The 144,179-nt window shown below is 43.3% G+C and overlaps 3 protein-coding genes across 6 annotated transcripts; 1 reads left to right on the forward strand and 2 right to left on the reverse strand.

Annotated features, from left to right (window-relative positions):
- The first annotated feature begins 23,274 nt into the window (after positions 1-23,274).
- On the forward strand, positions 23,275-29,552 carry tbx6 (T-box transcription factor 6). The gene is made up of 8 exons (XM_064952924.1): positions 23,275-23,344; positions 24,007-24,220; positions 25,582-25,849; positions 26,566-26,709; positions 26,899-26,969; positions 27,077-27,126; positions 27,358-27,673; positions 28,217-29,552. Exons 1-8 carry the CDS (start codon positions 23,275-23,277, stop codon positions 29,550-29,552), a joined length of 2,469 nt encoding a protein of 822 aa, XP_064808996.1.
- Positions 29,553-33,544: 3,992 nt separating this feature from the next.
- On the reverse strand, positions 33,545-63,542 carry prodh2 (proline dehydrogenase 2). Of its 2 annotated transcripts, none has more exons than XM_064950972.1 (11): positions 63,477-63,542; positions 52,422-52,863; positions 51,450-51,640; positions 48,840-48,966; positions 48,047-48,118; positions 45,444-45,524; positions 42,755-42,898; positions 38,451-38,617; positions 34,688-34,798; positions 34,435-34,523; positions 33,545-33,772 (listed from the first exon to the last, which is right to left on the reverse strand). In XM_064950972.1, exons 2-11 carry the CDS (start codon positions 52,647-52,649, stop codon positions 33,591-33,593), a joined length of 1,392 nt encoding a protein of 463 aa, XP_064807044.1. In that variant the 5' UTR covers positions 52,650-52,863; positions 63,477-63,542; the 3' UTR covers positions 33,545-33,590. The 2 variants fall into 2 exon arrangements, with proteins under 2 accessions (XP_064807044.1, XP_064807045.1); XM_064950973.1 differs by having other exon boundaries at positions 52,422-52,860; positions 63,477-63,534.
- Positions 63,543-72,264: 8,722 nt separating this feature from the next.
- eif3c (eukaryotic translation initiation factor 3, subunit C) lies at positions 72,265-108,063 on the reverse strand. 3 transcript variants are annotated; one of them, XM_064950974.1, is made up of 27 exons: positions 107,910-108,063; positions 103,918-104,038; positions 103,766-103,831; positions 99,666-99,855; positions 97,865-97,990; positions 94,098-94,158; positions 93,211-93,329; positions 92,838-92,965; positions 92,341-92,503; positions 91,845-91,936; positions 91,397-91,538; positions 89,382-89,510; positions 88,962-89,055; positions 88,470-88,657; positions 85,992-86,216; positions 84,782-84,973; positions 84,113-84,284; positions 81,647-81,806; positions 81,289-81,354; positions 80,391-80,478; positions 80,093-80,258; positions 79,087-79,131; positions 77,206-77,250; positions 76,963-77,010; positions 76,333-76,371; positions 75,748-75,786; positions 72,265-72,827 (listed from the first exon to the last, which is right to left on the reverse strand). In XM_064950974.1, exons 2-27 carry the CDS (start codon positions 104,016-104,018, stop codon positions 72,622-72,624), a joined length of 3,090 nt encoding a protein of 1,029 aa, XP_064807046.1. In that variant the 5' UTR covers positions 104,019-104,038; positions 107,910-108,063; the 3' UTR covers positions 72,265-72,621. The 3 variants fall into 3 exon arrangements, with proteins under 3 accessions (XP_064807046.1, XP_064807048.1, XP_064807049.1); XM_064950976.1 differs by lacking the exon at positions 77,206-77,250; XM_064950977.1 differs by lacking the exons at positions 76,333-76,371; positions 76,963-77,010.
- Positions 108,064-144,179: the final 36,116 nt, after the last annotated feature.

Below are 144,179 nucleotides of genomic sequence, written 5' to 3' on the forward strand. Positions count from 1 at the left end.
GAAGGTTCCTGCTTTTTCCGTGGCTAAACCAACTCGGCTCGTAATTAAACAATTGTATTCGTATTTACAGATGGCATACAAGTTTGTTATTAAGGCACATGAAAAAAAAAAACCATTTTGATAAAACATTTAAAAATGATGTTCAAATGCCTCTCCTGTGAAGTAGTGATGTGCGACGTGCCTAGCTTCTTGAAACGAGTAACATATTCAGAGGCTAAACAGTGTTTGTTAAAAAATTACATTGTTTTCAAACAGTTGAGTTGAACAAATAAATAGGTGGGGTTCTGGTGGTATGACAATTGGACTAAGCTCATGATTTTTTTTTTTATATAATTTAAATTCTTCAAGAATCAATGGGTGTTTTATTTAAATAATTGAAAAGTAAAAAAATAAATGAAGCAATCACAGATGGACCCTTTCAATCCGAACCCCAGCAAACATGTTGCAAGACCGCATTTGCCCAATACTTCTCACCACTTTCAAAGAAAGCAGCAGCAGCAGCAGCAACCGGGCCAGTTCTCAGTTGCATTTCTGCGGTCAGCTAATTTAGTGATTTTGAATTTGTTATCCCATTTTCCTGTCTCTTTCATGTTTTTCTTGCTTTTGTTTTTTTTGCTGTCTCTTTCATGTTTTTCTTGCTTTATTACTACTATAGAAAACCACTGAAGACTACATGCAGAAGCGCTGTGCTATTTGTATTTGAGCAATATGACTGGATATTCATTCAAGCACCACTACACCCCCACGAGTGACTTCTCGAGCACTCGAGCAGTACAAAAGTTGATACGTTCACAAAGCACATGCAAGCTGTCCTGAGCAAAAAGAAGCACCCATCAATCTGCTCGCTGAGCTTTTTTTTTATTTTGGTGGAAAGTAATTTACAAAAGTAAACCTTCAATAGTGAACATACTAGCAATGTGCTGGCTACTGTTAATATTCTACAAAAAGAAAGCCACAATACACTGTAGCATTTGTCTTGTCAGCATACTGTCTCCAGGTCAAATTCTCTTAAAGGAGCAGCGTCCTATTTTGAGATGTAAAAAAAATATTGTCTAAATGACATAATTTAGAAACAAAAATAAAAGCAATTAATAAAATGCAATTCTAAAGAATAAGAGTAACGACTTACATTGTTAAATTATATTAAAAAGCGTCAAAATAACCAAAGGTGGCAGCAGGTTAGAGCATTGGGCCAGGAACCGAAAGGTTACTTGTTTGAATCCACTAGCCAACAAGGTGAGAAGTCTGTTGATGTACCCTTGAGCAAGGCACTTAACTCTAATTGCTCCAGGGTTGCCGTTAATAATGGCGGACACTGGCTGTGACCCCACTCTCCGATGGTGTCTCAGGGAGAGTTGTGATATGCAAAAAACACCTTTCACACATGCGTATTAATACACACTTGTACATGTGTGAAGTAGGACAAATATAAGCACCCACCAAATTATTTGTATTTATTCATTATAAATATAGACTGTTAATAGCTGCATATAGAGAGAAAGCACGCCAGCCTAGAGGCCCTGCGTGACCCTATACCATGTCCTTGCCAGTAGAAATTCTGTTCGGGCCATTAGATTTTTGTCCAACTGGGTCCGGTCATGAAAGACTATTAGCGTTGGACCCTGTCCGAGCCTACGAATAGGACCCAAAGTTTTACCTGACCAGGTGATGAAATCAGGAAAAACTCCAGGCCCCAGAAAGACATGTACAACTTTTGCCACACCACTATTGAACCTGTGGTGCCACCTCAGCTTTAAGTACGATAACTTATAAATTCTCTAGCATAGCTGTCTTACTATATCATAACTCAAAATATAAGGTTGCATTACTCCATTCTTTATAACGGAAACATGAAAAATGTCAAATAAGTTGAAACGGTGTCCACTACCTTGTCTATTTCCCATCTGAGTAAGCTTATGTTTTAAGCGAGGTCAAATATAGGGGTAAAAAGCGGTTTCGAGGACACAGATTACACCTCGTTCTGGAGTATAAATAATCTTTTTAATCCATGACTAGGCTTAATCTTTGTCCGGGCAAACCTTCCCATAATGTTTAAAACACGTTTACATTATTAGGGTAAACCTTCTCTAAGAGTAAGTATTAGACTGTTTGAGAGGTTGGAACCCTAATCCACCCATCCAATGTGCACATCTGTTAGTGAAGTACAGTAGATCAATAAAGCTGCAGTACTCTAGCAGTTGTCAAGCTGCTGATACTGAAAAGCCTATTTTACATGTCTTGTCTTTTTCAGCTTCAGACAATAGCTAATATTTTACTTAAAACATATGTTTTGGTATTGTTATAATAAATAAGGAAAGAATGTGTAGCAACAGTGGGCTGAAATCATTTTTGCTATATTTAAAATTCTGAAATCTATGTCTAACAATAACTATAAGTTTCTGCTTGATTTAGGTCAATACAATGGCATCCCTGACACTTGCTTTAACAGTGCTTGTTGCAGTTTTCTGTGGTGAGTTGAAAGTGATCCATGAAAACATTTGACATATTATTCTAGATTGGTTGTAGTAGAATAGCATTGCTATTGGGAATAGGTCAACTGATATCAGAGCAATCAGTACACGTTCGACTGCATCTTTAACATGAATGTGCTATATACTGTAAATGTTATACTTTAAGATCGTACCTCTCTTAAAAACCTCTTAATAACTAATTACCTTTGTTAAATAATTATTTCTGTTTATTCCATGTTGGCAGTACCACACAAAACAATTCAGTTCAGGATTACCAGAGACACAAATGTCTCACCTTTTAACAATGTCTCTCTTTATGACATGTGTTGTTCTCTCCTTGAATATGTATTTCCTCAGGGACAGGGACTTGCTAAATCTAGCCCATGAAGATTTTATAGAACAAAAGATAATAATGTTTTTCACAAATACAGAAAATAACATTCACATTGTTTCTCCAACTCAGCTACTGTGGCACTGAAGTGTCACAAATGTACTACCATCAATCCAGACCATCCAACCTGCACCCAGACTGACATAACCGAGGTGGAGTGTGGTGTCAGTTTCACCCACTGTGGAAGAATTGTTTTCCACAAACCAGCCTGTAAGTGAACAAATTATTAGGACTTGCAAGCAAACCAATATATTTTGATGGAATTTTTCTTTCGTTCTTTCTTTCTTATTATTCTTCCACCTTTGTCGCAATATATCAGTGCACAACTGATCAAATAAATATCAACATCGCTACCCAGACACCAAAAACAACACAGATTGGCCAATAAACATTCAGAGTCTCAGCCCCGCCGCCGCATTTAACTGATATTGCATTTGGAAAGTTCTCAGACCCCTTGACTTTTTCCACATTTTGTTACGTTACAGCCTTATTCTAAAATTGATTAAATAAACACTTTTCTTCATTAATCTACACACAATACCCCACTATGATTAAGCAAAAACAGGTTTAAAAAAACAGAAATACCTTATTTAGATAAGTATTCAGACCCTTTGCTATGAGACTCGAAACAGTTGCATCCAGTTTCCATTGATCATCCTTGAGATGTTTCTACAACTTTATTGGAGTCCACCTGTGGTAAATGCAATTGATTGGAGATGATTTGGAAAGGCACACACCTGTCTATATAACGTCAAACAGTTGACAGTGCATGTCAGAGCAAAAAACAAGCCATGAGATCGAAGGAAATGTCAATGGGCTCCGAGACAGGATTGTGTCAAGGCACAGATCTAGGGAAGGGTACTGTCACGCCTTGGTCTTAGTATTTTGTGTTTTCGTTAATTAGTTGGTCAGGCCAGGGTGTGACATGGGTTTATGTCGTTGTATTTCATAGTGGGGCTTTGTAGTATTTGGGATTGCGGCTGAGTAGGGGTGTTGTATAGGCTTGGCTGCCTGAGGCGGTTCTCAATCAGAGTCAGGTGATTCTCGTTGTCTCTGATTGTGAACCGTATTTAGGTAGCCAGGGTTTCACTTTGTATTTCGTGGGTGATTGTTCCTGTCTCTGTGTAGTGTTCACCAGATAGGCTGTAATAGTTTTCACGTTCCGTTTTGTTGTTTTGTATTTATTAGTTATTTCATGTATTTCATGTACCGTTATTTGTTTCATTAAAAAACATGAGTAACCAACACGCTGCATTTCGGTCCGACTTTCTTGCGACAAACAAAGAACGCCGTTACAGGTACCAATACATTTCTGCAGTTTTGAAGGTCCCCAAGAACTAAGTGGCCTCCATCATTCTTAAACTTCTTATGGCTTGAATCCCACTAACGGGATCGATATGACAACAGCCAGCGAAAGTGCAGGGCGCCAAATTCAAATATCTCATAATTAAAATTCCTCAAACATAGAGGTATTTTACACCGTTTTAAAGATAAACTTGTTGTTAATCCCACCACAGTGTCCGATTTCAAAACGGCTTTACGACGAAAGCACACCAAACGATTATGTTAGGTCTGCACCTAGTCACAGAAAAACACAGCAATTTTTCCAGCCAAAAAGAGGAGTCACAAAAAGCAGAAAAATAGATAAAATGAATCACTAACCTTTGATGATCTTCATCAGATGACACTCATAGGACTTCATGTTACACAATACATGTATGTTTTGCTCGATAAAGTTCATATTTATATCCAAAAATCTGAGTTTACATTGGCGCGTTATGTTTAGTAGTTCCAAAACATCCGGTGATTTTGCAGAGAGCCACATCAATTTACAGAAATACTCATAACAAACATTGATAAAAAGATACAACTATTATGCATGGAATTATAGATACACTTCTCCTTAATGCAACCGCTGTGTCAGATTTCAAAAAAGTTTTACCGAAAAAGCACACGATGCAATAATCTGAGTACAGCACTCAGACAACAAAATCAAGCCATACAGATATCCGCCATGACGTGGAGTCAACAAAAGTCAGAAATGGCATTATAAATATTCACTTACCTTTGATGATCTTCATCCGAATGCACTCCCAGGAATCCCAGTTCCATAATAAATGTTTGATTTGTTCGATAAAGTCCATTTATGTCCGAATGTCTCCTTTTTGTTTGCGCTTTTAACCCAGTAATCCAAATTCATGACGCGCGGGCCAGACGAAAAGTCAAAAAGTTCTGTTACAGTCCGTAGAAACATGTCAAACGATGTATAGAATCAATCTTTAGGATGTTTTTAACATTAATCTTCAATAATGTTCCAACTGGAGAATTCCTTTGTCTGTAGAATTGCAATGGAAAGCAAGCTAACTCTCATGTGAACGCGCGTGGTAAGCTCATGCCTCTCTGGCAGACCTCTGACTCAATCCCCTCTCATTCGCCCCCACTTCACAGTAGAAGCATCAAACAAGGTTCTAAAGACTGCTGAAATCTAGTGGAAGCCGTATGAAGTGCAATATGAATATGTGTATTCAATAGGCAATGAGTTGAAAAACTACAAACCTCAGATTCCCCACTTCCTGGTTGGATTTTTTCTCATGTTTTTGCCTGCCATATGAGTTATGTAATACTCACAGACATCATTCAAACAGTTTTAAAAACCTCAGAGTGTTTTCTATCCAAATCTACTAATAATATGCATATATTAGCAACTGGGCCTGAGTAGCAGACACTTTACTCTGGGCACCTTTTTCATCCAAGCTCCTCAATGCTGCCCCCAGCCATAGCAAGTTAAATGGAAGAACTTTGGAACCACCAAGACTCTTCCTAGAGCTGGAAGCCCCGGCCAAACTGAGCAATTGGGGGAGAAGGGCCTTGTTCAGGGAGGTGACCAAGAACCCAATGGCCACTCTGATAGAGCTCCAAACTTCCTTTGTGGAGATGGAAGAACCTTAAAGAAGGACAACTGTCTCTGCAGCACTCCACCAATCAGGCTTTTAGGGTAGAGTCGCCAGACGGAAGCCACTCCTGAGTAAAAGACACACGACAGCCCGCTTGGAGTTTGCCAAAAGGCACCGAAGGGACTCTCAGACCATGAGAAACAAGATTCTCTGGTCTGATGAAACCAAGATTGAACTCTTTGGCCTGAATGCAAATGTCACGTCTGGAGGAAACCTGGCACCATCCATATAGGGAAGCATGGTGGTGGTAGCATCACGCTGTGGGGATGCTTTTCTGCGGCATGGACTGGGAGACTAGTCAGGATTGAGGCAAAGATGAACAGAGCAAAGTACAGTGAGATCCTTGATGAAAACCTGCTCCAGAGTGCTCAGGATCTCAGAGTGGGGCAGAGTTTCACCTTCTAACAGGACATTGACCCTAAGCACACAGCCAAGACAATGCAGGAGTGGCTTCGGGACAAGTCTCAGAATGTCCTTGAGTGGCCCAGCCAGAGCACGTACTTGAAGCCGATCGAACATCTCTGGAGAGACCTGAAAATAGTTGTGCAGCACCACTCCCCATCCAACCTGACAGAGCTTGAGAGAATCTGCAGAGAAGAATGGCAGAAACTCCTCAAATACAGGTGTAACAACCTTGTAGCGTCATACCCAAGAAGACTCGATGCTGTAATCGCTGCCAAATGTGCTTCAACAAAGTACTGAGTAAAAGGTCTGAATACTTATGTAATTGTGATATTTGTTTTTAGACATTCGAATAAAATTCTAAAAACCTGTTTTTGCTTTCTAATTATCGGGAACTGTGTGTAGATTGATGAGGGGGGAAACTATTTCATCAATTTTAGAATCGGGCTGTAACAACATAATGTGGAAAATGTCAAAGGTTACGAGTAATTTCTGAATGCACTGTATAACACTCAGAATACTTTTTACATTAACAACGAGATTTTAACACACATTTGCTGTGTAGGAAGGTGTATGACAACTGAAGAAAGTCTTGATATCTTTAAAAAAAAAACATGGAAACAGCAAGCAATTCAGTTGTGAACCTCAAAAGTGTTAGCATTTATTTGAATGCTAAAAAGATATCAGCTCCGCCGCCCTGTTACACATACAACAACAAAACTTGATATATGAGTGTTTTAGCTTAAGGAACACATTTGCATCATATACCTATGATTTCCTTCATATTGGATTTTCCTTCATATTAGATTTTTTTAATCAAATCTCCCAAAATTGTCTTCACATGAACAGTACATCTGATTGACTTGAAACTCATAAAGTATGTTCATCATGTCAGCCTCTACTAAGTCCAAATGTGGAAGAGACAATGGTAACCTTGTAAAAAATATATATTGCATCCGAAATCAAACTGTAAAAGCTTCACTTCTCTTCACTTGATCAACTTGAAACTCACATGTAGTGTTTTGAATTGTTACAAGAACACAAGCGAGGAGGATGTATAGTACTTCCATGCAACTGTTTATTTCAGCCTATCATAAGCCAGCACCCCGTTTGTAGCTATATTTCATTTTGCATTAGTAATTCTAGCACATTACACTGCATCTATTGGTAGTCAAAATACTATATGATGCCACAAATGTAAAAATCGAAACACAACTGGAGCCAGTTTGGAGTCAGGAAGTAAGAGGCGGTAGCTAACTAACTGTACGTAGCTCTGTTAACTGTGGGGCATAATAATTATCTTATTTGAAGTTTTTTTCAATTGTTTATCAATTACTTAAAGGGGCAATCTGCAGTTGCTACATCCATTTTTGGACTTATACATTTATGACATGTACCCATTTATTCTCAAATAATATAATTTATAAATGCCTCTTGAGCTTAGTTTAACTGTTGTACCCCATCAAAATTAAAAAAAATATAAGCTTATTTTTACTCCAATGATTGTAAACAACCATAAAGGCTCAAAACATGGTTAATAACATGGTCGGTCCTTGTATCCATAACTCTGTCTATGAAGTTGAGAGTGGTTAGATTTCTCCAGCCCAATCTCTAGGCTTTTTACTGAAACAGGGGAGTAGAGAATGCTTTGTTACTGTTTCAACTGCTGATTTCTGCTTTAACTGATGCACCTACTTTCCTATCAACAATTTCCTCCTATTGTTTAGTATTTTTGATTGTGTATCTATTTGTTATGACATTGTACAGAACGATTGGGCATTTGTATATTTCTCCACTAGGGCCCCATTAATGTGTGTGCCTTCAATTTCAGATGGTGAGGTGAGAAAATGTGCTACTGAAAATGAATGTAATGTCAAGTCGCAAAGAAGTGTGGTGACTGAATGCTGCACAACTGATCTCTGCAACTGACCCAAGCTGGGAGAACCTGACTCACACCTGCAAATGGAGTAATATCAGCAAGGAACAATTTTGTAATTGAATCAACATACTGAAAACTATTTTGTTTTCAATTGATAGCTAAAAATTATTACGTTATCACATTTCGTACCTTCCACTGTAGTCATAAAATTATTTTTTGTTAATGTCATTTCTCCAATTTCTGAAATGCTGTTAAAATATTATTTTCATATCATAAGCTTTGTGGACTGATTATTATAGGAATGTCTGGTAGGACCTGTGGTCAGAGTTGAAGATTAGTGAATAGAATTGTAGACAATTTTCATACACCTCCTGACATCATTTCCCAAGCCTTCACCCGAAAGGAGCAATGCAAAGAAAAGCCCTCCTTTCATGTGTGTTTTCACTAGCGCTCCATTGTGTACATTTTATAATGGTGCAAAACTGTAATTTTCTAATTTGCTATATTTAGGAGAGGCTGAAGAACATGCCCACACAGCTCCTGACATCATTACCCTTCAACCAAAAGGATTAAAAAAATGTAAATATAAGGGGCCACCCACTCCAGAATCAGAAAAAGGGTTTATATTTTATAAGCTCAAAGGTGATGCCTTTACGTTGAAACCCACTATTCCAACCCATAATTTTTTTATTGTCACATACACCAGATAGGTGCAGTGAAATGTGTTGTTTTACAGGCTTAGCCATAGTAGTACAGTGCTACGGTAGTAAATTAGGTTTAAGTGCCTTGCTCAAGGGCACATCAGACGTTTCACGTTGTCTGGTTTTCAAACCTGTAACTTTTCAGTTACTTGCCCAACACTCTAACCGCTAGGCTACCTGCCACCCTTAGTAGGGCCCTATAAAATGTATAATGCAGAAAACGGGGACGAAATCACAGAATCCAGACATTAAAATATAATTAAACCATTTAAAACTTGTATTGAACATGTATTAAAAATATTGAAGTTAGTTCAATTCCATTAGTTTCTCATTATTCATAATAATGCATCAAGGAGAAATATTTATTGCAAGGTAATGATATGGAAATGTGCCTGTTAGTGTTGTGTAGCCAGTTAGCATGCCGAAATAGTCATTTCTTTCTCAAAAAATCTTCCCAATGTAATGGTGGGTGAGTGATGGGTGAGGAGTCAAACACAGAGAGCAAAGTAAACAGGAAAAAAAGCACTTTAATGTCCTTAACAAAGTAACAGGTCCAAACATGGGTGAAGCCCTAAAACACAGGTGCAAAAACAAACCCAAAACCGAGTTACACAAACCCGGACAGAGAAAACCCAAAACCTAGTTACACAAACCCGGACAGAGAAAACCCAAAACCTAGTTACACAAACCCGGACAGCGAAAACCCAAAACCTAGTTACACAAACCTGGACAGAGAAAACCCAAAACCTAGTTACACAAACCCAGACAGAGAAAACCCAAAACCTAGTTACACAAACCCGGACAGAGAAAACCCAAAACCTAGTTACACAAACCCGGACTGAGAAAACCCAAAACCTAGTTACACAAACCTGGACAGAGAAAACCCAAAACCTAGTTACACAAACCCAGACAGCGAAAACCCAAAACCTAGTTACACAAACCTGGACAGAGAAAACACCCAAAACCTAGTTACACAAACCTGGACAGAGAAAACACCCAAAACCTAGTTACACAAACCCGGACAGAGAAAACCCAAAATCTAGTTACACAAACCCAGACAGCGAAAACCCAAAACCTAGTTACACAAACCCGGACTGAGAAAACCCAAAACCTAGTTACACAAACCTGGACAGAGAAAACCCAAAACCTAGTTACACAAACCCAGACAGCGAAAACCCAAAACCTAGTTACACAAACCTGGACAGAGAAAACACCCAAAACCTAGTTACACAAACCTGGACAGAGAAAACACCCAAAACCTAGTTACACAAACCTGGACAGAGAAAACACCCAAAACCTAGTTACACAAACCCGGACAGAGAAAAACCAAAACCTAGTTACACAAACCCAGACAGCGAAAACCCAAAACCTAGTTACACAAACCCGAACAAAGAAAACCCAAATCCTAGTTACACAAACCTGGACAGAGAAAACCCAAAACCTAGTTACACAAACCTGGACAGCGAAAACCCAAAACCTAGTTACACAAACCCGGACAGCGAAAACCCAAAACCTAGTTACACAAAACCGGACAGCGAAAACCCAAAACCTAGTTACACAAAACTAACTTAAATAACACCCATCCCAAAACCCCAACAAGGAACAGGTGAAAACAATTAGACAAAAACAAACGAAAAGGAAAAAGGTATCGGTGGCAGCTAATAGACCGGCGACGACGACCGGCGAGCGCCACCCAAGCAGGATGTGGAGTCACCTTCAGTGGCAGCTAGTTGACCGGCAACGACGACCGCCGAGCGCCACCTGAGCGGGAAGGGTAGCCACCTTCAGTGGCAGCTAATAGACCGGTGACGACGACCGCCAAACGCCACCCGAGCAGGAAGGGGAGCCACCTTCGGTGGCAGCTAATAGACCGGCGACGACGACCGCCGAACGCCACCCGAGCAGGAAGGGGAGCCACCTTCGGTGGTATTCGTGACACCCAATTAAATGTTGACTCCTTGTGTGTTTTAGGCTTTGATTTGGAACATCCCATTTAGTTGTTTTTTTTTTATAAAAATGTGTGATTTTGAGGGTGAAAACTTTAATAAACTGGGAAAAATCAGAAACCTGAAAAAACTAAATGGAGTTTTTGAAGGGCCCTAAACTAGTCCCGGGGGAGGGATATAGCTCATTAGCGCACCATCACAATGTTGTATGTCAAAGTGCACAAATCTTCAGTGGTGATTTTAACATGTACATCTTGGTAGGGCAAAGTCTTCTTTTTTTAGATGCATGCCATTGAAGACACTACACAACACTACACATTTATTAATGCACAATAACGGTGACATAAGCTGACCATGGAGTTAATCATAACCACAGCTACACCTGGTCGTCAGGGAGCCTAGCTGATATGGCTGACTTGCTTAAAGGCCCCAAACAGTAATAATTATGTTTTTCATGAAATCTGATGATATTTGGATGAAACCATTATTTCTCTCACCCATCTACACACAATACCCCATAATGTCAAGGTGAAAACATGTTTTTAGAAATATTTGCAAAAGTATTGAAAATGAAATAAAGAAAATCTATTTTGCATTAGTATTCACACCCCTCAATACTTTGTAGAAGCACCTGTGGTATCCCGGGAGGTCTACCCCGGGGGTTGGTGATAGAGGGGGGAGGTATGTGCCGCGACGTTGGCTCCCTCTGCTGGGAGTACTTGGGCTGGGCACCCCGACGCTGACTGCTCCAAGTAGAGGTAATTAGGGGAGAGTGCCAACCAGCCGTGCAGGCCACATAAAGGGATCACCGTGGCACACCGCGAGGAGGAACAGAGTTTTATTTTTATTTTTTGTTTTATTTTTTTATTTCACCTTTATTTAACCAGGTAGGCAAGTTGAGAACAAGTTCTCATTTACAATTGTGACCTGGCCTGTCACGCCTTGGTCTTAGTATTTTGTGTTTTAGTTAATTAGTTGGTCAGGCCAGGGTGTGACATGGGTTTATTGTTTGTTGTAATTCTTAGTGGGGTTTTTTAGTTATTGGGATTGTGGCTGATTAGGGGTGTGTGTTGCATAGGTTTGGCTCCTGAGGCGGTTCTCAATCAGAGTCAGGTGATTCTCGTTGTCTCTGATTGGGAACCGTATTTAGGTAGCCTGGGTTTCGCTTTGTATTTCGTGGGTGATTGTTCCTGTCTCTGTGTTAGTGTTCACCAGACAGGCTGTATAGGTTTTTCACGTTCCGTTTGTTGTTTTTGTTATTTCATGTATCGTCATTTGTCTATTAAAAACACGAGTAACCAACACGCTGCATTTTGGTCCGACTCTCTTTCGACAAACGAAGAACGCCGTAACATGGCCAAGATAAAGCAAAGCAGTTTGACACATACAACAACACAGAGTTACACATGGAGTAAAACAAACATACAGTCAATAATACAGTAGAAAAATAAGTCTATATACGATGTGAGCAAATGAGGTGAGATTAGGGAGGTAAAGGCAAAAAAGGCCATGGTGGCAAAGTAAATACAATATAGCAAGTAAAACACTGCAATGGCAGATTTGCAGTGGAAGAATGTGCAACGTAGAAATAACGGGGTGCAAAGGAGCAAAATAAATAAATACAGTACGGGAAGAGGTAGTTGTTTGGGCTAAATTATAGATGGACTATGTATAGGTGTAGTAATCTGTGAGCTGCTCTGACTGCTGGTGCTTAAAGCTAGTCAGGGAGTTAAGTGTTTCCAGTTTCAGCGATTTTTGTAGTTCGTTCCAGCCATTGGCAGCAGAGAACTGGAAGGAGAGGTGGCCAAAGGAAGAATTGGTTTTGGTGGTGACCAGAAAGATATACAGTATACAGTATAACTGGGCAAGTCAGTTAAGAACAAATTCTTACTTACAATGACGGCCTAGACAAATGTTACTGAAGAACGTGGCACGTTCATGGGATGCCAGCTTTTCAAGAAGTCAGTTGATAAAATGTCGGCCCTGCTAGAGCTGCCCCAGTCTGAGAGCAAAAATAGCTCAGCCGCGAAGTGGTAGGCCACACAAGCACACAGGATGGGACCGCTGAAGCGCGTGGCACGTAAAAAATTGTCTGTCCTCGGTTGCAACACTCACTATTGAGTTCCAAGTTGCCACTGAAAGCAATGTCAGCACAAGAACTGTTCATTAGGGAGTGTCATGAAATGGGTTTCCATTGCAAAGCAGCTGCACACAAGCCTAAGATCGCAATGCCAAGTGTCGGCTGGACTGGTGTAAAGCTCATCGCCATTGGACTCTGGAGCAGGGGAAATGTTTGGTGGAGGAGGAATAATGGTCTGGGGCTGTTTTCATGGTTTAGACTGGGCCCCTTAGTTCCAGTGAAGGAAAATCTTAATGCTACAGCATACAATGATATTCTAGACGATTCTGTGTTTCCAACTTTGTGACAACAGTTTGGGGAACACCCTTTCCTGTTTCAGCATGACAATGCCCCCTTGCACAAAGTGAGATCCATACAGGAAAGGTTTGTCGAGATCGTGTGGAAGAACTTGACTGGCCTGCACGTAGCCCTGACCTGATTTAGAATTATTCCTACTCTGAGACGCTTGATCCACCCTGAATTTCCGATACTTTCAATACAGATTGTGTTGGAAAAACTCACAAAGAAATAAACTATGAAATAAGCAAATAAGGCTTACAAAGCACATGGTGGTGGTGAGAGAAGAGGCTGGTGCAGTAACATGCAAACACACAGAACGACACACACTACAGCTGTGGATGCCAAAAGCATTTTGCACATACATGACAAGGGGGGGGGGTTGTGAAATTGATTATATAACAACACGAAACAAACACAGGCTACAGTACACAATATCAACAACTCACTCTAATAGTCCTGAACAGAACCCACAGAGAGAAAGATCCCCATCATTACTGATAATGGAAGCCTGGTACCAAAGTGCCCCATCACACCTGTCGGCCCATAAACACATTAACCCCCCCCCCAACATGGGTAATGACCTCGCTCCCCACTCCCCACTCCCCACCCCCTCTGTGGCAGACAGGCGAGGTGTCCTCACTTCTCACCTCCACTTCCCTTCCACCCCACTGGCTGCCTTTCATCCCTCTCTCCAACCCCCCACAAATGGACAAGAAAAACAACAACTACAACAACATTCAGCCTCTCCCTCCCTTTCCCCCCTAAATGTGTTACTTTGGCCTGCCATGAATGTCTGTTACTTAGCCCCTTTGTGACTAGATTTAATTCCTTTTTTTTTATCTATTTGCTTTTTATTTGACATTTGTCATTGGTATCTGCGTTTACTGTTACATTCAGAGTTAGCACATTCAGGGTGAACACAGATGGCAACAACCTGATTTGATTAAAAGCCAATAAAGACGTAAAAATTAGTTCATTTTAGTCATAACGGGGATATATGGACTTAGCAGACGCTTTTATCCAGTGACTTACTTAAGTGAATATACTTTGTCATGCAGGAATAAAACATACAACGAACCAACTGAACCACATTGGTTTGGCTTTTACCTGTATTTGAGCACGTGCTTAATTTGAGCCAGATCCTGCCAAAAATCACAGTAAAAATGATCAAACGTAATGTGAAAAGTGGATTTTCAGCATGGGCCTAGTATTCTAAGAGTTGATTAGGGTTGTGCGGCCCGGGTTTCTGGTTTGAGCAACATTGTAACCTATGTGGCAGTGGCCTTGTGAGAAGCATGCCAGTATCTCTCTCTCTCTCAATTAGAATGAGATTCCCTTTTTATGATCTCTCTCCCTCTCTGCCCTGATAGACATGAGCCCTGCAACTCTCATCTCTCCAGCACTGCAGGTCATTTGTTTTCTAATAGAATCATAGCCACCTGAAGGGTTCTGAAGGAACTGCGAGCATCACTGATAAATGAAAATACATTTTCCAAAGAATTACTGCTGTCTGTTCAGAAATAAATGTAGTCATTCAGAATATTCCACTACTGTACACCATGAGAGAGCCTATAATTTAGCCACATATTATCAAAAGCTTATTTTTTTAAATAGCCTAGCTGTGGATTGTAGCCCAATGAGAAGGACTAGCCTACATTCGTGAACACACGCAAATCATCAGTTGTTACGCAGACAAAACAGGCCTGTAGCAATATTTCAAATACAATCGAGGGAAAACACCGGATGGAAAGCAAATCTCCTAATGAAAATAGAAGACTCTAAAATATAGGCTACCAAAATATTTGATCAACTTCCAAATATTGTTTTACAAAAGATTTTTTACAAGAGATTGAGCTGCCAGTGAGCTGCTCGTCATTGGGTGAGTTTGAAACTGGAAAGCCTTTTTAGAACTATTGGAGCCTACAATACTGCATGTGTCTCCACACACCTAGGCCTAGGCTATTGATGGATTCAAGACAAGGTCATTTTTGTTAATCTCAGGTTCTCAGTTTGTCAGTGTCAAAGTAGCCTGCCATTTCGATCATGTGTGCAGCATTAAAAAATATTCGGCCAAATTCTCCAGTCATGTAAAATGAAGCAGAATTGCATGAAATGCATTTATAAACAAATTCCCGGACCCTAGGCTGTAAATACTGTTCACCATGTGTGCAACTTCTGTGAGTGCCTCTACTCTACTGATGTATGCCACTACGCAAATGTGATGACATGCATGCAATACTTTATTATAAAGGTGATTCCACCCTCACCCCCCCATGCGTTCCGGTGCCTCAAAACTCCCCAGATGCCCCCACTCTCACTTTTTGTTCCGGTACCTCAAAACTCCCCAGATCCCCCCCACTCTCACTTTTTGTTCCAGTGCCTAAAAACTCCCCAGATCCTCCCACTCTCACTTTTTGTTCCGGTACCTCAAAACTCCCCAGATCCCCCCCCCACTCTCACTTTTTGTTCCGGTACCTCCCGATTAACTGAAAAACAACACATATAAACCCAACATGTAACACGTTAGATGATGGGGAAATCTATACTGAAAAACAACACATATAAACCCAACATGTAACATGTTAGATGATGGGGAAATCTATACTGAAAAACAACACATATAAACCCAACATGTAACATGTTAGATGATGGGGAAATCTATACTGAAAAACAACACATATAAACCCAACATGTAACACGTTAGATGATGGGGAAATCTATACTGAAAAACAACACATATAAACCCAACATGTAACACGTTAGATGATGGGGAAATCTATACTGAAAAACAACACATATAAACCCAACATGTAACATGTTAGATGATGGGGAAATCAATACTGAAAAACAACACATATAAACCCAACATGTAACACGTTAGACAATGGGGAAATCTATACTGAAAAAGAACACATATAAACCCAACATGGAACACGTTAGATGATGGGGAAATCTATACTGAAAAAGAACACATATAAACCCAACATGGAACACGTTAGATGATGGGGAAATCTATACTGAAAAAGAACACATATAAACCCAACATGGAACACGTTAGATGATGGGGAAATCTATACTGAAAAACAACACATATAAACCCAACATGTAACATGTTAGATGATGGGGAAATCTATACTGAAAAACAACACATATAAACCCAACATGTAACATGTTAGATGATGGGGAAATCTATACTGAAAAACAACACATATAAACCCAACATGTAACATGTTAGATGATGGGGAAATCTATACTGAAAAACAACACATATAAACCCAACATGTAACACGTTAGATGATGGGGAAATCTATACTGAAAAACAACACATATAAACCCAACATGTAACACGTTAGATGATGGGGAAATCTATACTGAAAAACAACACATATAAACCCAACATGTAACACGTTAGACGATGGGGAAATCTATACTGAAAAACAACACATATAAACCCAACGTAACACGTTAGATGATGGGGAAATCAATACTGAAAAACAACACATATAAACCCAACATGTAACACGTTAGACAATGGGGAAATCTATACTGAAAAAGAACACATATAAACCCAACATGGAACACGTTAGATGATGGGGAAATCTATACTGAAAAAGAACACATATAAACCCAACATGGAACACGTTAGATGATGGGGAAATCTATACTGAAAAACAACACATATAAACCCAACATGGAACACGTTAGATGATGGGGAAATCTATACTGAAAAACAACACATATAAACCCAACACCTGACAAGTGTGGCATATCAAGAAGCTGGGGTCAATAAAAGGCCACTCTAAAATGTGCAGTTTTGTCACACAACACAATGCCACAGATGTCTCAAGTTCTGAGGGAGCATGCAAATGACATGCTGACTACAGGAATGTCCACCAGAGCTGTTGCCAGAGAATTGAATGTTCATTTCTCTACCATAAGCTGCCTCCAACATCGTTTTAGAGAATTTGGCAGTACGTCCAACCGCAGACAACTTGTCACCACGCTAGCCCAGGACCTTCACGTCCGGCTTCTTCACCTGCTGGATTGTCTGAGACCAGCCACCCGGACAGCTGATCAAACTGAGGAAAAAATCATTGTGATTGGCTGAGCCTGGCTTCCCAATGGGTGGGCCTATACCCTCCAAGGCCCACCAATGGCTAGGTCCCTGCCCAGTCAAGTGAAATCCATAGATTAGGGCCTCATTTATTTATTTCAATTGATTGATTTCCTTATAGGAACTGTAACTCATTCAAATCGTTGAAATTGTTGCATGTTGCATTTATATTTTGGTTCAGTATATATTCAACGAATCATGGATCAATCAGCATGGCTGAATGTTGACAAGAAGTCACTCTGTTGTAAAATAGTAAAACAGGTCTAATTGAGGATCATGCTGAAAATAGATTTCGGTCCAAAATTACAATGGAATGCAAAACTGTTATGATGACAGTTCAACACCTCCAAATATGAATTTAACGCCTGTCTAACCAGCACTCACTAAACTTAACTGAGGAATGTGCTGTGATTCTGAAAAATCAACATGGAAATGTCTGGACTGCATTTCTGAGCATAACTGATATCACCTCCATTGTTATTACAGCCATTAATAACCTAGCATTAATTAACCATTAATTGAACTAGCAAATAAATGCTTTGAATTTAGTTCTGATGAAGACAATCGGATCAAACCGTTGTAAATCAGCTGAAACGTTCATCAGTGTGCAGGTATTGATTATTTCACAAATGTCAATTCTTACACCATGCTTCTTTTTAGAATTCTAGAGAATTCTAGACATCCTTGTTTATGTAAAGACCAAACTGGCAGCCCAGGACCAAACTGCCTCTGTCCAAGTCTTCCACCTGCATACGACCCCTGGTCTCCTACTGGGAGAGGGTGACAGGGAGTCCCAGAGAGGAAGACTAAAGCAATCAAATGACCACAGGGAACCCGCCAGTAGCCCCCCAATATAGGCATGTGTGTGATGGGGGGGAGTGTGTGTGTGTGTGTGTTGACAGTGATGGGCAGTATATTATAGATCATTTTGATTATTGGTTTTATTTAACTTGGTCCCCACACCCCCTCAATGGTCATTCCCTCCCCATCAACAGTCTTTACTCTGCCTCCACTCCCACCCCCCATGGACATGTATTTATTAAACACCGCTACAGTTATGATGTATATAGTGCTATTAATACATTTATTTTTATTTGATTTTTTTCATTATTTTATTTCACTTAGTCCTGCATGTTGTAGCTTGGAGCCTAAGCTATTCACTGTACCCTGCAATTACACCTGCACCTCTGTACATGTGACTATTAAACACTCTGAATCTGAAAACATGTTAACTGCTGGTTCATCACTAGGGAAAAGTATTGGTACTAATGTCAGTGATATCTGTCCTTTTACTGTGACAAACCCTTTCGACAGATGGATTAAGGTACAGAGGTGAAAGACATTTCAGGGGCTGTATGCATGTCACAAATACATCTAAGATAACAACCAAGTTAATTTTTCAGTAATGACAAAGTATGAAAAAATTATATACATACACCATATACACCAAAATACAGTTGAAGTCGGAAGTTTACATACACTTAGGTTGGAGTCATTAAAACCTGTTTTTCAACCACTCCACAAATTTCTTGTAACAAACTATAGTTTTTGCAAGTTGGTTAGGACATCTACTTTGTGCATGACACAAGTAAGTTTTTCCAACAATTGTTTACAGACAGATTATTTCACTTATAATTCACTGCATCACAATTCCAGTGGGTCAGAAGTGTACATACACTAAGTTGACTGTGCCTTTAAACAGCTTAGAAAATTCTAGAAATTTGTAATGGCTTTAGAAGATTCTGATAGGCTAATTGACATCATTTGAGCCAATTGGAGGTGTACCTGTGGATGTATTTCAAGGCCTACCTTCAAACACTGTGCCTCTTTGTTTGACATCATGGGAAAATCAAAAGAAATCAGTCAAGACCTCAGAAAAAAAATTGTAGACCTCCACAACTCTAGTTCATCTTTGGGAGCCATTTCGAAACGCCTGAAGGTACCACGTTCATCTGTACAAACAATAGAATGCAAGTATAAACACCATGGGACCACGCAGCCGTCATACCGCTCAGGAAGGAGACCCGTTCTGTCTCCTAGAGATGAAAGTACTTTGGTGTTAAAAGTGCAAATCAATCCCAGAACAAAAGCAAAGGACATTGTGAATATGATGGAGGAAACAGGTACAAAAAGATCTATATCCACAGTAAAACAAGTCCTATATCAACATAACCTGAAAGGCCGCTCAGCAAGGAAGAAGCCACTGCTCCAAAACCGCCATAAAAATGCCAGACTACGGTTTGCAACTGCACATGGGGACAAAGCTCATACTTTTTGGAGAAATGTCCTCTTGTCTGATAAAACAAAAATAGAACTGTTTGGCCATAATGACCATTGTTACGTTTGGAGGAAAAAGGGGGAGGCTTGCAAGCCGAAGAACACTATCCCAACCGTGAAGCACGGGGGTGGCAGCATCATGTTGTGGGGGTGCTTTGCTGCAGGAAGGACTGGTGCACTTCACAAAATAGATGGCATCATGAGGATGGAAAATTATGTGGATATTTTGAAGCAATATCGACTTCAACTGTATGTGGACACCCATTCAAATTAGTGGATTCGGCTATTTCAGCCACACCCGTTGCTGACAGGTGTATAACATCGAGCACACAGCCATACAATCTCCATAGATAAACATTGCCAGTAGAATGGCCTTACTGAAGCGCTCAGTGACTTTCAATGTGGCACCGTCATAGAATGCCACCTTTCCAACAAGTCAGTTTGTCAAATTTCTGTTCTGCTAGAGCTGCCCCGGTCAACTGTAAGTGCTCTTATTGGGAAGTGGAAACGTCTACAATGTGGTCACACAAGCTTACATTACGGGACCACCGAGTGCTAAAGTGTGTATGCGTGTAAAAATCGTCTGTCCTCGGGTGTAACACTCACTGCCAAGTTCCAAACTACCTCTGGAAGCCCAATAACTGTTCATCAGCTGTAGTATTGTTATGCTAGCCGCCATTGGACTCTGGAGCAGTGGAAATGCGTTCTCTGGAGTGAGGAATCACGCTTCACCATCTGGCAGTCCGACGGACGAAACTGGGTTTGACGGATGCCAGGAGAATGCTACCTGCCCCAATGCATAGTGCCAACTGGTAAGATTGGTGGAGGAGGAAAAATGGTCTGGTGATGTTTTTCATGGTTTGGGCTAGGCCCCTTTGTTTCAGTGAGGGGAAATCTTAACACTACAGCATACAATGACATTCTAGACGATTCTGTGTTTCTAACTTTGTGGTAACAGTTTGGGGAACACCCTTTCCTGTTTCAGCATGACAATGCCCCCGTGCAGAAAGCGAGAGTAATGGTTTGTGGAGATAATTGAATCGCCCAACCTTACTAGTGCTCTTGTGGCTGAATGGAAGCAAATCTACAAAGCAATGTCCTAAACAACTAGTGGAAAACCTTCCCAGAAGAGTAGAGTCTGTTATAGCAGCAAAGGGGGGACCAACTCCATATTAATGCCCATGATTTTGGAATGAGAGGTTTGACAAGCAGGTGTCCACATACTTTGGTCATGTAGTGTATATATACAGTGCCTTCTGAAAGTATTCAGACCCCTTGACTATTCCACATTTTGTTAGGTTACAGACTTTTCCCCCTAATCAAACTACACACAATACCCCATAATGACAAAGCAAAAACAGGTTTTTAGAATAAAAAATAAAAAAAATTAAAAAAAAAATATGACATTTACACAAGTATTCAGACCCTTTACTCAGTACTTTGTTGAAGCACCTTTGGCAGCAATTACAGCATTGAGTATTCTTGGGTATGATGCTAAAAGCTTGGCACCCCTGTATTTGGGGAATTTCTCCCATTCAGAAACTTGTACCAAAGCTACTCCTGCATTTTCTTGGCTGTGTGCTTAGGGTAGTTGTCCTATTGGAAGGTGAACCTTCGCCTCAGTCTGAGGTCCTGAGGGCTGTTGAGCAGGTTTTCATCAAGGATCTCTCTGTACTTTGCTCCATTCATCTTTGCCTTGATACTGACTAGTCTCCCAGTCCCTTCCCCTGAAAAACACATCCACAGCATGATGCTGCCACCACCATGCTTCACCATAGGGATGGTGCTAGGTTTCCTCCAGACGCTTGGCATTCAGGCCAAAGAGTTCAATCTTGGTTTCATCAGACCAGATAATCTTGTTTCTCATGGTCTGAGAGTCTTTAGGTTCCATTTGACAAACTCCAAGCAGGCTGTCATGTGCCTTTTATAGAGGGGTGACTTCCATCTGACCACTCTACCATAAAGGCCTGATTGGTGGAGTGCTACAGAGATGGTTCTCCATCTGGAAGGTTCTCCCATCTCCACAGAGGAACTCTAGAGCTCTGTCAGAGTGACCATCGAGTTCTTGGGCACCTCCCTGACCAAGGCACTTCTCCCCGATTGCTCAGTTTGGCCGTGGCTTCCAGCTCTAGGAAGAGTCTTGGTGGTTCCAAACTTTTTCCATTTAAGAATGACGGAGAGTCATGCTGTTCTTGGGGACTTTTAATACTGCAGAAATGTTTTGGTACCCTTCCCCAGATCGGAGCCTTGACCCTATCCTGTCTCTGAGCTCTACGAACAATTCATGGTTTGGTTTTTGCTCTGACACGCAGTCAACTGTGTGACTCTGGAAGGTCTGTACCTTTCAGAGTCATGTCCAATCAATTGAATTTACCACAGGTGGACTCCAATCTAGTTGAAGAAACATCTCAAGGATGATCAATGGAAACAGGATGCACCTGAGCTCAATTTCAAGTCTCAAAGCAAAGGGTCTTTTACTAAATTTGCAAAACAATTGTGACTTTAATTCTAAATAAATCACTGACAGTGTCACTAGCAAAGCACCTCTACACCATCATACCTCCTCCTCCATGCTTCACGATGGGAACCACACGTGCAGAGATCATCCGTTTCACAATGACACAGCGTTTGGAACCAAAAATCTCAAATTTGGACTCATCAGACCTAAGGACAGATTTCCACCGGTCTAATGTCCATTGCTCGTGTTTCTTGTCCCTAGAAAGTCTATTCTTATTGGTGTCCTTTAGTAGTGGTTTCTTTGCAATAATTCGACCATGAAGGCCTGATTCACACAGTCTCCTCTGAACAGTTGATGTTGAGATGTGTCTGTTACTTGAACTCCTTGAAACATCTATTTGGGCTGCAATATCTGAGTCTGGTAACTCTAATGAACTTATGCTCTGCAGCAGAGGTAACTCTGGCTCTTCCTTTCCTGTGATGGTCCTCATGAGAGCCCATTTCATCATAGAGCGTGATAGTTTTTGTGACTGCACATGAAGAAACTTTAAAAGTTCTTGACATTTTCTGTATTGACTGACATTCATGTTGTTTCTCTTAACTTATTTGAGCTGTTCTTGTCATAATATTATAAACTTTTGACTGTTACTGTGTGTATATATATATATATACTGTGTGTGTGTGTGTGTGTGTGTGTGTGTGTGTGTGTGTGTGTGTGTGTGTGTGTGTGTGTGTGTGTGTGTGTGTGTGTGTGTGTGTGTGTGTGTGTGTGTGTGTGTGTGTGTGTGTGTGTGTGTGTGTATATAACTGGCCTTATTTCTTGATGTAAACACGCTGCTCTGTGCTGTTTTTGTATTGGTCAGCTGTCTGTTTAGAGAATGAGAACAGAGAGGGGCCTGCAGCCTGCAGGTTGGTCCTAGGGAGAGTTAAAAAGAAGGAAGTGTGAAAACCATTTGGCCCGATGTGTGAAGCCTCACTCACCTATATAACACATAGGCCCTGAGCGAGAGGGACACTTAAAGAAGAGAAAGAGAGAGGGACAAGACAGACAGAGTGAAGGGAAAAAAAAGAAGAAATACCATAGCCAAAAAGAACTCAGAGAATACTACAAGGACAAGATTGAAACATCAAGGACAAATCGCACTGGAGAACAAACACACTGATTGGCAGTAAATGGACAGAGAGAGAAAGCGGTTAATAGAGTGAGTTACTGAGCAAGGGAGAGGAAAAGGAGAGAAAGAGAGGTATAGCGAGAACGAAGAGATGCTGAGTGTGGAGATGTACCCCAGTTTGGCCCTTGGGCACCAAAGAGTGGGAGACTGCTACTATAGAGGCGAGTGTGTGCGTCTGTCTGTCTGTGTCAATGTGTATTTGAGAGAAAGCATCAGTGTGTATGCATGTCATGTGGTGCTTTACAATTCATGGTTAATCCTTTGAAATACTGTCATAATTACCCAGTCCAATTCAGATCATGGTTTAAGTTGACCTTGTCAAAATGTGTCAATCGTTACCATTGTTTTATGATAAGCTCTGATCAAATGTATTAGTATGAATGTCAGAGTATTAATAGTATGTGGTAATGCTTATCTCAATGCCAAAATGGTCATTGATCAACACCAAATTCAGGATTGGAATTACTTATTTACTTATTGTGGTGTCATTTGTTATGACTATGCCACCAATGCTACAAATTGAAATGGGGATACCCTGACCCTTCATCCAAAAATGATCTTTTGGTATTTGTTTCATTAGTCCAATGTTGATATAGTCCCAAAAATTTTTGCATGTCAGCAATCAAGTTTTCAAGACATAAAACTTTAAAAATACAGAAATAGAGCCAATAAGATGCATTTTGCATCATACCGGTGGCATTCCTGTTTTTGGGTGGAAATTTCCTTTAATTTAGATATTAGGTTGCACAGCACTGCCATGCTTACTTGAACCCTAACTAATTAAGCTAATGAATTATAATTATACGCCCCCCCCCCCTACCAGATAGGGAACCTCCTGCCCACATGCCCCTCTACCCCTCCTCCTATGACATGGCTGCCGGGGCCATGACCTCTCACCCTCTGGCCCCACCCCCCGCCCCTAGCGAGCCAACCTGTAAAGGCCAGCAGGACAGCGTCAAGATGGAGCTGGAGAACGGTTCACTGTGGAAACATTTCTGCTCCGTGGGCACAGAGATGATCATCACCAAGAAGGGCAGGTGAGTGCTGTCCATCTGTGACCCATTTTGCAATTTTTTTTTCAATAAAGTTTGATTTAAATGTATCTCCACTGCTAAAAGGTCAAAGGTTAATAAAGGAAATTCATTTACTGGGAAATGCCTTCTCAAAATGATTATATTTATCAATATCTCTCTCTCCCACTTCTTATTTCTTTCTCTCTCTCTCACCCTTCTGTTTCTTTATCTCTATCTCCCTCCCTTTCCTTATATCCCTCTCTCTCTCTCTCTCTCTCTCTCTCTCTCTCTCTCTCACCCTTCTGTTTCTTTATCTCTATCCCCCTCCCTTTCCTTATATCCCTCTCTCTCTCTCACCCTTCTGTTTCTTTCTCTCTATCCCCCTCCCTTTCCTTATATCCCTCTCTCTCTCACCCTTCTGTTTCTTTATCTCTATCCCACTCCCTTTCCTTATATCCCTCTCTCTCTCTCTCACCCTTCTGTTTCTTTCTCTCTATCCCCCTCCCTTTCCTTATATCCCTCTCTCTCTCACCCTTCTGTTTCTTTATCTCTATCCCCCTCCCTTTCCTTATATCCCTCTCTCTCTCACCCTTCTGTTTCTTTATCTCTATCCCCCTCCCTTTCCTTATATCCCTCTCTCTCTTTCACCCTTCTGTTTCTTTCTCTCTATCCCCCTCCCTTTCCTTATATCCCTCTCTCTCTCTCTCTCTCACCCTTCTGTTTCTTTCTCTCTATCCCCCTCCCTTTCCTTATATCCCTCTCTCTCTCACCCTTCTGTTTCTTTATCTCTATCCCCCTCCCTTTCCTTATATCCCTCTCTCTCTCACCCTTCTGTTTCTTTCTCTCTATCCCCCTCCCTTTCCTTATATCCCTCTCTCTCTCACCCTTCTGTTTCTTTCTCTCTATCCCCCTCCCTTTCCTTATATCCCTCTCTCTCTCTCACCCTTCTGTTTCTTTATCTCTATCTCCCTCCCTTTCCTTATATCCCTCTCTCTCTCTCACCCTTCTGTTTCTTTCTCTCTATCCCCCTCCCTTTCCTTATATCCCTCTCTCTCTCTCACCCTTCTGTTTCTTTCTCTCTATCCCCCTCCCTTTCCTTATATCCCTCTCTCTCTCACCCTTCTGTTTCTTTCTCTCTATCTCCCTCCCTTTCCTTATATCCCTCTCTCTCTCTTTCTTTCCCTTTTCTTCTCTCTCTATCTTTTCCTCTCTTCCAATGTAATGAGTAAATTGAATCAAATAATTCAGCCTCGCTGCCATTGATACTTTGTAATGCTTCTAAAATTGTGTAACACATTTGTGTAGTGAAACCATTATCTTTCCCTCTCTTTCTCCCCCACCTGATTTCTGTCTCCCTTCGTCCACTCTTTCCTCCCCCCTCCAAGGCGGATGTTCCCCCAGCTGAGGGTAAAGCTGTCAGGCCTGAACCCAGCGCTGCGCTACATCCTGCTGCTGGATATGGTGGCCATGGACACCTCTCGCTACCGCTTCCAGGGCGACACCTGGCAGGTGGTGGGTGGCGCTGAGGCCCGCTTACCCGACCGGGTGTTTATCCACCCTGACTCGCCAGCCACAGGTGCCCACTGGCAGAGCAGGAGCATCTCCTTCCACCGCGCCAAGCTCACCAACAACACGCTGGACACACAGGGATATGTGAGTATAGTAGGAGAAAGAAAGTATGACAGTGAGTGTGTGTGTGTGTGGGGGGGGGGGTTGATGTGTGTGTGTGTGTGGGAGGGGGGGGGCTGATGTGTGTGTGTTGTGTGTGTGTGTGGGGGGGGGGGTTGATGTGTGTGTGTTGTGTGTATGTGTGGGAGGAGGGTTGATGTGTGTGTGTTGTGTGTGTGTGTGTGTGTGTGTGAGAGGGGGGTTGATGTGTGTGTGTTGTGCGTGTGTGTGGGAGGGGGTTGATGTGTGTGTGTGTGTGTGTGTGTGTGTGTGTGGGGGAGGGGGGTTGATGTGTGTGTGTGTGTGTGTGTGTGTGTGTGGGAGGGGGGTTGGTGTGTGTGTGTGTGTGTGTGTGGGGGGGCGGGGGGGGTTGATGTGTGTATGTGGGAGGGGGGTTGGTGTGTGCGTGTTGTGTGTGTGTGTGTGTGTGTGTGTGTGTGGGAGGGGGGTTGATGTGTGTGTGTGTGTGTGTGTGTGTGTGTGTGGGGGGGGGGGGGGTGTGTGTGTGTGTGTGGGGGGGGGTTGATGTGTGTGTGTGTGTGGGAGGGGGGGTTGGTGTGTGCGTGTTGTGTGTGTGTTTATAGGTGTTAATCTTGTCGTATCTATTTCTTAAAAACATAAATGATCATGTCATACCCAATTTTCTATAATGACAATAATAATGACTTTCTTCCTTCCTCGCTCTCTCTTCTTTCTCATAGATCATCCTCCACTCCCTCCACCGTTACCAGCCACGGGTACACGTGATTGAGGCCAGGGACGTGCTGAGGTGGGGGGGAGGGCAACACTCCTTCATCTTCCCAGAGACCCAGTTCCTCACCGTCACCGCTTACCAGAACAATAAAGTAAGGAGGATAGGGAAGGAAGGGTGTGTGTGTGAGAGAGAGAGAGAGAACGAGTGACAGTGTATATGCATAAAATATCAAATGGGTAAAAGATATTATAGTTTCTCAGAGAATGTTTTTATACACTTCTAATATACAATACTTTCAATTCTTCTCATAATGGTTACTGACTGTGTGACTGATTGGCAGATCACTGAACTGAAGATCCAATCCAATCCCTTCGCTAAGGGCTTTAGAGAGGATGGCATGAATAGCAAAAGGTATAGCACACACAGATACACATGCTCACACACACACATGCACGCACATCCACACACACTAATATTTCCACATACACTTACCTATCTATATTTTTATTTTCTTCCAGACAGAGGGACGTGAGGCAAAAGCGGAAGCTAAATGAACCTCTAGATATTGGTGAGTTTAATAATATTACTCAAATTTCATTCAACTTGTTCATTCCTTTTCCATCCTACAATCATTAATTGCAATGATGATGCTTTTCTGACCATTTTCTGTGTCCTCCTCAATGATTTGATTTATGCATATGCTTTGTTTATTGTTTTTAAAATGATCAATTAAAATCCTATTTTACTCTGTTTTTCTGTCCCTCTATTTTCTATCTACTTTCTCTATCCTCTCTCTCAGTGAGCTGTGACCCGTGTGACTCCACTGAGCTCCTGTCTCAGTACTCCTCTTCCTCCTCCTCCTCCGACCTCCAGAGCCTGGCCCTGGCATCTCTTCCATCCCTTCCCCCTCTCCCTGAGTCTGTGTGTGGGTATGGCTCCAACGAAACGCCTTTCCAGGAGAGCCCTGTTCCAGAGCAGCAGCAGGCTCTAGACCTGGTGGGCCAAACCTTCATTGCCTCCCAGATGACTGACATCACAGCTAACATCACGGCCGATATGACCAAGGGGCCACAAGATGCATCGGGCAACAAAGTCTCCGATGGAATGATGGACAGGTGAGTTTTGGGTTTATAAACATTGAAGTTCACAATGGGTGCATGTTGATTGTCTAAAGTAAGGATCTGCGGCCAAGGTTAGCTCTTTGGGGCGGCAGGTAGCCTAGTGGTTAGAGCGTTGGGCCAGTAACCAAAAGGTTGCTGGAACAAATCCCCGAGCTGACAAGGTGCAAATCAGTCATTCTGCTCCTGAAGAAGGCAGTTTAACCCACTGTTTCCCGGTAGGCCATCAATGTAAATCATAATTTATTCTAAACTGACTTGCCTAGTTAAATAAAGGTTACATTTAAAAATATATATGCTTCATCTGCACTGATATGAAAATCCTGGCTATATAAAAGCAATGCGGAGATCAAGGATGCCTACCTGGACTTTGCTGGATTTCACCTGCAACCTCCACTTTAGGGTATTGAGATGTACCCCATCCATATCTTTAAATACTTAACAAGTCATTGGTACAACACTTTTGGTCAGCTGTTATGTGTCAGTTACATTCACAGCAGGTTACAATAATGAGATTTGTATTTTATTTTTACCTTGCAGGTCCGTCACTATGAGTCTTTCCACTTACAATGGGACATATCCAGCCACTCCTCTTGGTTCTTCCTCTTTTGACCCTGCTCCTCATCCTCAGTCTTCGTCCTCCTACCGCTCAGATCCCTCCATCTCCCAACCCTCCCCCACTTCTACTTTTAATTATCCATCCATGGCCACCACTGACTATCCCTCTATTCTCTCCTCTTCTCCTACCCTCCCTTCCTCCACCACATCTCCCTCGCTTCAGCAAACTAGTTTCACCTACCCCACCGTGCCTATTTCCACTTCATCCTCCCCCAAGCCTCTCCTGTCCTCCACCTCCTGTCAATCCATCCTTCCATCGATCCCACAGCAAGGCCTGCTCAGTCCTCATACACCCACAAATACCTCTTTTCCATCACTCCCTCCTCCCTCCTGTCAACCCATCCAGCAGAATGGGGTGACCACCCATTCCATGCTCACTCCCCCGAACCAGGCTCCACAAGCTGTCCCCATCTCCAACCAGACTCCCCCTCTGTTGGTCTTTAACCCCACAGCATACCCCTACCCAAACCTACCTCTCTCCAACGTCATCCAAACCACCCCTCCGTCTCTCTTCAACCTCTCAAGTCCCTCAACTTCTCAATCACACCCCGTTCCCTCTCTCCCTTACTCTCTTTCTTCCCATTCCGCACCTCTATCTTATTCCTTTCCCTCTCTCCCTTCATCCCTCTCTTCTTGCTCTTCAGTTCAAAATTGGACTCTTCCGAATGTTTCCCCTGGCTCCGTCCACTCCGCTGTGTCTATTCCCATCCCGACTCAGATCCAAGCTCCCTCTGTTGGGTCGTCCTTTCTTCCTTCCTCCTTCACTCACCCCCCATCCTCCCTTCCTAATCCAGGTTACCAATCCTCTTCCTGTTCCTCCATTCCCTCTGTGTCCGTCGCCTCTTTCCAGCCTTCTGCCTCTTCTCACATCCCACCCTTCTCCCTGACCAACCACTCCCTCCCTCCAACGACATGTCCCCAGAACCAGACCGCCACGCCCTCCTCCTACCCCCCGATAGCGCCCACCGAGATTGGCTCCTTCTCCCAGTTCAACTCTGGCGCACCCTATCGTCCAGAAATGGTACTTCACCATCCCTCACTCCTGCCTCCACTGGATCCCTCTCTTTCATCCTGTGTCTCCTCCTCCTCCACACCCCCTGCCCTTTATCCCCCCTTCTCTTCCTATCCTCTGCGCCTCTGTCAGGACCCCCGCTCGTCCTTCTCCATACCTCTCAGGCACATGTACAGGCAGCACCAGCATGGCCACACCCACGCTCAGGGGTCCTACCTGGATATGAGTGGGAGGGCTGTATTCTGAAGTAGAGGAGATAGAAGGTAATGGTCCAGTTCCAGCCCAACATGATGTGCAGGCGTTCCATTGCATCAACCAATAGTTGTGTGCCAAGGCATCGACTGTGCAGTTGGCCCGTCAGATTGCTATATCATATGATGTGGTTAGCTGATATGTTAAATACCTATCCAGGCATTGTAAGATCTGGAATGTGTCTGCAATGTTGTCAAGAGGAACTCAACCTTTAATGTCGGCTGCAACGTCGAATGCCCCCAATGTTGTGATTTATGAAGATGACATGCATCAGAAAATGGTGTGCTGTGTATGGAGAGAAAGAGAGTGAATCAACAGAGAAGAGCTACAGTGGTCAAAACAGTTCATTGGAAATGTGGCCTTTTGCTAAACTGTTCTGTGATAGCAAGTGTGTTCATTATAAATAAATACAAATGTATAGATTGTATAGCGCTTTTAAGGATCCTATGTGTAGTATTAGTTGAAGTTGTTGGAAAATAATTTGATTTCTTTTTTTTACTTTGTCCGTGTGAAAGTTTGTTGACCGACTGTGCATCAAACTATGGTGACATTTTCAAGTTCCATGTTTTGTTTTGTTTTTTTCTAACTACAAAAACTGTTGTATTCGACTTAAACTTGTAAATAGTTTTTTAATCTGTTCTTTTTCAAATCCATTCCAGTATTAAAACAATGAAGTGTGTTCTTGACTATGTTTTTGTGAATCGATTACAGTGAAATTATTAGTAATTTTGTATTTATTTAACCTTTATTTTCACAGGAAAGACATATTGAGACCTAGGTCTCTTTTACAAATGCACTCTGTATATACACCATAAATATACACATTATAGCAAAACTATACAGTACCAGTCAAAAGTATGGACACGCCTACTCATTCAAGGGTTTTTTATTTATTTTACTATTTTCTACATTGTAGAATAGTAGTGAAGACATCAAAACTATGAAATAACACATATGAAATCATGTTGTAACCAAAAAAGTGTTGAAAAAAATCAAAATATATTTTTGAATTTAGATTCTTCAAAGTAACCACCCATTCTCTCAACCAGCTTCACCTGGAATGCTTCAACAGTGAAGATGTGACTCTGGGATGCTGGCCTTCTAGGCAGAGTTCCTCTGTCCAGTGTCTGTGTTCTTTTGCACATCTTAATCTTTCATTTTTATTGGCCAGTCTGAGATATGTCTTTTTCTTTGCAACTCTGCCTAGAAGGACAGCATCCCGGAGTCGCCTCTTCACTGTTAACGTGGTGGATTAATCTGAAAACAAGACTCCCTAAATTTTATCAGCATATCGATTGTGCAACCAGGGGTGGAAAAACCTTGGATCACTGTTACTCTAACTTCCGCGATGCATATAAGGCCCTGCCCCGCCCCCCTTTCGGAAAAGCTGACCACGACTCCATTTTGCTGATACCTGCCTACAGACAAAAGTTTAAAAAAGAAGCTCCCACGCTGAGGTCTGTCCAACGCTGGTCCGACCAAGCTGACTCCACACTCCAAGACTGCTTCCACCACGTGGACTGGGACATGTTTCGTATTGCGTCAAATAACAACATTGACGAATACGCTGATTCGGTGTGCGAGTTCATTAGAACTTGCGTTGAAGATGTCGTTCCCATAGCAACGATTAAAACATTCCCTAACCAGAAACCTTGGATTGATGAAAGCATTCGCGTGAAACTGAAAGCGCGAACCACTGCTTTCAATCAGGGCAAGGTGTCTGGTAACATGACTGAATACAAACAATGCAGCTATTCCCTCCGTAAGGCTATCAAACAAGCTAAGCGTCAGTACAGAGACAAAGTAGAATCCCAATTCAACGGCTCAGACACAAGAGGCATGTGGCAGGGTCTACAGTCAATCACGGACTACAGGAAGAAATCCAGCCCAGTCACGGACCAGGATGTCTTGCTCCCAGGCAGACTAAATAACTTTTTTGCCCGCTTTGAGGACAATACAGTGCCACTGACACTGCCTGCAACGGAAAAATGCGGTCTCTCCTTCACTGCAGCCGAGGTGAGTAAAATATTTAAACGTGTTAACCCTCGCAAGGCTGCAGGCCCAGACGGCATCCCCAGCCGCGCCCTCAGAGCATGCGCAGACCAGCTGGCTGGTGTGTTTACAGACATATTCAATCAATCCCTATACCAGTCTGCTGTTCCCACATGCTTCAAGAGGGCCACCATTGTTCCTGTTCCCAAGAAAGCTAAGGTAACTGAGCTAAACGACTACCGCCCCGTAGCACTCACTTCCGTCATCATGAAGTGCTTTGAGAGACTAGTCAAGGACCATATCACCTCCACCCTACCTGACACCCTAGACCCACTCCAATTTGCTTACCGCTCAAATAGGTCCACAGACGATGCAATCTCAACCACACTGCACACTGCCCTAACCCATCTGGACAAGAGGAATACCTATGTGAGAATGCTGTTCATCGACTACAGCTCGGCATTCAACACCATAGTACCCTCCAAGCTCGTCATCAAGCTCGAGACCCTGGGTCTCGACCCCGCCCTGTGCAACTGGGTACTGGACTTCCTGACGGGCCGCCCCAGGTGGTAAGGGTAGGTAACAACATCTCCTCCCCGCTGATCCTCAACACTGGGGCCCCACAAGGGTGCGTTCTGAGCCCTCTCCTGTACTCCCTGTTCACCCACGACTGCGTGGCCACGCACGCCTCCAACTCAATCATCAAGTTTGCGGACGACACAACAGTGGTAGGCTTGATTACCAACAACGACGAGACGGCCTACAGGGAGGAGGTGAGGGCCCTCGGAGTGTGGTGTCAGGAAAATAACCTCACACTCAACGTCAACAAAACTAAGGAGATGATTGTGGACTTCAGGAAACAGCAGAGGGAACACCCCCCTATCCACATCGATGGAACAGTAGTGGAGAGAGTAGCAAGTTTTAACTTCCTCGGCATACACATCACAGACAAACTGAATTGGTCCACTCACACAGACAGCATCGTGAAGAAGGCGCAGCAGCGCCTCTTCAACCTCAGGAGGCTGAAGAAATTTGGCTTGTCACCAAAAGCACTCACAAACTTCTACAGATGCACAATCGAGAGCATCCTGGCGGGCTGTATCACCGCCTGGTACGGCAACTGCTCCGCCCTCAACCGTAAGGCTCTTCAGAGGGTAGTGAGGTCTGCACAACGCATCACCGGGGGCAAACTACCTGCCCTCCAGGACACCTACACCACCCGATGTTACAGGAAGGCCATAAAGATCATCAAGGACATCAACCAACCGAGCCACTGCCTGTTCACCCCGCTATCATCCAGAAGGCGAGGTCAGTACAGGTGCATCAAAGCTGGGACCGAGAGACTGAAAAACAGCTTCTATCTCAAGGCCATCAGACTGTTAACGGTTAGAATGAATCCAATCTGGTCTAGAGATTGAGTGGGTCGTTTGTAGAAAGGGAATTAGAGAAATTGTTATCATCTAACTTACTTTACATAGCAAATGTGTATAGTTAAAACCTATATTGAGCTGCAGCCTGCAGGTTCTGGTTTATCTGACAAATTAGCGACCTATTTGAAAACAATGCAACAGCCTACCTGTGTTGATTTCAATCATGTGCGTATAGACTAGGCAACAGCTGGAAATCTTGAGAAATGAGGTAAAGTCAATAAATTCAGGTGTTTTAAATTTAAAAAATAAAACAATTGAAAAACATTTGACATAATTTGCTTATCCTTTATTGAGAAATCAGTAAAAAGTAGATGGCCTTTTTAAATGATTGAATAAGTGTTTCAGTTTACTTCCTGAATTGACTGTCTTTAATGCAAATTTAGCCCACACTATCCCCGCTTCCCCGTCGTCCCTACCCCTAGCTTCCCTGTCGTCCCTACCCCTAGCTTCCCTGTCGTCCCTACCCCTAGCTTCCCCGTCGTCCCTACCCCTAGCTTCCCCGTTGTCCCTACCCCTAGCTTCCCCGTCGTCCCTACCCCTAGCTTCCCCGTCGTCCCTACCCCTAGCTTCCCCGTCGTCCCTACCCCTAGCTTCCCCGTCGTCCCTACCCCTAGCTTCCCTGTCTGAGCCCCTGCCGCAGCCTCCTGTGGAGCTCCAGTCTCAGGAGGTCTCTCTCCTTGCGGATGCCCTGCAGCACGGTACGGTTCTCCTGGGCACGGCGCACCAGGTAGGGCAGGGTGTTGTCCACCGAGCCATACGGCACCGACTTGTACACCAAGTAACCCTGCTGGGCTAGGGGGAGGAGATAGGGGGAGAGGTGGAAAAAAGAGACACAGAAGCAAAGGACAGAGAAAGACAGAGGGAAAGGACAAGGAGATAAAGAGAGGGGGTTGAGGGGACAGTGGGAGGACAGGAGAAAGAGAGAGAGAGAGGCAGGAGAGAGGGACAGAGAAAGGACAAGGAAGTTAAGAGGGAGAGGTTCGAGAGGATGGGTGGGGGAGAGGAGACAGAGAGGGGGAGGGGAGAGGTTAGAGAGGGTGGGTGGAGGAGAGGAGACAGAGAGGAGAGGAAGAGCGAGAGGTTAGAGAGGATGGGTGGGGGAGAGGAGACAGAGAGGAGAGGAAGAGTGAGAGGTTACAGAGGATGGGTGGGGGAGAGGAGACAGAGAGGAGAGGAAGAGGGAGAGGATGGGTGGGGGAGAGGAGACAGAGAGGAGAGGAAGAGGGAGAGGATAAAGAGAGGCAGAGAAATAAGGAAAGATGGATATGGGAAGAAAAAAGTAAATATTATGCACAACAATACATTAATCTGTGTAGCTAAGCAAGGAAAGGCTGAATAGGGACTTGAGTTTCCTTGACGATACACTTTACATTTAAGTCATTTAGCAGACGCTCTTATCCAGAGCGACTTACACTTGAATACAAGTTGCATTTGAAGGGAGAAAGGAACCTTACCGAGAGTGAGAGACACATGGTCACACATCCCCAACAGTTGACCAAAACACACAGATCCACCATCTTTGTCTATTCCCAGCTCTCCCATCCTTAGGACAGATGTCACAATACCAATTCAATGTCATGTAATGCATGTGCTGCATTAAAGGCTTTACATAACTTTTACTTCTGGGGGTGCTCTTGAGCCAAAAGAGGGTCCCCTAAATGGACAGGAATATCTCTAAATTTGAGGTAAAACATTTGTGAATCTTACCGTTGAACTGCACGCCTGACGGACTCCTCGTTGTGCGTGGCGACTATGAGCCGATAGCGCTGAGGGTCCCGGGAGATGAGCTCCAGCAGGATGTCCAACGAGCCGTTGTAACTGCAGGAGCACAACAACATTATGGAGAGACACAATGGCATGTTGTGACATGGCTTTATCATATCAATGATATTTCTAAATGAACACATCATAACAAAAACATGAATGGTTAAAAACATTCACAATAATCAATCTTTTTCTTGAGAAATGTTCACTCCTGTTTCATGGATTTCCAAAGAAAAAACTGTTATAAGAGATATGGTGGAAACTCCCTCTAGTCCAGGCCAATCCGGTGCTTAATTCCTGCTAGGAACAGGATCCGGCACCACTCTGAGTTGATTTTGTTTGTTCCGGCACCTATTTGCCTTGATCCGGAAGCTCTCAAGGATTTATTTATTGTTTCACTTTTCGCACTGTAGACATTCTAATCAAATTCTACTCAAGTTACCTCCTCGTTATTTCTCCCACCCCCCAGAAAGACCATCATGTAAAAGCATGGTGACAATTCTGTGTAATCATCCTATCCTGCCACACTGATCTCAGACATGCTCTCTTATTTGTACATAGAGGTTATTGGGAGGGCCAGTAGGGTAAGTAACTGATCTTGGCACAGGTCTTGGTAGTGGTGGTCAGCTAGTGAAGAGGTTCCTACGTAAACACATTACGTAGCCTAGGCTAGTCGTCTCCCTACTGAATTTGAATTGTAGGAAAGCCAAATCAAAAATGGATAAGACAAGGCAATCGAGTTTGATGACATTTTTCAAGTCCAGAAATTCAGAGAAAGATGTTGAATCGAACCCAGAACAAGCCAGAGAACTGTCAGTGGCGATGCCTTAGCTTAGCTACCTGATGGCGATGCCTTAGCTAGCAGCGCTGCTAATCCCGGCAGTTCAGCATCACCACCGGCACCTCCACTAGCTCGTAGACTAGCGAGTCAGACTCAGTGGGCGAGGGAGGTGGGGGGATGGGGGCAATGCATCCACCGACAAAGTGCTCGGAGGAGGTGCAATTTGCAGTTCAATAACAAGCAAACGTACAGTACCAGTCAAAAGTTTGGACACACCTACTCATTCAAGGGTTTGTCTGTATTATATTATTTTCTACATTGTAGAAAAATTGTGATGACATCAAAACTATGAAATAACACATATGGAATCATGTAGTAACCAAAAAAGTGTTAAACAAATCAAATATATTTCATATTTGAGATACTTCAAAGTAGCTACCCTTTGCCTTGATGACAGTTTTTGCGCACACTCTTGGCATTCTCTCAACCAGCTTCATTCAGTAGTCACCTGGAAAGCATTTCAATTAACAGGTGTGCCTTGTTAAAAGGTCATTTGTGGCATTTCTTTCCTTCTTAATGCATTTGAGCCATTCAGTTTTGTTGTGACAAGGTAGGGGTGGTATACAGAAGATAGCCCTATTTGGTAAAAGACCAAGTCCATATTATGGAGAGAACATCTCAAATAAGCAAAGAAAAATGACCGTCCATCATTACTTTAAGACATCAATCAATCTGGAAAATGTCAAGAACTTTGAATGATTCTTCAAGTGCAGTCGCAAAAAACATCAAGCACTATGATGAAACTGGCTCTCATGAGCACCGCCACTGGAAAGGAAGAGTTAGAGTTAATTAGAGTTAATTGCACCTCAGATTTCAGCCCAAATAAATGCTTAACAGAGTTCAAGTAACAGAAACATCTCAACATCAACTGTTCAGATGAGACTACGTGAATCAGGCCTTCATGGTCGAATTGCTGCCAAGAAACCACTACTAAGGTACACCAATAATAAGAAGAGACTTGCTTGGAACAAGAAACACGAGCAATGGACATTAGACCGGTGGAAATCTGTTCAAATTTGAGATTTTTGGTATCAACCGCCATGTCTTTGTGAGACATAGGTGAACAGATGATCTCTGCATGTGTGGTTCCGACCGGGAAGAATGGAGGAAGAGGTGTTATGGTGTGGGGGTGCTTTGCTGGTGACACTGTCAGTGATTTATTTAGAATTCAAGGCACACTTAACCAACATGATTAAGCCACAGCATACCAGAATACCACAGCATTCTGCAGCAATACGCCATCCCATCGGGTTGCACTTAGTGGGACTATCATTTGTTTTTTCAACAGGACAATGACCCAACACACTTCCAGGCTGTGTAAGGACTATTTGACCAAGAATGACAGTGATGGAGTGGTGCATCAGATGACCTGGCCTCCACAATCACCCGACCTTAACCCAATTGAGATGATTGGGATGAGTTGGACCGTAGATTGAAAGAAAAGCAGCCAACAAGTATCTCAGCATATGTGGGAACTTCATGACTATTGGAATAGCAATCCAGGTGAAGCTGGTTGAGAGGATGCCAAGAGTGTGCAAAGCTGTCATCAAGGCAAAGGGTAGCTACTTTGATTTGTTTTACACTTTTTTGGTTACTACATGATTCCATGTGTTTTATTTCCTCATTTTGATGTCTTCACTAGTATTCTACAATTTAGAAAATTGTATAAATAAAGAAAAACCCTTGAATGAGTAAGTGTGTCCAAACTTTTGACTGGTACTGTATAACCCCTGACTTGTCATGTATAGTTAATAGCTGGGCTGTACAACATGCAAAAAGGTAGGGAGCTCGAAAAGACTGGAGGGATTCAACTAGCAGAAGAGTGGGTGGGATGTACAGTAAATTAACATCCTAAACTTCAGACGTAAAAAAACAACAACAAAGAGCCCTCAGAAAAAGGTTTTTGAACATGCCCGAACCAAGGCGCATTTGGTGGTAGCAAGCCTTGTAGATAAGGGTAAAGAGGACACCCACTCTGAGAAAATAGACACTACAGCCAGAGTCTTCAGAACAACCTTAGAAGGAGGCTAAAGGTTATAGCCACAGGCTCATGGCTTAGATTAAGACATTGACTGACAGGAGTTAAATGGACTTGACATGGGGAGAGTCATTGGGCGAGGTTTTGAAAACCAAGGTAGGATTGTATTTTTTCTTTACAAACTTGTTTGGTATTGTGAAGGTAATCTGAATGTGTGCTTCATATTATCACATAGGCAGGAGGCCTATATATTCTCATGTGTGTGTTCTGCTGTAGCCTACATTGATTTATTTTGTTTGAAGTTCTGATATTGTGATATTTGTTCTACTGCTACATTGATGTCTTGAAAATAATATGAAATTGGGCTCTTGTGAACCCCACAGCTGAGTGTGTGTGTGTTGCGGGGTGTTCTGCAGGGTCGTCTAAAAATGTTGCCGTATGTTGATGTCTAAAAAATTAGAATATAAGAAATTTGGACATGTCTAAGCCCCCGCAGCTATGCTCAAGTACGTGGGCATACTGCAGCGACATCTAAAATGCTTTGAATGAATCAGCACCTGTCCGTTTCACCACAATAGACAGGCTACTTGGATGTGATCCCTATCTGCCACGTTGTGTTTGACACTTTTTTCCTCAATGTGGTCCCGGAACCTCAGAGCCCTCCAGATACCCCCCACCCCTCTCGCGCTCACTATGTGTTCCGGGACCTCCCAAATTAAGCACCGCACCAATCCAATGGTTTAATGCATGGGGAGGAGTGTACACAGGTGCAGACTTGAGGAGAAATAATTGATTATTTGGACATTGGTTATGTGAACGTCGGGAGCACCACTCCGTAATATAACATCTTTCGTCACCCCAAAAACCGACACGCACAAGAGAGTTACCTGTCATTGGTGTGCTCCCAGGATTCGTGAACAGATTCTGAACACCCCTCACTATTGGTCAGTTTCCTTTCTTTGTCCATGTACGCCCCTCTCACAAGCTTCACACCCAGACAGAAGGACTCGCTGATGGACAGGCGGACGTCCTCGAGCAGGAGAGACCGCGATTCCTGAAGGGACAGGAAGACAGAGGGGGGAGAATATCAGAGAGAAAGTAATGAAGGGCGAAACATAAAGAGAGAGGGGGGGGAGAGAGGACAAATTTGCAGGTATTGTATTAACCACAAGCACAATTACATTTTATAGGAAAAACATATGGTAACACGTGAGTAAAAGGTCATTAAAAGGTCGGAGTCATTAAAACTCATTTTTCAACCACTCCACAAATTTCTTGTGAACAAACTATAGTTTTGGCAAGTTGGTTAGGACATCTACGGTACTTCGTGCATGACACAAGTCAATTTCCAACAATTGTTTACAGACAGATTATTTCACTTATAATTCACTGTATCACAATTCCAGTGGGTCAGAAGTTTACATACACTAAGTTGACTGTGCCTTTAAATAGCTTGGGAAATGAAAAATGATGTCATGGCTTTACAAGCTTCTGATAGGCTTATTGACACCATTTGAGTCAATTGGAGGTGTACCTGTGGATGTATTTCAAGGCCTAACGTCAAACTCAGTGCCTCTTTGCCTGACATAATGGGAAAATCAAAATAAATCAGCCAAGACCTCAGAAAATAAATGGTAGACCTCCACAAGTCTGGTTGATCCTTGGGAGCAATTTCCAAACGCCTGAAGGTACCACGTTCATCTGTACAAACAATAGTATGCAAGTATAAACACCATGGGTCCACGCAGCCGTCATACCACTCTGGAAGGAGATGTGTTTTGTCTCCTAGAGATGAACGTACTTTGGTGAAAAAAGTGCAAATCAATCCCAGAACAACAGCAAAGGACCTTGTGAAGATGCTGAGGAAACAGGTACAAAAGTATCTATATCGACATAACCTGAAAGGCCGGTCAGCACGGAAGAAGCCACTGCTCCAAAACCACAATAAAAAAGCAAGACTACGGTTTGCAACTGCACATGGGGACAAAGATAGTACTTTTTGGAGAAATACCCTCTGGTCTGATGATACAAAAATAGAACTGTTTGGCCATAATGCCCATCGTTATGTTTGGAGGAAAAGGGGGAGGCTTGCAAGCCGAAGAACACCATCCCAACCGTGAAGCACGGGGGTGGCAGCATGATGTTGTGGGGTGCTTTGCTGCAGGAGGGACTGGTGCACTCCATAAAATAGATGGCATCATGAGGGAGGGAAAATTATGTGGATATATTAAAACAACATCTTAAGACAACAGTCAGGAGGTTATAGCTGGGTCACAAATGGATCTTCCAAATGGACAATGACCCCAAACATACTTCCAAAGTTGTGGCAAAATTGCTTAAGGACAAGAAAGTCAAGGTATTTGAGTGGCCATCACAAAGCCCTGACCTCAATCCCATAGAACATTTGTGGGCAGAACTGAAAAAGAGTGTGCGAGCAAGGAGGCCTACAAATCTGACTCAGTTACACCAGCTCTGTCAGGAGGAATGGGTCAAAATTCACCCAACTTGTTGTGGGAAGCTTGTGGAAGGCTACCCAAAACGTTTGACCCAAGTTAAACAATTTAAAGGCAATGCTACCAAATACTAATTGAGTGTATGTAGACTTCTGACCCACTGGGAATGTGGTGAAAGAAATAAAAGCTGAAATAAATCATTCTCTCTACTATTATTCTGACATTTCACATTCTTAAAATAAAGTGGTGAGGCTAACTGACCTAAAACAGGGAATTTTTACTAGGACTAAATGTCAGGAATTGTGAAAACTGAGTTTAAAGTATTTGGCTACGGTGTATGTATAGTGGGGTAAAAAAGTATTTAGTCAGCCACCAATTGTGCAAGTTCTCCCACTTTAAAAGATAAGAGAGGCCTGTAATTTTCATCATAGGTACACTTCAACTATGACAGACAAAATGAGAAAAAAAGATCCAGAAAATCACATTGTAGGATTTTTAATGAATTTATTTGCAAATTATGGTGGAAAATAAGTATTTGGTCATCTACAAACAAGCAAGATTTCTGGCTCTCACAGACCCGTAACTTCTTCTTTAAGAGGCTCCTCTGTCCTCCACTCGTTACCTGTATTAATGGCACCTGTTTGAACTTGTTATCAGTATAAAAGACACCTGTCCACAACCTCAAACAGTCACACTCCAAACTCCACTATGGCCAAGACAAAAAAGCTGTCAAAGGACACCAGAAACAAAATTGTAGACCTGCACCAGGCTGGGAAGACTGAATCTGCAATAGGTAAGCAGCTTGGTTTGAAGAAATCAACTGTGGGAGCAATTATTAGGAAATGGAAGACATACAAGACCACTGATAATCTCACTCGATCTGGGGCTCCACGCAAGATCTCACCCCGTGGGGTCAAAATGATCACAAGAACGGTGAGCAAAAATCCCAGAGCCACACGGGGGGACCTAGTGAATGACCTGCAGAGAGCTGGGACCAAAGTAACAAAGCCTACCATCAGTAACACACTACGCCGCCAGAGACTCAGATCATGCAGTGCCAGACGTGTCCCCCTGCTTAAGCCAGTACATGTGCAGGCCCATCTGAAGTTTGCTAGAGAGCATTTGGATAATCCAGAAGAAGATTGGGAGAATATCATATGATCAGATGAAACCAAAATAGAACTTTTTGGTAAAAACTCGGAGGACAAAGAATACTGAGTTGCATCCAAAGAACACCATACCTACTGTGAAGCATGGGGGTGGAAACATCATGCTTCCACCCCCAAATATCACGTGGATAAGTATTCATACACTTTACTCAGTACTTTTTTGAAGAACCTTAAGCAGTAATTACAGCCTCAAGTCTTTTTGGGTATGATGCTACAAGCTTGGCACACCTGCATTTGGGGAGTTTCTCCCATTCTCTTCTGCAGATCCTCTCAAGTTCTGTCAGGTTGGAGGGGAGTGTCGCTGCACAGCTATTTTCAGGTCTCTCCAGAGATGTTCAATCGGGTTCAAGTCCGGGCTCTGGCTGGGCCCCTCAAGGACATTCAGAGAAAAGCCACTCCTGCGTTGTCTTGGCTGTGTACTTAGGGCCCAGCCCCTGTTGGAATGTGAACCTTCGGCCAAGTCCGACTTCCTGAGTACTCTGGAGCAGGTTTTCATCAAGGATCTCTCTGTACTTTGCTCCATTCATCTTTCCCTCCACACTGACTAGTCTCCCAGTCCCTGCCGCTGAAAAAAATCCCCACAGTGTGATGCTGCCACCACCATGGTTCACCGTAGGGATGGTATTGGCCAGGTGATGAGCGGTGCCTGGTTTCCTCCAGAGTTGATGCTTGACATTCAGGCCAAAGAGTTCGATCTTGGTTTCATCAGACCAGAGAATCTTGTTTCTCATGGTCTGAGAATCCTTTAGGTGCATTTTGGCAAACTCCAAGTGGGCTGTCATGTGCCTTTTGCTGAGGAGTGGCTTCCGTCTATCAAATTTACCATAAAATCCTGATTGTTGGAGTGCTTCAAAGATGGTTGTCCTTCTGGAAGGTTCTTCAATCTCCACAGAGGAACTCTGGAGCTTTGTCAGAGTGACCATCGGGTTCTTGGTCACCTCCCCAACCAAGGCCCTTCTCCCCAATTGCTCAGTTTGGTCGTACGGCCAGCTCTAGGGAGAGTCTAGTGGTTACAAAGCTTCTTCCATTTAAGAATGATGGAGGCCACTGTGTTCTTGGGGACCTTCAATGCTGCAGAAATGTTTTGGTACCCTTCCCTAGACCGGTGCCTCGACATAATCCTGTCTTGGAGCTCTACGGACAATTCCTTTGACCTCATGGCTTGTTTTTTGTTCTGACATGCACTGCCAACTGTTGGACCTTATATAGACAGGTGTGTGCCTTTCCAAATCATGTCCAGTCAATTGAATTTACCACAGGTGGACTCCAATTAAGTTGTAGAAACATCTCAAGGATGATCAATGATAACAGGATGCTGCTGTACTCAATTGATTCTCAGAGCAAAGGGTCTGAATACTTATGTAAATAAGGTATTTATGTATTTTATTTTGAATACATTTGCAAAAATGTAAAAAAAACTGTTTGCTTTGTCATTACGGGTTATTATGTGTAGGTTCAAATTCTACTTCTTCCACTTCTTCCAATAAAGCTGTAATCGAACAAAATCTGGAAAAAGTGATTGGGTCTGAATACTTTCCAAATGCACTGTAAGTCTGAAAACTAGACTACCTTAAGGTAACACTGGTAGGTGTTCCAGATCCAGGCGCCATCTTGGTTGAACTTCTTCATCATGGCCATGGTGACGAGTGAGAGGGCGGGGTTCATGTATGTATACTCTGCGTCAACCAGAACTCGCACTTTGTTGGCACTGGCCTGAGAAAGAAACACATATAGCAATGGAACTTTGGTAACACTTTACCTAAAGTATTTTTACGTCTATAATGTGTAGGCCAGGGCTCCCCAACCCTGTTCCTGGAGAACTACCGTCCTGTAGGTTTTCAATTCAACCCCAGTTGTAATTAACCTGATTCAGTTGATCAACCAGCTAATTTTTAGAATCAGGTATGCTATATTAGGGTTGGAGTGAAAACCTACAGGACGGTAAAGCTCTCCAGGAACAGGGTTGGAGACCATGACCATGTAATTACAAAGCAGATAGTATGTTAGTACATGTGAATACAATGTTGTAACTACAGCTATTAATGAGTAGTTACATAAATGTAACTGCCCAAATAAAGGAAACACCAACATAAAGTGTCTTAATAGGGTGTTTAATAGGGTGTTGTGCCACCATTAGCCAGAGCAGCTTCCATGCGCCTTGTATTAGATTCTACTAGTGTCAGGAACTCTATTGGAGGGATGCGACACCATTCTTCAATGAGAAATTCTTTCATTTGGTGTTTTGTTGATGGTGGTAAAAAATAGTCTCAGGCTCCGCTCCATAATAAGTGTTAAATTTGGGTTGAGATCTGATAACTGAGACAACCATGGCATATGATTTACATTATTTTCATGCTTTTCAAACCATTCATTGACCCCATCTACTCAAGTGTTTCCATTATTTTGGCAGTTACAGTTGAAATCGGAAGTTTACATACACCTTAGCCAAATACATTCAATCTGTTTTTCACAATTCTCGACATTTAATCTAAGTAAACATTCCTTGTCTTAGGTCAGTTAGGATCACCACTTTATTTTAAGAATGTGAAATGTCAGAATAATAGTAGAGAGAATGATTTATTTCAGCTTTTATTTCTTTCATCACATTCCCAGTGGGTCAGAAGTTTACATACACTTAATTAGTATTTGGTAGCATTGCCTTTAAATTGTTTAACTTGGGTCAAACATTTTGGGTAGCCTTCCACAAACTTCCCACAACAAGATGGGTGTTTGTAGGCCTCCTTGCTCGTACACGCTTTTTCAGTTCTGCCCACAAATTTTCTATGGAATTGAGGTCAGGGCTTTGTGATGGCCACTCCAATACCTTGACTTTGTTGTCCTTAAGCCATTTTGCCACAACTTTGGAAGTATGCTTGGGGTCATTGTCCATTTGGAAGATCCATTTGGGACCCAGCTTTAACTTCCTGACTGATGTCTTGAGATGTTGCTTCAATATATCCAAATCATTTTCCTCCCTCATGAAGCCATCTATTTTGTGTGCACCAGTACCTCCTGCAGCAAAGCACCCCCACAACATGATGCTGCCACCCCGTGCTTCACGATTGGGATGGTGTTCTTCGGCTTGCAAGCATCCCCCTTTTTCCTCCAAACATGACAATGGTCACTATGGCCAAACAGTTCTATTTTTGTTTCTTCAGACCAGAGGACATTTCTCCTAAAAGAATGATCTTTGTCCCCATGTGCAGTTGCAAACTGTAGGTAGACTGGCTTTTTTATGACGGTTTTGGAGCAGTGGCCTCTTCCTTGCTGAACGGCCTTTCAGGTTATGTCGATATAGTACTCATTTTACTGTGGATATAGATACGTTTGTACCTGTGTCCTCCAGCATCTTCACAAGGTCCTTTGCTGTTGCTCTGGGATTGATTTGCACTTTTTGCACCAAAGTATGTTCATCTCTAAGAGACAGAACGCATCTCCTTCCTGAGTGGTATGACGGCTGCGCGGTCCCATGGTGTTTATACTTGAGTACTATTGTTTGTACAGATAAACGTGGTACCTTCAGGCGTTTGGAAATTGCTCCCAAGGATGAACCAGGCTTGTGGAGGTCTACAATTTTTTTCTGAGGTCTTGGCTGATTTCTTTTGATTTTCCCATGATGTCAAGCTAAGAGGCACTGAGTTTGAAGGTAGGTCTTGAAATACATCCACAGGTACACCTCCAATTGACTCAAATGATGTCAATTAGCCTATCAGCAGCTTCAAAAGCCATGACATCATTTTCTGGAATTTCCCAAGCTATTTAAAGGCACAGTCAACTTAGTGTATGTAAATTTCTGACCCACTGGAATTGTGATACAGTGAATTAAAAGTGAAATCATCTGTCTGTAAACAATTGTTGGAAAAATGGCTTGTGTCATGCACATAGATGTCCAAAATGACTTTCCAAAACTATAGTTTGTTAACACGTAATTTGTGGAGTGGTTGAAAAACAAGTTTTAATGACTCCAACCGAAGTGTATGCAAGCGTCCGACTTCAACTGTATCTGTTGGTACAAGGGCTATTTAAGGTAAAGTTTTACTGACTCTTCTACATCTAACTTCATGACAAGAATATCATTGCATGCAGTAAAAAATATATATTACAGGGCACATGGTGCATTGAAGCAATAAATATAATTTAATGTGTAAAATAAGATACACTACAGGACACATGGGGCATCTAAGTATAAAAGTATAAATACATGTATGTGGACAATATTTATGAATTTATGAAAATACATATTTTTTTCTCTCCATACCTCTCCCACTTTGTTGAGCCTCTGAAGGCCGCACAGGAAATGTGTGTTCTCGCTCTCCTGTAAACCGGGGAAGCTGATTGGCTGTGGGAGACAGGACCAGAAAGTGGATCAGTCATCACTCTAGACCAGGTATTGCCAAACTAGGGGGGGGGGGGGGTGCACAATGCAGTCAGGGGTACGCCAAATAAAAATGTGTTACACATAATAAAAATAAAAAAATCTACTTTTTTCACATTTTCAAACAGTCCATTTAGTAAGGCCCGTGTCCATAGAGACACATAACAGCTCTACGGGTAATACTGCTTCTACCAGCAGTTCTACACCTGCACCTGTCGACAACAGAAGTTGTTCTGCGTCCACGAGCACATCCAATGCTAGCCACATGTAATTCTACATTTGTTGTTAGCCCAGCTAGCATGGACACTGACAGTTGTAAATCTGATGCAGCCGGAGAGCTACTGCCCCCCTACCCAGGAAAGCACCGAATAACAAACAGGGACGTTGGACCATCAAAGAGGCACAAATATGATGAGAACTACATTGATTTGGGGTTCACTTGGGAGTAGTACCTTTCCTCAGTGTGTTAAATTTGCAAAAGTACTATCTCACAACTCAGGGAAACCTTCACTCTGCGCAGACATTTAGAAACAAAACATGCCAATTTGAAAAACAAGCCACAGGAGGTTTTGGAGTGAGAATTAAGACGACTTTTGAGTAGTAAGACATGTATAAAAGCAACAGATTCCATTAATAAGAAGGGGCTGGACACTTCTTATATGGTGAGCTACCGAGTGGCTAGGACAGGCAAGCCCCATACTATTGTGGAGGACTTAATTCTTCCTGCTGTCATGGATATGGCTGGGGGAAAGGGCACGAAATAACTATACAGACAATGTCTCCATCGAATAACACAGTTTCATCAGTGACATGGCAGGAGATGTTCTGAAACAATTACTGCTTCGTATACAAGCCAGTGAATTCTATGCGCTACAGCTTGATGAATCAACACACATGGAGGGCCTGGCACAGCTCCTGGTATATGTCCGTCACATTTATGGGGGGTCAATTAAGGAAGACATCCTCTTCTGCAAACCACTGGAAACCAGGGCAAAAGGAGAGGATATTTTTAAAGTACTGGACAGCTTTGTGACATCAAATTGACTTTGGTGGTCAAGATATGTATCAACATACAGAAGTGCGCTGGTTATCAAGGGGCAAAGTATTGACACTTTTTTTAAATTGAGAGACTAGCTTAAAGTTTTCTTTACTGACCATAATTTTCACTTGTCTGACCGTTTGCATGATGACGGGTTTCTTACGCGACTGGCCTATCTGGGTGATGTTTTTTCTCACCTGAATGATCTGAATCGAGGATTACAGGGACTCTCCGCAGCTATATTCAATGTGCTGGACAGGCTATGATTAAGAATTTGGAGCTCTTTTCTGTCTCCATTAACAAGGACAACACACAGGTCTTTCCATCTTTGTATGATTTTTTGTGTGCAAATTACCTCAAGTTTACAGACAATGTCAAATGGGATATAGCGAAGCACCTGAGTGAGTTGGGTGCGCAATTACGCAGGTACTTTCCCGAAATGGATGACACAAACAACTGGATTCATTATCCCTTTCATGCCCTGCCTCCAGTCCACTGAACAAGAGAGCCTCATTGAAATTGCAACAAGCGGTTCTGTGAAAATCTAATCAGAAGCCACTGCCAGATTTCTGGATTGGGCTGCGCTCAGAGTATCCTACCCTTGAGAATCTGTGGTATGACTTAAAGATTGCTGTACCCCAGCGGAACCCATCCATTTTGAAGGAGCTAGAGCAGTTTTGCCTTGAAGAATGTGCCATGTTCAAAGTGGTAGGCATGTTGTGTAAATCAAATGATACAAACCCCCCAAAAATGCATTTTAATTACAGGTTGTAAGGCAACAAAATAGGAAAAATGCCAAGGGAGGTGAATACTTTCACAAACCACTGTACCTATATGAGGGTGGATTCTCGGCCCTCGCTAGCATGAAAACTAAATACAGACACAAGACTGTGTGGAAAATGATTGAAGACTGAGACTCACTCCAATACAACCCAACATTGCATAGTTATGTCGATCCTTTTAAGCACACCCTTCTCATTAACCTGTGGTTATTCACAATTTTCGAATTGAGAAATTAGGTTTTATATGTAAGATGGTTAAATAAAGAGCAAAATGATCGATTATTATTATATTATTATTTGTGCCCTGGTCCTATAAGAGCTCTTTGTCACTTCCCACTAGCCGGGTTGTGACAAAAACTCACACTCATTCTTATGTTGAATAAAACAAATCAAATGTCAAATCAAATGTATTTATATAGCCCTTTTTACATCAGCTGATATTTATTATTTAGTGCTGTACAGAAATAAATGTATCGTATAGTGTGTGTGGCAGGCTTACAATGATGAAAAAAACAACATTTGAGAGTGCGCTGACCCTGGTGCGAGAGGGGGTAGGCAGCTGGAGGTTGAATGTTTGAAGGGGTACGGGACAATGAAAAGTTTGGGAACTACTGCTCTAGACTTATAGAGAGGCATCTGAACATCTCACAAAATGGCTCACCCACCTCTCCGTCCATGGCTCTGACTAGGAGGTCTAGGTCATACTGTTGTTCTGAGAGCAGGGTTGAAAGCTTCACCTAAGTACAAAGGGAAATGTGTCAACAGAGATCTGTGCATGCATTTATCAATTGCCTCAGAGTCGGAATGCTGATTCAGGATCGGTTTTGCCTCTTAGATCATATTGAATGATATTGTTATGGACAGGGAGGACCTGATCCTAGATCAGGTCCCTTTATTGGACGATATTGTTAATAAATAATAGAGAGCTAGTTATACACAAGAGCTAGACTGGTCCCAGACCTGTTTGTGCGATTACAATTTCAGTCCTTGTCAAGGTAAACATTGTGTTTCATGACAACAAGAAGTTGGTATGATAGCACAAACAGACGGGCACTCAGGCTACACAGGAATGTAGTGTTTATTGCTTAAACAATATATTTCATAAGGGCAGGAAGACAGCAGGGTTGGGGTATATGGGCTATATTCCATTTCAATTCAATTCTGGATGCAAACTGAAATTCCAATTCTCCTCAAGGATTTTCTATGATTAAAATGTGGAAATGTGGAACTGTATTGAAATGGAATTGGCCTCAACCCTGCAGGATAGTACAATTAAAATGATTTAGTCTTCAAAGGTCTAATTAATACCATGATTACACACAATGGAGAAAGATTGTTTCAATAGAAAGGCATTCACTTACAAAAAAATGGAAGAAATAAACTTAACAAACCAAAAAAAGCATGAACTATGCTCCTCGCAGAGTAAAAGGGTTTTAGTCAAGTAAGTCAGACACTTACACACAGCTCTGGACTGAGCAAGGCAGTGATCTTCAGCTGCATCATGGGATCTTTGCTCCATGTATTGCTATGGGACATGTCGACGCATTCCAACATGGACGCCAGGTTGTCGTTGTACCGTCGCTCCCTGTTGACAATTGACCACATGCATTCAGACTGAAAGTTATTCCATATTTTTTTATTATTATTTGAATTTTGTTTTGTCCCCTTTTCTCCCCAATTTCGTTATATCCAATTGGTAGTTACAGTCTTGTCTCAACACTGCAACTCCCGCCACAAGGAATCGCTAGAGCGCGATGGGACAAGGACATCCCGGCCAGCCAAACCCTCCCCTAATAAGGACAATGCCAATTGTGCGCCACCTCATGGATCTCCCGGTTGTGGCCGGCTGCGACATAGCCCGGGATCGAACCCGGGTCTGTAGTGACGACTCAAACACTGCGATGTATTGCCTTAGAGCGCTGCGCTACTCTGGAGGCCCTTCAATATTTCTGAATGAAAACAAACATTGAAAAAAGTTAAATAGATCTTTATCATCAATTTATGTAAAGTGCTGCATGAAATCCATGTAATTGCACTGCGTATGATAGCCGAGCATTGCCAGCATAAAACCTTTTTCATACCACTGAGCCAAACTGAACTGAGCCTGGTTACATATCTTTAACTTATTTTGTACAAAATGTTGCTGCTACCATCTCTTATGACCGAAAATAACTTCTGGACATCAGAACAGCGATAACTCACCACGAACTGGCAGTCTTTTTGTTTTTTTCATTTAACGAGTCCACAGAGCCCAACGTGAACGACATACTACTTTCCCGGGAACAGGCCCAAATCCCCGTCATTTGTGTGAAGAGACAACGGAGAAAAAGAGGACGAAGGTCAGGCTGCCTTCTGAGAATTTGTATGCGATCGAATAAACCTTCCGTTCTTCTAGCTAACGTGCAATCATTGGAAAATAAAATCGACGACCAACAAGGAAGATTAAACTACCAACGGGACATTAACAACTGTAATATCTTATGCTTCACGGAGTCGTAGCTGAACGACGACATTATCAACATACAGCTGGCTGGTTATATGATGTATCGGCATAGATAGAACAGCAGCCTCTTGTTAGACAAGGGGTGGCGGACTGCAAATATGTAAACAACAGCTGATGCACAATATCTAAGGAAGTCTCAAGGCTTTGCTCACCTGAGGTAGAGCATCTGTTCCGAGGACGTCATTGTAAATAAAAAATTGTTCTTAACTAACTTGCCTAGTCAAATAAAGGTTAAATATTTTTTTTTTAGAAATCTCATGATAAGCTGTAGACCACAGTGTATACCTAGAGAGTTTTCATCTGTATTTTTCGTAGCTGTCTACATAGCACCACAGACCGATGCTGGCACTAAAACCGCACTCAATGAGCTGTATACCGCCAACTACTCCACACACAGAGACGCGTTCAAAGCTCCACCCTCCATTTGGCAAATCTGATCATAATTCTATCCTCCTGATTCCTGCTTACAAGAAAAAAATAAAGCAGGAAGCATCAGTGACTCGGTCTATAAAAAAGTGGTCAGATGAAAAAGATGCTAAGCTACAGGACTGTTTTGCTAGCACAGACTGGATTATGTTCCAGGATTCTTCCTATGGCATTGAGGAGTACACTACGTCAGTCATTGGCTTCATCAATAAGTGCATCGATAATGCCGTCCCCACAGTGACCGTACGTACATACCCCAACCAGAATCCATGGATTACAGACAACATCTGCACTGAGCTAAAGAAAAGAGCTGCCGCTTTCAAGGAGCGGGACCCTAACCCGGAAGCTTATAAGTAATCCCACTATGCCCTCCGACGAACCATCAAACAGGCAAAGCATGAATACAGGACTAAGATTGAATCGTACTGCACCGGCTCCGACGCTCGTCAGATGTGGCAGGGCTTGCAAATCAAAGGGAAGCACAGCCGCAAACTGCCCAGTGACACGAGTCTACCAGATGAGCTAAACTACTTCTTTGCTCGCTTCGAGGCAAATAACACTGAAACATGTATGAAAGCACCAGCTGTTCCGGACGACCGCTCTTCTGCAGTCGATGTGAGTAAGACCTTTAAACAGGTCAACATTCGCAAGGCCGCAGGGCCAGACGAATTACCAGGACGTGTACTGCGAGTATGCGCTGACCAACTGGCAACTGTCTTCACTCATATTTTCAACCTCTCCCTGTCCGAGTCTATAATACAAACATGGTTTAAGCAGACCACCATAGTCCCTGTGCCCAAGAACTCTAAGGTAACCTGCCTAAATGACTACTGACCCATAGCACTCACGTCTCTAACCATGAAGGGCTTTGAAAGGCAGGTCATGGCTCACATCAACACCATTATCCTAGAAACCATAGACCCACTCCAATTTGCAATAGACCCACTCCATTCTCCAATTTGCATTGCAAACTGCATTGTTGGTTAGGGGATTGTAAGTAAGTATTTCACCTGTTGTATTCTGCGCTTGTGACTAATACAATTTGATTTGATCCACAATAGTTAAACTATCCAAGCCCAGAAGTACAGTTTAGCACGCTAGTGTGGAAAGGGGTTTAACATAGAAATATGTGGTCTAACCCAGTGCTCTCTCCCAGGTCCTCTTCAATGGGCACAGCCAGCATGGGGCGGAGTCCCAGGGAACTCATCTTCTCCATGGAATGGGTGATCTCGCCCTCACTCTCCCCGGCCACAAACTGAGCATATACAGAGGGCCGCAGGAACAGGGCAAACCCCTTTTTCCCGAGCAGAGTCCGCGCTACAGACATGAGCTGAGAGTGGGAGGAAGAGACAAAGAAAGAAAGAAAGAAAGAAAGAAAGAAAGAAAGAAAGAAAGAAAGAAAGAAAGAAAGAAAGAAAGAAAGAAAGAAAGAAAGAAAGAAAGAAAGAAAGAAAGAAAGAAAGAAAGAAAGAAAGAAAGAAAGAAAGAAAGAAAGAAAGAAAGAAAGAAAGAAAGAAAGAAAGAAAGAAAGAAAGAAAGAAAGAAAGAAAGAAAGAAAGAAAGAAAGAAAGAAAGAAAGAAAGAAAGAAAGAAAGAAAGAAAGAAAGAAAGAAAGAAAGAAAGAAGGGGAGGATGAGTGAGTCAAAATTAAGGGGAGAGCGAGTGAGTGAGTCAGGTACAAATAAAGAGATAATTCTGTCTAAAGGTAAAGAGAGGGGGATATAAAAATAAATAAGGAGTATGAGAGGCAGAGAAAGAGTGGGCTCTGATTGACAGGGAGGGAAACCGAGACGGGCAAGCATACTTGACCTTTATACATTGACAGACAACATTGAGTGCAACAGTGTAAGCATTTGACTGTCTGCACTCACTCACTTACTGATTGAGTTCCAAATGGCACTCTATTCCCTATATAATGCACAACCTTTGACCAGAGCCCTATGAGTCGGTGTCAAAAGTAGTGACACTCACTCATTCACTCACTTCACCACTCACTCATTGCCCTCAATTCCTCTCTCTCTCACCCTTCCCTGGTTCATACTGCTCATGTAGTGCATATCTCTTCTCCCTCCCTCCCTCCCTCCCTCCCTCCCTCCCTCCCAGTATCTCACCTTCCCACAGTTGTTGACCAGCACTGGGACAGAGCAGAGTTGGAACACCCCTAATGCTCGGAGCAGCTCCCCAAAGCTCTTTACCCTGAAGGCGCTGGGGTCCTCAAAGTTCAACGCCACGGGGAGGGCGTCCGCTGCCAACCGCTCCACCGCCTTTGGGGCCGCAGTACCCAGCAGCCTCAGCGACAGGAAGTGATGCAATGATGGGCGAAGCAGTGGAGACCTCATCGCTGATGGAGGGCGTCTGGATGGACCCGACGTCTGTGTAGATGTGTGTATGTGAACAATGTGCCTGTTAATATGTGTGTGTGCGTGTCTGTGGTGTGTTTACTTTCCTTGCTTGCGTAGTTGTGTAGACTCCCTTTGCCTTGACCACTTGTTCAGCAGTCTGACAGGGTCACACATACATAAACAAGTGAAGATACCCTCAGCTGAGAACCTGCTGAAAGAGAAGAATGAGGGGTAGAGAACATGTAAACACATACAGAGAAAGAGAAATACAGTACAAGTAAACATTGACCATCATTACAGTACAGCAATTCACCATTTTTATCCAATAGAGGCTGATAATGAGTATCCATCTATACACGCATTACATTTACTTTCCACTTGAATTAAAACTTTGACAATTGTACATTATTATAAATCCATGCCTATTAAGTTAACTGTTAATTTCCCCAAATGCGAGTAAACTAAGCCACAAATATGAATTGCTCTGATAGAGATTAGTGGTGGGCACCAATATCGATAATGTTTGATATGGATATGAGCAAGGCATAATGAATAGTTTTACGTAAAAAGCATAAATGAAGTCCAGTCTGGTGATACAGAAAATATTTGTCACCACAGATGGTTTGTTTACATAGCAGGTTAGGATGATTAATGTGGTAGGTTAGGTGAATTAACATGGCAGGTTAGGAGAATGCGGTTAAGGTAAGGAAAAGGGTTATGGTTAAGGCGTCAGCATGCTTCAGTTCAGCTGGCGCCTGGCTGAACTCGGCAAGCCGAACCAAACGAGTGTAAGACCTTTGCTTGAGAAACAAGAAAAAAGCGGCAATAGTACTGTTTTTCCATTTTGAGACACCGTAGCCAGTATAAACTTCCACACAACTAATCTAACATAACTCTCATAACTCTTCAAATGTGCGGCAGGGTAGCCGAGTGGTTAGAGCATTGGACTAGTCACCGAAAGGTTGCAAGTTTGAATCCCCGATCTGACAAGGTACAAATCTGTCGTTCTGCCCCTGAACAGGCAGTTAACCCACTGTTCCTAGGCCGTCATTGAAAATAAGAATTTGTTCTTAACTGACTTGCCTAGTAAAATAAAGGTAAATTTAAAAATATATTTTTTTAAAGTTGAGCCATTCTTTACATTCAGGTCAAGGGAAATATTGTATTCTTTCTATAAAAAAAAGATATCTACATATTTTTCAGGATGTTGTGTATCCCTGGAAAAATCTGAATGAATTTAAACATAATAGTTTTGAAAACAAAGCTTGTCCAAAAAAAGTGATCTCTTGGCACAACTTACCCCAGATATGGGATAGGACAGGGTAAGTTGAGTATGAGGACAGGGTAAGTTGAGTATGAGGACAGGGTAAGTTGAGCGCCTTGGGGTAAGTGAGTGTTGGTGCTAGTAGGTAAAAGTTTAATTAACGGAGTGGGGTGTGGTATATTGTATATCTTAAATGTATGTCTACATTGAGATAGACAGGTAACTGCCAAAATAATGGAAACACCAACATAAAGTGTCTTTGGACCACCGGAGCAGCTTCAATGCACCGTGGCATAGATTCTACAAATGTCTGGAACACTATTGGAGGGATGCGGCACCATTCTTCAGAGAGAAATTCCATAATTTGGTGTTTTGTTGATTGTGGTGGAAAACACTGTCAAATCGAATTGTGTTTGTCACATGCACAGAATACAACAGAATACAACATTACTGTGAAATGCTTACTTACAGGCCCTTAAAACTTCTTAAAACATTGTTGGTTAAGAAAAAAAACATGTTAAGAAAAAAAGTGTAAAATAAAAGTAACAATTAATTAAACAGCAGCAGTGAAATAACAAGCGAGGCTATATACAGGGTGTTACGGTACAGAGTCAATGTGGAGGCTATATACAGGGTGTTACGGTACAGAGTCAATGTGGAGGCTATATACAGGGTGTTACGGTACAGAGTCAATGTGGAGGCTATATACAGGGTGTTACGGTACAGAGTCAATGTGGAGGCTATATACAGGGGGTACCGGTACAGAGTCAATGTGGAGGCTATATACAGGGTGTTACGGTACAGAGTCAATGTGGAGGCTATATACAGGGTGTTACGGTACAGAGTCAATGTGGAGGCTATATACAGGGTGTTACGGTACAGAGTCAATGTGGAGGCTGTATACAGGGTGTTACGGTACAGAGTCAATGTGGAGGCTATATACAGGGGGTACCGGTACAGAGTCAATGTGGAGACTATATACAGGGGGTACTGGTACAGAGTCAATGTGGAGACTATATACAGGGGGTACCGGTACAGAGTCAATGTGGAGGCTATATACAGGGTGTTACGGTACAGAGTCAACGTGGAGGATATATACAGGGGGTACCGGTACAGTCAATGTGGAAGATATATACAATTGGTACCGGTACAGAGTCAATGCGGATGCTATATACAGGGGGTACCGGTACAGAGTTAATGTGGAGGCTATATACAGGGTGTACTGATACAGAGTCAGTGTGGAGGCTATATACAGGGTGTGACGGTACAGAGTCAATGTGGAGGCTATATACAGGGTGTACCGGTACAGAGTCAATGTGGAAGCTATATACAGGGTGTGACGGTACAGAGTCAATGTGGAGGCTATATACAGGGGGTACCGGTACAGAGTCAATGTGGAGACTATATACAGGGGGTACCGGTACAGAGTCAATGTGGAGGCTATATACAGGGTGTACCGGTATAGAGTCAATGTGGAGGCTATATACAGGGGGTACCGGTACAGAGTCAATGTGGAGACTATATACAGGGGGTACCGGTACAGAGTCAATGTGGAGGCTATATACAGGGTGTTACGATACAGAGTCAATGTGGAGGCTATATACAGGGGGTACCGGTACAGAGTCAATGTGTAGGCTATATACAGGGTGTTACGGTACAGAGTCAATGTGGAGGCTATATACAGGGTGTTACGGTACAGAGTCAGTGTGGAGGCTATATAAAGGGTGTTACGGTACAGAGTCAATGTGGAGGCTATATACAGGGTGTTACAGTACAGAGTCAATGTGGAGGCTATATACAGGGGGTACCGGTACAGAGTCAATGTGGAGGCTATATACAGGGTGTACTGATACAGAGTCAATGTGGAGGCTATATACAGGGTGTTACAGTACAGAGTCAATGTGGAGGCTATATACAGGTTGTTACAGTACAGAGTCAATGTGGAGGCTATGTACAGGGGGTACCGGTACAGAGTCAGTGTGGAGGCTATATACAGGGTGTTACGGTACAGAGTCAATGTGGAGGATATGTACGGGTGTTACGGTACAGAGTCAATGTGGAGGCTATATACAGGGTGTTACGGTACAGAGTCAATGTGGAGGCTATATAGAGGGTGTTACGGTACAGAGTCAGTGTGGAGGCTATATACAGGGGGTTCCGGTACAGAGTCAATGTGGAGGCTATATACAGGGTGTACTGATACAGAGTCAATGTGGAGGCTATATAGAGGGTGTTACGGTTCAGAGTCAATGTGGAGGCTATATACAGTGGGTACCGGTACAGAGTCAATGTGGAGGCTATATACAGGGGGTACCGGTACAGAGTCAATGTGGAGGCTATATACAGGGTGTTACGGTACAGAGTCAATGTGGAGGCTAAATACAGGGGGTACCGGTACAGAGTCAATGTGGAGGCTATATACAGGGTGTTACGGTACAGAGTCAGTGTGGAGGATATATACGGGTGTTACGGTACAGAGTCAATGTGGAGGCTATATACAGGGGGTACCGTTACAGAGTCAATGTGGAGGCTATATACAGGGTGTTACGGTACAGAGTCAGTGTGGAGGCTATATACAGGGTGTTACGGTACAGAGTCAGTGTGGAGGCTATATAAAGGGTGTTACGGTACAGAGTCAATGTGGAGGCTGTATACAGGGTGTTACAGTACAGAGTCAATGTGGAGGCTATATACAGGGGGTACCGGTACAGAGTCAATGTGGAGGCTATATACAGGGTGTACAATACAGAGTCAATGTGGAGGCTATATAGAGGGTGTTACGGTTCAGAGTCAATGTGGAGGCTATATACAGTGGGTACCGGTACAGAGTCAATGTGGAGGCTATGTACAGGGGGTACCGGTACAGAGTCAATGTGGAGGCTATATACAGGGGGTACCGGTACAGAGTCAATGTGGAGGCTATATACAGGGTGTACTGATACAGAGTCAATGTGGAGGCTATATACAGGGTGTTACAGTACAGAGTCAATGTGGAGGCTATATACAGGGTGTTACAGTACAGAGTCAATGTGGAGGCTATATACAGGGTGTTACAGTACAGAGTCAATGTGGAGGCTATGTACAGGGGGTACCGGTACAGAGTCAGTGTGGAGGCTATATACAGGGTGTTACGGTACAAAGTCAATGTGGAGGCTATATACAGGGTGTACTGATACAGAGTCAATGTGGAGGCTATATAGAGGGTGTTACGGTTCAGAGTCAATGTGGAGGCTATATACAGTGGGTACCGGTACAGAGTCAATGTGGAGGCTATATACAGGGGGTACCGGTACAGAGTCAATGTGGAGGCTATATACAGGGTGTTACGGTACAGAGTCAATGTGGAGGCTAAATACAGGGGGTACCGGTACAGAGTCAATGTGGAGGCTATATACAGGGTGTTACGGTACAGAGTCAATGTGGAGGATATATACGGGTGTTACGGTACAGAGTCAATGTGGAGGCTATATACAGGGGGTATCGGTACAGAGTCAATGTGGAGGCTGTATACAGGGGGTACCGGTACAGAGTCAATGTGGAGGCTATATACAGGGTGTTACGGTACAGAGTCAATGTGGAGGCTATATACAGGGGGTACCGGTACAGAGTCAATGTGGAGGCTATATACAGGGGGTACCGGTACAGAGTCAATGTGGAGACTATATACAGGGCGTACTGGTACAGAGTCAATGTGGAGACTATATACAGGGGGTACCGGTACAGAGTCAATGTGAAGGCTATATACAGGGTGTTACGGTACAGAGTCAGTGTGGAGGCTATATAAAGGGTGTTACGGTACAGAGTCAATGTGGTGGCTATATACAGGGGGTACCAGTACATAGTCAATGTGGAGGCTATATACAGGGTGTTACGGTACAGAGTCAATGTGGAGGCTATATACAGGGGGTACCGGTACAGAGTCAATGTGGAGGCTATATACAGGGGTACCGGTACAGAGTCAATGTGGAGGCTATGTACAGTGGGTACCAGTACAGAGTCAATGTGGAGGCTATGTACAGGGGGTACCGGTACAGAGTCAATGTGGAGGCTATATACAGGGGGTACCGGTACAGAGTCAATGTGGAGGCTATATACAGGGTGTACTGATACAGAGTCAATGTGGAGGCTATATACAGGGTTTTACGGTACAGAGTCAATGTGGAGGATATATACAGGGAGTACCAGTACAGAGTCAATGTGGAGGCTATATACAGGGTGTTACGGTACAGAGTCAATGTGGATGCTATATACAGGGGGTATCGGTACAGAGTCAATGTGGAGGCTATATACAGGGTGTTACGGTACAGAGTCAATGTGGAGGCTATATACAGGGGGTTTCGGTACAGAGTCAATGTGCGGGGTCACCGGTTAGTCGAGGTAATTGTGGTAATATGTACATGTAGGTAGAGTTAAAGTGACTATGCATAGATAATAAACAGAGAGTCACAGCAGCGTAAAAGAGGGTTCTGGGTAGCCCTTTGATTAGCCGTTCAGGAGTCTTATGGCTTGGGAATTAAAGCAGAAGCCTTTTGGATCTAGACTTGGCGCTCCAGTACCACTTGCCTTGCGGAAGCAGAGAGAACAGTCTATGACTAGGCTGGCTGGAGTCTTTGACAATTTTTAGGGCCTTCCTCTGACACCATTACCTACCCTCACCACCTGGGGGCGGCCCGTCGGGAAGTCCAGGATCCAGTTGCAGAGGGAGGTGTTTAGTCTCAGTGTCCTTAGCTTAGTGATGAGCATTGAGGGCACTATGGTGTTGAACACTGAGCTGTAGTCAATGAATAGCATTCTCACATAGGTGCTCCTTTGTCCAGGTGGGAAAGGGCAGTGTTGATTGCAATAGAGATTGCATCATCTGTGGATCTGTTACGGCAGTTTGCAAATTGGAGTGGGTCTACGGTTTCTGGGATAATGTGGTTGATGTGAGCCATGACCTGCCTTTCAATGCACTTCATGGCTACAGACGTGAGTGCTAAGGGTTGGTAATCATTTAGGCAGGTTACCTTAGTGTTCTTGGGCACAGGGACTATGGTGGTCTGCTTAAAACATGTTGGTATTACAGATTCCGTCAGGGACAAGTTGAAAATGTCAGTGAAGACAGTTGCCAGTTGGTCAGCGCATGCTCACAGTACACGTCATGGTAATCCGTCTGGCCCTGTGGCCTTGTGAATGTCAACCTGTTTAAAGGTCTTACTCACATTGGCTATGGAGAGCGTGATCACACAGTCATCCGGAACAGCTGATGCTCTCATGCATGTTTCAGTGTTACTTGCCTCGAAGCGAGCATAGAGGTCATTTAGCTCGTCTGGTAGGTTCGTGTCACTGGGCAGCTCGTGGCTGGGCTTCCCTTTGTAGTCTGTAATAGTTTGCAAGCCCTTCCACAACCAACGAAGATCAGAGCTGGTGTAGTACGATTCAATCTTAGTCCTGTACTGATGCTTTGCCTGCTTGATGGCTTGTCGGAGGGCCGAGCAGGATTTCTTATAAACTTCTGGGTTCGAGTCCCGCTCCTAGAAAGCGGCAGTTCGACCATTTAGCTCAGTGCGGATGTTGCCTGTAATCCATGGCTTCTGGCTGGGGTATGTACGTTCGGTCACTGTGGGGGTGACGTCATCGATGCACTTGTTGATGAAGCCAGTGACTGACGTGGAGTACTCCTCAATGCCATAGGAAGAATCACGGAACATAATGCAGTCTGTGCTAGCAAAACAGTCCTGTAAGTTAGCATCTGTTTCGTCTGACCACTTTCTTATTTACAGAGTCACTGGTGCATCCTGCTTCAGTTTTTATTTGTAAGCCATGTGGAAGGACCACCAGGGAGCAGGCTGTGCCCACTGATTGTAGCCCAGGCCAGCATGTGGGTACAGGGAATCAGAGGCAGTTAAGCACACCTGGCAGCACTAATCACCTATTCTCTTCCTCCTACATAAGATATACGGGAGAACCAGTGGTGCATCCTGCTTCAGTTGTTATTTGTAAGCAGTGTGGAAGGACCACCAGGTAGCTCGTGGTAAAAAGACATGTTGATTCTCCAAACGGAGGACTTACTTGACAGACGAGAGGCGAAAGGAACGGACTAACTCTTGGGAATGGCAAACACTGATTCTCTCCACCACCAGAAATGAGCTCTCCACGAACGTATAGTTAAGACGGTGACACACTCTTCATGTACGTTATAGTTCAGTTACTTTGTTTTCCTTATTCCTTTAAAGAAGATGCGTGTTATCCTTTTGAGATCATCCTTGGTTGTGGGAGAAGAAAAGATACCTCCATTGAGAACTTTGTTCTATGTTCTGCTCCCGACTAATTTATTCCACCTTTCCGCTTTACAGCAACAGACAAAAAATACTTGGTCCACTCACAGCAGGAATCGGGAGGATAGAATTATGGTCAGATTTCCCAAATGGGGGGCGAGAAAGAGCTTTGTACGAGTGTCTGTGTGTGGAGTAAAGGTGGTCTAGAGTTTTTTCCCCCTCTGGTTGCTCATTTAACATGCTGGTAGAAATGAGGTAAAAATAATTTAAATTTCCCTTCATTAAAGTCCCGAGCGCTGCCTCTGGATGAGCGTTTTTCTGTTTGCTTATGGCGGAATACAGTCTTAGTGCCAGCATCGGTCTGTGGTGCTATGTGGACAGAAACTCTCTAGGTAGATATTGTGGTCTACAGTTTATCATGATATACTATACCTTAGGTGAGCAAAACCTTGAGACTTCCTTAGATTGCATACACCAGCTGTTGTTTACAAAATACATAGACCACCAACCCATATCTTACCAGAGGCCGCTGTTCTATCCTGCCGAAAGAGCTTAAAACCTGCCAGCTGTATGTTATTCATGTCGTCGTTCAGCCACGACTCGGTGAAACATAAGATATTACAGTTTTTAATGTCCCGTTAGTAGGATATACGTGCTGGTAGCTCTTCTATTTTATTATCCAATGATGGTACTTTGGCTAATAGGACCGATCACTATTGGCAGATTACCCACTCGTCGTTGGATCCTGACAAGGCACCCCAATCTTCATCCCCGATATCTCTGTCTCTTTCTCCTGCGAATGATGGGGATGAGGGCCTTGTCGGGGGTCTGTAGTAAATCTTTCCCATCCAACACTTTAAAGAAAAAGTATTGCTCCAGTACGGGGTGAGTAATCGTTGTCCTGACATCTAGAAGATCTTTTCAGTCATAAGACACAGTGGCAGAAACATTATGTACAAATAAGTTACAAATAACGCAAATAAAACCGCACAATTGGTTAGGAGATCGTAAAACTGCAGCCATCTCCTCGCGCCGCTCCAGAATCTTGCATAAATGTTCAATTGGGTTGAGATCTGGAGACTGAGACAGCCATTGCATATGGTTTACATGGTTTTCATGCCCATCAAACCATTCAGTGACTACTCGTGCCCTGTGGATGGGCAAATTGTCATCTGCTCCCATCAGGATAGAGATGATTTACCACAGGTTGAATGTGATCCCTCAGAATGACTGTGTATTTACTGACATTTACCTTGCCCACTAAGTGGTTGAGTGGACCTAAACCATGACAGGAAAATCCACCCCATACCATAACAGAGCCGCCAGAACCCTCATTTACTCAAGTGTTGCCCTTATCTTGTCAGTTACTTGTAGATTTCTCTGTTCAATATTACTTACCCTTCCATTTCTTGACCAATTGTCTGGGACAGGGACGTTGTTTCGATGTGCCAATTCATAGGCAAGATCTCTGCATTTGAGGCTACAAAGATCATGAAACTAGTCTGCGAAATTCGTGATATGTTTAGCAAGCTCAGACTCCATGTCATCAGATAAGACCAGTATGCCTGTGCTACTCTATCATAGCCTCTCTTTCACAAAGGTACTTGTTCTTTACATTTTTTGTCAATGTACCTCTTCAGTGTCAGTCTGTTTTTTCAACCCTTGCTTCTGCTCAAATGGATTTCTTCTTCTCTAATTTCCTTAGCTGCTCTGTCAAGAACCTAGAGGGGGGCTCGACCCCTGCTTGCTTTACAGTTGTATACATGGGGCATGATGATGTCTGCTCTGTAACAATAATGCAGTTTTGAATTCATATGTATGACACATTGAAAAATTACTATGCATATTATGCATAAAACTGACGATGTCATCAAAGCAAACATACCCCAAAGCAAACAATTTGACTAGAATAGCCCACATAGCTGCAAATATGCACTTTCATGCTAGGTTTAGGGCACACATGTCCAACTCATCCCATGGAGTGTCTGCAGGAACTCCCCTCAGACACTAGGCCCTGCATGGACCGAGTTTGACACCCCTGCTTTAGGGTGCCATATTGTAGCTTATTGAGACCCCAATTGATGTATAAAATAATCTTCTACATTGGTTTAGATGAAACCTATAACAAATGAATTGGACTTTGTGAAATCTGTTTTTTGGACCTAGGTTGCTAACCACAATTGTCCATGTGGTTTCTTCCTTCACAGACTTCAAATGAAATGATTACCTCTTCCTAAATATTTGCGTATGGTTTCCGAGAAACAAGGGGTGGCTCTCCTAACCCTTTGGATCAACTTACCCCACTTTCCCCTACTCTGTGTGCCTCCATTCTCCCCCTCCTTATACTGTCCTCCCCTCCAGCCCTCTGCTGTAAATTCCCATGAACACTATTTAAGTGACGCTGACTTACTAAGAAGTATTACTCAATGTATGACATGTTTGTGGTTTTTGTTGCATCATTTTGCTGATTCGGAGCAGTAAGATTGCACTTGAACATCAGGCGAGTAATCAGATAAAACCTGATGTCCATATGCTGTACATAGTAGTGAGTGTTGAACTGCAAAAATACAATTTTATCGTTGTGGAGTAAACCACACGACACCATGTCCAGATGAAGGAGAAACTGTTTTCTAAATTGTTAACAGTGTAACCTGCACTGTTTCTGTAGGGGAGACCGGGGACAGTTGTAACGCATTTTGGAGTTTATTAAACTTGTATTTATTCTAACACTGTTTGATGTAGAGAGTTGTACATTTCACAAAGGCAACTTACATTTATTTGCCTGCTAACTATTAATATAGTTTAGACACCTGTGCTAAATGTGGAATTTTTACATTTCTGTCTTAATCCGAAAAGTCCTGATGTTACAAATGACCCCAATAGCAGGGTTATTAGTGATGCTATATGGGACAGTTGCAACACTTGAACATAAAAAAAATATATTAACATTAATTCAGCAATGTTATGATTTGAAACTTATATGTGGATGAAAACACACTAAATTGAATAAAAATAAATAAAAAATAAACACTTTTAGACATGTCACTCAGTAGAAAAATGCATATTTTGTATAACAGTAGAATTTGACATTTTTATGAGGTATTATCTTAGTTGCACTGCCACAGTTGATTTAAAGGGAAATTTGATATGTGAATGTCTATATACTATAAAATGGTATTTTTAATAAAACCAATATCAATATTGTATCAATAAAATGCAAATCTAAATTAAGATTATTTATTATTATTTATAGGTGCCCATCGCTAATTAAGACCAAAACAGAAAAAGCAAAGGAACCCTTACCATATGTCCAGAGTACACGGTCTGTCACCAGTCGATTGACACATTTCATCTAGAGGGAGGTTCTATGGGGGTGGACACAGACGTGTTGTACCATTTATTGGGTAACTAGCCAGTTAATGAGTGGCTAACTTGAGTAAACATCAGGTTCACCTCGGAGAGCACAAATAATTGGTGTCAAGTCCACGTTGGATCCAAATTGTAATTGTCAAGCCCATTGAAATCAGTGTCAAGCCCATGTTGGATCCCAAAGCATCGGCAAAACCTTACAAATCAATGGTTGTAGAGGTAATGTCAAGCCCACGTTGGATCCAAAGTATCGGCAATACCTTACAAATCAATTGAAGTAGTAGTTCCATCTCAGACAGACATGTGAAAGATTTCAGAGCTTTTAATGAAAAACAGCACTAGTCTCTCTGCTGATGAGTAACCCCAAAGAAATTGACATCCAAAAATGAACCCACATGTTTCTACTCACTGGTTTTCTATGAAGATAAATGCTTTTCTCAAAGTGCATTGTTACTCCAGTTATTAACCACAAAAGTAACAAAAAGTTGCAATCTGTGATTGCTACATACATTTTTGTACATTGATAAAATTGACACGGTATAATTGACTCGACAACAACCAATATAAAAATCTTTGACCTCGATTAACTTAACAGGAAATCATTCAAAATCTCATTGACCATTTGTGTAGCTATACCACTTGTGGCAATATGTTGTTTTATTCATATTGTATAATCCAGGTATTTTCTCCTCTCTGCTCATTTTGGACCAACTCAACTCTTTTCAACCTTTTGCCAAACCCCAACTTCTCCTCTGTCCCCCCCCCTTTCCCAGACCAAGAAAATGGCAACCACCCAAAATAAAGTAAAGATGGCGTTCCTGCCTGCCAACATTGCAGACCCCTGCTAGAACTCACAATGCTTGGGTAGGTGTTTACTTATCAGCTACCACTTCATGTGACATAGCAATTTGATGCCCGACTACAGTAGTCGGGAAGGAACTTGACCAATAGATCATAGAGGATGTTGGGAAAACCACAGATGTTGAATTACCCAGAAATCGCAGAGAGAAAGGGACAGGTGTTAAACAGATAGTAGTTTAGAGGAGTTGGAGGAAAAAGGAAAGTCGACCAAGCTAACTGTCCCAGAGGAAAATATTAACTCAACCTCCTTGTAGACCAAGCTAACTGTCCCAGAGGAAAATATTAACTCAACTGCCTTGAATAGTGGTGTGTGTTCAGTTCACCTCAAAGTTTGCTATGTTCCATGACAGTTCGTACTGAACGACATGTTTCCCCATAATGCACCACCATTCAACAGCCTTTGATGTGTTTGCACCTGTTCAGGAGTGAAAGTATATTTAATTTCCCGGTACAAAACATTTCTTACTTTGCGTGTGCACCAATTTTTGGGGGCCTAAACATAGAATTACACATAGAAACTCCATTAGTTTAATAGGATATCAGGACCTAATAGTAAAGATTTGTCATTTAACTTTTAAAATGGACTGGCATTAACATAACCAGTCATGTTTTCATCTGATTGACAATCGCTTCAAAAAGCCCCTGTAAGCTTGTTCACATTCATCCACTAAAATAACTCCTGCATCCATACTGTGCTGCTTTCAAAGAGCGGGACTCTAACCCGGAAGCTTATACGAAATCCCGCTATGCCCTCCGACGAACCATCAAACAGGCAAAGTGTCAATGCAGGACGAAGATCGAAAGACACCACACCGGCTCCGACGCTCGTTGGATGTGGCAGGGCTTCCAAACTATTACAGACCACAAAAGGGAATCACAGCTGCCCAGGGACACAAGCCTACCAGACAAGCTAAATTACTTGACTTGAAGCAAACATAAGTAACACTGAAACATCAGCTGTTCCGGGCGACTGTGATCACGCTCTCCATTGTCGATGTAAGACCTTTAAAACAAGTCAACATTCACAAGGCCGCAGGGCCAGACGGATTACCAGGATGTATTCTCCAGGCATGAGTCTTCACTGACATTTTCAACCTCTCATCTGAATCTGTAAAAGCAACATGTTTCAAGCAGACCACCATAGTCCCTGTGGTGCGTAAATGACGAACGACCCGTAGCACTCACGTCTTTAGCCATGAAGTGCTTTGAAAGGCTGGTCATGGCCCACAGCACAATTATCCCAGAAACTCCAGGCCCACTCCAATTTGCATACCGCCCCAACAGATGATGCACTCTCTATTCAAGTTCCAGAGGACATTGGGGCGAACCTTGCCTAGTCTGAATACCTTATTCAGAGGAGTTTTTATTAATGCATGCAAAAACTTCACAAAGTGTGGTAACATGTTGATAACCAACTGAACAGACAAACAGAATGGGGAAATTAATGTGTGCAGAAAAGATTAAAGCAGCGTGTGTGTACATAGACTAGATGCTGTAGTCGTTACCATTACTTGACAATGTTTGTGTGTGTACATACACTAGATGCAGTAGTTACCATTACTTGACAATGTTTGTGTGTGTGTACATACACTAGATGCTGAAGTCGTTACCATTACTTGACAATGTTTGTGTATACATACACTAGATGCTGTAACAGTTACCATTACTTGACAATGTTTGTGTGTGTGTGTACATACACTAGATGCTGCAGTCGTTACCATTACTTGACAATGTGTGTGTGTGTGTGTGTACATACACTAGATGCTGTAGTAGTTACCATTACTTGACAATGTGTGTGTATACATACACTAGATGCTGTTGTAGTTACCATTACTTGACAATGTGTGTGTGTGTGTGTGTGTGTGTACATACACTAGATGCTGTAGTAGTTACCATTACCTGACAATGTGTGTGTATACATACACTAGATGCTGTAGTCGTTACCATTACTTGACAATGTTTGTGTGTGTGTACATACACTAGATGCTGTAGTAGTTACCATTACTTGACAATGTTTGTGTGTGTGTGTGTGTGTGTGTGTGTGTGTGTGTGTGTGTGTGTGTGTGTGTGTGTGTGTGTGTGTGTGTGTGTGTGTGTGTGTGTGTACATACACTAGATGCTGTAGTAGTCACCATTACATGACAATGTGTGTTCGTGTACATACACTAGACGCTGTAGTAGTTACCATTACTTGACAATGTGTGTACATACACTAGATGCTGTCATCGTTACCATTACTTGACAATGTTTTTGTGTGTGTATATACATACACTAGATGCTGTAGTAGTTACCATTACATGACAATGTGTGTTCGTGTACATACACTAGATGCTGTAGTAGTTACCATTACTTGACAATGTGTGTGTATACATACACTAGATGCTGTAGTCGTTACCATTACTTGACAATGTTTGTGTGTGTATACATTCACTAGATGCTGTAGTCGTTACCATTACTTGACAATGTGTGTGTATACATACACTAGATGCTGTAGTCGTTACCATTACTTGACAATGTTTGTGTGTGTGTACATACACTAGATGCTGTAGTAGTTACCATTACTTGACAATGTGTGTGTGTGTGTGTGTGTGTGTGTGTGTGTGTGTACATACACTAGATGCTGTAGTAGTTACCATTACTTGACAATGTGTGTACATACACTAGATGCTGTAGTCGTTACCATTACTTGACAATGTTTGTGTATACATACACTAGATGCTATAGTCGTTACCATTACTTGACAATGTTTGTGTGTGTATACATTCACTAGATGCTGTAGTCATTACCATTACTTGACAATGTGTGTGTATACATACACTAGATGCTGTAGTCGTTACCATTACTTGACAATGTTTGTGTATACATACACTAGATGCTGTACATACACTAGATGCTGTAGTCGTTACCATTACTTGACAATGTTTGTGTGTGTATACATTCACTAGATGCTGTAGTCATTACCATTACTTGACAATGTGTGTGTATACATGCACTACACTAGATGCTGTAGTCGTTACCATTACTTGACAATGTGTGTGTATACATACACTAGATGCTGTAGTCGTTACCATTACTTGACAATGTTTGTGTGTGTACATACACTAGATGCTGTAGTCGTTACCATTACTTGACAATGTTTGTGTGTGTGTACATACACTAGATGCTGTACTTAGACAATGATGTCCATTACTTGTGTTTGTGTATACATACACTAGATGCTGTAGTAGTAACAGTTACCATTACTTGACAATGTTTGTGTGTGTGTGTACATACACTAGATGCTGTAGTCATTACCAATACTTGACAATGGTGTGTGTGTGTGTGTACATACACTAGATGCTGTGTTTGTGTATACATACACTAGTCGTTACCATTACTTGACAATGTTTGTGTATACATACACTAGATGCTGTAGTCATTACCATTACTTGACAATGTTTGTGTGTGTGTACATACACTAGATGCTGTAGTAGTTACCATTACTTGACAATGTGTGTGTATACATACACTAGATGCTGTAGTAGTTACCATTACTTGACAATGTTTGTGTGTGTGTACATACACTAGATGCTGTAGTAGTTACCATTACTTGACAATGTACTACACAATTACTTGACATGTTTGTGTGTGTGTACATACACTAGATGCTGTAGTAGTTTACCATTACTTGATGCAATGTTTGTGTGTGTATACATTCACTAGATGCTGTAGTCATTACCATTACTTGACAATGTGTGTGTATACATACACTAGATGCTGTAGTAGTTACCATTACTTGACAATGTTTGTGTGTGTACATACACTAGATGCTGTAGTAGTTACCATTACTTGACAATGTTTGTGTGTGTACATACACTAGATGCTGTAGTCGTTACCATTACTTGACAATGTTTGTGTGTGTGTGTGTACATGCACTAGATGATGTAGTCGTTACCATTACTTCACAATGTTTGTGTGTGTACATACACTAGATGCTGTAGTAGTTACCATTACTTGACAATGTTTGTGTGTGTACATACACTACACTATATGCTGTGTGTATACATACACTAGATGCTGTAGTTACCATTACTTGACAATGTTTGTGTGTGTACATACACTAGATGCTGTAGTAGTTACCATTACTTGACAATGTTTGTGTGTGTATACATACACTAGATGCTGTAGTAGTTACCATTACTTGACAATGTTTGTGTGTGTGTGTACATACACTAGATGCTGTAGTAGTTACCATTACTTGACAATGTTGTGTGTGTGTACATACACTAGATGCTGTAGTAGTTACCATTACTTGACAATGTTTGTGTGTGTGTACATACACTAGATGCTGTAGTTGTTAACATTACTTGACAATGTGTGTGTACATACACTAGATGCTGTAGTAGTTACCAATACTAGACAATGTTTGTGTATACATACACTAGAGACAATGATGCTGTAGTCGTTACCATTACTTGACAATGTGTGTGTGTACAAACACTAGATGCTGTAGTCGTTACCATTACTTGACAATGTTTGTGTGTGTGTACATACACTAGATGCTGTAGTAGTTACCATTACTTGACAATGTGTGTGTATACATACACTAGATGCTGTAGTAGTTACCATTACTAGATGCTGTAGTGTTGACAATGTTTGTGTGTGTACATACACTAGATGCTGTAGTAGTTACCATTACTTGACAATGTTTGTGTGTGTGTACATACACTAGATGCTGTAGTACATTACACAATGTAGATGCTGTTTGTGTGTGTGTGTATAGTACCATTACTTGACAATGTACATACACTAGATGCTGTAGTAGTTACCATTACTTGACAATGTTTGTGTGTGTGTACATACACTAGATGCTGTAGTAGTTACCATTACTTGACAATGTGTGTGTATACATACACTAGATGCTGTAGTAGTTACCATTACTTGACAATGTTGTGTGTGTGTGTACATACACTAGATGCTGTAGTAGTTACCATTACATGACAATGTGTGTGTATACATACACTAGATGCTGTAGTCCTTACCATTACTTGACAATGTTTGTGTGTGTGTACATACACTAGATGCTGTAGTAGACCATTACTTGACAATGTTGTGTGTTACCATACAATAGACCATTGATGCTGTAGTCGTTACCATTACTTGACAATGTGTGTGTGTGTGTACATACACTAGATGCTGTAGTAGTTACCATTACTTGACAATGTTTGTGTGTATACATACACTAGATGTGTAGTCATTACATACACTGTTTGATGCTGTAGTCGTTACCATTACTTGACAATGTGTGTGTATACATACACTAGATGACTGTTTGTGTGTGTACATAGTAGTTACCATTACTTGACAATGTTTTTGTGTGTGTACATACACTAGATGCTGTAGTAGTTACCATTACTTGACAATGTTTGTGTGTGTGTACATACACTAGATGCTGTAGTTATACATGACAATGTGTGTGTATACATACACTAGATGCTGTAGTCATTACCATTACTTGACAATGTTTGTGTGTGTGTACATACACTAGATGCTGTAGTAGTTACCATTACTTGACAATGTGTGTGTATACATACACTAGATGCTGTAGTCCTTACCATTACTTGACAATGTTTGTGTGTGTGTACATTACATAGATACCATTACTTGACAATGTTTGTGTGTGTGTGTACATACACTAGATGCTGTAGTGTTACCATTACTTGACAATCATACACTAGTTATTACCATTACTTGACAATGTTTGTGTGTGTATACATACACTAGATGCTGTAGTCATTACCATTACTTGACAATGTGTGTATACATACACTAGATGCTGTAGTAGTTACCATTACTTGACAATGTGTGTGTATACATACACTAGATGCTGTAGTAGTTACCATTACTTGACAATGTGTGTGTACATACACTAGATGCTGTAGTAGTTACCAATACTAGACAATGGTTGTGTGTGTGTGTGTGTACATACACTAGATGCTGTAGTAGTTACCATTACATGACAATGTGTGTGTCAATGTGTGTGTATACATACACTAGATTACCATTACTTGACAATGTTTGTGTGTGTGTGTACATACACTAGATGCTGTAGTAGTTACCATTACTTGACAATGGTTGTGTGTGTGTGTACATACACTAGATGCTGTAGTAGTTACCATTACATGACAATGTGTGTGTATACATACACTAGATACCATTACTTGACAATGTCTTGTGTGTGTATACATACACTAGAAGCTGTTGTCATTACCAATACTTGACAATGGTTGTGTGTGTGTACATACACTAGATGCTGTATTCGTTACCATTACTTGACAATGTGTGTGTGTATACATACACTAGATGCTGTAGTCATTACCATTACTTGACAATGTGTGTGTACATACACTAGATGTACCATTACTTGACAATGTTTGTGTGTGTGTACATACACTAGATGCTGTAGTAGTTACTAGATGCTGTAGTCATTACCATTACTTGACAATGTGTGTGTACATACACTAGATGCTGTAGTAGTTACCATTACTTGACAATGTTTTTGTGTGTGTATACATACACTAGATGCTGTTGTCATTACCAATACTTGACAATGGTTGTGTGTGTGTGTACATACACTAGATGCTGTAGTAGTTACCAATACTTGACAATGGTTGTGTGTGTGTGTGTGTACATACACTAGATGCTGTAGTAGTTACCATTACATGACAATGTGTGTGTATACACACACTAGATGCTATAGTAGTTACCATTACTTGACAATGTGTGTGTATACATACACTAGAAGCTGTAGTAGTTACCAATACTTGAATGGTTGTGTGTGTGTGTACATACACTAGATGCTGTAGTAGTTACCATTACATGACAATGTGTGTGTATACATACACTAGATGCTGTAGTCCTTACCATTACTTGACAATGTTTGTGTGTGTGTACACACACTAGATGCTGTAGTAGTTACCATTACTTGACAATGCTTGTGTGTGTGTGTACATACAATAGACGCTGTAGTCGTTACCATTACTTGACAATGTTTGTGTGTGTGTGTACATACACTAGATGCTGTAGTCATTACCATTACTTGACAATGCGTGTGTGTACATACACTAGATGCTGTAGTCGTTACCATTACTTGACAATGTGTGTGTATACATACACTAGATGCTGTAGTAGTTACCATTACTTGACAATGGTTGTGTGTGTGTACATACACTAGATGCTGTAGTCGTTACCATTACTTGACAATGTGTGTGTATACATACACTAGATGCTGTAGTAGTTACCATTACTTGACAATGTTTGTGTGTGTGTGTACATACACTAGATGCTGTAGTAGTTACCAATTCTTGACAATGGTTGTGTGTGTGTGTACATACACTAGATGCTGTAGTAGTTACCATTACATGACAATGTGTGTGTATACACACACTAGATGCTATAGTAGTTACCATTACTTGACAATGTGTGTGTATACATACACTAGAAGCTGTAGTAGTTACCATTACTTGACAATGTGTGTGTGTGTGTACATACACTAGATGCTGCAGTAGTTACCATTACATGACAATGTGTGTTCGTGTACATACACTAGATGCTGTAGTAGTTACCACTACTTGACAGTGTGTACATACAGTAGATGCTGTAGTCGTTACCATTACTTGACAATGTGTGTGTGTACATACACTAAATGCTGTAGTTGTTACCATTACTTGACAATATGTGTGTATACATACATTAAATGCTATAGTAGTTACCATTACTTGACAATGTGTGTGTGTGTACATACACTCGAAGCTGTATTCGTTACCACTACTTGACAATGTTTTAGATGTTACACTGGTCATAAAGAATCAGTCAAAGCGTGTTTTCATTCAATAATGTTTATTTTGCAGGTTACAACTGAAAAAACGTCACCTGACACATCTGCCCCGACTACACTGCCAAAAGAAAACCTGTCACACGGCAAATGCAGTAATCTAGTACACAATTATTAAAAACTCAGTCGAAAAACCATTCACACTCGACAAAAAGAGTAGTCAATAATGATATTACACTACAAAGTATTCAAAGATACGGAAGCTGACAGTTTTCAAGCTGGGAAAGCTGATTAATGTGGTACAGAGGGAGAATAGTGTAGTAGAGGTGCAATGTCAAGTGACGTAACCCAAGATGATGTTTGGAATGAAGACTGGCTGGCTCTGTTAAACCAGGTTCCTCTGGCTCAGTAGTCTCTCCTATCCTGGTTCTGGTAGCCCCCTTTGTAGCCCCCCCTGTAGCCTCCCTGGTAGCCCCCGCCCCCCTGGTAGCCCCCACCTCCCTGGTAGCCCCCACCTCCCTGGTAGCCCCCACCTCCCTGGTAGCCCCCACCTCCCTGGTAGCCCCCCCTGTTCTGGCCCTGGTAGCCACCACCACCTCCTCTGTTTCCGTCTGTGGACCAGAGATGGAGACAAAAATAACGATTCAGAGATTAAATTAGGAAAATGTGAACAGAACAGTGAGACTAAAATGGCCAGATGAGCTGACAAGACAGAGTGGGGCAAAAAAGTATTTAGTCAGCCACCAATTGTGCAAGTTCTCCCACTTAAAAATATGAGAGGCCTGTAATTTATCATAGGTTCACTTCAACTATGACAGACAAAATGAGAAAAATAATTCCAGAAAATCACATTGTAGGATTTTTAATGAATTTATTTGCAAATTATGGATGGAAAATAAGTATTTGGTCAATAACAAAAGTTTGTCAATACTTTGTTATATACCCTTTGTTGGCAATGACAGAGGTGAAACGCTGGTATTTTGGCCCATTCCTCCATGCAGATCTCCTCTAGAGCAGTGGTGTTTTGGGGCTGTTGCTGGGCAACACGGACTTTCAACTCCCTCCAAAGATTTTCTATGGGGTTGAGATCTGGAGACTGGCGAGGCCACTCCAGGACCTTGAAATGCTTCTTACGAAGCCACTCCTTTGTTGCCCGAGCGGTGTGTTTGGGATCATTGTCATGCTGAAAGACCCAGCCACGTTTCATCTTCAATGCCCTTGCTGATGGAAGGAGGTTTTCACTCAAAATCTCACGATACATGGCCCCATTCATTCTTTCCTTTATACAGATCAGTCATCCTGGTCCCTTTGCAGAAAAACAGCCCCAAAGCATGATGTTTCCACCCCCATGCTTCACAGTAGGTATGGTTTTCTTTGGATGCAACTCAGCATTCTTTGTCCTCCAAACACGACGAGATTAGTTTTTAACAAGAAGTTCTATTTTGGTTTTATCTGACCATATGACATTCTCATAATCTTCTTCTGGATCATCTAAAAGCTCACAAGCAAACTTCAGATGGGTCTGGACATGTACTGGCTTAAGCAGGGGGACACATCTGGCAATGCAGGATTTGAGTCCCTGGCGGCGTAGTGTTACTGATGGTAGGCTTTGTTACTTTGGTCCCAGCTCTCTGCAGGTCATTCACTAGGTCCCCCCGTGTGGTTCAGATTTTTGCTCACCTTTCTTGTGATCATTTTGACCCCACGGGGTGAGATCTTGCGTGGAGCCCCAGATCGAGGGAGATTATCAGTGGTCTTGTATGTCTTCCATTTCCTAATAATTGCTCCCACAGTTGATTTCTCCAAACCAAGCTGCTTACCTATTGCAGATTCAGTCTTCCCAGACTGGTGCAGGTCTACAATTTTGTTTCTGGTGTCCTTTGACAGCTCTTTGGTCTTGGCCATAGTGGAGTTTGGAGTGTGACTGAGGTTGTGGACAGGTGTCTTTTATACTGATAACAAGTTCAAACAGGTACCATTAATACAGGTAACGAGTGGAGGACAGAGGAGCCTCTTAATCTTGATACTCCCCATCCCGGATCCGGGATCGTGAATAAAGCCTCAGGCTCATTAGCATAACGCAACGTTAACGATTTCTGAAAATCGCAAATAAAATGAAAATAATGCGCCTGCTCTCAAGCTTAGCCTTTTCTTAACAACACTGTCATCTCAGATTTTCAAAATATGCTTTTGAACCATAGCAATTCACTAATTTGTGTCAGAGTATGCAAAGCTAGCTTAGCATTTTGAGTAGCATTTAGCACGCAACATTATCACAAAAACCAGATAACCAAATAAATAAAATCATTTACCTTTGAAGAGCTTCGGATGTTTTCAATGAGGAGACTCTGTTACATAGCAAATGTTCAGTTTTTCCTTAAAGAATCTTTGTGTAGGAGAAATCGCTCCGTTTTGTACATCACATTTGGCTACCGAAACGAACCGAAAATTCAGTCACCAACAACGTTAAACCTTTTCAGAATTAACTCCATAATATCGACCGAAACATGGCAAACGTTGTTTGGAATCAATCCTCAAGGTGTTTTTTCACATATCTCTTCGTTGATATATCGTTCGTGGAAGCCTGCTTTCTTCTCTGAATTCCATGGATAAATACTTGCAGCTGAGGTTTGCGCACCAATTTCGGCGCAGGACACCGGGCGGACACCCGGTAAATCTGGTCTCTTATGGTCAATCTTCCAATGATATGCCTACAAATACGTCACAATGCTGCAGACACCTTGGGGAAAAGACATAAAGGGCAGGCTCATTCCTCTCGCATTCACAGCCATATAAGGAGACAATGGAAAACGGAGCCTCAAATCCTGCTGATTTCCTGGATGCCGTTTCATCTTGGTTTTGCCTGTAGCTCACGTTCTAGGGCACGCACAGAGAATATCTTTGCAGTTCTGGAAACGTCAGAGTGTTTTCTTTCCAAAGCTATCAATTATATGCATAGTTGAGCAACTTTTTGTGACAAAATATTGCGCTTAAAACGGGCACGTCTTTTTATCCAAAAATGAAATAGCGCCCCATAGCATCAAGAGGTTAAAGAAGAAGTTACAGGTCTGTGAGAGCCAGAAATCTTGCTTGTTTGTAGTTGACCAAATACTTATTTTCCACCATAATTTGCAAATAAATTCATTAAAAATCCTACAATGTGATTTTTGGATATTTCTCATTGTCTGCCATGGTTGAAGTGTACCTATGATGAAAATTACAGGCCTCTCATCTTTTTAAGTGGGAGAACTTGCACAATTGGTGGCTGACTAAATACTTTTTTGCCCCACTGTATCACAATATATGTGGGCTAATGCTAACAAGTTGTGCGAAGAACAGCAGTGAAAGACTGCAAGAGAGAATGGTGTGTGTGTGTGTTTGGGGGGAGGGGGGGGGGGTTAGAGTAGCCAAAAGGCTCAGGCATGGAGGAAGGATGAGAAGGGACTACAGGTCACACAGACTGTGGTTTGAACAAAAAACGAAAGTAAAATTGACATTTATAGGATAAAGGTGGTATAAATTGATAAGCACCTCGGTTGTAACCGCCCCTCTGTTGGTAACTGCCTCCATCTGAAACAAACCAGAAATGGTAAACATGTGAGGCATGTCCAGTATAACCTACAAATGACTTTTTTTTGCATTGGTGCTTATGCAGTGATTTAGTTGTTTTTATTTCCATGCAGGGTTAAGGTACTTTTTCTTCCTTCTCCTAAAAATAAGTTCTTACTGGGTTCAAATACACGTTTAACTCTGTTTCAGAGATTTAGCTCATGCGATCCACAAATAAAACAATTTTTTTTCCAAAAGAAAAGTAATGTTTATAGTAGGTCTGAAATACCAGTTTCTTTAGACCTACCTAAACATAGCCAATGTATTATTATTTGTTTACCATGGTATATAATTAAATGGAATTAGTACACTTTAACGGTTGATTTTGACATTTTTATTCTATGGGCATGAAATCCCATTGGTTCTAGACTACTGGTAATAGTGCCAAGGCTTGGAAATAGCCGAATGAGAGAAAAAGGGGAGAGCCGCTTACTGAATGAAGGTGGCTTTTAGAATAAACAGAAGAAAGTGATAAGAAAATAGTGTTCTAAAATGGTTGATAAGCACCTCGGTTGTAACCGCCCCTCTGTTGGTAACCGCCTCCATCTGAAACCAACCAGAAACTGTAAGCACGAGCAAATCCACAATTCAATGTGGCCAATATCATTCACAACTTACTTGTGCACTTTTAGAACTACAGATATTTTCCTTTATAATGTCTATACATTTGTGTTCTTTAGGTGTTTGTCAGTAGACCTTGCATGCGGGTTTAGGTAAAATATATATACATATATAATAATCTCATGGCGAGAAGCCGTTATTTGGTTCAATTACATGTTTCATTGTTTTAGCGAGAGCAATCCAAAGCTGAAATGTATTAAACACAACAAAAAAAACAATTACACAGTACAGTAATGAATACATTGTGTTAGAAATTCTAACTTATGGCATCCTAATGTTTCTGAAGAACTGTCTAAAGACTACCAATGCATATTATTGTGATGGTGTACATGGAAATATTACACGTTAAAGTGTAGACGTTAAAAAGATAGTTGTTGCCGCCACCTGGTGTCAAATCCTGATGTCTTATTCATAGAGGATCACTGATAGTGACTTTAAAAATAGCAGGATTTCTCCCCCTTTTTTAAAAAGACTTCCTTTGGAAAATAAAGGAGGTATAAATTGGGACATAAGCACCTCTGTTGTAACCTCCCTGCTTCGGTTGGTAGCTGCCTCTCTGACCATCTGAAAACACACAACAGTTTAGACACAGCTGTGACATGTCTTGGGCATACACACACAAAGGGGATAAAAAACAACATTTGACTACATACATATACCATTTGTTTCTAACTCACATATACACTGAAATAAGACAAATACACAGTCGCTCTCATAATATTCCGACAATCATGCATTTCAATCAGTTATTTCAAACACCTCGGTTGTAACCGCCTTGCTTCTGTTGGTAACTGCCTCTCTGGTCTGAAACCGTACAGTGAAAACAGTTTAGAAAACACACAGCTGTGGCATGCAATGAGCGTGGGCGTAGACAAACAAAAAAATAATCATACAAAATATACAGTGCCTTAAGAAAGTATTCGGACTCCTTGACTTCTCCCAGAGTGTTACATTAGCCTTATTTGAAAATTATTTATTTTATTTTAATCTACACACAATATCATAATGACAATGCAGAAACTGAAATATCATATTTAGATAAGTATTCAGACCCTTTACTCAGTACTTTGCTGAAGCACCTCTGGCAGTGATTACAGCCTTGAGTCTTGGGTATGACGTGACAAGCTTGGCACAACTGTATTTGGGGAGTTTCTCCAATTCTTCTCTGCAGATCCTCGAGCTCTTTCCGGCTCAGCTATTTTCAGGTCTCTCCAGAGATGGTCGGGTTCAAGTCCAGGCTCAGTCCACTCAAGGACATAGAATTGTCCCGAAGCCACTCCTGCGTTGTCTTGGCAGTGTGCTTCACCCCAGTCTGAGGCACTGAGCAAGTTTCCATCAAGGATCTCCCAGTCCCTGCCGAGTGGCTTCTGTCTGGCCACTTTATCATAAAATGCCCAATTGGTGGAGTGCTGCAGAGATGTTTGTCCTGCTGGAAGGTTCTCCCATCTCCACAGAGGAACTCTGGAGCTCTGTCAGTGACCACCGGGTTCTTGGCCACCTCCCTGAACGAGGCCCTTCTCCCCTGATTGCTCAGTTTGGCTGGGCAGAAGGGCAGTCAGCTCTAGGAAGAGTCTGGGTGGTTCCAAACGTCTTCCTTTAAGAATGATGGAGGCCACTGTGTTCTTCAATGCTGCAGAAATGTTTTAGTACCCTTCTCCAGATCTGTGCCTTGACACAATCCTGTCTTGGAGTTCTGTGGGACCTTCAACAGGTGTGTGCCTTTCCAAATTTGTATTGTTGTTTATTGAACCTATATTTAACTAGGAAAGTCCATTAAGAACAAATTCTTATTTACAATGACGGCCTACCCCGGCCAAACCTGGACGACGCGGGGCCAATTGTGGGCCTCCTTATGGGACCCCCAATCACGGCCGGATGTGATACAGCCTGGATCATGTCCAATCTATTGAATTTACCACCAGGTGGACTCCAATCAAGATGTAAAAACATCAAGGATGATCATTGGAAACAGGATACTGAATTTGGCGGCTCATTAGCAAAGGGTCTGAATATGGTATTTCTGTTTATTTCGAACATATGCAAACATGTTAAAAAACAACAACTGTTTAACGCTTGGTCATTATGGGGTTCTAGTGTGTAGATTGACAAGGGGAGAAAAATATTGAATCAATTTTAGAATAAGGCCGTAATGTACCAAAAATGTGGAAAAAGGGAAGGGGTCTGAATACTTTCTGAATGCACTGTAGGTATATTTTATTGTTCACACGAAACATGCCTCCAGGCGCACATGCACACCAATGTCTTTCACACTATCGTGCCAGCCATTCTTGTATTGTGCTAGCTTAATATTTTATTTTCACATTCTCTCCAGCACCGTTCCAGGATTTATAGTGGATGTGTAACCAGGCCATAGCAATACAGCTTGGCCGGGCCCAGTACTGTGAAATAGGCGACACACTCAAACATCTTAACATATTCAATAAATCATGCATCATAATTAACTTTCAATATTGGGGTGGGGGGGAGATAATTTAAACATTCAGGACAGCGGCTTCCTGCGATGCATCTACTGTAAGAAACATGCAGGTTGGCTAAGGATAATATTGTGGTCAGTGGTACGGAAACACACTCCCTAAGGGTCTACGGCAGACGCCCTGTTTGTTCAAGATTGGCACTTACCTCTGTTGTAACCACCCTGCTTCTGCTGGTAGCCACCTTTCTGATCTGTAACAGACACACATATACAGGACCCAACAAATCACTTACAGCCAGTGTTACTTGAGTTACTTCTTAGGTGTAACAATGGCCGGTCTCTGTGACCGTGTAACAATGGCCGGTCTCTGTGACCGTGTAACAATGGCCGGTCTCTGTGACCGTGTAACAATGGCCGGTCTCTGTGACCGTGTAACAATGGCCGGTCTCTGTGACCGTGACAATGGCCTCTGTGACCGTGTGACAATGGCCGGTCTGTGACCGTGTGACAATGGCGGTCTCTGTGACCGTGTAACAATGGCCGGTCTCTGTGACCGTGTAACAATGGCCGGTCTCTGTGACCGTGTGACAATGGCCGGTCTCTGTGACCGTGTGACAATGGCCGGTCTCTGTGACCGTGTGACAATGGCCGGTCTCTGTGACCGTGTGACAATGGCCGGTCTCTGTGACCGTGTGACAATGGCCGGTCTCTGTGACCGTGTGACAATGGCCGGTCTCTGTGACCGTGTAACAATGGCCGGTCTCTGTGACCGTGTAATAATCACCAGTCTGCTAGTATCTGTGAGCCAACAACGAAATAGTGGATGTGTGCTTGACTAACACATACAATTTTGGAACATGTATTTGTCAAACAGTTCGTTCTCCATTTGTCCTAGCATTTCCCCCCCTTAACACATCAGTGGTATCAGACGAAGTGGAGTGCTACCATCCAAGCTTGAGAGGAAACTACTATGACTACGGGGGCGGGTTGGAGCGCTAGAGATGCCCACGTCCTCTGATTGGCCAAGACCTCTGATTGGTTTCAACTTCAGATGGTTGAGTCAAAAACAACGTAATAAAATATGCAAAAATAGGCATCTAGTTGAGGTAGTTTTTCATACCAGTGTACGTTGGCCTCAAAATGTGTGGATGATCGGCAAAATGCGCGCAGTTTGGCAGGTCTGCATGTATTCTATGGAGCAGCCACACTAACCTCTGTTGAAGTAGCCACCATACACGCCCTGCTTGAGGTCAAAGATGCGCTCATTGTTCTCGACCAGGCCGCCCAGCTTCTCAGCCAACTGCAGGGCCATGTTTTGCAGGGAGGTGGGCTCTGTGCGATGCATCACCACAGTCTGGGTGGGCTGGTCCAGGGACGCCTGTGTGAGGGGAGACATGATACACACAAAAGAAAGCCATGTTACACCTTCATATCATCTAGCTTCATTAAATCTGTGGTGCTGAACGATCTACACACAGCCCTTTGAGACCATTGATGCCGTGGGTTTTACCATAAGCTCCTCATTGATGATCATCTTGCTGATGATGCTGTGCACTGTGGGCAGCTCCAGCTCAAACATTTCATTCAGTGTCTCCATACTGAGACACAAAGAAGGGGTGGGGAAGAAATGTCTGAATTTTATTTATCCATTCTTTAACCAGGTAAGACAATTATGAGGCACAGTAGATGTAGCCTGGTCCCATTTTGTGCTGTATAACCAATGGTAGCCTTGGAATCCCAGGCTACTCACATTAGTGTGAAACCCTGGGGAAGTAACCTAAGCAAGACTACTCCGAAGGAGATTGTTAAACGGTGATGTCAACCATTGTCCTATTGTGGTTATGTACCCATAAAACATTGTGATACACAATGCTAAATCAACCCTGTTGCTGCCCCCCCTTAAATTAAAATAGTTTTATACAAAAACACTTCTAAAAACGTCAGTTGGGCTATAGCACGAAATCGAATGCAACTAGACAAATCATGAGGAAAGAATGTTGAAAGTCTGCTGAGAGGCTAAGTGAAGGTAATAGAAAGACCTTCTGATACTCCTTTCTGGTAGTGGGGCAGAACAGGTGTGTGTGGGGCGCACATGGAGCAGTGACTGTCTGATGAGGAACGGGCTGTTTACCGTAGTGAGCTAGATTACAGCACTAAACCACTGTCTGAAATGTGAAGTTGGCTTGACTTAATAGTCAAGTGAAAGAGATGGGATTTTGGAAGGCTGGCTACGTTGGAAACACTACGTCTATAGTCATCTCCATGGTCATTGCTGTCGGCTACACAACACAAACAGTTGGGGACCAGGCTACAGTAATTAAGAATCTCCACTAAATGTGCTTTTTAGTCCAAGACTAGGTGTAACCCGTAACTTGGAAACCACCTCTGCCCGTTTGAAAAGTTATTACCTGATGGAGTCATAAACGCTGCTGTAGGTGAACAGGTACGTCCTCAGAGACTCCTCCTGGATCTTCCTGCAACCACAAACCACCAGGAAACGTTACAGGAATGTTACCTCTGAAGGACGTGCTGCCAAAATGTTCGTTCAGTCATGAAATAACCAGTTACTGTGAGTAATAGTGTAAAACGTATTTTGTCTAAAGAAAGCTACTAAAAAGGTAGTGTTTATTAGCCATTTGACGATCTTGATTGAATTAATTTTATTAAACCATTCCAGGCCGCGATTGGTTGATACTGATCTCTGATCAAACAAGGGAGAGTTGAACAAGAGGGGTGTTGATGCAGACCTCATTTCAGAAAACTCACCGGACGAGCATCTCTCGTACACACTGCGTCTCAGGGAACAGATCCCACACCTTGCTGTTCATCTTCTCGTTGATGATGAATGAGTGGCAGGTGCGCCAGTCGCCCATCTTCATTGACTTGCTGGCCGCCACCACGTGCTCGCGCATGCTCTCTGGGGGTCCTGGAGAATGCAAGGATTTGTTTAGTGTCTATGTCCATTGTTGTGTCTGTACAGCTAATATAGACAAGTACCAATACACTCTTAGACCTTTAAATTAATGCAGCCGTTTTTATCTCAATATCAAATAATTTCTGGTTAACCATTAAATACTTCACTGAGATTCTGTTTCTATTACAATGGTCAAAAAAGATGAATAAAAGCTTTAAAAAAAAAAGTAATTTCTCAAGCAAGAATTGTCAGAGAGAGTGGTCTGAGTGGGGAGGGGAAAACCGAAAACTAGTTATTGGCAGAGAGGTTTAGAACGCATTCTTATTGGTGTATTAACTCATTTAATTCCTGGGCATGTCAACACAGTGAAACATAGAACAAAGACTACATGGAACTCTATTCCACATCAAGTAACTGAAGCAAGCAGTAAAATTAGATTTTAAAACACCGTATGGAACAGCGGGGACTGTGAAGTAACAAACATTGGCACAGAGACATGTATACAGACACATGTATACACACACACTATACACACACGGACTTAGTACTGTAGATATGGGGTAGTGGTGAAGTAGGGGCCTGAGGGCACACAGCATGTTGTGAAATCTGTGAATGTATTGTAATGCTTTTAAAATGGTATAAGCTGACATTGTTTTATTATATGCTTTAATAGTTAGAATAATATAATTGAACTTAGCGGAATAAAAAGCAACATATATTTTTCCCATTCCGGAGCGAGTGTGCATATGAAGTGCCCATGTTGAGCGTAAAAGTGATCATTTGAAACAGGTTCTATACGTCAGATTGAGTTATTTGGTTAAATTAGTTATGAATTGTGCAAAAAAAGGTTATGCTCTGTTCCGTGCTACACACGCTGTTCCCTCATCAAGTGATCATATGTTCACCCATCAGACTATTCGCAGTTTAATCTTGTTTTTACTAATATGTCAAATGTATGATTTAGAATGGCCCAATATTAAATGGGCAGGAACAGGGGCAAGAGAAAAAACATGTCATCTAAATATTGTCTGTGAGTATAACAGAACTGATATTGCAGGCGAAACCCTGAGGAAAATCAAACCAGGAAGTGGCTTCTATTTTGAAAACTCCATGTTCCATAGCCTGCCTTTGCTCCATTTAAAGGGATATCAACCAGATTCATTTTCCTATCACTTCCTCAAGGTGTCAGTCTTTAGACATAGTTTCAGGCTTTTATTTTGAAAAATGAGGGAGAAAGATAACGCAATGTTATTGTATGGCTGGGTGCCAGCAGTGTTTTGCTTGGCGCAACAGAGTTTGAGCAGCCATTGCCTTTCCCTCTCCTACTGAAAAAGACAGTTGCGGTTGATATATTATTGATTATATATTTTAAAAACAACCTGAGGATTTTGATTATAAAAACGTTTGACATGTTTCTGTGGACATTACGGAAACTATTTGGAATTTCTCTGCGTTGTCGTGACCACTCTTTCCTGTGGATTTCTGAACATAACGCAAACGGAGGTATTTTGGATATAAAAATAGTCTTTATAGAACAAAAGGAACATTTGTGTAACTGGGAGTCTCGTGAGTGAAAACATCCGAAGACCAAAGGTAAACGATTAATTTAATTGCTTTTCGTGACCAAGCTACTTGATGCGAGGTGTACATAATGTTTTGTCGAGCGATTGATAAACAAACGATTGGATTGCTTTCGCTGTAAAGCATATTTTCAAAATCTGACACGACAGATGGATTAACAAAAGGCTAAGCTGTGTTTTGCTATATTGCACTTGTGATTTCATGAATATAAATATTTTTAGTAATATTATTTGAATGTGGCGCTATGGAATTCAGCGGTTGTTGATGACAATTATCCCGTTAACGGGATGGCAGCCATAAGAACACAGAGTACCAGGTCATTACCAACGCATGTCCAGAGTACATAAGAGGAGATTACATGGCCACTCAACGGTCATGTGAAATATAACTGCGGTCATGACTGCCTGTGGCAGTAATACGGTCATCACAACATCTCTAAATAATCATTGTGTTGACATCTCAGGATTACTGGATATTTGAGGCCAATCAGAATAAAACAGCCTTTAGTGCCCATCTTAAGTCCTGTGTTTCTTTTTGAGGCATAAGTTACTTGTCCCCACCCACCCTTTGGTCCTAAACTTGGCGGTGTTCATTACGGCACGCAATGGAAAACATTCTAAAACCAAAATAAGTTTTTTGAAAGGTCCAGGCAGTCCCTGTCCATTTCAGTCTGTTTTCTTCCATTTGGTGCCTAATGAACACAACCCTGCTTTGTCACCACAGTCTACTGTACGTACCGAGAAGGGGCTGCCTCTCGCCCACCCTCAGCTGGTGGTGGAACTGCTTGCTGATCATCCTGCGGCGGGCATCAAACTCATGGGCTGCCATGTAGGGGATCTCCAGCAGCATGGCAGACACCAGGTACACGCACTCCAGCAGCTCCAGGTTGATGTGCATGTGGAAGGGCACCTGGAACAAGATGGACAACAACGTCACGTCGTAAACCAACCCCAGTCAGTGTAGTGTATCAGTGTAATACTGTAAAATAGTCAAAACAGGCTCCAGTAAATCATCCTGAAAATCTTTATTTAAATCTTTCCAGACAACGGCTTTACAGCTGGGAACCTACGCGGTCGGGCTTTTCCTAGCCCACATGCTTAGCCTAGCCTGTTTAGTCAAGAGTGATACGAGAAGACTGGTAGACCAATCATTTCCTGCTCGGCTGGGTTTATCCTTGCCCATCATACCCGCGTTGTCTTTTGCTTGATTTGGTTTAGCGTAGCGTACCTGTCAAGTGTTCTGCTGGGTTTAGCCTAGCCTACCTCATCTCTTCTGTTCTGCATTTGACTAGCCTAGGCTACCTGTAGTGTATTTACAATCCTCTGTTCTGCTTGCAAGATTCAAACTATCCTAGCCTTAGTCTACCAGTGGTTTCTTCCGCGGAGTTAAGCTTAGCCGTAGCTTACCTGTCGCCTCTTCTCGATCTTCTCCTGTTCTGCATTCCTCTCCTGCATGTTCCTCATGAGCAGGCCCTGGCCCAGCAGTTCCTTGGCGCGGCCACTCGACTGGATGTCCAGCAGGGCATTGTGGGCGTCCTTGATCATGCCCTGGCGGAAGGCACAGATCCCCAGCTGCACCATGGTCCTGTTGTACAGGATCTGGAGGGGGAGACATGGTCACACACAGAGGTCTATCAGTCTGTGTGGGTCTATCAGTCTGTGTGGGTGGGTGTACACAGTTTATGTGCAGAGCCCCACAGTGCAATAATTTAGTCGATTTTTGAGACAGACTTAGTTGTGCAAGTTCAATGTTTTCTTGGTCACATCGGTACAAGCTGCAAATTCTGGTTGATCACTTTACAAGGCTGTCTGTTTTTGGGGAGGATAAAAGCTTGATTTGGTCAAGCAGGCTTATCCTGATCCCTGCAATTAAAGTGTCTGCCCTGCCCCTGTTTCGCTGGCAGGAGCGACTCACTCCCTCCCCGAGCACTTGGAGTAGACGGAGAAAGAAAATGTGTTCCGATTGCGCAACTTTTCAAAATTCAATCGCGAGAAAGAACAGTTTTGAAAGCAACTACTGTTGTCTCAGCTTTATGTAGGTATTACATGTTTGTTTATTTTACTATAAATAGTGAGTTAGCACCATTTTAGAACAAATAAACTGGTATGGATCTATGAGATTCGGATTGGGCAAAGCGCGTATCGGCCATTTCTGATGATTGCATAGGCCTATATAGATATCATTGGGTCGTACATGGCAAAGTTTACGACATTAAATGTACTGTTAGTTGTAATTAATCTAACAAGCAGTTTATTATATTTAGTGATCTAGATAATGAGTTGAATTTCCACTTCCTTAGATGGTGAATAAGCCCCAAATAGAGTAAAGCGTATGTGATATTAGCAGAGGTGCAACTTTGGTTTTAGAGGTGGGGGGAGACATTATTTTATAAAAACATTTCTCCAGTTGGATAAACACTCCAGTCGACCCGACCGTTCGGACACATCCGCATGGTCCTAAAGTGCATCGTTGCCTCGTTTTGTAGAACATTCCAATGATAAAACGTACATATTTTTGATATACAAACATCCGAAAATATGCAAGTAAATTAATTGTGTGAACAGCTTGACATCCTGGGTGCCGGTGTTGTGTGCCCCCACACTCACGTGTTCATACCTGTACAGGTGGGTCGGCGTGCTGAATATTATCCTGCAGGTGGCTCATGAGCATCAAGTCACGGGCCTGGTACCAACGCGAGTGCAGCGCGTGGTGGTAAATGTGGCACAGGATGGCGCACGTGCGGATGCGGTCCGTGCGGTCCTTGGCGTAGATGAACTTGCACAGGCGGTCCATGATGAAGGCGCTGTCCTCACCCTCGCTCTCCTCCGCATCCTGCTCAGACTAAGGAGGAGAAAGGTGGAGGGATAGAGTGATAACTCAAAAGCTCATGGATAATAATTATTTTGTATACAACTAACACTTCGTAGTCATGAAAAGCATTCCCTTGACTATTTAGGGGGCCCTCTGAGGTCAGCCGATTAATTATGGCAGATTTCAATTTCACACCAAAATAGGTAATCTGCCTTTTTGGGTGCCGATTACATTGCAATCCACGAGGAGACTGTGGCAGGCTGACCACCTGTTTCGCGAGTGCAGCATCAAAAATAATTTGTGGCTGCAAGGTAAGCTGCTAGCTAGCATTAAACTTATAAAAAAACTATCTTCACATAATCACTAGTTAACGACACATGGTTGATGATATTACTAGGTTAACGAGTCTGACGCATACGATATACTGCTTTTTCAGGAACAAGCCCAGATCCCCGTGATTTGAGCGGAAAAAAAAGGGTCCGGAGCGCAGGCTGCCTTCTGAGAATTCTTAGGTGACTGAATAAACCCCCACTTCCTTCCATTCTGCTAGCAAATGTGCAATCTCTGGACAATAAAAATGTACGGGTTATGGCGAAGATTAAACTACCAACGGGACATTAAAAACGAACATCTTATGCTTCACGGAGTCGTGGCTGAACGACGACAATATCAACATACTGGCAGGTTATACGATGTACCGGCAGGATAGAACAGCGGCGTCTGGTAAGTCGTGGCTGAACGACGACAATATCAACATACTGGCTGGTTATACGATGTACCGGCAGGATAGAACAGCGGCGTCTGTTAAGACATAGGGCGGCGGACTATGTATTTTTGTAAATAACAGCTGGTGCATGATAATTAAGGAAGTCTCGAGCTATTGCTCGCCTGAGGTAGAGAATCTCACGATAAAATGTAGACCACACTACCTCCCTAGAGAGTTTTGTATTTTTCATATCTGTTTACATACCACCGCAGTCAGAGGCTGGCACTAAGACAGCATTGAATTAGCTCCATTCAGCCATAAGCAAACAAGAAAACGCTCACCCAGAGGCGGCGTAGCCTAGTAGCCGGGGACTTTAATGCAGGGAAACTTAAATTAGTTTGACCAAATTTCTAATCAGGGTAGTGCGTACGGCCCAGTACATCACTGGGGCCAAGCTCCCTGCAATCCAGCATGTGACTAATACAATTTTATTTGACATTGCACAACCTTCAATGTCACAGCAATATTTAGACTTAGGGTTGCCACCCGTTCTATAAAATACATAACGGTGCCATATTTCAATGAAATAATAAATGTTTTGTTTTTTCGAAATGATAGGTCAATATTATGGTCAAATCTGGAAACTAAGGCTCGTATGTGTTTTTTATATTATAATTAAGTCTGATTTGATAGAGCAGTCTGAGCAGTGATAGGCTGCAGCAGGCTTGTAAGCATTCATTCAAACAGCACTTTACTGCATTTGTGAACAGCTTTTAGCAATGCTTGAAGCACAGCGCTGTTTATGACTTCAGGCCTATCAACTCCCAAGATTAGGCTGGCAATACTAAAGTGCCTATAAGGACATCCAATAGACAAAGGTATATAAAATACAAATGGTATAGAGAAATAGTCGACGCGTCATAACTCCGATAATAACTACCACCTAAAACTTCTTACCAGGGAATATTGAAGACTCATGTTAAAAGCAACCACCAACATGTTCTCATGTTCTGAGTAAGGAACTGAAACGTTAGCTTTCTTACATAGCACATATTGCACTTTTACATTCTTCTCCAACACTTTGTTTTTGCATTATTTAAACTAAATTGAATATGTTTCATTATTTATTTGAGATTAAATTGATTTTATTTCTGTATTATATTAAGTTCAAGTGTTGTAATTCAGTATTGATGTAATTGTCATTATTACAAATGTATATACAAATATATATATAAAAAAAAAAAAAAAAAACTGTCAACTTTTTTTTTTGGTCCTCCAATTGGTAATTGAAAAATCATATATTCGGTCGACCTCTAACCCCCAAAGATACATTCTAAACAAATTCCTAGTGAGTATCTGCCATATTGCTGACATCTCCTATCCTGAAATTTCAAACGAGAAAGAGATTAAGTCATTTTAAACAATTGAGATGCAGCCTTGGGGTCCATAGAAATAGAATTATTAAACAGACATTACCATTAGGGTTCTGGGATGTGTGGACCGGCTGCCATATTTAATGTATCCATGACAAGGATGACATTCTATGTCTATGTTGGGGTCTCTATCCATTTCCTTACCTTGGTCTCTCCCTGGAGGCCCAGTGCGCGGCGGTGAGCCTTGTAGTCAAACTTATAGTAGGTGTGCATGATGCGGCGTAGGTAGACACGGCACACCTCCTCCGTGCTGCCCTTGGTCTCCAGGTAGCCCAGCAGGCGGTCGATGATGCCGCATACACGCCCCTCGTCCTTCAGGTTGTCCACATACTCTGGGGGAGATCGAGTGAGTGATTGAATGATCATGATTGCAAGTGAGTGTGAAATATCAGCTCAAACTGCAGTGGTAAGGAAACACACTAATTATGGGTATGGGGGTTTATGGGTAAAAAAAAGTGATCCTAATAATTTGGGGTGTACAGGTTTCCATAGGAATTTTATTGCCATCCACTCTATCAATAATTTTACTTCATACGTGTCTATAGTGATTGAGTATCAATTTAGTTTGTCTTTGAAAAACGCACAAGTGACCTCTATAATGTGAAAAGGGGAATGTGGATCCAAAACGGGCCTCACCTTGAGAGTGGGGGTCAGTGTTCTGCATGATCTTGGTGAATTCCTCATCCATCCTCTCCACCAAGGTCAGAATGCAGCCACGCACCCTAAATGGCTGAGGAAGATAGAAAAACTGACTTTAGTTGGACAATCTACTTCAAAACTGTAGCCTATCACGTGGAGTGCATTGTCATTCTTGCCATGCCTGTCTATCCTTGCCAATAGTAAATAAAAGCTTGTTATACTTGAAAGGTTTATCTAATGTACATACTGCTTGTTCTTGATTGTGTACATATTTATTAATGTTTAAATTATATTAGAGCTTTATTTTCCTGTGAGGGAACTTCTTGTTTGGATTAGTTCAAATAAATGTAACCAACCAATCAATAATTCTCTAAGAAATGTAATCAACCAATCATTCACTAAGAGTTTGAGAATGACCTGAGCGTCGGTTATGGCCAGGTTCTCGCTGTCCTCTGCAATGTTCTCGCCGATAAAGATGTTGTTGTTGTTAAAGAGGATGTCCAGCAGCTCGTCAATGCAGTCCAGACACGTCTTCCACATGTCAGCCTGGGAGAGGGGTTGTGCGGGAACAGGTAAAGGGGACGAGGAGAATATTAGCGGGAATTGGGTCAGGGACAAATACAGGAGAATCCGGGCTGTACACGGGTGTTTATGGCTGTCAGCACCATTTTGCCAGGACAAATTCCTTGTAAACGTACTTGGTGAATACAGTGGCTTGCAAAAGTATTCACCCCCCTTGGCATTTTCCTATTTTGTTGCCTTACAACCTGGAATTAAAATGGATTTTTGGAGGGTTTGTATCATTTGATTTACACAACATGCCTACCACTTTGAAGATGCAAAATATTTTTGTGAGAAACAAACAAGAAAGACAAAACTTGAGCGTGCATAACTATTCACCAAAAAGCAATGACATAACTGTTCACCCCCCAAAGTCAATACTTTGTAGAGCCACCTTTTGCAGCAATTACAGCAGCAAGTCTCTTGCGGTATGTCTCTATAAGCTTGGCACATCTAGCCACTGGGATTTTGCCCATTCTTCAAGGCAAAACTGCTCCAGCTCCTTCAAGTTGGATGGGTTCCACTGACGTAAAGCAATCTTTAAGTCATACCACAGATTCTCAATTGGATTGAGATCTGGGCTTTGACTAGGCCATTCCAAGACATTTAAATCTTTCCTCCTTAAACCACTCGAGTGTTGCTTTAGCAATATGCTTAAGGACATTGTCCTGCTGGAAGGTAAACCTTCCCCCTCAATAATCTATTGTATTTAACACCATCCATCATTCCTTCAATTCTGAACAGTTTCCCAGTCGATGAAAAACTTCCCCACAGCATGACGCTGTGTTCTCAGGGTGATAAGGTGTTGGGTTTAAAGCCCAGCTCTGTGGAGTGTACGACTTAGTGGTCCTATGGACAGATACTCTAATCTCCGCTGTGGAGCTTTGCAGCTAACTTCAGGGTCATCTTTGGTCTTTTTGTTGCCTCTGATTAATGCCATCCTTGCCTGGTCCGTGACTTGTGGTGGACTGCCCTCTCTTGGCAGGTTTGTGGTAGCATATTCTTTCCATTTTTTAATAATGGATTTAAATGGTGCTCCGTGGGATATTCAAAGTTTCTGATATTTAAAAAACCCCAACTCTGATCTGTACTTCTCCACAACTTCGTCCCTGACCTGTTTGGAGAGCTCCTTGGTATTCATAGTGCCGCTTGATGGGTGGTGCTCCTTCGTGGTGTAGCAGACTCAGGGGCCTTTCATAACAGGTGTATATATACTGAGATCATGTGACACTTAGATTGCACACAGGTGGACTTTAACTAATTGTGACTGAAGATAATTGGTTACACCAGATCTTATTTAGGTGCTTCATAGCAAAGGGGGAGAATACATATGCAGCCATCACCTTTCCGTTTTTATCATTTAAAAAAAAAAACAAGTTATTTTGTTTCACTTCACCAATTTGGACAATTTTGTGTATGTCCATTACTACATGAAATCGAAGTAAAAATCCATTTCAATCACAGGTTGTAATGCAACAAAATAGGAAAAATGCCAAGGGAGGTGAATACTTCTGCAAGGAACTGTAAATTGCGAGAAGACATTTCTAAAAATGGGCAAAGTACAACTTGAACTTGTCCAATAAGTTAAGTTGTACCCTTTTAACCCCCAACTACTATTGGGGATAGAATAGCCATTATTGCAGGATTCTCAGAATTTTTTCTTTTCCCCTCTCTCCTTTCATAGAGGTGGCGGAAATAAGGTCGCTCAGGCTCAGCCCCATAAGAAACGGAAAGTCTGTCCCGTTGGCACAGCCACACATCCATGGAGGCAGATGGGTGGTACGAAAAACAGGAAGGTTTTAGCATTTGGCAATTAGTCATTTAAAAATTAAGCATTTCACAAATGATCATTTAACAGCAGTGCATCTGACCTTCATGAAGGCGGCCAGGTTGGGGTTGTAGTCGTACAGTGAGGCGATGATGTTGAACTTGATCTTGACCAGGATGCCCTCACCCAGGTTGTTCTCGTTGGAGATGTTGGCCAGAGCGTGGAGAAGTTCAATCTGGGCAGCTCTGAACAGAGCAGAAGTAGACGTGGTGGTAGACAGAACAGGGGGTGTAGGAACAGCGTTAGGTTAGTTTTGGGTCTTCTCAGGCGTTGGTGTCATATCGGCTTAGGCTTTGTCTGGTCGCAAAAGAAACCCCAAAACCCTACGGGCTTTGCTATATCAGTGAAAGGCTAAAACGTTGTCTAGACCTAGGAAGAACCGATACCATATTGCTTCCTTCAGCCTGGATTTCAGATCTACAAAGGGTGAGAAGTGACTAGGGGCTAATTTTGGGACAGAGCATATGTAAATGTGGTCAAATGAGTAGTACCTGTCTGTTCCCTTCTTTCCACGGGCCTGCAGAATCTCATTGAGTTTCTTTACCACAACTGTTGTGTTGATCTCTGTTCCTTTGGCAAACATCTTAAGATTCCCCTGCCGGGAGAAGCAATTAGCGCACAACACACATCCTCTGGCAGGTTTGGGTCTGTATAAAAGAGTCTCGGAGGAGTGCTAATCTAGGATCAGGTTCATTACAATCTGTAGACTTGATCCTAGATTAGCAGCACTTCTACTCATAAGCGTTATGTCTCTGGGCCCAAGTCTATGGGACCATTGGGCCGTGTTCATTTGGGCATGCAACAGAAAATGTATTACAACATTTTACAACGGAAAATGAAAATTAGCATTTCTTGTTGGTAAAGTCCAAGTGGTTGCTCTCCGTTTCAACCAGTTTTCTTACATTTGGTGCCTAATGAATACAAACCATATATACAGATAAGTGTAGTGAGGATACTCTATTGTCATGCCACGACTTGATCACCCACCTTGACAAGGGGCACTCCTCCCTTCACCTTCTCCCATTCGCCTTCACCCTCCTCTTGGGCCTCTTCCTCTGCCTCTTCCTCCAGCCGCTCCTTCCGCCTGTGTCTCTTCTTCCTATCCTCCTTTTTCTTCTCGCTGGTGTGTCGCTCTGCCTCACTACCGGGCCTGTAGAGACAGAATGGGGTGTTGTAAATACATTAGTCAGACAGTGTCTAAAACTTCTAGAGCAGCGGTAGGCAACTAGATTCTGTTGTCAGCTGATTTCTTCCCAGAACAGAAATCACGGGTCTGAATATGGCCCGCACAAAATCTGTTGCTGACCCCTACTCTAGAGCATAGTTTTACAGAGAGCTACTGAATGAAAGAAAGAGGCAGGATGTTTAGAATTAGAGCAATGTTCAGCTACACAGGCAGTGATGGGACAGAATGATTGTGGATTGAGTCTAACGCGTGAGGTACAAAGGATGTTGTAGTAAAAAGAACAGGGAAAGGGACTGACTTCTTCAGGAAGATTTGGGCCATGGAGGCATTCTTGCCCTCTTCGTCTTCACTACCACTGCCGCTTTCCGCGGTGTCCGAGTCCCAGTCTTCGTCATCCTCATCACTGCTGCTGGAAGCCTCCTTGTCCTGTTGAAGACCATGTACACAGTTATTACACACATACACATTAGATTAAAGTGATGGACAATAAAGATGGACTGTCAGCGGGAGAGGGCTTGGTAGGGAGAATGATAGTGCTTTATGATTTGGTAGCCCCTCAGCCAAAACAGAGAAATGTCACACTCATTTAAAAAAAAAAAAAAATTTCAAGCGAGTGTGCTTGCCAATAACTGCGCACTGCAATAGAGCCACTGCCGGCATCATCCTCTTACCGCCGCTGCCTTCAGGAACTTGCTGGCATCCGGCGGAGGCGCTGCCACCTCGGCAGCCGGTTTCTTCTTCAGGAAACTCTTGGCAACCCCCGGCACTTCGTCGCTATCTGACGACGACCCTACAGACACCAAGGTGATGAGAAAGACAACGGCAGTTAAAACAGTGGCTCCATGTATCAATGGTGCACTGCGATTGGAAAGTCAAATCATACCACTCTAAAAATGGGCCCAATGGCACTCTGCTTGTCACTCAGCATTAAGGAAATGATTGGGGGTAAAGTATAAAGTAGTCTTCCAAAACAGTTCGGAAGCGTTTGTGCATCTATTATGACAACAATTTGTGATGTTCGTTTTGGATATCGGTAAGGGTTTAAGTCGGTAGCCCAAGTTTACGCCCCTTCGTCAGTGATTGGTCAACATTAGGGAGTCTTCAGTAAAGGCTTTGTCATTCAATGAGAGACTACTAATTTTAATGCACATTGTTTTCATTGAGAAATACTGCAACAAACATCTTAGTTGGGTGTAAAATTGAGCGACTAAGATCTCCTCAGAAAAAACGTCAATTAAATGGGATGAGTTATCTTTTTTGAGGAAATGTATACTGGCTACAACTTCTCTAAAATGGACGAAGTACTATGGCAGCAGTCTTAAGGGACTTATTCAGTTCGCCTAGCCGAACAGACGCATGTCAATGCCTTAGGGCCTTGCAATAGATTTGTGTCCTGTCCAGGGGCTGTACTAGTACATGAAGCTGCCTCATTATACCGAAACAGGAGGCAGTACCATGTCGGTCAGTTCTGGCTTTAACAAAAGCAGACTCGAGTCTTCCATTACTGGTATTTACTGTAGGCTCTAGGTGCAATGAAAAGGTGTGGTAAGAAACTCACCTGAGTCGACATCATACTTCTCCTCCTCCTCCTCCTCCTCATCCGCTGACGCCATTGGGTTCTGAAAGAGAGGGAGAAAAGTAAGATTGCCATTATGTCAACGGGCCATTAGTAGGAACTAAGCGTCTCACCCTTAATCGGAGTATCTTGGGAAAGGTTCGTTATTAAGTTGAAATCACAAGGGGGGTGTTGGATTGAATTTATGCGTGCAGGAGTTACTTCAGACTGCAGAGTGTATGCCAGCATAATTGTCATGAAATGCCATTAAACTAGAGTGCATTAAAGTATTCAAGTATTCTTATTCTAAAATTAATTAAATAGTTTCCTCATCTACTCACAATACCCCATAATGACAAAACGATAACAGTTTAAGAATGTTTTCAAATGTATTCATTTTGGTTTAAAATACCTCATTTACAATCTCCGCAGCCCTCCACCAATCAGGCCTTTATGGTAGAGTAGCCAGACAGAAGTCAATCATCAGTAAAAAGGCACCTAAAGATTCTCAGACCATGAGAAACGAGATTCACTGGTCTGATGAAACCAAGATTGAACTCTTTGGCCTGAATGCCAAGTCTGGAGAAAACCAGGCACCATCCCCAAGGTGAAGCATGGTGGTGGAAGCATCATGCTGTGATGTTTTTCAACAGTAGGGACTGGGAGACAAGGCTTTACACCCCCTGCTATATTGTGGAAAAAGAGTTACTTGTCTAACAGAAAAAAAGAGTGTGTTCTTTAATGGAAGCCTCTCCAACAATCCAGGTAGAATCAGGAATTACCCAGGGCAGCTGTAGAAGCCCATTACTTTAAAAAAAAAAAAAATCTTTACTAACGACATGCCACTGGCGTTCAGTAATGCCAGAGTGTCTATGTACTCAGATGACTCAACACTATAGATGTCAGCTACTACAGCGACTGAAATGACAGCAACACTCAAAGAGCTGCAACCCATTTCAGGGTGGGTGGCAAGGAATAAGTTAGTCCTAAATATTTCTAAAACTAAAAGCATTGTATTTGGGACAAATCATTCACTAAAACCTAAAACATCAACTAAATCTTGTAATAAATAATGTGGACATTGAGCAAGTTGCGGTGACTAAACTGCTGGCAGTAACACTGGATTGCAAACGGTCATGGTCAAAACATATTGATACTACAGTATCTAGGATGGGGAGAAGTATGTCCATAATAAGGCCCTGCTCTACCTTCTAGGCAGCACTATCAACAAGGCAGGTCCTACAGGCCCTAGTTTCTAACTTCTTAACATCAGAAGCCTCCTCCCTAAGTTTGTTTTACTCACTGCTTTAGCACACACCGCCAATCCTGATGTCCTTGCCGTGTCTGAATTCTGGCCTAGGAAGGACACCAAAAATTCCGACATTTCCATCCCCAATTACAACATTTTCAGTCAAGACAGAACTGCTAAAGGGGGCGGAATTGCAATCTACTGCAGAGATACAGTTTGAGCATCTACTTTTAAAAATCCATCTCACCATATGTGAATTGATTGCCCCCCCATCTATCAGAGTACGTACTGCTAGGTGACCTCAATTGGGATATGCTTCATAACACCCCGGCCGTCCAACAACCTAAGCTAGATGCCCTCAATCTCACACAAATTATCAAAGAGCCTACCAGATACAACCCCAAATCCATTAACATAGGCACCCTCATAAATATCATCCTGACCAACTGGCCCTCTAAATGGTTTTCAACCAGGATCTCAATGATCACTGCCTGCGTCCGTTATGGGTCTGTGGTCAGCCAATTGGATGCAGGCCTATCACAGTGCCACCCGTTTTGTCACCAAAGCCCGAAATACTACCCACCACTGCGACCTGTATGGTCTCGTTGGCTGGTCCTCGCTACATATTCATCACCAAACCCACCGTCGCTTATGTCAGCTTACTGGTCACCATAGCAACAACCACCCGTAGCACGCGCTCCAGCAGGTATATGGTCACCACCAAAGCCAATTTCTCCTTTGGTCGCCTTTCCTTCCAGTTCTCTGATGCCAATAACTGGAACGAATTGCAAAAATCAGTTGGAGACGTATCTCCCTCACTAACTATAAGCATCAGCTGTCAGAGCAGCTTACCGATTGCCGCAGCTGTATACAGCCCATCCATCCAACCACCTACCTACCTACCTCACCCCCATTTGTTTTTCTGCTCATTTGCACACCAGTATTTCTACTTGCACATCTATCACTCCAGTGTAAATTGCTAAATGGTAATTACGTCGCCACTATTGGCCTACTTATTGCCTTACTTCATTTGCACACACTGTATACAGACTTTTCTGTTGTGTTATTGACTGTACGTTTGTTTATCCCATCTGTTGTCACGCTTTATCTTGGCCACGTCATAGTTTTAAATGAGAACTTGTTCTCAACTGGCATACCTGGTTAAATAAAGGTGAAGAAAACAATAATAGCAGCAGCTAATGGGGATCCATAATGAAGGTCTGAGGCAAAGATGAATGGAGAGATCCTCGATGAAAACCTGCTCCAGAGCACTCAGGACCTCAGACTGGGGCGTAGGTTCACCTAACAGGACAATCACCATATGTACACAGCCAAGACAACGCAGGAGTGGCTTCGGGACAAGTCTCCGAAAGTCCTTGAGTGGGCCTGGCAGAGCTAAGACTTGAACCCAATGGAACATCTCTGGAAATACCTGAAAATAGCTGTGCAGCAACGCTCTCCATCCAACCTGACAGCGCTTGATGGGATCTGCAGAAAGGAATGGGAGAAACTCCCCAAATACATGTTTGCTAAGCTTGTAGCGTCATACCCAAGAAGACTCCAGGCTGTAAACGCTGCCAAAAGTGCTTAAACTAGGTAGAGTAAAGCATCTCAATACTTATGTACATGTGATGTCAGTTTATTTTTAATGCATTGGCAAAAATATTGAAAAACCTGTTTCTGCTTTTCATTATGGGGTATTGTGTGTAGATTTAAGTACATTTTAGAACAAAATGTGGAAATATACTTTCCGAATGCACTGTGTATTCTCTTGAATTCTCTATTTTCCCAGTCGTAGTCTAGACTACATGCCCATGATCGTAGGTAGGCTGCTGCATTGATATCAAATAGGTCGCCGTCAGATCAACAGCCTACTGCCCAATGTGTGTTTTTACTCATAGAATTTTACTTAGCGAAGTACGGACTACGACAACAATTCTTCGACTTACCTTTCTACAACCGATCCACTTAAATCGCTAAACCACATTTGATTCATTTGAACCACCAACCATGCATTTTGTTTGAACTCTAATCAGCTGTAAGCAACAACGATGAAAGAAATTCAGAAAAACTGAATTCCGAAACACAATCCAGTTTATAAATGTACTAGAATGTTGCTGCATTAATGATAAGACATTATCGCTTTTCATTAATTTGAAACATTTAAAAACACAACTGATATTATGGGGTATTGTGTACAGGCCAGTGACAAAACCTCAATTTAATTAACTCTTGGAACTACCCATCCCAGATCCGGGAGAATTGTCATCAACTACACTAATTAGCATAGTCAAAATGATATGAAAATATTCATATAATACAATTTTACCTCAGGCTGTAACACATTATGGAAGAAATCAAGGTGTGAATACTTTCTGAAGGCACTGAATGTTCAAAAAAAGGTGCCATAATGAATATCTAGATTCTTCAATGGAGCCTCATATGTGCGTTCCTTATTGGTAAGTGTTATACAGCTTCTTAAGAATCTACCATCCTGTGTTGTTGTAGTGAAAAGCCTCACCTCCTTATAGCTGGTGATTTCCGTCTCGTAATCCCTGTTGTACTTGCGGATCTTCTGCCGCAGGGTGCTGAGGGCTTTGGCGTTGTTCTTGTTCATCTTCTTCTTGCCTTCTTTGTCCTCCCAAAGCTGTAGGGAAACATGAAAAATGCCTTTAGGGATAGTGTTAAGAATGTGTCTTCATAAATCACAGCGTTCCGGTCATTACTTCATGTTTTTTCTTCTTCTATCGATAACGTCTGTGCATATTTTTCATTTTCATAGTTTGGAAAACCTCACATCAACAGATCAAGACCTTGGGACTACAAGGTTCTCTCTGAATTTTTTGTAAAATGTGTTAGTTACATAATTGATCTTTAGATGGTTTTTCAAACAAATACAACATTTGAACTTGGCAAAATAAGGGCCTATGTGCAAACCAATTACAAGCCAGAACAAATACAGATCACATTTAGTTTGTTCCTACGAGCACTACACAATAGATCCAAATAATCAATCAATCTTGAGGAGTTGGTTGTTTGAATCAGCTGTGCAGTGCTAGAGCAAAAACCATAATGCGCATCCATGGTGGGGCCCCATGAACAAGTTTGGGAAACCGTGATCTAGGCTAGCCAACAACAATGGCTGGCAAGCAACAGCAACAAAAAAGTAAATGGTGTTGTCATGATGTTAACACATTTACTCATGTATTTGACGATGTGTTCTGACTATCTAATGAAACAAAAATAGAACCGTTTGGCCATAATGACCATCGTTAAGTTTGGAGGAAAAAGGGGGAGGATTGCAAGCCGAAAGACACCATCCCAACCGTGAAGCACGGGGGTGGTAGCATCATGTTGTGGGGGTGCTTTGATGCAGGAGGGACTGGTGCACTTCACAAAATAGAAGGCAACATGAGGATGGAAAATTATGTGGATATATTGAAGCAACATCTCAAGACATCGGTCAGGAAGTTAAAGCTTGGTCACAAATGGGTCTTCCAAATAGACAATGACCCCAAGCATACTTCCAAAGTTGTGGCAAAATGGTTTAAGGACAACAAAGTCAAGGTATTGGAGCGGCCTTCACAAAGCCCTGACCTCAATCCTATAGAACATTTGCGAGCAGAACTGAAAAAGTGTGTGTGAGGAAGGAGGCCTATAAACCTGACAGTTACACCAGCTCTGTCAGGAGGAACGGGCCAAAATTCACTCAACTTATTATGGGAAGCTTGTGGAAGGCTACATTTTTGACCCAAGTTAAACAATTTAAAAGGTAATGCTACCAAATACTTTTATTTATTTATTTTACCTTTATTTTATTAGGCAAGTCAGTGAAGAACAAATTCTTGTTTTCAATGACGGCCTAGGAACAGTGGGTTAACTGCCTGTTCAGGGGCAGAACGACAGATTTTGTACCCTGTCAGCTCGGGGATTTGAACTTAAAACCTTTCGGTTACTAGTCCAATGCTCTAACCACTAGGCTACCCTGCCGCCCCAATTGAGTGCATGTAAACTTCTGACACACTGGGAATAATAAGCTGAAATAAATATAAGCTGAAATAAATCACTACTATTTTTCTGACATTACACATTCTTAAAATAAAGTGGTGAACTGAACTAAGACAGGGAATTTTTACCAGGATTAGTGTCAGGAATTGTGAAAAACTGAGTTTAAATGTATTTGGTTAAGGTGTATGTAAACTTCCAACTTCAACTGTTTTTGCTTGACAATCACTGGCTGACAATTTTGTGACCTCCACAGCCCTAGTTGCACCCCCCGAGCAGTTTGACATGCAGAGAAAGTGTGAACTGTGGAGGTTTACCTGATTCAAATAGTCCTCCAGGTCGGCCAGAAGACGGATGTAGAAAGGGGGCACCCCTTCCTTGTCCACTATAGTCTTGCTTTTGAGGAACGCTCGACATAGCTGCTCAAACTCCTCCAGACACTTGGACATGTCTCGGATCTTCATGGCGTTGCGGATCGTCTTGATCAGGTTTGTTAGCTCCTCAAACCTGGTATATAAGAATTGGTTAGATGGCATAGTCCAGGGCAGGCATACTAACACCACATACTGTCTGAGGCAGTCCAGTCAAGGGACACTAGTCAGGTCCCAGATACAGTACCAGTCAAAAGTTAGGACATACCTACTCATTCAAGGGTTTTTACAGACAGGCAGCAAAACAAATGATAGTGGGACTAACCCAAAACCAGATGAGATAGCATGGCTACCACAGCATTGTGCAGCTAATTAAGTGTGCCTTGAATTCTAAATAAATCAAAGTTCTTGAAATCTTCCGCATTGACTGACTTTCATGTCTTAAAGTAATGACGGACTGTCGTGGCTCTCTGCTTATTTGAGCAGTTTTTTCCCCATCCAGATTATCTTCTGTATACTACCCCTAACTTGTCACAACACAACTGATTAGCACAAACACATTAAGGAAAGAAATGACACAGATGAACTTAAGGCACACCAGTTACTTGAAATGCATTCCAGGTGACTATCCCTAAGCTGGTTGAGAGAATGCAAAGCTGTCATCAAGGCAAAGGGTGGCTACTTTGAAGTTTCTCAAATATAAAACATATTTGGGTTTGTTGAACACTTTTTCGTTACATGATTCCATTATTCATTATTCTACAATGTAGAAAACGGTAAAAATAAAGAGAAACCCTGAAATGAGTAGGTGTCCAACCTTTTGACTGGCACTGTATGTTTATGCTGTACAGCCAACTCCTATGGGTGGTAGCCTGGTCCCAGATTAGTTATGCAAGGGTTGCATATTTTGGGGAACATTCAGAGGTAGAAACTTTCCGTGGGAATATGCTAATTAATATTAATACCATTTAAATGTTGATGTTTTTTGCATTGGATATATTTACCATATCACATGGAGACAGAAACATTTTACCTCATCATAAGTAGACAATTGCAAATGATTAAATCCTTCCATCAGAAGAAAAAAAGAATAATAATTTAGTTACGAATTGAACTTCATTAAATTAGTTGACTCTTCACATGGGATGACTTCACTGAACAACAACAAAGGGAATATTGAATGATCCCCAATGATCCATCGCATGTCTCAAAAACATTTAACATACATCTGTAAAATGATTGTCTAGAAACTAAAGCTTTGGTTGTCTTCCTCAGGTTTCCATGTCTTCTCCCTGGACCTCCTCAATGTCCATCTCTTGAACATCAGACTCTGAGGCCTCATCTTCACTGTCACTTTCCAACCTTGAGGATAACTAGTTATCAGGCTCAAAAAGCCTCAAATTTGCCCAGACAGCCACCAATTTTTCTACCCTTGGACCAGTTGCGCTCTAAGGTGGCTGATGTTGGTGGAATTTGGAGGATGATGGAGGCAACAGGGGAAAGAGCCTCAGATCCACACAGTCCCTTCCACCAGGTGGCCGATGAGATATATTGTCACGACTGCCAAATTGCATCTCCATCCCAAGACCGCGCTTGGAAGTCTACTTTGCCAGACTGCCAAGAACCTTGCCCTCATCCAGGCCAGGGTGACGAGTCACAGTAAGGATTGCACCATAGGCCTTGTTGATCTCTGCACCAGACAGGATGCTCTTGCCAGCGTACTTGGAGTCCAACGTACACTGTGGCGTGTTTGGGCTTCAGGCAGAAGTCTTCTCCCTTTTTGATGTATTTCAGAACTGCAGTTTCCTCTGCTTGGAGCAACAGTGAAGTGGGCAGTATGGAGTTCTTCTCTTACATCTGCAAGCAGAGTCTGAACATCAGACAGGATGGCATTTTCTCCCTCAATCCATGCAATGGCTACTGCTATAGGTTTCATGAGTTTCAGGCTGCTTACCACTCTCTCCCAAAATACATCATCCAGGAGGATCCTCTTGATGGCGCTGTCCATATCGGCAGACTGTGATATGGCCATTTCTTGGAGACTCCTGCCTCTCCAGGAGACTGTCAAACATGATGATGACAACACCACCCCAATGGGTGTTGCTGGGTAGCTTCAATGTGGTGTTCTTACTCTTCTCACTTTGCTTGGTAGATTGCTGGTATAACTTGATGTCCTTTCACATACCAAACCGTTTCATTGGCTCTCTTGTAGAGGGTATACATTGTTTTCAGATTCAATGCATGAGCAGCAGAGCCAATGGGTGTGCTATGAGGGTAGGACTCCTCCACTTTAGACCAAGCAGCCTTTATGTTCGCAGCATTGTCTGTCACCAGTGCAAATACCTTCTGTGGTCCAAGGTCATTGACAACTGTCTTCAGCTCATCTGCAATGTAGAGACCGGTGTGTTGTCCCTTGTGTCTGTGCTCTTGTAGAATTCTGGTTGAGGGGTGGAGATGTAGTTAATTATTCCTTGCCCACGAACATTCGACCATCCATAATTGATGATTGCAATACAGTCTGCTTTCTCTATGATTTGCTTGACCTTCACTCGAACTCTGTTGAACTCCACATCTAGCAAATGAGTAGATAAAGCATGTCTGGTTGGAGGAGTGTATGCTGGGCGAAGAACATTCAGAAATATTTTCCAATATTTTACACATTGCCTGTGAGCATCAGAGGTGAACCAGTTGCATACACAGCTCGAACAAGACATTCATCAGCATTTCTCTTGACTACGTTCCTCCATTGAGTAAAAAAAAAACATCTGATTCCAGTAGGACCATGAGCTGTTGCTATTGATAAGGTGTCGTCTTCATCATTTTCACCTCAAATAGCAGAGACCTGTCAGAAGTTGCTTATTGTGAGCGCTGAGAAAACTTTATGCACTTGGCCAGATGATTCTGCATCTTTGTTGCATTCTTCACATATGATTTGGCACAGTATTTGCAAATGTACAAAGCTTTTCCTTCTACATTAGCTGCAGTGAAATGTCTCCACACATCAGATAGTGTGCCCATGGCATTTTCTTGTAAAGAGAAGAAAAAATTAATCTGCAAAAAAAATAAAAAATAAAATTCCATGTACAGATAAATAGTTAAGCAGTTATATTAAACAACTTATTTGTAAGATACATGTTTTAAAATGAAACATGTATGGAAACAGGTGAATTAACACTCCTCAGTTAACAGGCTCTAGCAAGCTAAAACCCACATGGTAGCAAAAACTAAGTAGCAGAAATTAAGTTAGAATGACTTAAAACACTGCTGTAGGCTACTATTTACTAGTTAACAACAAATCATGTATGTCATATAAAATATTTTCACCCCACCCATTATTGTAATCAAAATTTACCAGAAAGCATGTAGTCCTTGGCTCAGACAGTGTAATAGTGTGGGCTCAATAGCATCTCATCAGTGTGCAAGATCTTGAGAATCAGCTGTACATATGATGGCAGATTACACTGCACGTCCCCATATTGGTAGTATCTCCACTTACACATCTGCACATTTATCACTCCAGTGGAAATGCTAAATTGTAATTATTTCATCTCTATGGCCTATTTATTGCCTTACCTCCCTAATCTTACTACATCTGCACACTGTACATAGATTCTTCCTACTGTGTTGTTGTTTGTGTCGCACTGCTTTGCTTCATCTTGGATGGGTCGCAGATGTAAATGAGAACTTGTTCTCAACTGGCCTACCTGGTTACATTTTTTAAAAAATGGAAGAGTGCACTGTGCATACAGAGGGTTGCAGTCCCATTGAATTGCCTTGTGTATCCCACAAAAAAGGTTCACTGTTATATAACTTTGACGAATTTAAGCAAAATTCCCCATATTCCCAGGCTTAACTTCCCATGGAAAATGTCCAAGGTTTCTGACCCTTTGCAACCCTAGTTATGCCTATGCTGTATTACCAACTCCTATGATGGTTGATAGCCAAAGGGCACAATAACTACCATAGGAGCTGACTGTACAGCACAACTAGATCAGGGACAAGGCTTAGATGGTTCTTTGGATCATGAAGTAGAGTAAATGCCTGACCTCTTGTCCTTGGCACTGCGCACCACTCTCTTGGTGTCCTCCTCATCGTCACTAAGTAGCAATGACCTGCAGGGACCAAATGTGGAAAAGTGAGAGAGCTGTAGAAACAACAGTTAGTGTGACAGGTTTTGACGAGAGAAAGTAGTACTGACTGCTTGGTGAAAGTAGCTCCCGGTGCTTTAGGGGTGATCTCGTCAGCCGACGAGGAGGATTCAGACTCGCTGTCGGACCCGGTGGCAAAGAAACGTGACATTGCTGAAGGCTGCCGTCAATCTGTGGAAGTAGAATAATGGTATTTTACAATGAGGTTCAAACATCTAGTGTGAAGGAGCAACATAAAATTACAGATAACATTTTTGTTCTAGAACCCACTTCTCTGACCACATACTGTAATTATCTGTAGAAATTCCATGTCAGATGTAGGCCCACATGCAACTGGAAAGCTAACACGCACCAGTTGATCCAGAAAAAGAGGGGAAAATCCCCCACATCATTATTGAAATGATGCAGCTGGCTTGCTGGATGTTAAAGTTTGTCTCATGGCACAAGACTAATAGCTAAATTTCACACTTGCCCTGTGAACAACTACTAGTTAATGTAAGCTAGCTCGCTAGGAAGCAAGCTATGTCTGATTGATGTACAAGTCATAACCAAAACGACAGAATATCCTCACTGGCAAAATAGCTGATATGCCAATCTTATCGTGGTCAGAGCAGCTAGTCAGCTATCTGACAAAGTTGTATAAATAGCTGACAAGCTAGCATGCTAACACTAATGTTAGCTACCGGTAAGCAGAAAAGCATATGGTAGGGCACTACCAGAGCCATATATTTAGAGGTAGGCCAACTTTTAGAATTTTGTTCTAATTCTAAACATTCAGTTACATAGTATTTGTTTAAATATCCCCATGTAATGTAATGAGGTTACATGGTTCATTTAAAATGTTAGTCATTTAAATGCACTGTAATGCTCAGTCTAGACACTGTTGTATAGTATTTTTGTTAAAAAAAAATTTTTTAAATATCCCCCATGTAATTGAGAGTTGGCCTCTGCAGAGTCCCCAACAACCGGATGTTCCATTTCCCCCAAAAACGAGAATAAGAGCCTGTGATGCGACTTCTGGACGTAAACATGGCAACACTCCATATTAAAACGCCTCCTCCACATTTACTGAATTGGTTGAACAGTGCAGAAGAGAAGCTCAACATTTTATTTTTGTCAAGACCGATATGTAGGGGGATCTAGTTTCAGGTGTTTTTTACACCTGCTACGTTAGGATAATGGGGAGCTAACATAGCTGCCACTCAATGCTGTAGTGTCATGTAAATGCATCAATGCAGAAACCCCATTGACAACTCTAAATACATAGATACAGATTGTCATACAGATCAAGACAGCGGAGTGTCATCATGACATTGTGCACATTGGAGTGGACCCACCCAGCTCAATGAATGAGAGAAGACCGATGAAGAGGCGAAGTGAGAGGTTTTAATCCGCCCAAAACAATAAGCCCACGAAGAGAATGGAGGTTAATGAGTGTCGAATTTGGTCAACAAGAAATGTAACTGCTAATTTGTTGAGGCTTATTTTATTGAATAGAAGTTTAGTGGTTTTTACTGATATAAGTTGACGCACATGGCATTTCGGCCACTTTGAAAAATGTAACTTTATATAGGAATAATGCTTGTCAGAGATTAGTGTTGCACAGTATACCAAAACGTCAGTACTTTTCAGATACAAGAACACAAAAAATGGTTTGGTACTACATTTGTATCTTCTTTCGGTACTTCTGTCAAATGTGTCAGACATCATATTCAAATTGAGAGGCTTGAGTTTGTCCAGTAATTTGTCTGAAAGTTCTTTAGGGGCCAATAGCTAGCCAGGCTACTTGTGCATGCAGCTGACAGTGCGAGCCTCATATAGTTTTGCATAAAGAAAATATAAGTACTCTTTTGATATTTAATGTTGTGTTTTATTGTTTTGAAGAAATGTAATATACAGTGAACAAAAATATAAACAACATGTAAAGTGTTATTCCCATGTTTCATGAGCTGAAATAAAAGATCCAGAAATGTCCCATTGTCACAAAAAGCTGATTTCTCTCGAATCTGCTCAAATTTGTTTACATTCCTGTTAGTCAGCATTTCTCCTTTGCCAAGATAATCCATCAATAACCTGATTAAACGGCATGATCATTACACAGGTGCACCGTGCGCTGGGGACAATGTAAGGTCACTTATATTTTGTAACAACGCCACAGATGTCTCAAGTTGAGGGTGCATCAACCAGAGCTTTTGCCAGATAATTAAATGTTAATTTCTCTACCATACGCCGCCTCAAACTTAATTTGAGTGAATTTGGCAGTACGTCCAACCAGTCTCACAATCGCAGACGACGTGTATGGCTTCGTGTGGTTTGCTGATGTCAACGCTGTGAATAGAGTGCCCCATGGTGGCTTTAAGGTTATGGTACGGGCAGGCATAAGCTACGGACAACAAACACGATCGCATTTTATTAATGGCAATTTGAATGCATAGAGATACCGTGATAAGATCATGAGGGCCATTTTAGTGCCATTCAACTGCCACCATCACCTCATGTTAATGCACGGCCCCATGTCACAAGAATCTGTACACAATTCCTGGAAGCTGAAAAGATCCCAGTTCTTCCATGGCCTGCATACTCACCAGACATGCCAGCCATTGAGCATGTTCGGGGATGCTCTGGATCGGCATGTACAGCGTGGTCCAGTTCCGGCCAATGTCCAGCAACTTCGCACAGCCATTGAAGAGTGGAACATCTCATAGGCCATAAACAACCTAATCAACTCTATGCAAAGGAGATGTATCGCACTGCTTAAGGCAAATGCTGGTCACACGAGATTGTGACTGGTTTTCTGGTCCACGCCCCTACCCTTTTTAATATATCTGTGACCAACATATGCATGTCTGTATTCCCAGTCATGTAAAATCTTTAGATCAGAGCCTATTAAAATTGATTTCAATTGACCGATTTCCTTTTATTAATTGTAACTCAGTAAAATCTCAAATTGCTGCGTTGATATTTCTGTTCAGTATAAAATTTGTTTTATTTGTTCTACCAGTTATCAACATGTTCAAAGTTTTTTTTATTAAGCCCAGTGGTTATTCTGCATCTTTAGTGAATAGGCATATTTTTTTGCCATGGTATCATTTTGTATTGAGTACCGTTTTGGTATCATGTGTCAAACATGTGGCATTGTGACAACACTAAGAGAGAGAGGACTCACAGCTCTGTGTTCATTCTAGAATGAACACAGAAATTGGGTGCATCCACCATTTTAAAAGTAGTCAACTGGTTGGGGATTCCTTTGAGTCCGGACCAAAACAGCCAATGAAGAAAATTCAATACTTTTAAATGGAGATGGTCTTGATCACACGCATCTGCCCTCTCATTGGCTAGAATGGTCCCACCTGAACTCGCCTCCTCCCGTATGCCTTCCATCTTTGAGGACATGCATTTCCATTGTTAAAACCATCACTCGAATATCTTGTCAATAGACAATCTTTGGATTAGATTTGAAATAGACAATATGGCGGCGTACGCATTGCTAGATTAATTCACGGGGGAAAACATTCGTTTTAATAACGGAGCATTTTCTAAATTCCAACGTACCATCTGCAACTGGACATTTTAGAATAAATGTTTGGCCGAATCGAGAACTAAAAAATTAGAAAAATACTAGGTTTACGGAAAAACAAATTATCTAGCGAAGTTCTGGATCGGCAAACTCCCAGTAGAAATGGATACCAAATCTTTGGTTAAAAATCACATTATCGGGTATAAGAATCTGTAGCTGGCAATAAATGCATGGCTCTGGCCACGATCATCCATTACTGGCAGAGTAAGTCTGCCTATTAATTAATTCAAAAACTAGTTAGCAAGTAAACTAACCATTGGTTTCACATATTCCTCGCACTGTGAAATGGTAAAGGGTATATCTAGCGAACAAGTTCGCTTCCTTTTCAAGGCAACAACAACGACGACGACCCGCTAGCTAGTGTGCTGCTGACGCACTCCTACTAGGCCCAGACATGCCTAGACAAAACGTTACCAGCAAATGTAAATTAAACACTGCTCCAACTAATAATTACAAGGGACTCACCTATGTCCAGGAAAAACCTTCTGTTGTGTGTCTGACCAGTTGGGAATGATTTCTACTCCACCTTTGCAATTTTACGGGTACAGCACTCGAGTGCAAAGCCTCTGTCAGGCACTGGCTTCAGGAAAGGGGTACAACGTGGTTCCAGGGACGTGACGTCACTTCCTCTTCTTCTTCAGTGGGGTTTATCGGCGGTTGGCATCCAACGTTATGGTGCATTACCGCCACCAACTGTACTGGAGTGTGGGCCAGAGACAGAGAGAAATTAAATGATAACAAAATATTTGAGACTATATCTGATCACGTTCTAATCATTAAACGAGTTTACTGTTTCCCCTTCTCCCTCATACTAGATCTCAACCTAAAAATAAAAAAAAAAAACGTTAAAACATATTTTTTTTTTAATGACCGGTCATTAGAAATGAATGGGTGAGACTACAATTAGTGTAGCTTAACTTGCAACAGTATGGCCATCAGCTCAGCCGTATATACAGCCAGATGATCTGTAATACGTTACCCAGTGCATCCTGTCCTTGGATCTTTAAAACCATCTGTGTAAAAGGCCATAAAATCCTGATGCACAGTATCCAGACCTCTCTTAAACCAATCAGATGGATCAACACCCTCCCTATCTTTCTGTAGTCTCTCCCGATGGATCAACACCCTCCCTATCTTTCTGTAGTCTCTCCAGATGGATCAACACCCTACCTATCTTTCTGTAGTCTCTCCAGATGGATCAACACCCTCCCTATCTTTCTGTAGTTTCTCCAGATGGATCAACACCCTCCCTATCTTTCTGTAGTCTCTCCAGATGGATCAACACCCTCCCTATCTTTCTGTAGTCTCTCCAACACTTCTAGATCATATCAAATGTTATTGGTCACATAGACATGGTTAGCAGATGTTATTGCGAGTGTAGCGAAGTGGCCAATGATTTCAAGTCTGTATATAGACAGCAGAGTTAGTGATGGCTGTTTAACAGTCTGATGGCCTTGAGATAGAAGCTGTTTTTCAGTTTCTCGGGCACAGATTTGATGCACCTGCACTGACCTCGCCTTCTGGATGGTAGCGAGGTGAACAGGCTGCTCGGGTGGTTGTTGTCCTTGATGATCTTTTTGGCCTTCCTGTGACATCGAGTGCTGTAGATGTACTGGAGGGCAGGCAGTTTGCCCCCGGTGATGCGTTGTGCAGACCTCACTACCCTCTGGAGAGACCTGCAGTTGTGGGCGGTGCAGTTGCCATACCATGCGGTGATACAGCCCAACAGGATGCTGCTCTCAATTGTGCATCTGTAAAGGTTTGTGAGGGTTTTAGGTGACAAGCCAAATTTCTTCAGCCTCCTGAGGTTGAAGAGGCGCTATTGCGCCTTCTTCACCACAATGTCTGTGTGGGTGAACCATTTCAGTTTGTCAGTGATGTTTACGCTGAGGAACTTAAAACTTTCCACCTTCTCCACTGCTGTCCTGTCAATGTGGATAGGGGGTGCTTCCTCTGCTGTTTCCTGAAGTCCACGATCATCTCCTTTGTTTTGTTGACGTTGAGTGAGAGGTTGTTTTCCTGACACCACACTCTGAGTGCCCTCATCTCCTCCCTGTAGGCTGTCTCGTCGTTATTGTTAATCAAGCCTACTACTGTAGTGACGTCTGTTAACATGATGATTGAGTTGGAGGCATGCATGGCCACACAGTTATGGGTGAACAGGGTGTACAGGAAGGGGCTGAGCACGGACCATTATTGGGCCCCAGTGTTGAGGATCAGCGGAGTGGAGATGTTGTTTCCTACCCTTACCACCTGGGGGAGACCCGTCAGGAAGTCCAGGACCCTGCTGCACAGGGTGGGGTTCAGACCCAGGTCCTCGAGCCTAATAATGAGCTTGGAGGGTACTGTGGTGTTGAATGCTGAGCTATAGTCAATGAACAACATTCTTACATACTGTAGGTATTCCTCTTGTTCAAATGGGATAGGGCAGTGTGCAGTGTGATGGCGATTGCATCGTCTGTGGACCTATTGGGGCAGTAAGCAAATTGAAGGGGTCTAGGGTGACAGGTAAGGTGAAAGTGATATGGTCCTTGACTAGCCTCTCAAAACACTTCATGATGACAGAAGTGAGTGCTATGGGGCGATAGTCATTTAGTTCAGTTACCTTTGTCTTCTTGGGTACAGGAACAATGGCGGCCATCTTGAAGCATGTGGGGTCAGGAGACTGGGATAGGGAAAGATTGAAGAGATCAAGTCCTGGAGGCGGGAGTAGCCATGGTGGATTTACAGGGATAGCTACCGTTGGACTAAACTTCCTTTCATACAGTCCCATCTCCTTCGACTGGGTATTACCCACACAGCCAAAGCTCATGTTCTGTCTTCGCTCATGTTTCCAGTATGCTTATAAAATCCCTTTTGCAGGATAAGACACCCCATGTCCCTGTAGGTTGACCCAATAATTAACTGCCAGCTACTGTGTCCTAGTCTGCAATGGCACATCCCCCATCTACACCTGTAGTGCAGCCACTTGGGACTTCCGAAACGCCCTATAACATATCTTTGCCATTGTATGATATCTAGCCTGTCCAAATATTTCCGGGCTGCCGAACCATATGCTTTAATACCACAGTCTATTACAGATCAGATCAATGCAACATACATGGTTATCAATGAGGAACTCCTAGCCCCCCCACTCCTTCCCCATCAGATCGGATCAATGAAACATGCATGGTCCTCAATGAGGAACTCCCAGCCCCCCCACTCATTCCCCATCAGAACGGATCATTGCAACATACATGGTCCTCAATGAGGAATTCCCAGCCCGCCCACTCCTTCCCTGTCAGATCAGATCAATGCAACATACATGGTCCTCAATGAGGAACTCCCAGCCCCTCCACTCCTTCCCCATCATATCGGATCAATGCAACATACATGGTCCTCAATGAGGAACTCCCAGCCCCCCCACTCCTTCCCTGTCAGACCGGATCAATGCAACATACATGGTCCTCAATGAGGAACTCCCAGCCCCCCCACTCCTTCACCGTCAGACCGGATCAATGCAACATACATGGTCATCAATGAGGAACTCCCAGCCCCCCCACTCCTTCACCGTCAGATCGGATCAATGCAACATACATGGTCCTCAATGAGGAACTCCCAGCCCCCCCACTCCTTCCCCATCATATAGGATCAATGCAACATACATGGTCCTCAATGAGGAACTCCCAGCCCCCCCCACTCGTTCCCCATCAGATCAGATCAATGCAACATACATCGTCCTCAAAGAGGAACTCCCAGCCCCCCCACTCCTTCCCCGTCAGACCGGATCAATGCAACATACATGGTCCTCAATGAGGAACGCCCAGCCCCCCCACTCCTTCCCCATCAGATCAGATCAATGCAACATACATGGTCCTCAATGAGGAACTCCCAGCCCCCCACTCCTTCCCTGTCAGACCGGATCAATGCAACATACATGGTCCTCAATGAGGAACTCCCAGCCCCCCACTCCTTCCCTGTCAGATCGGATCAATGCAACATACATGGCCCTCAATGAGGAACTCCCAGCCCCTCCACTCCTTCCCTGTCAGACAGGATCAATGCAACATACATGGTCCTCAACGAGGAACTCCCAGCCCCCACACTTCTTCCCTGTCAGATCGGATCAATGCAACATACATGGTCCTCAATGAGGAACTCCCAGCCCCCCACTCCTTCCCTGTCAGAACGGATCAATGCAACATACATGGTCCTCAATGAGGAACTCCCAGCCCCCCACTCCTTCCCTTCCCAATGCAACATACATGGTCCTCAATGAGGAACTCGGTCAGAACAGATCAATGCAACATACATGGTCCTCAATGAGGAACTCCCAGCCCCCCACTCCTTCCCCATCAGATCAGATCAATGCAACATACATGGTCCTCAATGAGGAACTCCCAGCCCCCCACTCCTTCCCCCATCAGACCGGATCAATGCAACATACATGGTCCTCAATGAGGAACTCCCAGCCCCCCACTCCTTCCCCATCAGATCGGATCAATGCAACATACATGGTCCTCAATGAGGAACTCCCAGCCCCCACTCCTTCCCCATCAGACCGGATCAATGCAACATACATGGTCCTCAATGAGGAACTCCCAGCCCCCCACTCCTTCCCTGTCAGACCGGATCAATGCAACATACATGGTCCTCAATGAGGAACTCCCAGCCCCCCACTCCTTCCCTGTCAGACCGGATCAATGCAACATACATGGTCCTCAATGAGGAACTGCCAGCCCCCCACTCCTTCCCCCAGATCAATGCCATACATCCCCTCAATGAGGAACTCCCAGCCCCCCATCCTTCCCCGTCAGATCAATGCAACATACATGGTCCTCAATGAGGAACTCCCAGCCCCCCACTCCTTCCCTGTCAGACCGGATCAATGCAACATACATGGTCCTCAATGAGGAACTCCCAGCCCCCCCACTCCTTCCCCGTCAGATCGGATCAATGCAACATACATGGTCCTCAATGAGGAACTCCCAGCCCCCCACTCCTTCCCTGTCAGACAGGATCAATGCAACATACATGGTCCTCAATGAGGAACTCCCAGCCCCCACACTTCTTCCCTGTCAGATCGGATCAATGCAACATACATGGTCCTCAATGAGGAACTTCCCAGATCGGATCAATGCAACATACATGGTCCTCAATGAGGAACTCCCAGCCCCCCCACTCCTTCCCTGTCAGATCAGATCAATGCAACATACATGGTCCTCAATGAGGAACTCCCAGCCCCCCACTCCTTCCCTCCAGATCAGGATCAATGCAACATACATGGTCCTCAATGAGGAACTCCCAGCCCCCCACTCCTTCCCTGTCAGACAGATCAATGCAACATACATGGTCCTCAATGAGGAACTCCCAGCCCCCCACTCCTTCCCCATCAGATCAGATCAATGCAACATACATGGTCCTCAAGGAACTCCCATCCACCCCACTCCTTCCCATCAGAGGAACTCCCAGAGGAACTCCCCCCCCACCCCCTTCCCCATCAGATCGGATCAATGCAACATACATGGTCCTCAATGAGGAACTCCCAGCCCCCCACCCTTCCCCATCAGACATCAATCAACATACATGGTCCCAATGAGAACTCCCAGCCCCCCACTCAGATGCAATGCAACATACATGGTCCTCAATGAGGAACTCCCAGCCCCCACTCCTTCCCTGTCAGACCGGATCAATGCAACATACATGGTCCTCAATGAGGAACTCCCAGCCCCCACTCCTTCCCCAGACCGGATCAATGCAACATACATCCCCGAGGAACTCCAGCCCCCCATCCTTCCCTGTCAGATCAATGCAACATACATGGTCCTCAATGAGGAACTCCCAGCCCCCCACTCCTTCCCTGTCAGATCAGATCAATGCAACATACATGGTCCTCAATGAGGAACTCCCAGCCCCCCCACTCCTTCCCCATCAGAACGGATCAATGCAACATACATGGTCCTCAATGAGGAACTCCCAGCCCCCCACTCCTTCCCCATCAGATCAGATCAATGCAACATACATGGTCCTCAATGAGGAACTCCCAGCCCCCCACTCCTTCCCCATCAGATCGGATCAATGCAACATACATGGTCCTCAATGAGGAACTCCCAGCCCCCCCACTCCTTCCCCATCATATCGGATCAATGCAACATACATGGTCCTCAATGAGGAACTCCCAGCCCCCCCACTCCTTCCCTGTCAGATCGGATCAATGCAACATACATGGTCCTCAATGAGGAACTCCCAGCCCCCCCACTCCTTCCCCATCAGATCGGATCAATGCAACATACATGGTCCTCAATGAGGAACTCCCAGCCCCCCAGCCCCCTGGTCACTCAATGCAACATACATGGTCCCCTTCCCAGCAATGAGGAACTCCCAGACTCCATCCCTGTCAGACCGGATCAATGCAACATACATGGTCCTCAATGAGGAACTCCCAGCCCCACCACTCCTTCCCCATCAGACCGGATCAATGCAACATACATGGTCCTCAATGAGGAACTCCCAGCCCCCCCACTCCTTCCCCATCAGATCAGATCAATGCAACATACATGGTCCTCAATGAGGAACTCCCAGCCCCCCCACTCCTTCCCTGTCAGACAGGATCAAATCAAATCAAATCAAATTTTTATTTGTCACATACACATGGTTAGCAGATGTTAATGCGAGTGTAGCGAAATGCTTGTGCTTCCAGTTCCGACAATGCAGTAATAACCAACAAGTAATCTAACTAACAATTCCAAAACTAATATCTTATACACAGTGTAAGGGGATAAAGAATATGTACATAAAGATATGAATGAGTGATGGTGCAGAGCAGCATAGGCAAGATACAGTAGATGGTATCGAGTACAGTATATACATATGAGATGAGTATGTAAACAAAGTGGCATAGTTAAAGTGGCTAGTGATACATGTATTACATAAGGATGCAGTAGATGATAGAGTACAGTATATACGTATACATATGAGATGAATAATGTAGGGTATGTAAACATTATATTAGGTAGCATTGTTTAAAGTGGCTAGTGATATATTTTACATCCTTTCCCATCAATTCCCATTATTGAAGTGGCTGGAGTTGAGTCAGTGTGTTGGCAGCAGCCACTCAATGTTAGTGGTTGCTGTTTAACAGTCTGATGGCCTTGAGATAGAAGCTGTTTTTCAGTCTCTTGGTCCCAGCTTTGATGCACCTGTACTGACCTCGCCTTCTGGATGATAGCGGGGTGAACAGGCAGTGGCTCAGGGTGGTGTTGTCCTTGATGATCTTTATGGCCTTCCTGTAACATCAATGCAACATACATGGTCCTCAATGAGGAACTCCCAGCCCCCCCACTCCTTCCCCATCATATCGGATCAATGCAACATACATGGTCCTCAATGAGGAACTCCCAGCCCCCCCACTCCTTCCCCATCAGATCTGATCAATGCAACATACATGGTCCTCAATGAGGAACTCCCAGCCCCCCCACTCCTTCCCCGTCAGACCGGATCAATGCCCCCCCCCCCAAGAGCGTGTTATAGGCATTAAAATCTCCACACCACATTACCTTACTTCTATCCTGGCCCTCCACCCTCTCCAGCAAAAATCTCCACACCACACTACCTTACTTCTATCCTGGCCGTCCACCCTCTCCAGCAAAATTCTCCACACCACATTACCTTACTTCTATCCTGGCCCTCCACCCTCTTCAGCAAAAATCTCCACACCACATTACCTTACTTCTATCCTGGCCCTCCAACCCTCTTCTTCTAGATCCAATATCTGACACAGATTATTTTATTGAACCTTAATTTAACTAGTCAAGTCAGTTAAGAACAAATTCTTATTGACAATGACGCCACCCCGGCCAAATCCTAACCCAGACAATGCTGGGCCAATTGTGCGCCGCCCTATGGGACTCCCAATCACGGCTGGTTGTGATACAGCTTGGAATCGAACCAGGGTCTGTAGTGACGCCTCTAGCACTGAGATGCAGTGGCTTAGACCGCAACGGCACTCTGGGTATTATAGTAGTTCACTACCACTAGCACCCCTCCTCTCAACCAGCCATCTTTGCTGAAGAAAGTCTCCAACCTTGGAGCGTCAAAATAGCGTCAAATTCGTCATGGGAACCACTCGATATGATTGGTCATCGCCCAGCGGTCGCCACTGGTGATTTGCATAAAGTTGGGAAAAGTTTAGATTTTTCACCGCCTCCCACACCACCTCCGCACCGCCCAAAGGTCCCCCGCCCTCTCCGCTTCTCACCTCTTTCCTTCCATTGAAATTTATGTGAAGCGGTGTTACTCCCACCTTTATTTGTACCAATATGATCCATACTTGCTTCACTTTCATCTCCATCACTATCTCCTACCATCTCTGACCTAGTCACAGCACAGCCGAACCGCCGCCACACGGAGTAAAGTTTGATTCTTTGTTTATCAACGATTGATCTCCAGCCACAGCTTCAAACGCAACTTTCTCGTGGTAGAGGAACCACAAATGCGCTCCTTGAGTGACAAGGAGCGGGGCTAAGTATGTGTGGAAAGCGGCATGGAGATAGAGAGAGTGAAGAGAGATTACTCAAGTAGCGAAGTAAACTATAAAAATGGACATTACACACGGTGTATCACATTTAACAAAGCAAACATTCAAATACCGTTATAAGGTAAAGTAAAAACCCAAACCGGTCCATGCAACAACACCGGTATATCGTAAAATACGAATGAATTCATTCACATGGCAGAATACAATTTAACTCTGAATTGCATGATAAAATAAATAATACTACAAAACAAACATACATTCAATATACATTTAAGGAACTATTGTTGTGGATGTTGTTATGAGTTGCTGTTCAATAATTGAGTAATGTAGGGGATGGATGATCTTTGAGCTTGTTCAGTTCTTGCTCTGACAGGTCTGAGTTCTTCTGAGTGTTTTTCTTCCAGAGGTTGTGATGATGGGTTGTGGTCGGAAGTTCCTGTTGTCAGACTGGAGGCAGAGTGCTGAGCTCTTCTCTCAATCAATGGACAGAGGTTGGGGGTTTGAGTGTGCTGATGTGTAGCCGCTGTATCATGGTCCATGGATATTCCAGCATGCTCACTTCTGTATCCACTCCAATTGTCCAGTCATGGTTGAGGTGAGATAGTGTCATTCTGGGGGCGCTGTCTTCAGGTACAGGCCCGAAGTTGGAGGTGTAGATGGTGACGAGGCCGGTGTTTGGGAATGGAATCCACAATCCTGGCAGTGCATTGGCCATGGGCATCTTCTTTCCACTGAGCCACAGAGAACCACAAAGAGTTTCTGGTTAGCATTTTCCACCTGCCGGTCCACTTCAGGTCATCCTGGATAGCAGCAGTTTAACATCAGATGTTGCTTGCAGAGTGTGTCCATTTTGGTACAGGGGTCCCAAAGGGGTTGGGTTGTTTGTAGAGGAAACGATGCAGGACTATGCACTTGTTTGGGTTGAGCTGCATGGAACGCTCATCCACCTAGGAGCACATCTTTTCGTGTTGAAGTCTGGAGAGCCGCCCCACCCTAATACACCTGTAATGTTCATGTCATCACTGTATTTCCACCTGTGATCGAACTTCTGAAGTGTCGATGAGGGACAGGAAGACAAGGGGTTCAAGAAGTGTGACTTGAGCCACTCTAATCAAATCAAATGTTATTTGTCACATGTGCTGGATAGGTGTAGACAGGTGTAGACTTTACAGAGGAATGCTTATTTACAAGGCCTTACAAAACAATGCAGTTTTAAGAAAAAATAAGTATGATGTAAAAAATAGATAAGTAAAAAATAGAAACAATTAAAGAGCAGTAGTAAAATAACAGTAGTGAGGCTATATACAGGGGGTACCGGTACAGAGTCAAGGTGAGGGGGCACAGGTTAGTCGAGGTAATTGAGGTAATATGGACATGTAGGTTGAAGAGTTATAGTTACTATGGATAGATAATAACCAGAGAAGCATCAGTGTCAAGGGGGAGGGGGGAGGGGGAAGGGGGAGGGGGGGGACAATACAAATAGTCTGGGTAGCCATTTTATTTGCTGTTCAGAAGTCTTCTGGCTTCGGGGTAATAGCTGTCATGCACTCTTCACGACTGTCTTGGTGTGTTTCGACCATGAAGTTTTGTTGGTGATGTGGACACCAAGTAACTTGAAGCTCTCAACCTGCTCCACTGCAGCCCCGTCGATGAGAATGGGGGAGTGTTCAGTCCTCCTTTTCCTGTAGTCCACAATCATCTCCTTTGTGTTGATGACGTTGAGGGAAGGGTTGTTATCCTGGCATCACACGGTCAGGTCTCTGACCTCCTCCCTATAGGCTGTCTTATCGTTGTCGGTGATCAGGCCTACCATTGTTGTGTCGTCGGCAAACTTGATGATGGTGTTGGAGTCGTGTCTGGCCATGCAGTCATGGGATGAACAGGGAGTACAGGAGGAGTGAGCACACACCCCTGAGGGGGACCTGTTTTGAGGATCAGTGTGGCTGATGTGTTGTTACCTACCCTTACCACCTGGGGGCGGCCTATCATGAGCTTTGAGGGCACTATGGTGTTGAACGCTGAGCTGTAGTCAATGAATAACAGTCTCACGTAGGTGTTCCAGAAATAATATTGTACTTCACAGGCTACTGTGGAATTGTATTGGTCATAATGACATTAACTTTTTTTTCAATAGACTGCCACCGTGAGTAATGGAACCTCCTCTGTTTATGGTTTTCATTTCTCATCCAGAACTTGGTCAGTCAATTTACCCTCTGCTTCCATTTGGAGATGAAGCTACAGACCCAGGGGATAAGGGACTCTGACTCCTCGCGGAATCAGGCACTTTGCTACCACTGTAAGGTCAACTTTGTTGAAGGCTTTAGCTAAATCTGTTGTTATTGATTCTTGTTATTGAAGCATTGCAACTCATTGAGAGAGTGATCGAACTGGAGGACCCAGGAGAGGTTTTCAAAAATAAATTCCCAAAAGTGTTTTCTGGCCTAGGAAGGCTAGAAGGTGACTACAAAAGCCGCCTGAAAGAGGATGCTGTCCCCTATGCCCTTACCACCCCCCGCCGTGCCTATATCTTTATTGGCCAGAGTAAAGGAAGAGTTGGGGAGGATGGAAGACATTGGGGCTGTGTCTAAAATAGAGTCCCACTGACTGGTGTGCAGGGATGGTAGTGGTCCCAAAAGCCAATGGGGACATAAGGATCTGTGTGGACATGACTAACTTTAGTGAGGCACTCTGCAGAGAGATGCACATCTTACCATCAGTGGAGCAGTCACTGGCTCAGATGGATGGCTCACAAGTCTTCACAAAGCTGGATGCCCGCTCAGGCTTCTGGCAGATACCCCTGTCACCAGAGAGTAGGTCGCTCACAACGTTTATAACACCGTTTGGCTGGTGCTGGTTTAACGTTTTTCCATTTGGAATCGCTTCCGGTCCTGAGCATTTCCAAAGACCCATGTCCCAGCTGTTGGATGGGCTGAGTGGCGTCATAGTCCACGCGGACGATGTGCTCGTGTGCGGAAGGGACAGAGCAGAACATGATGTAAGGCTCACAGCAGTTCTGACCCGACTCCAGGAGACTTGCCTGACACTCAATGAAAAAATGCACTTTTGCACAGTCAGAGGTCTTGTTCTTGGGACACAAAACAGGGCAGCTGGAATAGAGCCGGACCCGGAGAAGATCAGCGCCATCACAGATATGCCCAGACCCCAGAATGTGGCTGAAGTCAGGACCTTCTTAGGCATGGCCACATATACGGGAAGTTCCTCCCACAGTTTTCAGATACAGCCAAACCCCTGAGACTTACTAGACAAAGAGAATGACTGGTCACGGGGTCACATGCAACAGGTGGCGTTTGATCGATTTCCCTGTTTGTGGGTGTTTAAAGGATCTACATTTATAAGTGCCATTGCATTGAGCACAACCATTGCACTTGCAGTTTCCATCCAGTAGGGAAGAAAATAGACGTTGTTCAGGAATATCTTGGGGTGGTAAATCAGAGTGTACCAAGGGAAGGTCCGAAAACACACTATCATCGGATTTTAGAATGTGTCAATGTTTGTGAACGATTCCCTTAATTTGTTCAGAACGCTTTGAATAGCGGGTAGTAAGAACACAAGAATTTGTCTTTTTGCGAGACTGACCTTGAAAAAGGTCATGTCTCGTTTTGTTTTGAAATATCTCAATGGCAATATTAATCTGATCATTCTTGTAGCCCCTCTCCTTGAACTTTCTTTGTGTCTCAGCCATATTTCTGTCGAAATCTGATTGTTTTTTGCAAATTCTTTTGATTTGACAGAATTGGCTGTAGGGCAAAATATTTTTCAAGGGAAGCGGGTGACAACTATCTGTTTTGCATCACCCCTCCATAGAACAAAAATATCATCAATATACCATTTCCAAATAATGATGTTAGGCAAGAAAACATTTGAGATGATTGAAAATAGACTGTTTCTCCATGTAACCCACATACAAATTAGCATAGTTAGGAGCCATGGGGGATCCCATAGCAGTACCCTTCGGCTGAATAAAGAAATCATTTAGAAACATGAAGTAGTTATGTGTGAGTACTATTTCAGCCAATATTATAATGCAGCACTGGAAGGTAGTTCATTAAGGTCACGTTGCAGAAGAAAATGTTCCACAGCTTCAATACCGCCCTTGTGTGGAATATTAGTGTATAACGACTCAACATCAAAAGTAACTAGCAAGGTATTCTCAGGGAGAGGATCAAGAGATTCAATGATAGAGATTATACTGCTGGTGTCCTTTACAAAGGAGGGGAGCTGTTCTGCGATCATACTGCTGGTGTCCTTTAGGAGGGGAACTGTTCTGAGACCATACTGCTGGTGTCCTTGACAAAGGAGGGGAGCTGTTCTGCAAGTGGTCTAATAAAAAAGTCAACAAAAGTCGATGGAGGGGCCGTTACTGCATCAATGCCCGCTACAATAGGGCGCCCCGGGGGTTTTGTAACATTCTTGTGTAATTTCGGCAAAGTATAAAAAGTGGCAATTTTAGGGTGTTGAATAGCCAAAAAGTAATGTTTTATTTTTGGTTAGCTGACCAGAACTTAAATACCTATCGAGAACAGTAAAGATAGTGTTCTGAAATTGGGAAGTAGGGTCACTTCTGAGTTTCTTGTAAAAGGTGTTGTCAAGCAGCTGTCTATGACTCTCATTTACATAAACGGTCCTATCCATGAGTACAACCGACCCACCCTTATCAGCAGGACGAATAAGGACTGACGTATCGGATTGTAAATCAAGCAAAGCTTATTGTAAATTATGGAAAGATTTGGACTCCTGTTCGTTCTTAAGGAGATGTCCAACATCTTTTTCCACAAGTCTGCAATATGTCTCGATAGAGTGATTGCGATTGGCTGGAGGTATAAAATAACTCTTGCTTCTAAAAGGAGTCGGAGTATGTGCAGGAGAGCAACCTACTGGTTCAATAGAAGTGTCAGAATTAGGGGAGCTAAAGTATTCCCTTAAACAGATGTTTCTAAAAAACTTAAACATGTCTACCTTAACATCAAATTGTTGCACAGGGTTGTAGGCACAAAAGATAACCCTTTATTAAGCAAAGAGACATGGGCAGGGCTCAATATCTTGCTTGATAAATTAAAGACACTCAGTCCCGTGGGTTCTGGGACCGTGTGAACGGTCTCCTCTGCCTCTGATAGTGTACAACATGTCAACCTTGTCATCCGGAGCCAATGAAGGCAACGGAGCAGCTAAAACGGCCATGGCAAAAGGTAGGGGCTGATATGTTCTATTGGAAAAATGACACTTATCTGCTAGTGGTAGATTACTACTCAAGATACATTGAAATAGCAAAGACACCCATAACCACATCAGCTAGTGTTATCAATGGATTAAAGTCCATTTTTTCCAGGCAAGGGGTTGCTGAGGTCCTGGTTACAGATAACGCTCCCCAGTTCTCCGCAAGCTCATTTTCTGCTTTTGCCGCAAAATATGACTTCACACGTGACCAGCAGCCCCTACCATGCACAGAGTTCTGGTAAGGCAGAGAGAGCTGTGAAAACAGTCAAGGGACTGCTGAAAAAGAACAAGGATCCATACAGGGCTCTGTTAGCTTACAGAGTTACACCACTGCATCATGGGCAGGAGGCTGCATTCCCCATTGCCTGTCTTGTCGCCTCAGCTTAAACCCCGATGGCCAAACAGGAAGGCCTTCGCTGAGAGGGACAAGCGGCTGAAACAAACACAAACCTGAGACGTTAACCGGAGACACCGTGCTACGGAGAGGCCAGAGCTGACCGAATGTCAACTTGTGTGGATTACAAACTCAAAGACACCAGCAATAGTGCTGAGGAAAGCGGATGCCCCACGCTCCTATGTGGTGGACACAGGCTCAGAAGAGGTACGAAGGAACAAAACACACCTCAGAGCTCTTCCAGATCTGAGGAGTGCGTCCTTATTTCAGATAATTCTACAGTTTTTAGATTTCAAACGCTGTCTATATGAACCGCTTGCACGAGCGCTGCAAAAATGTTATTCAATCATTGCACCTGCACTGCTCACCTCAGCGACAGGCGCTAAAATAGAAATAGGTATTTGTGATGCTCAACGCGCTGCAAGTCCGGCCTCTACCATAGCATGATCAAAATATTGCCTAATTAGTGGTCCCAAAACAAAACACTCACAATAGCCTCTAACAACAGTAACACAAGGGCATACCTGGCTAGCACATTTAAAATAATTGGATTTCACCACTTCTGGGACTCATACCCTTCATACAGAGGTCCTTCATCCAATGGTACTCACATACTGCAACATTGACCACTCACTCTGCAATGGCAAAGTGTAGGCCTAGTACCTTCTTAAACCCTTTTAGCTCATAATGAACAAACACTACACACATGGTCTAGTAGTGTGCCCTATTATACCTTGGGACCTAGATAGGTTATGGTGAGAAGAAGGGAGACTGACACCTTGAAGATTTAAAGTAGTTTATCTGGTGTTTCTCTTCAATACAATTTTCAGTTGGCTCCCTCTTATTCACCTGACTTGGCTACTCATATACAATTCTAAATAGCCAACATACTAAAAAACAATTTGTAAAAAGGTATAAATTATCATCTTATCAAATACAGTGGGGCAAAAACGTATTTAGTCAGCCACCAATTGTGCATTTTCTCCCACTTAAAAATATGAGAGAGGTGTGTAATTTTTATCATAGGTACACTTCAACTATGACAGACAAAATCAGAAAAAAAATCCAGAAAATCACATTGTGGGATGTTTAATGAATTTATTTGCAAATTATGGTGGAAAATAAGTATTTGGTCACCTACAAACAAGCATGATTTCTGGCTCTCACAGACCTGTAACTTCTTCTTTAAGAGGCTCCTCTGTCCTCCACTCGTTACCTGTATTAATGGCACCTGTTTGAACTTGTTATCAGTATAAAAGACACCTGTCCACAACCTCAAACAGTCACACTCCAAACTCCACTATGGCCAAGACCAAAGAGCTGTCAAAGGACACCAGAAACAAAATTGTAGACCTGCACCAGGCTGGGAAGACTGAATCTGCAATAGGTAAGCAGCTTGGTTTGAAGAAATCAACTGTGGGAGCAATTATTAGGAAATGGAAGACATACAAGACCACTGATAATCTCCCTCGATCTGGGGCTCCACGCAAGATCTCACCCCGTGGGGTCAAAATGATCACAAGAACAGTGAGCAAAAAACTTCCAGAACCACACGGGGGCACCTAGTGAATGACCTGCAGAGAGCTGGGACCAAAGTAACAAAGCCTACCATCAGTAACACACTACGCCGCCAGGGACTCAAATCCTGCAGTGCCAGATGTGTCCCCCTGCTTAAGCCAGTACATGTCCAGGCCCATCTGAAGTTTGCTAGAGAGCATTTGGATGATCCAGAAGAAGGTCAGAGAGAATGTCATATGGTCAGATGAAACCAAAATATAACTTTTTGGTAAAAACTCAACTCGTCGTGTTTGGAGGACAAAGAATGCTGAGTTGCATCCAAAGAACACCATACCTACTGTGAAGTGTGGGGGTGGAAACATCATGCTTTGGGGCTGTTTTTCTGCAAAGGGACCAGGACGACTGATCCGTGTAAAGGAAAGAATGAATGGGGCCATGCATCGTGAGATTTTGAGTGAAAACCTCCTTCCATCAGCAAGGGCATTGAAGATGAAACGTGGCTGGGTCTTTCATCATGACAATGATCCTAAACACACCGCCCGGGCAAGGAAGGAGTGGCTTCGTAAGAAGCATTTCAAGGTCTAGCCTAGCCAGTCTCCAGATCTCAACCCCATAGAAAATCTTTGGAGGGAGTTGAAAATCCGTGTTGCCCAGCAACAGCCCCAAAACATCACTGCTCTAGAGGAGATCTGCATGGAGGAATGGGCCAAAATACCAGCAACAGTGTGTGAAAACCTTGTGAAGACTTACAGAAAACGAACTTGCACAATTGGTGGCTGACTAAATACTTTCTTGCCCCACTGTAGATACATTTTAATCATGCAATTCTCCACATATCCCTAAAAACAGCTAGTTACAATGTTTTCCTTTGTTTACACTGTGTGACCGAATGTTCGTTGGTACTGTTGCCATGACTACAGCAGGCTAGCTTGACTGGGGCAAACTTCAGCCGACGTTAGCTTCTATGCTAACATGCTGACCACACCGGTTGCGCAAGCGTTGCAAAAAACGTGAGGGGTTTGGTCAGCATGTAACACTTTTTATAAATGAACTACGACAGTACTGTAGCATGTGGGTCGTGGAGGGATCTTTGATCTTCAAGAAAACTGCAGAAAAAAGATCTGGCAAAGTGCTGCGAAGCGCATCGAACAGAGAGTGCAGTTGCACTTGGCCAAATCAATTCCAGTAATTCATTAAATAATTATACATTTACTCTGACACATCGCAACCCACCATTAACAGGTCTCCAACCCATACTTTAAGAAAGGCTGCTGTAAATGATTACAACATGCCAAAGATTAGGCTACCATATTTCTCCCACATGTCCCACATTTCAGGTTGGCAACACAAGGAACCCAATCATGAGCAAAAAACGGTACTATTAATAGATAAAGTATTACCCTTTTTCACATCATCTATTTCCCTTTTTCTTTGATATTACAGACAAACTAAGACCTGCCTCTGACTTTATCAGGAACCTTCCCATACTGATATATACCTTCATCAATATAATGTCAACCAACCGCTCTGACCTGGGAGATTTATTCATTTAATGCATTATGCTGCCATTGAACTTTCGTAATGCACAACTAATAAAGATGATACCATTTATCATAATTGTGCATTACCATGGTATAATGTATAACGCAGTTTAAAATCATGGTATTTCCATGATCCACATCTACACCATGGTGTAAATGATGCGATACCATGAAAATATTTAGGTGCATTGCAGCACCATCATACTTCCAACCTAAAACCATGTTACATTTCTATCATTTTAAATCACCTTTATTTAACCAGGTAGGCTAGTTGAGAACAAGTTGTCATTTGCAACAGCGACCTGGCCAAGATAAAGCAAAGCAGTTTGACACAAACAACAACACAGAGTTACACATGGAATAAACAAACATATAGTCAATAATACAGTAGAAAAGTCTATATACAGCATGTGCAAATGAGGTAGGATAAGGGAGATAAGGCAATAAATAGGGCATGGTGGCGAAGTAATTACAATATAGCAATTAAACACCGGAGTGGTAAGATGTGCAGAAGATGAATGTGCAAGTTGAGATACTGGGGTGCAAAGGAGCAAGATAAATAAATACAGTATGGGGATGAGGTAGATTGGATGGACTATTTACAGATGAGCTATGTACAGGTGCAGTGATCTGTGAGCTGCTCTGACAGCTGGTGCTTAAAGCTAGTGAGGGAGATATGAGTCTCCAGCTTCAGAGATTTTTGCAGTTCGTTCCAGTCATTGGCAGCAGAGAACTGGAAGGAGAGGCGGAGATGCATCTCTCTGTTAGAAATGGAAACACCACCCGCATCCTGTATTAGGAGGAAACTCACAAGGAGAATCATTTCAAACATCTTTCATTTGTCTGCAAGACAATAATATTAAATTGTCCTATTGTCAATGTAATAATTCACAGAGTCCTATAACTGTGACCAGCTGTTCCACACTGGTATTAGTCCCACGTAGATAACTAAGAAATTATTTCTGCTGGTAGTGAGGAATTCTTCTGTTCCACTGGTTGATAAGGAATTGATTTTTGATGATTTTGTATCATTTCAGGTACAGTCCTTGGGTCAAGGAATATTTCTTCAGACTGTAGAGTCTTGTAACCTGTAACGAAGGAAAAAAAAAAGTGAAAGTAACATGTCCTGATTTCAAGAGACATTGATATATCACATAGATTTCCCTAAGTAAGCATGTCCTGATTTTCATTTCACCTAGATATCCTTAATATGACGACTGCGGTGTACAACATAGAAGCTCATCTGGTTCTGATTATCTTACGATGCTTCTTTACCCGAGATTGGCCCCCAATTGCTAATCAAGCAGTTCTTTATTCTCCAGGCTCCGCTTTCATCAAAATGGACAACCTTGCAATGAGTGACATGTATCCATCGTGATTTTCCCTGGACTTTTACTGCTGACCTCATTATGAGCAAAACTTGAGAAGGACCTTCCTATTTTGGTCCTAATGTGTCTGTTACATATTTCCACCGCCCACTGTCCTGGTACTACGTCACGTCCCCCCCTGGGAGTTATTCCCCAGGCCTCTTTTACTTGTCTGTCTGCTTCCCCTACTGCATTAGAGTTGTATGCAATAATTAAGCATTATGTCACTCAAAGTGTATGTCTGCTTTTTTTCAAATCTAACGTGCCTGGTAGTGACATGGGTCGACCTCAAATGGACTCAACCCTGTGGTTTTGTTATGCGTTGCCCTTATACTACATAAGACTGTGGGCAATGCATCTGGCCATGCTATCCCTTCTTGATGCTTCTTTGAAAGTCTCTCTTTCAAAAATAGATTTGTGCATTCTACCTGCCCACTCAATCGAGGATGGTAAGGGCGGTGTCGTTGCCAGTCTATGTTCAGAAGACGAGCTACTTCCTGACACACTTTAGTCAGAATCTAATTGTTCTGGATCTGGGATCCCCATCTGGGAATGATTTCTCGAATTAGAATTTTAACTCGGTGTTGTGCGGTTCCTTTTTTAGTAGGGTTCAACGCACCGTGAGAAACAATCAACAACGAGATCATTCAGTAGAGCCCCTGGTCCATTCTTCACAGGAGCTCCCAGTGATATCATGAATCCTCTGTTTTTCCATATTTTTCCACAATCATGGTTAACACAGAAAGCATACCTTGAGTCTGTGCAGATATCAGCTGTTTTTCCTTCAGCTTGTTTGCATGCTTCTGTCAAAGCTACCCATTCTGCCACCTGTGCTGATGCCCCTGCAGTTAACGTGCCTGTCACTATCACATTGTCCATTGTAGTAACTGCCCAGCCTGCCTTTCTCACACTCCCTTCCACAATGCTTGAACCACCTGTGTATAAGATAAACTCAGGGTTTTCCAACAGATTACTTTTAGTAAACCCATCAGAAAGCTGAACCAAAACCAAATCTCAACAGTTGTGTTCAAGTAATGTGGTATCTGGAGGAAGGATCAGAATATCTGGATTACATGGTTTGCCACGTTGTATGATGATGTTAGGAGCCTCCAGCACAGTTGACCACTTGATCCAACGAGCAGCTGTGACCTGTGCAGCTTGATTCATTGTCAAAAGAGTATGAACAGCATGTGGACCCTAGAGATTCATGGATAAAGGGGCTAAGCCTCTTTTAGGGGGTCTGGGCATACTCCCCCAGGATTTGTTTTAAAGTCCTCAAAATGTCTTTTCATCATGTATTTTTTAGAGTAGCAACGGGTGTAAAATCAATCAAAATAAGGTTATTTTTGGTCAAGGTTAGCTAAAAATATACCTGTCTCATAGTTTGTGTTTGTCACGCCTTGGTCTTAGTATTTTGTGTTTTAGTTAATTAGTTGGTCAGGCCAGGGTGTGACATGGGTTTATTGTTTGTTGTAATTCTTAGTGGGTTTTTTTAGTTATTGGGATTGTAGCTGATTAGAGGTGTGTGTTACATAGGTTTGGCTGCCTGAGGCGGTTCTCAATCAGAGTCAGGTGATTCTCATTGTCTCTGATTGGGAACCGTATTTAGGTAGCCTGGGTTTCACTTTGTATTTCGTGGGTGATTGTTCCTGTCTCTGTGTTAGTGTTCACCAGACAGGCTGTATAGGTTTTTCACGTTCCGTTTGTTGTTTTTGTTTTTTCATGTATCGTCGTTTGTTCAATTAATAAACATGAGTAACCAACACGCTGCATTTCGGTCCGACTCTTTTTCGACAAACGAAGAACGCCGTTACAGAATCACCCACCACACACGGACCGAGCAGCGTGTCAACAGGCAGGAGCAGCCCAAAAAGGAGCTGTGTATTAAGGATTTCTGGACATGGGAGGAAATCCTTGACGGGAGAGGACCCTGGGCTAAACCAGGGGAGTGTAGCCGCTCAAAGGTGCAGCAGGCGAAGAGGAAACAGGAGCAGCCCAAAGAGGAGTACAGTATGGATTAAACGACGTGGGAAGAAATAGACAGGTGGGCGGCCGACCCAGAGAGAGTGCCGGATCCCGCCTGGGATTCGCTGGAGCAGTGCGAAGAGGGCTATAGGAGAATGGAGTCGAAAAAAAAGACACGGCGGCGCAGAGCGAAGCCCCAAAAATTTCTTGGGGGGGGACTCAGAGGGGGAGTGGCTGAGTCAGGAGACAGACCTGAGCCAACTCTCCCTGTTTATCGTGAAGAGCCAAGGAGGAGACCAGAACCGGTGTTGGAGGTGAGCGAAGCAGAGACTGTGAAGGAGTTAATGGGGAAATTGGAGGAGAAAGTAATGAGGGAGTTGCTAGTTTGGTGCTTTAGGTACAATATTCGTCCGACGGAGCGTGTCGGGGATTTAATGGCACCTGGGTCAGCGCTCCATACTAGTCCTGAGGTGTGTGTTAGTCGGCTGGTGAAAAATGTGCCAGCCTCACGCACTAGGCCTCCTGTGTACCTACCTAGCCTTGCACGTCCTGGCCAGTCCTGCTCTCAGGCTCTCCAGTACACCTTCACGGTCCAGTCCATCCTGTGCCACCTTCACACACCAGTCCTCCGATGGTAGCTCCCCGCACCAGGCTTCCTGTGCGTGTCCTCTATCCAGTACCACCTCCACACCCCAGCCCTCCGGTAGCAGCTCCCGCACTAGGCTTCCTGTGCGTGTCCTCGGCCCAATACCACCAGTGCCAGCACCACGCATCAGGCCTTCAGTGCGCCTCGCCTGTTCAGCGCAGCCAGCGCTTTCTCCCTCTCCTGCGCTGTTGGAGTCTCCCGCCTGTTCAGCGTTTCTAGAGACTTCCTCCTCTACAGCGCTGCCGGAGCCTCCTGCCTGTATGGAGCAGCTAGAGCTGCCAGTCTGCATAGAGCAGCTAGATCTGCCAGTCTGCATGGGGCAGCCAGAGCTGTCAGTCTGCTTGGAGCAGCCAGAGTTGCCAGTCTGCATGGAGTTTCCAGATCTGCCAGTCAGCCAGACTCTTCCAGATCTGCCCGTCAGCCAGACTCTTCCAGATCTGCCAGTCAGCCAGACTCTTCCAGATCTGCCAGTCAGCCAGACTCTTCCAGATCTGCCAGTCAGCCAGACTCTTCCAGATCAGCCAGTCAGCCAGACTCTTCCAGATCTGCCAGTCAGCCAGATTCTTCCAGATCTGCCAGTCAGCCAGACTCTTCCAGATCTGCCAGTCAGCCAGACTCTTCCAGATCTGCCAGTCAGCCAGACTCTTCCAGATCTGCCATTCAGCCAGATTCTTCCAGATCTGCCATTCAGCCAGACTCTTCCAGATCTGCCAGTCAGCCAGACTCTTCCAGATCTGCCAGTCAGCCAGACTCTTCCAGATCTGCCAGTCAGCCAGATTCTTCCAGATCTGCCAGTCAGCCAGACTCTTCCAGATCTGCCAGTCAGCCAGACTCTTCCAGATCTGCCATTCAGCCAGATTCTTCCAGATCTGCCATTCAGCCAGACTCTTCCAGATCTGCCAGTCAGCCAGACTCTTCCAGATCTGCTAGTCAGCCAGATTCTTCCAGATCTGCCAGTCAGCCAGACTCTTCCAGATCTGCCAGTCAGCCAGATTCTTCCAGATCTGCCAGTCAGCCAGACTCTTCCAGATCTGCCAGTCAGCCAGACTCTTCCAGATCTGCCATTCAGCCAGATTCTTCCAGATCTGCCATTCAGCCAGACTCTTCCAGATCTGCCAGTCAGCCAGACTCTTCCAGATCTGCCAGTCAGCCAGACTCTTCCAGATCTGCTATTCAGCCAGACTCTTCCAGATCTGCCAGTCAACCAGACTCTTCCAGATCTGCCAGTCAACCAGACTCTTCCAGATCCGCCAGTCAGCCAGGATCTGCCAGATCTGCTAGTCAGCCAGGATCCGCCAGTCGGCCAGGATCTGCCAGTCAGCCAGGATCCGCCAGTCAGCCAGGATCTGCCAGATCTGCTAGTCAGCCAGGATCCGCCAGTCGGCCAGGATCTGCCAGTCAGCCAGGATCCGCCAGTCAGCCAGGATCCGCCAGTCAGCCAGGATCCGCCAGTCAGCCAGGATCCGCCAGTCAGCCAGGATCTGCCAGATCTGATAGTCAGCCAGGATCTGCCGGATTCAACTGCCTGGCTGGGCTTCATCTCAGTACTGGGCTTCTTTTCAGTACTGGGCTTCTTCTCAGTGCTGGGCTGCCTCTCAGTGCTGGGCTGCCCCTCAGTCACGAGCTGCCTCTCAGTCCCGAGCTGCTCCTCTGTTCAGTGGGGTTCTGGGTGAGGACTATTCGGCCATGGTCGGCGGCGAGGGTAGATTATCCCATGACGCGAAGGGGAGGAACTATGACATTTATGGAGTGGGATCCACGTCCCGAGCCGGAACCGCCACCATGGACAGACGCCCACCCGGACCCTCCCTATGGTTTTGAGGTGCGTTCGGGAGTCCGCACCTTAGGGGGGGGGGGATCTGTCACGCCTTGGTCTTAGTATTTTCTGTTTTAGTTAATTAGTTGGTCAGGCCAGGGTGTGACATGGGTTTATTGTTTGTTGTAATTCTTAGTGGTTTTTTTTAGTTATTGGGATTGTAGCTGATTAGGGGTATGTGTTACATAGGTTTGGCTGCCTGAGGCGGTTCTCAATCAGAGTCAGGTGATTCTCATTGTCTCTGATTGGGAACCGTATTTAGGTAGCCTGAGTTTCACTTTGTATTTTGTGGGTGATTGTTCCTGTCTCTGTGTTAGTGTTCACCAGACAGGCTGTATAGGTTTTTCACGTTCCGTTTGTTGTTTTTGTTTTTTCATGTATCGTCGTTTGTTCAATTAATAAACATGAGTAACCAACACGCTGCATTTCGGTCCGACTCTCTTTCGACAAACGAAGAACGCAGTTAGAGTGTTAGACACTGATCTAATATGACTTACAGTTGAAGTCACTTAGGTTGGAGTCACAGATAGTGCAGATAAGACTTCTGTGACTTTTAGAAAATGAAAAACCGGCTTACTGTTTTCTACCTCAGCTGAGGGACTGAAACAATAGACCGGTCAGGATCGTGTTGGACATTTTTTATTTCATAAAGAAAACAGGCAGAAATAAAATGCTTATTAAAAACGTCAAATTTCAGTTCAGTCACTGATCCCGATGTAATTTGCTTCGGCAGGGAAGTCAAGGAGTTTCCTGGTTTAAGTGAGTTAACAGTTTTCCAGAATTTAGAGGGATCACCAGCAGACTGTCATAGCATCAAGAAAATACCTAGATTTTACCATTTTAAATACCATTTCTCTCTCAATTGCCTGAAAAGCAGCCAATCAGCTGTTTAACCAGTTTTCCTCGCCAAGGCCCATGCTTGATTCTTTTGCAGAAAAAGGATTTTCAAATCACAGGAGAACCAAGGATTAGTTCAATTATCATAGAAAGTTGTTTGGGGCTAGTTGTAGGGCTGTTTCGTTGTAAATTGTTTAGATGGCAGGGGGTCCACTTGCTTCCGGACAAAGTTGTTTGTTCCTTTGGGGCCAGCGGCAGAAATCTCAGACTCTTCCAATACACGGTATCTGTTTCCCAGTTCCAAGGCATCACCTTGCCAAGGTGTTTTCCTGCCAAGGTGTTTTGGTTTGGCTCCTGAGGTGGAGCAGACCGGGTGCTTGAGCACAGCTCCCGGTAATGGCCAAGGCTCGTCCAGCGGGACCAAAGCACGTCTCACAGCTGCAGGCTCTTCCGAGGCCGCGGTGACAATCTGATGAAGAATAGACACTCTACCCTCCAATTCAGAAATTTCCTGGGTCATTTGTTGGCAATTGACACATCCAGGGGTGAGTTTGGTCATTATTCTGAGTCGTTAGCCAGCAACGCTAACTAGCTTTAGTGTGAGGGTAGGCCCAAATCGAGCTATTATGCAGCCAGCGTAGTCCAATACAATTTTCTTTGCAGATAGTCTGTAACTCCACTCACTACTTGTATAGTCTGTTTGTAATCATAAAAGTGACCATGTAGGAAGCTTCTGCGAGTCAAATACAATTTTCTTTACTATTTTCAATGGTGTGACAGTCATACTGTTCCTAATCACATACATGATTGAGTAACCTCTGTAGATCTGTGGGGTTTAATGACTCAGAATATGAGCTTTCCAAAAGGTATTAATATACAGAGCAGGCTTTTCGGTAGATAACTTATTTATGAATTCCATCATTGGATGTTTTGGTAGTTGGGTTTCCAAGGGACTCCATAGCCAGCATAGCTGACCTAAGTTGTAAATATAGAAAAAAGGAGTTAACTGGTAATGTGTATGTATCTTTCAAATCATGGCATGTTATCGAACCATTCCATGATATTAGTAAGGGTACAGATTCCACAGTTGTGCCATTGGGGGGATGCAAAAGACCGCCCTCGAGATCACAAGGCATTATTATAAAATATTAGATTATGGGTATAGCATTTTGATTCCCAGTTACATTGGTTTCACATTTTGCACCTAATAGAATTGATGTGACTAATAATAGGACCAAAGCCTAGTTTACATTGTTTAACAGATATTTCAGTGAAGACCACCTCTTCCAGGGCAATAGGAGACAACATATTTATCTCTATACTCAGCTAGGGAGCAGAAGAATAATGTCTAAACCAATTTAGGATTTGGTGAAATGCTTGTGTCTGGGAATACAATTTAAAGTTTGGTACGGGTAGTCCTCCTACGTCTTTCCCTCTTTGTAAATGTGATAATTTTACCCGGGATCGTTTACCTTGCCATATACATTTTGAAAACACAATATGAATTGTATCCCAATAGCCAGAAGGGGGAGCCGTGGGAAGCATTGAACTACAGAAATTCATATGGGAATTAGCTCTGCGTATTAATGTGTGAGGTCGGATTGAATTGATAATTCTGTTAAACTTTCTGGCAATAGTGTTATCTAAATAAGCAGATATATCCACTCCCAAATATTTAAAATGGGAAACGATTAAGATTCCAGAAGTAGAGATGGAATCCTCCATCAGGGTCTTGAAAAGCAGTAGGGCTGATTTGGTTAGATTAATTTTATAATGAGAGGAAGCTGAATTCATCTATGATCTTCAAAGTATTTGGGAGCGATTGAGATACATAGTCTACATATAGTAAAATATATAGTTCCATGGATAATAAGAACAGCAGAGGCTAAATCGGATCACCTTGTCTGCTGCTTCTAGTAATTCTGAACGGAGCAGAGCAGATATTGCCTGTTATATCTATGGTTGAGGGATTGGCATATAGTATTTTAATCATATTAATTAAATTGGAGCCAATTGCCAGATGTTCCAAGACAGACCAATGACTTCTATCAACAAATCAAGGAGCCAATAGTAATTCTCACTGAAAAATTGTTGGCAGCACTGACAGTTGCCTTGGTAACCTAATCCACTTGCAAACCCTCAGTCCTAAATATTAACTTACTATTTATGAAAGTCAAATTCAACTCCTCCAATAATGCTTTCAATACAAGTTTTGGAAGAGCAGCTCAAACATAGAACATGTCCGAATGTTTGACAACACTTTTGATATCGCCACTTGGCAACAAGTAAATTCCTGTTAACAGGTTCATCCGAGTTATTATTAGGAAGTCGAATGAATCGGCTGCTGCACAGTCACTATGGGAGCTATTTCTAGAGGGCCTGGTTAAATTGTGCACAAGAACATTTTTTAATATCTAATAGATATTAGTGAGAGATACAACAAATTATTAGTGAGAAACTAGTGAGAAATACAACAAATTATTTAAATAATCTCAGTTATTTACTATCCTAAATTAAGATTATTTTGCGATATCTAATTATTTTGTATTGCGCTACTTCCCATGATATGGACAGTATGTGTTACTACATTACACACGCTACCGTGTTTACCACATCCTTTTTGCATCATATTGGTGATGTTAGTATAAAAGATTAGTCAACATAACAAGATCTGTGGGGTTTGAGGTGTGCTAGTTTTAAAAGAATGCACAACCTGATTTCCCACCTCTCGCTCTATTGATTTCAATGTGATATCGATGTGAGTAATTGACAAAAGTGTTCTGTTTTGGTGACCATATCAAAATTCTGATGCAGGTTGTCCTCTAACCAGTGAGGTAAAAAGTGTTGATGTGTTTTTCTAGTTTCAACAGCACGTACAACCAGATTTCCCCCTAAACAATATGAGTGATTTATTGCCACATGTGCAGTTTATATGGTGCTTTTAAAAAAGACAAGCAATATGATTACTATTGATGCATGTGTACAGTGCCTTCAGAAAGTATTCACACCCCTTGACTTTTTCCACATTCTGCTGTGTTACAGCCTGAATTTAAAATGTAATAAATTCAGATTGTATCACTGGCCTACACACAATACCCCATAATGTCAAAGTGGAATTATGTTTGTAGAAATTATTACAAATGAAAAGCTGTAATGTCTTGAGTCAATAAGTATTCAACCCCTTTGTTATGACAAGCCTACATACATTCAGGATTAGACATTAGTAAGGCACATAATAAGTTACATGACTGTCACGAACCACCTAAAAGTACGTAACAAATAAAAGCAGCCAACGTGGAGATGAGGAATACCAAAATATATGTATTTAACTTAAGTACACTAAATATAACTACCAAGGGTGTGTGTAGTCAGTAGTGTAAGTGAGTGGTTGCGTGCATAAATGTGATAGAGGGGTGTTGAAAGGTGCCACTGTAAACAACCAAAAATGGCCACAACCAAAATCTGTGTGTGTATGGAGAGAGTCTCCCCAGTGAATAGGGAAGAGGTGCATTTATCCTGGGACACACCAGGGCCCAGGTGTTCCATTTCGCTGACGACCCTCCAGGCTCCTCTCACCGACATCCTATTAACCGCACTAGGTTAGGGGGCAGCATTCAGAGTTTTGGATGAAAAGCGTGCCCAAAGTAAACTGACTTCTACTCAGGCCCAGAAGATAGGATATGCATATAATTGGTAGATGTGGATAGAAAACTAAAGTTTCCAAAACTGTTCAAATAATGCCTGCGAGTATAACAGAACTGATATGGCAGGCGAAAACCTGAGGAAAATCCATCCATGAAGTGCTTTTATTTTGAAAAATGAGGGAGAAACACCATGTTCAATGAGTGGACAGTGGACATTTCCAGAAATGAGTCTAGCGTGTGACCGGGAGTGCGCATTTCTCATTTTCTATTGACAAAGCTTTTGTCCGGTTGAAATATGATTGATTATTTATGACAAAAACAAACTCACGATTGATTATAAATGTTGTTTGACATGTTTCTACGAACTTATGGTACTTTTGATTTTTCGTCAGTCTGTTGTGACTGTGATTTGTTTCTATGGTTTACTGAACAAAAACTGAGGTTTTTGAATATATACTTTATCGAACATTTGTGTAACATGGAGTCTGAGTGCAACCATATGAAGTTTAAAGGTAAGTGATACATTTTAATGCTATTTCTGACTTTTGTTATCACTTGGCTGTTTTCTGTTTAATGAGTTGTCTGCTGGGCGCTGTTCTCAGATAATCACATGGTTTGGTTTCGCAGTAAAGTCTTTGAAATCTGACACAGCGGATTAACAAGAAGTTTCTTTAAACTGGTGTATAACATTTGTATCTTTTATGTATGTTTATTATGAGAATTTCTGTTGTTGAGTTTCATGCTCTGCAATTTCACCAGATGTTGTTTGAGACAAAGTTTTGCTGAACAAAACGCACCAACAAAACTGAGGTTTTTAAATCTAAAGAGGGACTTGCTCAAACATTTATTGGGTAACTGAGAGTTTGAGTGTAACCATATGAAGATCAAAGGTAAGTGATTCATTTTATTGCTATTTCTGACTTTTGTTACTTGGCTGGTTACTGTTTGTAATGATTTGTCTGCTGGGCGCTGTTCTCAGATAATCACATGATTTGCTTTCGCCATGAAGTATTTTTGAAATCTGACAGTGGTTGGATTAACAAGAAGTTACTCTTTAAAAAGATGTGTAACACTTGTATGTTTCATAAATTTTTATGAGTATTGGTGTTTTTTAATTTGGCGTTCTGAAATTTCACTGGATGTTGGCCAGGTGGGACGATAATGTCCCACACCCCCTAGAGAGGTTAAGGAAAACAAGAGGAAAGAAAGAATTCAGACAGAGTAGGAGGGTCGTCACTCCCCCCCCCCATAAAACCGGGGACCAACAAAGACCCCGGAACACCATACCAGTCACAACAAATTGACCCTGCCTTTGTGTCCACTTGCACCAGCCAACCTCGTTCACCCCAGACCTCAGCAACCTTTGCGGACAGGAAGCAACCTTTAAGAGGAAAGAAAACGAGACCAGAAGGGAACAGACAGGAGCGACAGAACAGTACAATACCAAACACAAAATAACAGTGATCAGTCACATGGACATTCAGGAAGAGGGTGCACGAGAGAGGGCATCAGCAATGACATTATCAGTCCCTCGGATGTGCTGCACATCAAGATGGTGGTTATTTTTACAAGCATTCCATCTCATTATCCTCTGATTTGAACACATGGACCTCAAAGTTAAGGGTTATGGTCAGTGTAGACCACAATAGGTACTACTCCCGACATACACTTCGAAGTATTGTAGCGCCCATATGAGTGCTAGCGCTTCTTTTTCAATGACCGAGTAGTTCAACTGATAATGGTTAAACTTTTTGGAAAAGAAACCAACAGGCCTCTCAACCCCAGACATCTGCTTGCAGCAAAACTGCACCTGCCCCCACATGACTAGCATCCACCTGCCCCCACATGACTAGCATCCATCTGCAAGGTAAATGACAAATCCACACGAGGAGCAGCCAGCACCGGAGGCAAGCAACCGCTTTGCATCTTCAAAAGCCTGTTGACAATGAGAAGACCATACGTAAAAAGCCTTAGCTTTCAGCATATCTGTCAAGGGAGCGACCTTAGTAGAGAAGTTCCTAGAAAAACTACGGTAATAACCAATCATTCCCAAGAAACACATCAGTTCCTTTTTAGTAGTTGGAGGAAAAGCATCAATAGCTACCACTTTAGCACGAACAGGACGCACTTTACCCTGCCCAACTACCTTTCCAAGGTATGTAACGGTCGCCTGAGCAAACTCACATTTAGCCAGATTGATTGTGAGGCGATCCGCAGCTAGGCGGTCGTACAAGGCTTGAATACGGGACAGATGTTCCTCCAAAGTATCTTCATACATCACTAGACCGGAGACAACCGGCTAGAATGGAGACAACCCTGTTCATAAGTCACTGAAAGTGGCAAGTGCATTACACAGACCGAAACTCATAACCGAATACGAGTACAGACCAGAGGGTGTAATAAAGGCAGAGATTTCACATGCCCTGCTCTTTGGATTGAAACCCGTGCCCTCCTGTGAAACCTCCCTAGTGGCCAACAGTAACCAAGGCAGCCCCTCCCAATCCATCGCAGTACAATAAGCTCTCAAAGACTTAAGTGTTTGATGGAAGCGTTCCAGTGCTCCTTGACTTTGCGCGTGATAGGCGCTAGACAAATTGTGTTTTAATATGGAGCCGTTGGAAAACCTGACCAAAAAGATTAGAGGAGAAATTAGATCCTTGATCACTCCAAATTACCTTAGGGATTCCAAACAGTGAGAAACTGTGTCAAAGCTTTTAGCACAGACTTCGTCGTGATAGAGCGGAGGGGATAGGCAGCAGGAAACCTAGTGGTCTGACACATCACAGTGAACAGGTAACTACTACCCTTTTTAGAACGAGGCAGAGGACCAACACCGTAGCAGGCAGTGTAGCCTAGTGGTTAGCGTTGGACTAGTAACCGAAAGGTTGCAAGTTCAAATCCCCACGCTGACAAAGTACAAATCTGTTGTTCTGCTCCTGAACAAGGCTGTTAGCCTAAGGAACAATGAGTTCTCTTTGAAAACTGATTTGCCTAGTTAAAAAAAGGTTAAAAGATATTCAAAATTTGGCTGAGTTCAAGAATAGGAAACAGTGGTACCAGCTTGATTAGGTTTAACAGTTAAGTGACAGGTGTGACACGTTTTGATGAACTCAAACATCCCTCTTTAACCTAGGCCAAAAGAAATGTCTTAATATGCGATTGTAGGTTTTCCTCACACCCATACGTCCAGCAACGTTGTTGTTGGAATTTGTCAACACCAACTCACAAAGCTTAACTGGTACAACAACCTGACTAATCACCTCCCCCAGAAAACTACCATGAGACACCCACTTTCTCATCAAGGCATCCTCTTGGAGACAATAGCCATGGGCGACATTTCCCAACTGTTCCACAGTCACAATTTGGTCACGGAACTCTTCTAATGTGGGGTCAGTCCGTTGCGCATTGATTAGATCTGAGCGGGTTACAGATAACGGGATAACAGAGAAAGCAGTGACGGACTTCTTTGTGGTATTCCCGTTAGCCGGCGCAGTGACCAGGTCGCCACGGCTCATAGAACGCGTCACTTCACCAGGAGAACATCTCAGGGGAAACACTGCAAGCTCATCAGGAATACCTATAAAAGACGGGATAGTGGAAACCACTAGAGAAGGAAACATGACAGGCCATACACGCTCACCAGCCAAGTTATTCCCAAGGATAACGTTGATACCCTCAATAGGCAATGAAGGACGGACCCACACAACAACCTCGCCTTTCACCAGTCCACAATCCAACATCAGTTTATGCAATGGAACCGACAGTGTTCAAACCTATTCCCCTAATTAGAACACTATTCCTCAAATCAGTCTCAGCAGAGAAGGGTAACAGACTCCAACACAGATCTTCACTGGCACTAGGTCCTTACTTCCTAACAGACACAAAACCCTCTGTAATGAAAGGGAAATAGTCTGGGTCCATATGGACTTTCACATGACCCTGGGCATGAGACAATGTGTCAGGAATGAACTGATGTGGAACAGGCGCAGCTAACGCCGTCGGCTTAGATTTAACGTAAACACACGTACTGAGTTAGCCTAGCCCTGAGAACCGGACATTCATTTTTCCAATGACGTGAACCTTGACAGTAGTGACACTCTTGACCAAAGTCAGCATTACCACGGGAGTCAGGCTCAACCCTAGCTGAAAAGAACTCTGCCCGTGAACCAAAGTAACCTGGTGAGAGAGGCCCAAATCTCTCCGAACACCCCCACTCATTCCGAATACGGGGCTCTGCAAAGACACTTTTGTAAGTCAAAACATACTCGTCCGCCAAAACCGCAGCTTCAGCGACAGTCTTTACTTTTCGTTTGTTAATGTACGTGGCTATACGATCAGGGATTGTGTCCTTAAATTGCTCTAACATAGAGCAGAGGCCTTGGAAATTCACAACTGCAGAGGCGGAACACCAGCGATTTAAACTGAAGATAATTCTTACGCAAACTCAACATGAGTCTGTTTATCATCCTTTTTAAAGTTCTAAATCTTTGGCGTTAAGCCTCAGGAACCAGTTGGTAAATCTGTAACAGCCGTTTTAACCTTATAACTGACACTGTCGTGTACACGAAGAGCTGAACATGCTTCCTGCGCTTTATCAGTCAACACACACTGCAACATTAAAGTGCAGTCAGAATCAGGCCAACTCCTAGCGTCAGCAACACGCTCAAACAATGTCTCAGGGTCCTTTTTCATTAAATTTAGGCAACAACTGTAAGTTCCCAACAATATCAAATGTGTCAGGGGCACGACCAAAAGAGTGACCCCTAGGTACATCTGGGTTACCTTTACAGAGCAAAATCTCCTGAGAGCTTTCCTTCCCTAACCAGCTCTTGTTATGTACTTGAGTTTAAGACCCAAAAGCGGTTTTAACAGAAAACAGAGTTCTTTAATGAAAAACAGGAATGGCATAAATCCTCTTCCAACGTTGACAATGGAACAAAAATAACGTAGTATAGTGCAGGATGCACCTGCCAGGCAGACTCCGACAGGATAGGACAAGGTGGAAGCAAACGAGACGACAGCTTGCTTCTGGCATCAAAAACACAAACAAGAATCAGACACTGAAAGTAGCAGGAACAGAGAGAGAAATAGAGACCTAATCAGAGGGGGAAGAGAGAACAGGTGTGAAAGAGTGAATGAGCTAGTTAGGGGAGATGTAGAACAGCTGAAGAATGAGAGACAGAGAAGGTAACCTAAAAAGACCAGCAGAGAGAGACAGAGTGAAGAGAAAGGACAGGAACAGACATAACAAGACATGACAGTACCCCCCCACTCACCGAGCGCCTCCTGGCGCACTCGAGGAGGAAACCTGGCGGCAACGGAGGAAATCATCGATCAGCGAACGGTCCAGCACGTCCCGAGAGGGAACCCAACTCCTCTCCTCAGGACCGTACCCTCCCAATCCACTAGGTACTGATGACCACGGCCCCGAGGGCGCATGTCCAAAATCTTACGAACCCTGTAGATGGGTGCGCCCTCGACAAGGATGGGGGGGACGAGCGGGGCGCGAAGAACGGGCTTAACACAGGAGACATGGAAGACCGGGTGAACGCAACGAAGATAGCGCGGAGAAGAAGTCGCACTGCGACAGGATTAATGACCTGGGAAATACGGAACGGACCAATGAACCGCGGGGCCAACTTGCGAGAAGCTGTCTTAAGGGGAAGGTTCTGAGTGGAGAGCCATACTCTCTGACCGCAACAATATCTAGGACTCTTGGTCCTACGCTATTAGCGGCCCTCACAGTCTGCGCCCTATTACGGCAAAGTGCCGACCTGACCCCTTCCAGGTGCGCTCGCAACGCTGGACAAAATCCTGAGCGGAGGGGACGCAGGACTCGGCGAGCTGAGATGAGAACAGCGGAGGCTGGTACCCGAGGCTACTCTGAAAAGGAGATAGACCGGTAGCAGACGAGGGAAGTGAGTTGTGGGCGTACTCTGCCCAGGGGAGCTGTTCTGACCAAGACGCAGGGTTACGAAAAGAAAGACTGCGTAAAATGCGACCAACAGTCTGATTGGCCCGTTCGGCTTGACCGTTAGACTGGGGATGAAAGCCGGACGAGAGACTGACGGAAGCCCCAATCAAACGGCAAAACTCCCTCCAAAATTGAGACGTGAACTGCGGGCCTCTGTCGGAAACGACGTCAGACGGAAGGCCATGAATTCGGAAAACATTCTCGATAATGATCTGAGCCGTCTCCTTAGCAGAAGGGAGCTTAGCGAGAGGAATGAAATGAGCCGCCTTAGAGAATCTATCGACAACCGTAAGAATAACTGTCTTCCCCGCTGATGAAGGCAGTCCGGTGATGAAATCTAAAGCGATGTGAGACCACGGTCGAGAGGGAATGGGAAGCGGTCTGAGACGGCCGGCAGGAGGAGAGTTCCCAGATTTAGTCTGCGCGCAGACCGAACAAGCGGCGACAAATCGACGCGCGTCACGTTCCCGAGTGGGCCACCAGAAACGCTGGCGAATGGAAGCGAAAAACCCCGAACGCCGGGGTGGCCGGCTAACTTGGCAGAGTGGGCCCACTGAAGAACGGCCGGACGAGTAGGAACGGGAACGAACAGAAGGTTCCTAGGACAAGCTCGCGGCGACGGAGTGTGAGCGAGTGCTTGCTTTACCTGCCTCTCAATTCCCCAGACAGTCAACCCGACAACACGCCCTTCAGGGAGAATCCCCTCGGGGTCGGTGGAGACCTCAGAAGAACTGAAGAGACGAGATAAGGCATCAGGCTTGGTGTTCTTTGAGCCCGGACGATAAGAAATAACAAACTCGAAACGAGCGAAAAACAGAGCCCAACGAGCCTGACGCGCATTAAGTCGTTTGGCTGAACGGATGTACTCAAGGTTCCTATGGTCAGTCCAAACGACAAAAGGAATGGTCGCCCCTCCAACCACTGTCGCCATTCGCCTAGGGCTAAGCGGATGGCGAGCAGTTCGCGATTACCAACATCATAGTTACGTTCTGACGGCGATAAGCGATGAGAGAAAAACGCGCAAGGATGGACCTTGCCGTCAGAGAGAGAGCGCTGAGAAAGAATGGCTCCCACGCCCACCTCTGACGCGTCAACCTCAACAACAAACTGACTAGAGATGTCAGGTGTAACAAGAATAGGTGCGGATGTAAAACGATTCTTAAGAAGATCAAAAGCTCCCTGGGCGGAAACGGACCACTTAAAGCACGTCTTAACAGAAGTAAGGGCTGTGAGGGGAGCTGCCACCTGACCGAAATTACGGATGAAACGACGATAGAAATTAGCGAAGCCCAGAAAGCGCTGCAGCTCGACGCGTGACTTAGGAACGGGCCAATCAATGACAGCCTGGACCTTAGCGGATCCATCTTAATGCCCTCAGCGGAAATAACGGAACCGAGAAAGGGACAGAGGCGGCATGAAAAGTGCACTTCTCAGCCTTCACATAAAGACAGTTCTCCAAAAGGCGCTGGAGGACGCGTCGCACGTGCTGAACATGAATCGAGAGAGACGGTGAAAAAATCAGGATATCGTCCATGTAAACGAAAACAAAAATGTTCAGCATGTCTCTCAGGACGTCGTTAACTAGTGCCTGAAAGACAGCTGGAGCGTTAACGAGGCCGAAAGGAAGAACCCGGTATTCAAAGTGCCCTAACGGAGTGTTAAACGCCGTCTTCCACTCGTCCCCCTCCCTGATGCGCACGAGATGGTAGGCGTTACGAAGGTCCAATTTGGTGAAAAACCTGGCTCCCTGCAGGATCTCGAAGGCTGAAGACATAAGAGGAAGCGGATAACGATTCTTAACTGTTATGTCATTCAGCCCTCGATAATCCACGCATGGGCGCAGGGACCCGTCCTTCTTCTGAACAAAAAAAAACCCCGCTCCGGCGGGAGAGGAGGAGGAGACTATGGTACCGGCGTCGAGCGAAACCGACAAATAATCCTCGAGAGCCTTACGTTCGGGAGCCGACAGAGAGTATAATCTACCCCGGGGGGGAGTAGTTCCCGGAAGGAGATCAATACTACAGTCATACGACCAGTGTGGAGGGAGAGAAGTGGCCTTGGAACGACTGAACACCGTGCGCAGATCGTGATACTCCTCCGGCACCCCTGTCAAATCGCCAGGCTCCTCCTGTGAAGAAGAGACAGAGGAAACAGGAGGGATAGCAGACATTAAACAGGTCACATGACAAGAAACATTCCAGGATAGGATAGTATTACTAGACCAATTAATAGAAGGGTTATGGCGCACTAGCCAGGGATGACCCAAAACAACAGGTGTAAAAGGTGAACGAAAAATTAAAAAAGAAATGGTTTCGCTATGATTACCAGAGACAGTGAGGGTTAAAGGCAGCGTCTCACGCTGAATCTTGGGGAGAGAACTACCATCTAAAGCGAACAAGGCCGTGGGCTCCCTAACTGTCTGAGAGGAATGTCATGTTCCCGAGCCCAGGTCTCGTCCATAAAACAGCCCTCCGCCCCAGAGTCTATCAAGGCACTGCAGGAAGCAGATGAACCGGGCCAGCGGAGATGGACCGGAAAGGTAGTGCGTGATCCAGAAGGAGAGGCCTGAGTAGTTGCGCTCACCAGTAGCCCTCCCCTTACTGATGAGCTCTGGCTTTTACTGGACATGAGGTGACAAAATGACCAGCGGAGCCGCAGTAGAGACAGAGGCGATTGGTGATTCTCCGTTCCTTCTCCATGGCCGAGATGCGGATACCCCCCAGCTGCATAGGCTCAGCATCCGAGCCGGCGGAGGAGGGTGGCAGTGATGCGGCAGGTGGCAGTGATGTGGAGAGGGGAGCAACGGAGAACGCGAGCTCCTTTCCACGAGCTCGGCGACGAAGATCAAACCGTCGCTCTATGCGAATAGCGAGGGCTATTAAGGAGTCCAGACTGGAAGGAACCTCCCGGAAGAGGATCTCATCCTTAACCTCGACGAGGAGACCCTCCAGAAAACGAGCGAGCAAAGCCGGCTCGTTCCAGTCACTAGAGGCAGCGAGAGTGCGAAACTCAATAGAATAATCCGTTATGGATCGATTCCCCTGACATAGGGAAGACAGGGCCCTGGAAGCCTCCTCCCCAAAAACAGAACGGTCAAAAACCCGTATCATCTCCTCCTTAAAGTCCTGAAACTGGTTAATACACTCAGCCCTCGCCTCCCAGATTGCCGTGCCCCACTCACGCGCCCGTCCGGTAAGGAGAGAAATGACGTAGGCGATGCGGGCTGCGCTCCTGGAGTAAGTGTTGGGCTGGAGAGAGAACACCACATCACACTGAGTGAGGA

Source organism: Oncorhynchus masou, chromosome 31 (genome assembly GCF_036934945.1).
Source record: "Oncorhynchus masou masou isolate Uvic2021 chromosome 31, UVic_Omas_1.1, whole genome shotgun sequence".
In the NCBI taxonomy this organism is placed as follows: domain Eukaryota; kingdom Metazoa; phylum Chordata; class Actinopteri; order Salmoniformes; family Salmonidae; genus Oncorhynchus; species Oncorhynchus masou.

Coding starts and splice junctions, on each gene's coding strand:
- tbx6 (XM_064952924.1), top strand. CDS start 23,275: ATGCTGAGTGTGGAGATGTACCCCAGTTTGGCCCTTGGGCACCAAAGA. Junction 25,850..26,565: donor CGCTGGACACACAGGGATAT/GTGAGTATAGTA, acceptor TCTTTCTCATAG/ATCATCCTCCACTCCCTCCA. Junction 26,970..27,076: donor GATGGCATGAATAGCAAAAG/GTATAGCACACA, acceptor ATTTTCTTCCAG/ACAGAGGGACGTGAGGCAAA.
- prodh2 (XM_064950972.1), bottom strand. CDS start 52,649: ATGAGGTCTCCACTGCTTCGCCCATCATTGCATCACTTCCTGTCGCTG. Junction 51,641..52,421: donor TGGTCAACAACTGTGGGAAG/GTGAGATACTGG, acceptor TCCCACTCTCAG/CTCATGTCTGTAGCGCGGAC. Junction 42,899..45,443: donor GGCTCAACAAAGTGGGAGAG/GTATGGAGAGAA, acceptor TTTCTTTCTCAG/GCCAGTGCCAACAAAGTGCG.
- eif3c (XM_064950974.1), bottom strand. CDS start 104,018: ATGTCACGTTTCTTTGCCACCGGGTCCGACAGCGAGTCTGAATCCTCC. Junction 91,539..91,844: donor GGAAAGAAGGGAACAGACAG/GTACTACTCATT, acceptor TGCTCTGTTCAG/AGCTGCCCAGATTGAACTTC. Junction 76,372..76,962: donor GCAGGGAGGTTACAACAGAG/GTGCTTATGTCC, acceptor GGTTGGTTTCAG/ATGGAGGCGGTTACCAACAG.